The 140,749-nt window shown below is 39.3% G+C and overlaps 22 protein-coding genes and 2 pseudogenes across 24 annotated transcripts; 11 read left to right on the top strand and 13 right to left on the bottom strand.

Annotated features, from left to right (window-relative positions):
* Window positions 1-12,457: 12,457 nt before the first annotated feature.
* Window positions 12,458-13,420, bottom strand: LOC102223501 (olfactory receptor 2A5-like). The gene has a single exon (XM_005811333.1). The coding sequence runs from the start codon at window positions 13,418-13,420 to the stop codon at window positions 12,458-12,460; it is 963 nt and encodes a 320-aa protein (XP_005811390.1).
* A 1,882-nt stretch (window positions 13,421-15,302) lies between these two features.
* On the bottom strand, window positions 15,303-16,256 carry LOC102223238 (olfactory receptor 11A1-like). The gene has a single exon (XM_005811332.1). The coding sequence runs from the start codon at window positions 16,254-16,256 to the stop codon at window positions 15,303-15,305; it is 954 nt and encodes a 317-aa protein (XP_005811389.1).
* A 2,006-nt stretch (window positions 16,257-18,262) lies between these two features.
* On the bottom strand, window positions 18,263-19,231 carry LOC102222981 (olfactory receptor 6N2-like). Its single transcript, XM_005811331.3, has one exon. It carries the CDS (start codon window positions 19,229-19,231, stop codon window positions 18,263-18,265), a length of 969 nt encoding a protein of 322 aa, XP_005811388.3.
* Window positions 19,232-21,714: 2,483 nt separating this feature from the next.
* Window positions 21,715-22,677, bottom strand: LOC102218488 (olfactory receptor 6N2-like). Its single transcript, XM_005811312.3, has one exon. The coding sequence runs from the start codon at window positions 22,675-22,677 to the stop codon at window positions 21,715-21,717; it is 963 nt and encodes a 320-aa protein (XP_005811369.3).
* Window positions 22,678-26,138: 3,461 nt separating this feature from the next.
* On the bottom strand, window positions 26,139-27,080 carry LOC102222726 (olfactory receptor 1L4-like). Its single transcript, XM_023336592.1, has one exon. The coding sequence runs from the start codon at window positions 27,078-27,080 to the stop codon at window positions 26,139-26,141; it is 942 nt and encodes a 313-aa protein (XP_023192360.1).
* Window positions 27,081-28,527: 1,447 nt separating this feature from the next.
* On the bottom strand, window positions 28,528-29,448 carry LOC102222472 (olfactory receptor 6M1-like). Its single transcript, XM_023336593.1, has one exon. The coding sequence runs from the start codon at window positions 29,446-29,448 to the stop codon at window positions 28,528-28,530; it is 921 nt and encodes a 306-aa protein (XP_023192361.1).
* Window positions 29,449-32,017: 2,569 nt separating this feature from the next.
* LOC102222209 (olfactory receptor 11A1-like) lies at window positions 32,018-32,994 on the bottom strand. Its single transcript, XM_005811328.2, has 2 exons — window positions 32,982-32,994; window positions 32,018-32,943 (listed from the first exon to the last, which is right to left on the bottom strand). Exons 1-2 carry the CDS (start codon window positions 32,992-32,994, stop codon window positions 32,018-32,020), a joined length of 939 nt encoding a protein of 312 aa, XP_005811385.2.
* A 1,326-nt stretch (window positions 32,995-34,320) lies between these two features.
* On the bottom strand, window positions 34,321-35,238 carry LOC102221947 (olfactory receptor 11A1-like). The gene has a single exon (XM_005811327.1). The coding sequence runs from the start codon at window positions 35,236-35,238 to the stop codon at window positions 34,321-34,323; it is 918 nt and encodes a 305-aa protein (XP_005811384.1).
* Window positions 35,239-37,787: 2,549 nt separating this feature from the next.
* Window positions 37,788-38,720, bottom strand: LOC102221682 (olfactory receptor 13C2-like). Its single transcript, XM_005811326.3, has one exon. The coding sequence runs from the start codon at window positions 38,706-38,708 to the stop codon at window positions 37,788-37,790; it is 921 nt and encodes a 306-aa protein (XP_005811383.1). The 5' UTR covers window positions 38,709-38,720.
* A 1,970-nt stretch (window positions 38,721-40,690) lies between these two features.
* Window positions 40,691-41,638, bottom strand: LOC102221415 (annotated as a pseudogene).
* A 1,367-nt stretch (window positions 41,639-43,005) lies between these two features.
* LOC106700411 (olfactory receptor 51E1-like) lies at window positions 43,006-43,953 on the bottom strand. The gene is given in 1 exon segment (XM_014475840.2): window positions 43,006-43,953. A coding segment is annotated over 1 exon segment (948 nt).
* A 3,681-nt stretch (window positions 43,954-47,634) lies between these two features.
* On the bottom strand, window positions 47,635-48,588 carry LOC102227746 (olfactory receptor 11A1-like). Its single transcript, XM_005816764.2, has one exon. It carries the CDS (start codon window positions 48,586-48,588, stop codon window positions 47,635-47,637), a length of 954 nt encoding a protein of 317 aa, XP_005816821.2.
* Window positions 48,589-50,788: 2,200 nt separating this feature from the next.
* Window positions 50,789-52,013, bottom strand: LOC102228006 (olfactory receptor 6N2-like). Its single transcript, XM_005816765.2, has 2 exons — window positions 52,000-52,013; window positions 50,789-51,740 (listed from the first exon to the last, which is right to left on the bottom strand). Exon 2 carries the CDS (start codon window positions 51,737-51,739, stop codon window positions 50,789-50,791), a length of 951 nt encoding a protein of 316 aa, XP_005816822.1. The 5' UTR covers window position 51,740; window positions 52,000-52,013.
* Window positions 52,014-55,718: 3,705 nt separating this feature from the next.
* Window positions 55,719-57,630, top strand: LOC102220120 (olfactory receptor 11A1-like). Its single transcript, XM_014474432.2, has 2 exons — window positions 55,719-55,738; window positions 56,616-57,630. Exons 1-2 carry the CDS (start codon window positions 55,719-55,721, stop codon window positions 57,628-57,630), a joined length of 1,035 nt encoding a protein of 344 aa, XP_014329918.2.
* Window positions 57,631-60,262: 2,632 nt separating this feature from the next.
* On the top strand, window positions 60,263-61,249 carry LOC111609269 (olfactory receptor 11A1-like). The gene has a single exon (XM_023336595.1). The coding sequence runs from the start codon at window positions 60,263-60,265 to the stop codon at window positions 61,247-61,249; it is 987 nt and encodes a 328-aa protein (XP_023192363.1).
* Window positions 61,250-63,575: 2,326 nt separating this feature from the next.
* Window positions 63,576-64,753, top strand: LOC102220382 (olfactory receptor 11A1-like). The gene is made up of 2 exons (XM_023336596.1): window positions 63,576-63,589; window positions 63,736-64,753. The coding sequence occupies exons 1-2, from the start codon at window positions 63,576-63,578 to the stop codon at window positions 64,751-64,753; spliced, it is 1,032 nt and encodes a 343-aa protein (XP_023192364.1).
* A 2,400-nt stretch (window positions 64,754-67,153) lies between these two features.
* LOC102220645 (olfactory receptor 52E2-like) lies at window positions 67,154-68,068 on the top strand. Its single transcript, XM_005813784.2, has one exon. It carries the CDS (start codon window positions 67,154-67,156, stop codon window positions 68,066-68,068), a length of 915 nt encoding a protein of 304 aa, XP_005813841.2.
* A 2,056-nt stretch (window positions 68,069-70,124) lies between these two features.
* LOC111609270 (olfactory receptor 11A1-like) lies at window positions 70,125-72,297 on the top strand. Its single transcript, XM_023336597.1, has 2 exons — window positions 70,125-70,133; window positions 71,317-72,297. The coding sequence occupies exons 1-2, from the start codon at window positions 70,125-70,127 to the stop codon at window positions 72,295-72,297; spliced, it is 990 nt and encodes a 329-aa protein (XP_023192365.1).
* A 3,398-nt stretch (window positions 72,298-75,695) lies between these two features.
* On the top strand, window positions 75,696-77,900 carry LOC111609271 (olfactory receptor 11A1-like). Its single transcript, XM_023336598.1, has 2 exons — window positions 75,696-75,704; window positions 76,920-77,900. The coding sequence occupies exons 1-2, from the start codon at window positions 75,696-75,698 to the stop codon at window positions 77,898-77,900; spliced, it is 990 nt and encodes a 329-aa protein (XP_023192366.1).
* A 2,262-nt stretch (window positions 77,901-80,162) lies between these two features.
* On the top strand, window positions 80,163-81,077 carry LOC111609367 (olfactory receptor 52E2-like). Its single transcript, XM_023337500.1, has one exon. It carries the CDS (start codon window positions 80,163-80,165, stop codon window positions 81,075-81,077), a length of 915 nt encoding a protein of 304 aa, XP_023193268.1.
* A 9,138-nt stretch (window positions 81,078-90,215) lies between these two features.
* Window positions 90,216-91,145, top strand: LOC102220905 (annotated as a pseudogene).
* A 2,060-nt stretch (window positions 91,146-93,205) lies between these two features.
* Window positions 93,206-110,882, top strand: LOC102221163 (MAGUK p55 subfamily member 4-like). Of its 3 annotated transcripts, XM_014474434.2 has the most exons (21): window positions 93,206-93,315; window positions 95,004-95,070; window positions 95,848-95,969; window positions 96,051-96,128; window positions 97,106-97,189; window positions 97,278-97,409; window positions 100,247-100,328; window positions 100,436-100,521; window positions 101,956-102,027; window positions 103,369-103,565; window positions 104,626-104,684; window positions 105,775-105,792; window positions 106,897-106,938; window positions 107,013-107,042; window positions 107,457-107,495; window positions 108,293-108,460; window positions 108,755-108,835; window positions 109,423-109,516; window positions 109,599-109,707; window positions 110,318-110,452; window positions 110,591-110,882. In XM_014474434.2, the coding sequence occupies exons 2-21, from the start codon at window positions 95,040-95,042 to the stop codon at window positions 110,774-110,776; spliced, it is 1,845 nt and encodes a 614-aa protein (XP_014329920.1). In that variant the 5' UTR covers window positions 93,206-93,315; window positions 95,004-95,039; the 3' UTR covers window positions 110,777-110,882. The 3 variants fall into 3 exon arrangements, with proteins under 3 accessions (XP_014329920.1, XP_023192246.1, XP_023192245.1); XM_023336478.1 differs by lacking the exons at window positions 100,247-100,328; window positions 100,436-100,521; window positions 101,956-102,027; ... (10 more) ...; window positions 110,318-110,452; window positions 110,591-110,882 and adding exons at window positions 97,661-97,958; window positions 98,302-99,639 and having other exon boundaries at window positions 93,206-93,319; XM_023336477.1 differs by lacking the exons at window positions 100,247-100,328; window positions 100,436-100,521; window positions 101,956-102,027; ... (10 more) ...; window positions 110,318-110,452; window positions 110,591-110,882 and adding exons at window positions 97,661-97,958; window positions 98,302-99,639.
* Window positions 110,883-121,905: 11,023 nt separating this feature from the next.
* Window positions 121,906-127,165, top strand: vtcn1 (V-set domain containing T cell activation inhibitor 1). The gene is made up of 5 exons (XM_005813786.3): window positions 121,906-122,046; window positions 122,895-122,959; window positions 123,769-124,125; window positions 124,206-124,457; window positions 126,708-127,165. The coding sequence occupies exons 1-5, from the start codon at window positions 122,015-122,017 to the stop codon at window positions 126,818-126,820; spliced, it is 819 nt and encodes a 272-aa protein (XP_005813843.2). The 5' UTR covers window positions 121,906-122,014; the 3' UTR covers window positions 126,821-127,165.
* Window positions 127,166-127,773: 608 nt separating this feature from the next.
* Window positions 127,774-136,744, top strand: trim45 (tripartite motif containing 45). The gene is made up of 8 exons (XM_014474435.2): window positions 127,774-128,472; window positions 129,793-130,081; window positions 130,192-130,337; window positions 133,377-133,693; window positions 133,875-134,004; window positions 134,345-134,459; window positions 134,727-134,853; window positions 134,931-136,744. Exons 1-8 carry the CDS (start codon window positions 128,003-128,005, stop codon window positions 135,083-135,085), a joined length of 1,749 nt encoding a protein of 582 aa, XP_014329921.1. The 5' UTR covers window positions 127,774-128,002; the 3' UTR covers window positions 135,086-136,744.
* Window positions 136,745-140,749: the final 4,005 nt, after the last annotated feature.

Below are 140,749 nucleotides of genomic sequence, written 5' to 3' on the forward strand. Positions count from 1 at the left end.
GGACTGAGGACGGGGGATGACAAAATAGGATCCTCATATGGCGACATTGATGAGAGACTGATAACACTGGGTGACAAAATAGGATCCTCATATGGCGACATTGATGAGAGACTGATAACACTGGGTGACAAAATAGGATCCTCATATGGCGACATTGTTGAGAGACTGATAACACTGGGTGACAAAATGGGATCCTCATTTGGCGACATTGTTGAGAGACTGATAACACTGGGTGACAAAATGGGATCCTCATTTGGCGACATTGGTGAGAGACTGATAACACTGGGTGACAAAATGGGATCCTCATTTGGCGACATTGGTGAGAGACTGATAACACTGGGTGACAAAATGGGATCCTCATTTGGCGACATTGGTGAGAGACTGATAACACTGGATGACAAAATGAGATCTTCAAAGTGCGCCGGTGTTGAGGGACTGAGGACAGGTGGTAACTCAATGGGATCGTCATATTCCGTCTTTTGGTACGGAAAGGACAGGACACTATACTTGGTCCTCTTGGCTGGGGGCTCCTCTTCAGCATCACTCTTCTTTGTCCTCTTTCCGTTTATGCCAGTCACAGATGTCACATGAGCCGTGTCCTCTTCCAAACCTACCTGATGATGTTGCAAGGTACCGATAGGTCTGGACTTCTCTGGACGCAAAATGGGCTCTTCCTGTTTGTCAAGTCCAGATGGGAATTCAACTGAAATACAAGGAGCCATGTCTTCTTGGGGCTTCTGAGCCACCCCTAATTTAATGTTTGGTCGAAGGACCTGGACAACCCGAAATCGGGATCTAAAGTCATCCTGGTCTCCATTACCTACCTCGTCTTCACTGGAGCTGTTAGTAGAGCTACCACTGGAGCTGGTAATATTGCTATCAGTGGAGCTGGTAGAACAGTCCACAGACTGCGGAGGTGAACTATACTTCAACTCCTCTCCGTGGTCTTCAGAAACCATGTCGGCTTCATTTAACCACAACTTACCGTGTTCCTCACCATTATCTGGACGTCCCTCCAACGTTGGGGATCCATCTGCTGGAAGCGCCATGGTATGGGCTGTGAAGAAAAAAACAAAGCCAAAAAAGCTATAAATCTGTATCTTGAAAAAATCACAAAAGTCCAAAGCAATGTTTAGAGGGAACACTGAAATACCAACAATACAATAATTCAGCTTTGTGAATGTGTTTGTTTTTTTGAATATATTTAATTAGCAATATTAATGCTATGCCAGATGTGATTATACAACAAGAACGGGAATTAAGAGATAAAATAAATAAAGCTTATCTTTAGTCACACAAAAAACAGCAAAAAACACAATTTTACATAAAAACCAGAACAAACTCTAAAACTCAGTGATCAAACACGTATAAACCATCAGCACTCAGACAAACAAACTTGCAGCTTCATCTTGGTACCAATCAATCATTAAACACAATAAATCAAATTTAGATTTATTGGTAATTCATCCCTAGCCATAAACTCTTAAAATAAAATAAAACCCTGCAACAAAATGGATTCACTAAAAGTAATTTTATCAAACTAAAGTAAAGTGTTTTCCAATCACCACTATTAATATTGCTGACTCTTTCTGAAAATGTAATCAGCGTGAAAATATATTACAGCTCCAAACATGCAAAGGACCAACACAGCATTTCGTAAACAACTAATTATTCAAAACTCCTCTTTCTTAGAAAAAGCAAACTAAGCAATAATGGTTTAGTAAATATTAACTAAACTACTTAGAAATAATACAGGACAAATATGTATCTAAAAACTTTTCTAATATTCAAGTATTAAGGTTTTATTTCAAGCAACGTATCCAAGGAGACCAAATGTGTTATTGAGGCATTTTTTGAAACCTGGACCAGACACTGACTACTTATTCCAAAGATCTGAATAAAACAAAACGGATCTTCTAAAACCAGAAATAACTTTTTAAACCACATAAACAACGTCAAACCCCTGCAATCCCTCCAAGATTTTAACTAACAAATGAATCACAACTGGACCAACTGAAACTGAGATGATTGTTTTTCTAATGAATTTTAACATTCACTGTTAACATTCAAGTGACTTCTGAAAATGATACGTCACTAAAATGCAATGGAACAAAAGGCTGTTTTTCTAGTCTTGAGTAATTACAATAAACTAAATAATTTAGTTACTTTGTGAAATCAACAGGCACACATTGATTGTTCTTTAATGACTTTTTATAACAATAAACTGTGTGTTGTTATTTAATCAATGTATCCATGGAGACTACATAGAACACATTTTTCACAAGGCTGCGTTGAAGTCATTTTAAATAATGTCACCAATGTATCCATGGAAACTAAATATGTTTGTCTAGGCATTTATCAAAAAGAAAAAAAGGGCAAAGAACCATCCAGTTTACCAAGAATTGGAATCCAAAGTTATCAAAGATGATTTTCACAAATAAATCATTATTTTGTTTGTGAAAATTAGCTTTGATTGATGATCACTACGACTATACACGATTCATTGCCTATTAATGGTCTATCATTAACGAACACACACACTTACAATGCTTATTACTGGGGCGACAGTGGTAGGAGTTTGCCCTGCAATGGTCCGCCTCTGTCGTTGTGTCCTTGAGCAAGACACTTCTCTCACCTTTAGCTGGAGTTTATTGCTGGCACCATACAACATCTGTGGCTACAATCCATTAGCTTATAAACATCAGTGTGTGAACGCGTACATGAATGGAAATTTTATGTAAAGCTTCCTAACAAACCGTTAGTCTGATGTCATTACCATGGAAACCAAGTATGTTTGTCAGGGCATTTAAAAAAAAACAAACCACATCAACATATCCCTATCTTGAAAAAATAATGAAACTAAACAATTAAAATATAGGTTATTATAAGGGTAAACACTATTTTTTAAAATGTTTTTTAAAAAAATATTAAATATTTAAGGCATTTTATTTGGCGTGTCCATGGAAACTGAGTGTTTACCACGGCATTTTTCAAAAAATAACGGTCAAAAAACAAGCTAATTTTTTATTAATTTGAAGTTAATTGAACTAATTTGACAATAATTCAGTAAAATGCATATATTTCTTAAATTATTACACCACAGTTTAACATTCCCGACATTTCCAGCGAAATTCAGTAAAGAAAAAGGCTCATTAGTTAACTAGTTAGTTAGATCTATGCTAGCAAAGAATGCTACTCGTCTTTTTTTCTACAGCAGTCAGTATTTCTTTAAAACACACACGAACGCAAAAATAAACTAAACAAGTCACTAATATCTTAGTAATAACTTGCTTTCGTTTATTAAAAATAGTAGAAGAATGATTTGAACCTTCCAGCTGGTCACCCTGCTGCTTCTTCTCCCGGTCAGGAAACGTCTTTCGCAGGTTTGGTATCCACGGGTTTCTTCAGCAAGTGCGAATTTCAGCAAGTTCTTCTTCAGCAAGTTTTGCGCAGCAGATTCTCGACAAGCTCAAACCTTCCGAGGCTGTAAAGGCTCCTTCAGGCGTCTCTGTCAAAAGTCCCGTAGCAAAGGGGAAAGAACTCAGAAGGTCGGCGTCATTTATAGGCTCGAGGACGCTAACGTCGTTGCCATGACTTCCATTGACGAACGCACGCGCTGGTGCGTGAGAGAAATTGGACTACAAATAACGCAGATAACACAAGTATCGCGTTGTCTTGTTCATCACTCCGTATGCTGCCACCTACTGGCCAACCGCTCCTCGACCCAAATATTAATGCAGGGAACCCTTTCCACATTTATGCTAGTTCTTCCAGAAGCAAAAAAAATATATAGTAATGTTCAGATAATTATTTGCAGTCATTCTAAGACACGAACTATCACATTATAAATCCAGAGGTGGTCCAATCGGTGGACATTGTTACCCGATGCATTACTGAATAATACAAAGCCAACATTTTCTCCAGGATAAATTTTAATTTATATTTCAAGTCTTAATTTGAGATAATAATCTGAAAAAAAAACCAATATAATAGCTTGAAAATATTTATAAATATATTAAATCTTGCTTTAACTCATAAGGTTCTTCATAAAGATGCTAATAACCAGATCCTCCATGGTAATGAATACGTCTAGGCTGGCTTACACCTTTTTTCTTTCTTTCTTCGTTTCATTTAAGCATTTTTACTTGCACATCTAAAACAATTTTACGGCGTCATGTTTCTTTCACATATGAATCCACTCGTGTTCAAGTTGGTTAATTTAATTTATACATACATTTTGCACACCAGGACATTAAAAGTATTTTTTGTTTTACAATTTCAGTTCATACATGAATGTAAAAAAAAAAAAAAAGTCAATATTACAACATGTATCCATGAATACTGCGATCATGGTCTTTCAACATTAGCACAAAACTTGGGGAAAAAAGACAAAAGAGGATAAGAAGATACCAAAAATATGTATATCTGTATAAATATAAATCTTAAGAGTAACAAGATTGTATCAAACACAAAGGAGAGAAAAAAAACTTTAGAGTAAAAAATACAAACTGAAGGTTTATAAAAGCCTTAAGGAAATGAGAGAACAAAGTCAGTTGAAGATTGTCAGTCGTAACTCTAACACACACATCCAGGAAAGCACGACACACACTTGGTGGCATTCGCTCATTCTGAAGCCGTCTTTGCCCACAGAGAAGGCAGTCCGGGTTAACAAAGACGGAACAACACATAGCGCTGGGGAACAATGACAGAGCGGCACCAGCCTTTGATCACTATCAAACATAATCCTGATGAGTTAGCGTTGTATTTCTTCCTGTCGTGCAGCTAAATGGCAACAATGCTGGCTGTGTTTACATGCATGAAGTCGGCTTCAAACTAGCGCTAAACACTTTCATAAAATGACAACGAACCGGTTATTTCACATTAGATTATAGCTGCTGTTGTGTAGCTGGCCTGTTAAATGAAATGTAAAAATCAAGCAAAAGACAAATTTATAAAGCAACTCAGCCTGGGTCTCCCACTTTTTAACCTACCCATGTCTGGTTGCAGCAATATGAAGTCAGAATGAGGAAAAATAAGTGAACAACAATTCAGTCTGGGTGTTTCAATCTGCATTGAATTGGATGGAAAAGTTCACTTCGGTCCTTATAATTCTCTGTCCTTGCTCCTCATATTCTCTGGGTTCTGCTGGTCGGCTTGTTAGTTCTGGATCAGAGGAAGAGGAATGTTTGTTGCATGTGAACACAGTGAAGCAGAGAATGCTCTGTCAGACTCCCCATGGCAAAAACATAAGAGAAGAAGAAGTCTTCAGAATTGTTTTTTTTAAAAAAAACTACAAAAAACAAGGCAGTCTTAAGATTGTGTTGCTTAGAAACGCGCCGGTGGGAGGAGGACAGCTGATCTCCGCCTTGCAGCAGGAGGAAAGCAGGTGGCTCAGACGGTGCAGGTGAGCTAACGATGATTTTTGCATTAAACTTCTATAAAACCTGCAATAGTGCCGAATATGCATGCGCTAATTTTAGCCAGGATGTTGCACATAACCTAAGTGTCAGAATCCATTCCTAATATATTCCGATGTGTTTCCAGATGTTGGTAAACCATCTGGTGCTTCTGCAGCCTCTGAGTTGCAGGATGTCTCATCAAGTGTCCGTCTTCTTGACTGCCACTCGGTGTTTGACCTTCAGGATGTCCAGAGACCTTCACCTTTCTGGAGCTGGGATCACATGAGCCCGATGTGCTGATGAAACATTTCTAATTTTAAAAAAAATGTGGCTGATGTTCTTACAGAGTTGAAGTGCATTAACGATCTGTTGTTTTTAGCTTCTCAATACGTTTAATTATGATTAAACTGATGTTCATACTGAGAGCAAATAAAGCTGTGTTCTTTCTAATCTGACTGGTTCTACTTTTAATCAAACTATTCATGTTTTCACATTTTGGTCGTTTCAGGAGATGAGAAGATTAAAGACGATTAAAAGGTTCTAAACTTTAGTTTAGAAAATATTACTTTCATTTACTTTCATCAATTTAGTTACATCTACTAAAGCAGCTTAAAATATTAAAATGTCACTGAACTTTGCATTTCAAAGAACCCTTTAAAGAGAAAGAACCCTTTAAAGAGAAAGAACCCTTTAAAGAGAAAGAACCCTTTAAAGAGAAAGAACCCTTTAAAGAGAAAGAACCCTTTAAAGAGCATTCCTAAGTTTTATTGATCCAGTTCTGGATCCGTGGAACCAAACCAGCAGCTCTCTTCTCATCAAAGCCTAAATTGATGTATTAAGTTGGATAATGTTCAGGTTGGCACCTTAACACTGCTTGTCAACCTCTCTGGATGTCCACTCAATAACGAATTATTATTATAGCAAATTATTATAATTAATAATTATTAATAATAAAAATAATAATAATAATAATAATTATGATTATTATTATTATCTTTATAATAATAATAATAATTTATTATATATTATACCAAACTATAATAATAATAATTATTATTATTATAGTTTGGTATAATAATAATACCAAATTATTATTTTCTTTGCAGTTGTGAAACATTTCAAACTTCCCATATTATTTCATTACTCATCAATCATTTGTTACTTAAACAACCCACTCTATGGAGGAAATTGTTTCCTGAATTTAGGAAACTAAAACTACATCAAAATCCTGCGTTATGCGATGATAATAACTTCTCTACAACTTCCTATAACCTGTTTCCAAGCAAAACCCAAAGGGTTAAAAAGCCTATTTCTATGTTCCTTAGGAAAAAGGTTCATTGGATCCTTTGTGATTTTAGATTTCACAGTTTATGTTTAAGGTTACTCCACTAGCCTGAGTTATCTCTATTGTCAGATGGACCACAGAACAAACCCACTCCCCCCTTCATGAACCTCCACTCACCTCTTGCAGGGGCAGGAAAAAGAGCTGATAAGGATTTCAAGAGAAACTCCTAATTCTTCTGCTGCTTCATTAGCATTTGGCTCTTGTATCATGAGATATGTTTTAGTTTCATCTCATTTTAAAATGTGGGAGTCTTCTGTTGCTTTACTTCTAAAGTTGTAACTTTGTTATCATGCTCTAGTGTTTTGCCAGGGGGCTTCATATGGTGGTCAGTTGGACCTGGTGGGGGTCGGAGTTGCAGCACCGCTGCAGCTTCTGCCTGTTCTCCCCTGCTGAGCTGCTGCAAGCTGCTGTGAGCAGGAGTTGCAGCTCCTCCCTGGTGCTTCATTGTTCTCTAGTCTAAATAAACATACTTGTTGCTTCCTCCTGCTTATTTTTATTTGCAACACTCTCTTCTTTCTGTAGTTGCTTTTAATCATGTCTTATTACAGTTTAGTGTTGATTCTCTACAAGTAGCTCCTCATGCAACAGTGTCACACAAAAAGATCTTTTTCCCAATAACCAATAGTTATTTCAGGCTTAATGTTAACCATTGATAGCAAATCGTGTCAATTTAGCAAAACTTCCTTTGTTTGATCAATTTCCATTTCATTCACTTCATCTAATTTGGGATGCGATGTCTCATTATCAGACTCTGGTTCACTCAGAGCTGATTCTAATTATACTCAGGCGTTTTGTTTCTCAGGACAGTTTCTGGCCAAATGTCCTTCTTTTCCACAACACCCTGAATTATTTGATCTTAGATTTCCTCTTCTCCCTCTAAAACCTCCTTTTTATAAAATATTCCTGCTGAAGCTTTTTTTTAATGTTTACTACCTTCTCAGCATGGAGGGAAATAATTCACATACTCATCTAATGTTCCAGTTCCCAATTCTATATAAATGATTTACTCATATTAACCCATAATTTACTATCCATTTGTTCAGAAGTTTTTATTTTCACAGGGTTCTGCCTTTCAATAACCTTCCAATCTTTACACTGCAGTTCATCTTTTGGTTCACACTTACTGCTGTTTTACCCATTTTGAACAATTTAGTCCAGTTCATCAACACATAGGATGATCTAAAACTGGGATTTTTATAGCGGGGCAACAATTTTAACAAATACCAATTGTAGTCATTCTCAATAAAGCATATCTGAAACCGAACTGAAAAAAGAAGCAAGTGAATAAACAGTGTACAGAAACAATAAACCAAAGAAAAAAATACTAAAGTAAAAGCAAAACCGTAATAAAAATGAAATGCACAAGAAACTAAAAACAAAAAAAAACAGTAACAGAAGTTGTACCACTATGGTCTGGAAAGTGCTCTCTTCTTCTAGTTGTTTACTCGTGAAAGCGAAACTTGACTTTCCAGACTCGACTGTCTCTCCTGAGGGAAGATTGGAGGAATCCTTCTCTATGTCATTGGTCTGGGCAGCAGTCGGTACCTGGATCCAGCTATCAATGGTGGCCTGTGTCCCATCGGTTTGTGTAGCCTTGGTCAAACCAGCACTTGAATTTCCAGACTCAACTGTTTTTTTCTCAGACGGAAGATTGGAAAAATCGTTCCCTATCTCAGCGGTCTGGACAGCGCTCCCTTTATGGGTCCAGTCTTCTTCTGCCATCTTCGTCAGAGAAAAAGTTGAGCCTTCACACTCAACTTCTGGGTCCTTACCAGCCGGTGAAGGACCAAAAGGAAAGGCACAAACATCATTGTGCTCAGAGAAGCAAGCTTCCCCAGCCGGGGAAGCTTGGATCTCTGGTGAGGAAGGCTCCTCTAAAACTTCCCCAACCGGGGAAGGTTCAAAAAGGATGGCATCAAAATCACCATATTGGGAGAAGCAAGCTTCCCCAGCCGGGGAAGCTTGCTTCTGTGGCGAGGAAGGCTCCTCTAAAACTTCCCCAACCGGGGAAGGTTCAAAAAGGAACATATCGAAATCATCATATTGGGAGAAGCAAACTTCTCCAGCCGGGGAAGCTTGCTTCTGTTGCGAGGAAGGCTCCTCTAAAACTTCCCCAACCGGGGAAGGTTCAAAAAGGAACATATCGAAATCATCATATTGGGAGAAGCAAACTTCTCCAGCCGGGGAAGCTTGCTTCTGTTGCGAGGAAGGCTCCTCTAAAACTTCCCCAACCGGGGAAGGTTCAAAAAGGAACATATCGAAATCATCATATTGGGAGAAGCAAACTTCTCCAGCCGGGGAAGCTTGCTTCTGTTGCGAGGAAGGCTCCTCTAAAACTTCCCCAACCGGGGAAGGTTCAAAAAGGAACATATCGAAATCATCATATTGGGAGAAGCAAACTTCTCCAGCCGGGGAAGCTTGCTTCTGTTGCGAGGAAGGCTCCTCTAAAACTTCCCCAACCGGGGAAGGTTGAAAAAGGAACGCATTGATATCATCATATTGGGAGAAGCAAACTTCTCCAGCCGGAGAAGTTTGCTTCTGTGGCGAGGAAGGCTCGCAAGGAACCTCCGCAGTGGAGGAAGGTTCAAAAAGGAAAGCATCAAACTCATCGTACTGGGAGAAGCAAGCTTCTCCAGCCGGAGAAGCTTGCTTCTGTGGCGAGGAAGGCTCCTCTAAAACTTCCCCAACCGGGGAAGGTTCAAAAAGGAACGCATCTATTTCATCATATTGGGAGAAGCAAGCTTCTCCAGCCGGAGAAGCTTGCTTCTGTGGCGAGGAAGGCTCGCAAGGAACCTCCGCAGTGGAGGAAGGTTCAAAAAGGAATGCATCAAAATCATCATATACAGACTCGGTGCTCTCGTCCTTAGAGACACTTTCATCTGAATCGCTCCCAGGAAAGATCTTGTCAAAAGCCTTCTGCATTTTGGTGCTAACCAAATATCCAAGTCCAAAACCCAGGGGAAAAAACACGCCAACTAAAATCCTGTTCATGATGAAAAGCTTTGGTAGAAACAGTGTTGAAGTTCGAAGATCTGGCTGAATATGAACTGATGATTTGAAATACAAGCCCTCATAACCTCAGAAGTTCTTTGATCGTTTGACCACATCACAGATGAGGTCATAGCTACAATGAGGTCACAGTAGTTCTGAGGCAATGTCTGGATTCTGCTCGTTTCTATGGAAACGCTCAGATCAGTTCCACATGACCCAAAAAATTGACCCTTTGCAACTGTGTCACTTAATCATTCGAGGTGCCATGACAGACGTCGGAAGTGAGGATGGGAGTATGGAACGGAGCGACGAAAATTTTTTAAAAGTTGTTTGGAGTCGGTGTTTTTTTTTTATTGCTTAAAAAACTTAATAGCTATGATAGCTGTTTAGTTAAGGTTTCCAGCAAAAAGGCGTGAAAATCTGTTAAGTATTTAGCGATTTATGATGAATTAAATGCGCTGATACTTCACTAACGTAGCAATGAGTGGAGCGGGCCGCTCTAAGATGGCGGCTCTATGTGACGTCAGCGACAATAGGCCGGAGCGGTCCGTATGTCTCTGGTTTCTTTGCCTGCTTCTTTGCTGTTTGGACATTTTCTGCTCTATTTTTCAGCTCGCAGCCGGTTCTGGTTTTAGTTCTAATAGTTCATGGAGTGAAAACAAACAAACTTAGAGTTGTTCGAGTTCTCCAGAGCCGAGCATGAACGGTGAAGAATTAGCTCTTGGCTCAGTTCACTTTCAAACTACTTTGGTAGTTGTTCATAAAAAAAATACATAAAAACACTATGCTGTTGGTAAAGGAACTAACAGACTGCTTCCGACAGGAAGGTGAAACCCATAATAGCCTAGTTAGCTTACCTGACTTTCCACCGTGTTTTCCTCTTCATGGCAGATTCCTCTCCTGCCTCTCAGCAGGTTTTCACCTCAGCTCAAATTAAAAATGGTGCTTAATTTCCCAAAATGGTCTTATATTGTTTTATCTTAAATTTTGGGGGGAGTTTCTATCGTTAAAAAGCTCCTGTGCTGCTTCTTCGGGTCATTTTAGTTTAATCAGTTCGGCCTATTTTGAGCTTTTAGAATGAGCCGTTTTAAGACTTCTTGTTACTTTAAATGCAACTAAGCTGCCGCTAGCTACGTCCCCATCACGTTTACACTCGCATTTGAAAATGGCCGCAAACTGATGCGCAATTATACAGCTGTACAGCTTTGAAAAGCAGAAGTAGAGCCTCCTGCACAACCAACAAGAATGCAGCACGTGGTTCCTGGATTGTAAGTCAACAACCAAACACTTGTCTTTTCCAGCAGCTTTTGTACAGCGTTAAAATCAGCTGAATAAATTCCTCCTCCCAAGTCTTGACCGGTCCGCGGTAATACAAAGGTTGGGGACCGCCGCTCTAGAGATTTGCAATGATTTCCACATTTTACTTTTCACATAGAATCCACTTTGTAATATTTATGTGTCTGCATTGAAATGAATCAGATGCAGTTTGATTCATTTTACCTTATGAATTGTAAATGATCAGCTTATTATGAAATTTTAGTGATTATTTTTGACAATCTGTTCTCAATTTCGTTGATATGGGACAAAATATAAGACATAACGTTCTGCATCACCTTCGTTTACTTATGCTTATATGCGAAAATGATAACTTCTTCATAAACGGCTTTAAAATGTTGAAGTTTGACATAAATCCTTCTGGTGAAAACTAACAAATATTCTTGCAAGTAGCATGTTTTTATTGATTAATTGGGAAGACATATGTGTTTCTGAAAAAAGCACATTATACAGTACATTAACTGTGGCAACTGGAATGTTCAGGCATAACATTATGACCACTGAACGCCGACGTTAGTAACACTGATTTTACCGCATCAGTGCAGCTTGTAGTATAATTTAAGGTCTGTCCATTTTACAAAAGTCTCTTGAACTTACCAATAATCTATGAATAAATATGAATGTGTGACTCCAGTTAATAACATCTGCCAACAGGAAGTATATCAGTTTAACCAGAGGTCACAGTACATGCAAGTTAATCAATCAATCAATCCAAAAATCAATCAGGTTTATTCGTAAAGCACATTTCAGCAGCAAGGCAGCATAAAAACACAAAAATAAAAGGTCATAAAAAACAACATGAGGTCACTGATCGAGAAACCAGCAACAAGCCGTCTTCACAAATCATCAACACGCATCAAATATGTTGGTCAATGTTCCCCTTGTGGCTCAAAAGCAACTTTAAACCGGCGGTTGTCACGAATGAGCAAAGACTCGCAGAGATCTTTTTTCCTCAAGTCTTTAAGAAAAAAAGAGGAAACTTTTCAAAACACAGGCAAACAATAAACGTCCCCATTAGAAGATGTTTTCACGTAAGAAAGGAACTTATGAAAACTAAGCTGTGAAATGTCACATTGTCTTAACTGTGTAGCATAGTGGAACAAAATGCAATATGAATTTAAATGAATATCATGACCCAGTCTAATAGAATTAATTCTTACTATAAGAATACAAAAAAAATATGAGATATATTAATGATTTACAGTAAAAGAATATGACAAGACCTAGTTTAATGTTGACTCTTACAAACCTTATTACACTAACAAAATATAAGAATCAGTTCAACAATAAATAACTTGGTCATTACACTAGTGAGACCGGATCTGGGTCTGTCGTCTATTTTAAGACATCTACGATATTTATTGATATCGTAGCCTGAACTGAACTATCAGTTATCGATCAGCGCAACACAAGCGCAGACTCTGCTGCGGCTGAAAAGCCTCTTCAGGTGTTTGTGGATTTCCTTCATCTTCAGGCCGTAGATTATTGGATTAAACAGGGGCTGGTACAGAACCACCTGCAAAGTCATGACGGAGCGCGCCGCTTTGGGCAAGTCGACTTCCAGTCGGGCCACGATGACGTCGTACGAACACAAACATGAAAAACTAGCGAGGACCAGCAGGTGCGGCGCGCAGGTCTGCACGGCCCTTCTCCTGACGTCCGGGCCCCTTCTGTAGGATATGACGAGTATTTTACAGTAGGTGAAAAGGATGAACGCCAAGGGGACGAATATGGTATTAACTAAAAGGAACACGCCATATATAATGTAGGGCCCTGCCGAGGTCATGCAGGAAAGCTTGGTGACGGCGTTGTTGCAAAAAATCCCATTCAGCGTGTATTTGCAGAGTTTGAGACCGTCGCCTAGAATAAGCGACGGCACGAGCTGACAGGATGGCAGGAGCCACGCCAGAACCAGCAGGGCGGTCACTGTCCTTTTCCTCATGACGGTGTGATATCGCAGCGGTTTACAGATGGAGACGTAGCGGTCATAAGCCATGGCCGCCAAGAGGAGGAACTCAGAACCGCACAAAGAGTAATAAATCAGGGCCTGAATTCTGCACGCCAAATAAGATGTAACCTGCAGGTCGGATAAAAGGTCGATGAGGAGCTTCGGGTAGACGTTGGTGCTGAGGAGGAGCGAGTTGAGGAGCAGAGCCGCGATGAAGACGTACATGGGCTGGTGGAGGCTCTTCCGGATCCAGATGAGGCACAGGATGGTCGAGTTGCTGCAGAGTATGAGGACGTACACGCCGGACGTCATCACAAAGTACAGGAAGCGGTATTTCTGCAATTCAACATGGCCGCCAAAAGTAATATATGTTATGTTCGGTTCATCGTTCGTTTGATCCATTGTAAAAGTTCAACAAAGCGACGGCAGGAATCCAAAAGGCGCCGCCTCACAGAAATGCAGTTCCTGTTAACGGATATTATGACGCGCCTGTTCGGGCGTTCTCGCCTCAAAGTGAGCTGTCCGAGTCCAGTCAAAGTTTTTATCCAGCTGCTTTTCTCTCCATGGACCTCATTAACGTGTTTATGTCTGACAGGAACTCGGGCTCATTAAGGCCTGAGAACTTGGGCGTGAAAATTTCATCACTATTTGCTTCTTACATGTCAGAAACTAATTAAAAGTATTACGTGTTTTCCAGCCATCTAGAATCATTTTTATAGGAACTATATTAACTTCAGGTGTTATAAAAATGCTCTATATATCAAATGTGATTTAAAAGAAACCCTACTTCCTAATTTAACGCCTTCAAATTGGGCCTCTGTCTCTTTCAGAAACTCCATCTTCAGGAAGTCATCGCAACATGGCTCCTCTATTATCCCTTTGACAACGTTTTTACCAGCGTCGTTCTGAGGAGTAGCTCCTATAACGAGCTCAGCTGATGCTCAGTTCCACCAGATGTTTGCCAATTGCTGCTGGCTAGTCTGAAGGAGCTGAATGGGGGATGAGTGCCATGTGAGCCAGAAGCTCAGCGGCTTGCAAACTGCAACTCCTAGGTGTAGCTGCAACTACAAAAGCCGAGGAGACACACCTTCGGCACCCCCAGGCCTTTTCTGAATGGTTGCCATGGAGATCAATCCTTGATTAGCGAGTATGTATTTGGATTATTTTAGTCCCCGAGTGTCGTGTCAGGACCCTTTTCCTAGGAAGAAGCACAAGCCTGAAAGAAGTACTGTGTTCAGATGAAGAAATACACACAGTTCACCTCCTAGGAGATTTTTTTTTCCTTTTACATAACTGAACAAGACAGAATATGTACACAAACAGTGAAAAGGTAAATAAAGTAAGTGATTGGTGGCGCAGAGCCAAAGCCACATATTGAGGCCTCCGTCCTCGTGGCGGTGGTCGCAGGTTCGATTCCCGGCCTGGCGACATTTGTCGCATGTCTTCCCCCTTCTCTCATTACGCTGTTTCCTGTCAAACAACTTTCAAATAAAGGCCACTGGAAAAAAGAAAAAGAAGTGATTGGTTGTTTCCAGTTAGAAGGCAGAGGAGCTCGATTCTTGTCACAAATTATATTTCTCACAGTGTCAACAAATGTGTACAAAAAAAACAAGTTACTTAGTGCAACTTTCATGAAAACATGACATTTAAACTTAACATCAGACCAATGAAAAAAAAAAGAAGAGAATCTTAATACAGACGTGAGCTTAAGGAAAATGATGTTTCACACCTGGGTGAAGGTTGTCAAGTTTCAAAAGGTTTTAATCGGACAAATAATCCTCATATTCTGATTTGCTAAGCAAAAACTGTGATTTCATGGGAGATAATAGTAATAAGGAAAGACTGGCCAAAACTCTGTTACCTGATTATTACTCCTGTGCATTTCATTATTGTGTCTTGAGCTGCATGTTCTGTACACTTGGGTTGAAACGATGACACCTCTACATCACCGACTGACTTTATTAAAAAGGATGAACATGGATTCAAAATACACAACGGATTCAAAATACACACTTTTTTTTTTTTTTTTTTTTTAGCAAAACACACAGTACATGACCTAGGGGTTATTTTTCTTCACCAAACCACTGAAACTGAAAATAAATAAGATAAGAATAATACATCCCCGTCTTTGGCAGCTAGTACTTTATTAGAGGGACAGAATATGTTTCTGCTGTATTCTCCAATACCATAAACACAACAGTCACGGCAGTGATTACACTAAAGGTTGACTTAAAGAAAAAGCGTCACATTTTAAACATCAGAACTGTAGAGCATGGTTAAAGTCTTAACATGTTACGTTCACCCCGCGTTTGTCGCGAGAGAAAACCTTTCCGAGGTGCCTGCGGATTTCTCCCATCTTCAAGCCGTAGATGATGGGGTTGAAGAGGGGGTGATACAACACCACCTGCAGAGTCATGACGAAGCGCGCCGTTCTGTCCAGGTCGACCTCCAGCCGGGCCGCGACCACGTCGTACGAACACAGGCAGGAGAAGCTGACCAGGACCAGCAGGTGAGGGGAGCAGGTCCTCGCCGCCTTCCTCCTCGTGTCTCCGGAGCCTCTTAAGGAGATGATCAGTATTTTTGTGTAGGTGAACAGGATGAAGGCCAAGGGCAAAACGATCGTGTTCAGCGCGATGAACGCGCCGTACGTGATGTACGGCGCCCTGGAGTCCATGCAGAAGAGCTGGGAGATGGCGTTGTTGCAGAAGATCCCGTTTAGGGTCGAGTGGCACAGCCGGTAGCCCCTGCTGATGAAGAGCGACGGAACGAGCTGACAGGCGGGCAGCAGCCACGCCAGAACCAGCAGGACGGCCACGGTGGGCTTCCTCATGGTGGCCCCGTACTGCAGGGGCCTGCATATGGACACGTACCTGTCGTACGCCATGGCCGACAGCAGCAGGAACTCGGCGCCGCACAGGGAGTAGTAGGCGAAGCTCTGCAGGCTGCACAGAGACAGAGACGTGGTCTGCTCGTCGGACAGGAAGTCCGCCAGGAGCTTCGGGTAGATGGCGGCGCTGAAGAGGAGCGAGTTGAAGAGCAGGGCCGCGATGAAGACGTACATGGGCTGGTGGAGGCTCTTCTGGACCCAGATGAGGCCCAAGATGGCGGAGTTGCTGCAGATGATCAGAACGTACACGACGAGCATGACGGCGAAGTACAGGAACCTGTACCTGCGCAGCTCTACATGCCCGCCGAAGGTTATGTAGGTAGCGTTTAGCTCACCAGCCGCAACGTCCATAACAGCTGGATTTTAAAGTTAAAAACAAAACAACAAACAAACAAAACAGCAATTTGTGAAAACAACTGACATGAACACAGGAGTGAGCTCGGGTGGGCTCACCTGAAGGAACGAGACCGGAGCGAGTGCAGGAGTTTTTATCTGACTTCGTCGCCCTCTGTGGGTTTCATTAAAGTGTTTACAGATCACATGACAGCCGGTTGGGGCCCGGAGGCCTCAGGGCCGGTGGCTGGAGTTCTGCTTCACTCGGATTTTAACCATATCGTTTTCTCAATCATCATCAGAATTTGTTGGGTTTTACTTTGCTTAGTTTCTACATGAGGACACATCAGAGCACCTGAGAAGTATTATGTGTTTTCCAGGCTAGAAACCAGCCACACTGACTGAGTAACGTTTTGGAAAAACATGTACTTTGAGGAGTATTTTTACTCTTTTATTCTCCTTTTTACGTTTACTACCTCAATCCACCCTGACGTTGTCTATTCTAATGAAACAGCACCGTCTACCCAGGTGTTGTGCTGTTTGTCTTTTCTTCGTCTTTATCGCTGAAACAAATTTCGTTGCGCTTCAGGCCGACTCTGATTGTTGAGTAATTTTATTGCGACGCATCGCTGCTCTTACTTCAGTAAGACTTCTGGATGCCCTACCCACCGTGTGTAACTTCACTGAACGGAGAACAAACTTGTTTTAACCAAGCAAGTTCACCAGATACACTGGTGAGCTGCAGGCTCTGCTTGAAGTTTCATTCGTTTTATATTGAAAGAAACTGATTTGGGAAAAAAAAATGTTAGTCGTGTAAGTTGGCCTTTGGCTACTATCAACTTTTACTTCAGTAGTAATTTGTTGAAGTAGTGCTACTCTTACAATTTGTGGGCCCTACCAACTTCTGTCTCACATTTCACCTTGAAAACGTGTCATTCCTGACTTCACTGCATGTTGTCTTCACCTTAATGTGCAGATGAGAAAAGCATCCAGCAAAAAAACAAACAACAGCAACAAAAGAAATAATCAAACACATCGTGTCCCACCAAGCAGGTTCTACTAGGCCTGGTTCAGCGCTGGCGTGTCTCTTCATCAGAAACATGTTGGTTTCAGTCAGAGGCAGAGACAAAGTGTAAATCCACCAGGTTCGATGCATCACAACGGGAAACGTTTTATTTTTTCTTGTTGATTCAAAGTTTATTTAACTAGAAAGTCACTTCTTTCTCAAAGAGCTTTGGCCCGGAAGGCCCAGTGTTACAAAAAAAAAAAACACAAAACAAATGTAACCATAAATGCCGTCTACTGACAGAAAATAAAACATCAGTCAACATTATTACAGGAAAAATGTTTATCTTCCACTCTGGTGAAAGAAGTCTTTAAACTAAGTAAACATAAGTTTTGCTTCCTCTAGTGTTTGTTTATTTTTTTAAAAACTTTTCATGGTTTGTTACTTAGCATCCTGTCACACTGTCAAAATTACAACATGCTTCCCAATGAGACTCATTTGTCAGATTAAAAGTACTTTTTGGAAAAAAACAACCTTTAAGTCGGTTATAAACACTTTTGATGATAAAATAATTTGTGTGTGTGTGTAAAATTAATCTATCTAATGTGTTTAATTAGTGAATTCAGTTACAGAATTTAAAAAAAAAATCCAACAATTATGAAATATGAACATAGTTTACCTGACATGTCTTTTCCTCTGCCTATTAAATTTTTTATTTTAATGTTCACAATATGAGTCCATTGCTGTTATTTTCAAACCACTAACCGATTTCTCACGTGTAGCATGATGCTGTTTGCACCAGTGACAGCCTGATGGGAAACCCAAACATTTACTCTGTTAGCTGCTGTGTTGAAAACTATTTTAACCACAGAAACAATTAGTCCATTCCATTAAAATTTGATTATTTAACCACTGGCAGTAAATACAGCTTCAAAGAATCCAAGACGCATCTAAATGAACACAATTACATTTTGAACGTCGCACTGAGAAACAGTAAAATGATCAGAAGGCAAACATGTCAGCAAATGACTGCTGACTGGTTTTTTTGGCGGCACTGCAAAAATAACTTCTTCAAACGTTTGTTAATTTCCCTCATTTTGAAACCGTATATGAACGGGTTCAACAAAGGGTGATACAGAGATATCTGCATCGTCATTATGAATCGTGCGATTTTGGGGAAATCGGACTGCACTCGGGCTATAACCACATCGTACGTCATCAAACAGAAGTAGCTGGTCAGAACCAGCAGGTGAGGCACGCAGGTCTCTACTGTTGTTTTCCTGGATTGCTTAGAGCTGCGGTAAGATATTCTAAATATGTTTGCGTACGTGAAGCTTGTGAAGAGCATAGGAAGCACTACAACATTTGAAAAAGCTACAATCCCAAACACAGCGAGTGTTGTTGATCTCACGCACTGAAGGGAGTAAATAGTGTTGTTGCAAAATATTCCTTCCAAGTTAAATGTACATAATTTAGCTTGATAGCTCAGCATTGCTAGCACTACAGGATAAAAAACAGCCACAAACAAAGCTGTGATCAGGAACGTACTGACGGTGCTTCTTCTCATTATATTTCTGTATCTCAGAGGTTTACATATCGCCACATATCTGTCGAAGGCCATGGCTGCTAGCAGGAGGAACTCTGAGCCGCCGAAAGAGTAAAACATAAAAAACTGCAAAAGACAAGCTGAATACGATATGATCGGTTTTTCAGATAAGAAGTCAATCAAAAGCTTTGGGTAAATGTTGGTGCTGTAAAGAAGACCGTTAAACAGCAAAGCTGCGATGAAGATGTACATCGGCTCATGGAGGTTTTTGTGAATCCAGATGAGATACAAAATAGTAGCATTGCTGCAGACTGTTAAGATGTACACAGTGAGTACAATGAAGAAGTAAAAATATCTGTATTTGTTCAGATCTACATACCCAGACAGAGTTATGTAGGAAATGTTGATCTTGTCATCCATTATATAGATAAATACATACATACATATATATATTTTTACAGCCGACTAAAATTCTTCAGACAGACAAATTCAGTTCAAACCTGACATGCATCATTACCTGCTATCAAACTTGGTGCATTATGACCAGCAGAGGTTACAAAATTGTAGTCTGAGTCTGCTGAATGCTTCTTTTATTAGATCCTCCCTCTCCACTTCAGAGGTGTAAATCTCTGAAGACCCGTACCATTACACAAACTGGTGCAGTGTTGCAGTAAAGACTGCATTTCACACAAAGTAAGAGAAAGAAGACAAACTCAGTGTTACAAAGCAGTGGCTAAACTGTACATTTTCAATGTGCATAAGAAATTATGAACATTGAGATGTACATAATTTCGCAATTATAATAAAATCTATATTGTATTTAATAAATAGTGCTAAAAATATGAATAACTGTGGCCATATCGATGTGCATCTTAAAAAAATAACCAAGAATAAAAATAATGTAGAACGTATTAAAAAAACCCAGAGACAATGGAATCCTAGTAGTCGCCTCAAATCACATATTTCATCCTGTACAACTAAAAGTAGATAAAAATAAACTTTCTGTATTAATTATACAACCTAAAATGCCTCAATCTGGAAGTTGTGAAAAATCTTTAAAGAAACTTTTTCCTTGTTGTTTCTTTCTAATTATCTTCCAACCACTTAGATTTGAAGAAGGTAACCGTTTCTCAATACTCAAAAATGGTTCAATAAATTTAATTTCATGTGTCCATACAAATCAATGGTTTTGTGAAAACCCGCTATTATAATATTAGGATTAATTGTTCTTTTCTCCATGAAAATGTAAAGTTTGGTGGCCTAAACATGTTCAAGAACTCAACAAACTTTGCACAAAATTGTCCTCCATGTGAAAATTAAATATATTTAATGGAATTGAAAGTGGGCGTGGCCATGTAGTGCAAAATAAAAAGTTTCTTTGGGGTATGTGCTAAAATATACGTTGAGCTAGCCATTTTGGGTCAAAGTGCAAGTTTGGCCCATTTTTCACATTTACACAACTCAAACTTGAACAAACTCCTTTGGATTTTGAACTATCGGCTTCATCTTCCTTCAGTATGCAGTCAATGAATGGGGATTAAAAGTTATCAAAACCGGGCTTGCCGTGGTGGTGGGGGGGTTGGCGCGACCCACATTTGGAGGCAACATAGCCTCGACGCGGCTGTCGCTGGTTCGACTCCCGGACCCGACGACGTTTCCCGCATGTCTTCCCCCCTCTCTTTCTCTCTTTCCTGTCAGCCTACTTTGAAAAAAGGGACATTAGAGCCCACAAAATACCTTTGCGGGGCGATAAAAAAAAAAAAAAGTTATCAAAACCTTGAGTTTTTGACCATGTTTAGGGGGCGTGGCCATGCGGCAAACTCTGCGTACTTGCCAAAGCAAACAAAATACTACAACTCTCACAATCAAAGGTCAAATTGTACCAAACAAATGAGGAAGTGATCCTTCTGGTTTTCATCCTATGTACCTAACTCTAGGGTTAGAGTTAGAGATATGGGACGAATCACTACAGTGATTGTTGTACCTGCATATCCTGGTCATACTGTTTGCAAACCTTCAGTCAATGGAAAGTAAAGTCTAAGAATTTCATGCTTGGATCCTTACACAGATAGACTCAGAACTGTTTTGAGCTGCTTCACAGAAACTTGGTTCTCCAAGTTGACTGACAATAACACCAGACGGCCATATTCTCTTGAAAGAGGTTTGACATGAAGCTAGCTGATCATGAAGGAATGCTGGTTCTAAATGAGCAGAGTAAGATCTTTACTTACATTACGATGTCAGCATTAACCTAAACAGTTTGTCACAACAGTTTCACAGTCAGTGTATTTTCACAGTCCTTCAAAATAAAAGATTATTTTCCTCTTGATAAGAATGATTAAGACTATTTTTCTCCAAGTCTTGGTCAGAATAAGGTCTGTGTAACAAAGTCAATTTTTGAGTGTTTCCACCACCAAAGAGAAGCCAACTTGAAAACACAGCAAGTGTTTGAAAGAACTAAACGCATACTTAAATATGAAAGCAGTTTATTAAGTAAACGTTTAAACAAAATTATATGCCCATGTTGTTGTTTCCTTCAGATTCTAAACTACACAGTACAACACATGTGTCTATAAACCCTGAAGAAGCCAAGCAGAATCTCAACAATGAAGTGAGGAGGAAGCAAGCAGCGCACATGTACATAATTTCACCCTTATCAAGGATATTTTAAATATATAGCATAAAAATCATTTTCAGGCGTAGGTGGATACACAATATGGTCAGTCAGTCTTGTACTGGAGTAATGATGAAATAACTTTTTCATGTTGTATTAAGTGCAGTAATACAATTTTGATTGCTTGCAGTCAAATAGTTGAAACAACAAATGTGGTTTAAATGGAATCCAGAATCATTTTAGTCATCGTGACACTTTGAAAACCAAATGAGACACAAGAAAGGGATTTGAGAGCAGTTACAAAATAAAATCACTGAATTACTGCTGGCGCCTTTTTGGCTGAGCTGAACAATCTCCTCAGATGTTTGTTAATTTCCCTCATTTTGAAACCGTATATGAACGGGTTCAACAAAGGGTGATACAGAGATATCTGCATCATCATTATGAATCGTGCAGTTTTGGGGAAATCGGACTGCACTCGGGCTATAACCACATCGTACGTCATCAAACAGAAGTAGCTGGTCAGAACCAGCAGGTGAGGCACGCAGGTCTCTACTGTTGTTTTCCTGGATTGCTTAGAGCTGCGGTAAGATATTCTAAATATGTTTGCGTACGTGAAGCTTGTGAAGAGCATAGGAAGCACTACAACATGTAATAAAGCTACAATGCCCAGTGCAGTGATTGTTGTTGATCTCACACACTGAAGGGAGTAAATAGTGTTGTTGCAAAATATTCCTTCCAAGTCAAATGTACATAATGTAGCTTTAGAACTAAGGATAGCCAACACTGCAAGATAACAAGCAGGTAGAGACCAAGCTAGAACCAGGAAAATACTAACCGTGCTTCTTTTCATTATATTTCTGTATCTCAGAGGTTTACATATCGCCACATACCTGTCGAAGGCCATGGCTGCTAGCAGGAGGAACTCTGAGCAACCAAAAGAGTAAAACATAAAAAACTGCAAAAGACAAGCTGAATACGATATGATCGGTTTTTCAGATAAGAAGTCAATCAAAAGCTTTGGGAAAATGTTGGTGCTGTAAAGAAGACCGTTAAACAGCAAAGCTGCGATGAAGATGTACATCGGCTCATGGAGGTTTTTGTGAATCCAGATGAGATACAAAATAGTAGCATTGCTGCAGACTGTTAAGATGTACACAGTGAGTACAATGAAGAAGTAAAAATATCTGTATTTGTTCAGGTCTACATACCCAGACAGAGTTATGTAGGAAATGTTGATCTTGTCATCCATAATATAGATAAATACATACATACATATATATATTTTTACAGCCGACTAAAATTCTTCAGACAGACAAATTCAGTTCAAACCTGACATGCATCATTACCTGCTATCAAACTTGGTGCATTATGACCAGCAGAGGTTACAAAATTGTAGTCTGAGTCTGCTGAATGCTTCTTTTATTAGATCCTCCCTCTCTCCACTTCAGAGGTGTAAATCTCTGAAGACCCGTACCATTACACAAACTGGTGCAGTGTTGCAGTAAAGACTGCATTTTACACAAAGTAAGAGAAAGAAGACAAACTCAGTGTTACAAAGCAGTGGCTAAACTGTACATTTTCAATGTACAGTTTAAGAAATTATGAACATTGAGATGTACATAATTTCGCAATTATAATCAAATCAATATTTTATTAGCACTATTAATAAATAGTGCTAAAAATATGAATAACTGTGGCCATCTCAAAAAAATAACCGAGAATAAAAATAATGTAGAACGTATTTTTTTTTAAATGGAAAATGGAATCCTAGTAGTCGCCTCAAATCACATATTTCATCCTGTACAACTAAAAGTAGATAAAAATAAACTTTCAGCAATAATTATACAACCTAAAATGCCTCAATCTGGAAGTTGTGAAAAATCTTTAAAGAAACTTTTTCCTTGTTGTTTCTTTCTAATTATCTTTCAACCACTTAGATTTGAAGAAGGTAACCGTTTCTCAATACTCAAAAATGGTTCAATAAATTTAATTTCATGTGTCCATACAAATCAGTGGTTTTGTGAAAATCCGCTATTATAATATTAGGATTAATTGTTCTTTTCTCCATGAAAATGTAAAGTTTGGTGGCCTAAACATGTTCAAGAACTCAACAAACTTTGCACAAAATTGTCCTCCATGTGAAAATTAAATGCATTTAATTTAATCGAAAGTGGGCGTGGCCATGTAGAGCAAAATAAAAAGTTTCTTGGAGGTATGTTGTAAAATATACGTTGAGCTAGCCATTTTGGGTCAAAGTGCAAGTTTGGCCCATTTTTCACATTTACACAACTCAAACTTGAACAAACTCCTTTGGATTTTGAACTATCGGCTTCATCTTCCTTCAGTATGCAGTATATGAATGGGGGATTAAAAGTTATCAAAACCTTGAGTTTTTGACCATGTTTAGGGGGCGTGGCCATGCGGCAAACTCGGCGTACTTGCCAAAGCAAACAAAATACTACAACTCTCACAATCAAAGGTCAAATTGTACCAAACAAATGAGGAAGTGATCCTTCTGGTTTTCATCCTATGTACCTAACTCTAGGGTTAGAGTTAGAGATATGGGACGAATCACTACAGTGATTGTTGTACCTGCATATCCTGCTCATACTGTTTGCAAACCTTCAGTCAATGGAAAGTAAAGTCTAAGAATTTCATGCTTGGATCCTTACACAGATAGACTCAGAACTGTTTTGAGCTGCTTCACAGAAACCTGGTTCTCCAAGTTGACTGACAATAACACCAGACGGCCATATTCTCTTGAAAGAGGTTTGACATGAAGCTAGCTGATCATGAAGGAATGCTGGTTCTAAATGAGCAGAGCAAGATCTTTACTTACATTACGATGTCAGCATTAACCTAAACAGTTTGTCACAACAGTTTCACAGTCAGTGTATTTTCACAGTCCTTCAAAATAAAAGATTATTTTCCTCTTGATACATTGAAAAAAATAACTCTTTGGATGAACATAAAAAAATTATGGACAGGATTTCCACCTGATTACTTTGCTTTATTTCAGCACCATGTGATTCTGTTACTCCTATTTAAAGGAAATGTGTTAGGTCAACTTATTATTTTATGGTTTTTCTAATTTAAATGGAATGAGTTGGCTCAATTTAATTTATTAAGGTTGATTCAACTCATTTACTATAGTTGGACCCAATGTAATTTAAAAGAGCCAGCCCAACTAATTTGCAATGTTTTGGACCAAATCATTTACTTTACTTGATTAAGATTAATGCAAATTTAGAAAATTGCATTAGTTGAAACCAACTTTTTTTTTCCAATTTTTTTCTCCGAAGAGTTTTTGCGGCGCTAGTGGCTCGTATTTTTTTGTGACAGTAGGCAGACAGGAAAGAGGGCAGGACATTCGACAAAGGTCTCTGGGACCGGGAGTCGAACCAGCGACGTCCGCGTTGAGGACTAAGGCCTCCAAACGTGGGGCGTGCTAACCCACTGCACCACCACAGCACGCCCAAGAAACCAACTTATGTTAATTAAGTTGATCCAACTCATGAAAATTAAGTTAGCTCACCAAACATGCTTCATGCTGAAAGAAAGCTATTTAATCGCGTGGAAATCCTTTCCATGATTTGATTAGGTTAATCCAAAGACATGTTTTTAAGTTACATTACATTAAGTGTTTTAAGACAGGACTGGCTGAAAGGGTAGAAAGATCACTCAACAATTAGAAAAGGTACAACAGAACTGTATTTTCAAAACCCAGCCGCCTTACTGTATTTTCACGCTGTAGTTTTTACAGAAATTTGTTACAGTGCAGTTCTTAAATGCCAATAGTGACCTGCAGAGAAAAACAAATATCTATAGTTTAATGTGTAACTAAAACTGCTTTGAAGTTTTCCCAGGCACAGACAGTTATGTGGCGTGATCTTCCATAATCTGGCGTGATCCCCTGATCTCACTAGACCCTCCTTGGAGCGAGATCAGTCTGACTATAATGAATCACGTTATCTCAACATGATTAAATTTCATAAACGTTAAGTTGTTGAATTTCTTGCTTATGCAACATGATTTTATCACGTTTCCGTTTCAAACATAAAATTGTTGTGTTAAAAGTACATGATATTCTTTTGTTAATGTAATAACCCCCAAAGTTCATTTTTTTCAGTGTAAGAATGGAATGATTAAGACTATTTTTCTCCAAGTCTTGGTCAGAATAAGGTCTGTGTAACAAAGTCAATTTTTGAGTGTTTCCACCACCAAAGAGAAGCCAACTTGAAAACACAGCAAGTGTTTGAAAGAACTAAACGCATACTTAAATATGAAAGCAGTTTATTAAGTAAACGTTTAAACAAAATTATATGCCCATGTTGTTGTTTCCTTCAGATTCTAAACTACACAGTACAACAAATGTGTCTATAAACCCTGAAGAAGCCAAGCAGAATCTCAACAATGAAGTGAGGAGGAAGCAAGCAGCGCACATGTACATAATTTCACCCTTATCAAGGATATTTTAAATATATAGCATAAAAATCATTTTCAGGCGTAGGTGGATACACAATATGGTCAGTCAGTCTTGTACTGGAGTAATGATGAAATAACTTTTTCATGTTGTATTAAGTGCAGTAATACAATTTTGATTGCTTGCAGTCAAATAGTTGAAACAACAAATGTGGTTTAAATGGAATCCAGAATCATTTTAGTCATCGTGACACTTTGAAAACCAAATGAGACACAAGAAAGGGATTTGAGAGCAGTTACAAAATAAAATCACTGAATTACTGCTGGCGCCTTTTTGGCTGAGCTGAACAATCTCCTCAGATGTTTGTTAATTTCCCTCATTTTGAAACCGTATATGAACGGGTTCAACAAAGGGTGATACAGAGATATCTGCATCATCATTATGAATCGTGCAGTTTTGGGGAAATCGGACTGCACTCGGGCTATAACCACATCGTACGTCATCAAACAGAAGTAGCTGGTCAGAACCAGCAGGTGAGGAACGCAGGTCTCTACTGTTGTTTTCCTGGATTGCTTAGAGCTGCGGTAAGATATTCTAAATATGTTTGCGTACGTGAAGCTTGTGAAGAGCATAGGAAGCACTACAACATGTAATAAAGCTACAATGCCCAGTGCAGTGATTGTTGTTGATCTCACACACTGAAGGGAGTAAATAGTGTTGTTGCAAAATATTCCTTCCAAGTTCAATGTACATAATTTAGCTTTAGAGCTCAGTGTTATTTGCACTGCAAAATAACAAGCAGGTAGAGACCAAGCTAGAAGCAGGAAAACATTCACATGACTTTTTCTCATAATTTTTCTGTATCTCAGAGGTTTACATATCGCCACATATCTGTCGAAGGCCATGGCTGCTAGCAGGAGGAACTCTGCAAAACCAAAAGAGTAAAACATAAAAAACTGCAAAAGACAAGCTGAATACGATATGATCGGTTTTTCAGATAAGAAGTCAATCAAAAGCTTTGGGTAAATGTTGGTGCTGCAAAGAAGACCGTTAAACAGCAAAGCTGCGATGAAGATGTACATCGGCTCATGGAGGTTTTTGTGAATCCAGATAAGATACAAAATAGTAGCATTGCTGCAGACTGTTAAGATGTACACAGTGAGTACAATGAAGAAGTAAAAATATCTGTATTTGTTCAGATCTACATACCCAGACAGAGTTATGTAGGAAATGTTGATCTGGTCTTCCATGATATTTTCTACAGCTGACTGCAATTCTCCAGACAGGTTCAGTTCAAATGTTACACAGTTTGATCAACGTCCGATTCACAGTACAAGTAATTATCTCCAGTCGATTTTGCTGTGACCAGCAGAAGCTATGAATACGTATCTGAGTCTGTGGAATGTTTTATTTGATCGGATCCTGCCCTCCCCTCTGAAGCGTGGAGATCACCAAGACGATGTCTGAACCCTGCTCTGGGCGTAGTTATCCATCACCACGTCATCAGACACCATCAAGGAGTTTTATGTACATGTGTGTTTGGGAAAGTTATTTTTTACTGCTTCCTACTTTCTGGTTCAGACTTTTGACAAATACATCTTCATAGCAAAGCTTAGATGAGACGATCAAGGCTTTAAGTTCAACATAAAGTTGAAATTAAACGAATGCTGGTTATAAAAATGAGCAGAATATGATCTTTACTTAAGACAGTTTGTCTTTACAGCTTCTGAGTCGTACAATCCCAGAACAGACTTTGAAATAAAATATCATTTTACACTAATAGAATATGATTAAGACTTTATTTCCCTCAATTTCGGTCAGAATCTGTGCAACAAAGTCAGGTTGGAGTGTTTCCAGCAGCGCAGCAGAGAGAAGCCAGCTTGAAATCCCAGCAAGTGTTTGAAAGTATTAATAAAAGCATGTTTAAATAGGAAAGCAGTTTATTAAGTATAAGTTTTCACAAAGTTATCTACAGGTGTCTCATCCAGTTTTTGAAGTACACCGTACAACAAACGCACGTATAAGGTCACAGAGGTCACATACAGTACAGACCAAAAGTTTGGACACACAGTTGTGTCCAAACTTTTGGTCTGTACTGTATGTGCAGAGGAAGCAGCAAAAATACAGTCACCACAGTCAAAGATATTTAAAAATGTAGCATAATCAAGTTTTTTTCTTTACTGATCATGAGGAAATGTCCCATTAAGAAAAGAAAGTCCAGTCTAGACTTTAGCTTTTTTTAAATTTATTTTTTTACTGGCTATCAACCAGTCAAATAATCAGACATTTGCATGATTAATCTCTCCCAAACATATCTTCCCTTAGAGTATTTATTTTCAATAACACAGCATCACACACAATCATCAGGAAAGGCACCAAACTGGGTTCCCGAAGTGGAACGCAGTGAAACTCTGTAACTACAAAAAAACAGGTAAATGGAGCTCGTGTCAAACGAGACGCTGGTTTAGGCAGGTTATGTTTTAAACAGTCCAGTGAATGAACTGCTCCAACAATCCACAAGCACTCCTGCTGGTTTCAGTGGACATTCAAGACTTGGTTGTCTTGTCACGATGACTTGGAGTTGGGAAGCAAAGTTGTTGTCCTTATATGACGACACGATTCCGTCCTGCTGCTGCACAGTAACGATCGGTCGCAATCGAAATGCTCAAAATAAAATAAAATAAAATAAAAAAATCACTAAATCAGTGAGCTGAACAATCTCCTCAGATGTTTGTTAATTTCCCTCATTTTGAAACCGTATATGAACGGGTTCAACAAAGGGTGATACAGAGATATCTGCATCATCATTATGAATCGTGCAGTTTTGGGGAAATCGGACTGCACTCGGGCTATAACCACATCGTACGTCATCAAACAGAAGTAGCTGGTCAGAACCAGCAGGTGAGGCACGCAGGTCTCTACTGTTGTTTTCCTGGATTGCTTAGAGCTGCGGTAAGATATTCTAAATATGTTTGCGTACGTGAAGCTTGTGAAGAGCATAGGAAGCACTACAACATGTAATAAAGCTACAATGCCCACTGCAGTGATTGTTGTTGATCTCACACACTGAAGGGAGTAAATAGTGTTGTTGCAAAATATTCCTTCCAAGTTCAATTTACACAATGTAGCTTTAGAGCTAAGGATTGTTAACACTGCAAGATAACAAGCAGGTAGAGACCAAGCTAGAAGCAGGAAAACATTCACATGACTGTTTCTCATAATTTTTCTGTATCTCAGAGGTTTACATATCGCCACATATCTGTCGAAGGCCATGGCTGCTAGCAGGAGGAACTCTGCAAAACCAAAAGAGTAAAACATAAAAAACTGCAAAAGACAAGCTGAATACGATATGATCGGTTTTTCAGATAAGAAGTCAGTCAAAAGCTTTGGGTAAATGTTGGTGCTGTAAAGAAGACCGTTAAACAGCAAAGCTGCGATGAAGATGTACATCGGCTCATGGAGGTTTTTGTGAATCCAGATGAGATACAAAATAGTAGCATTGCTGCAGACTGTTAAGATGTACACAGTGAGTACAATGAAGAAGTAAAAATATCTGTATTTGTTCAGATCTACATACCCAGACAGAGTTATGTAGGAAATGTTGATCTGGTCTTCCATGATATTTTCTACAGCCGACTGAAATTCTCCAGACAGGTAAATTCAGTTTAAACAGTTTTATCACATAATAGTTTTACCATTCTCAGTACATGTCATTGCCTGCAGTCGAATTTTGTGTGTTATGATCAGCAGAATGTACAAAACTGTAGAGAGTTTGCTGAGTGACTGTTTTTTATAAGACCTTCCCCTCCCCTCTGAAGGCTGTAATCTCTGAAGGTCCCACTGTTCTTTCTGTTGTATCATACAGTATCATTACACAACCATTAATACACATGGTGGTATTGCAAATATTGCATTTCACACAAAGTACGATAAAGAAGACAGAGTGATTGTTACGAAGACGCAGTCTATAACTGTACATGCTCAATGGCAGCAATACACAAACCACAGTATTCTACAAATACAATTAATTATCTGATGTGTAAATTATGCTGAAAGTGTAAATAATTACCTGTAAATATGAATTCCTCTCTTACTACTCTACACTAAACAGGTCAAGCATCTCTGTAAAGATCAGAAAGAATAAAACTATTTTAAAGGAGTCCGTCCGTCTGTCCGTCCATGGGGTTAGCAGAGACACCCAGACTTCCCTCTCTAGCCGATAACATGAGGGGCAGAATTATGAATGTTTGATGACACCATGTTTGATTCATGGTGCATCAGAGTTTTTATGTTTGGTATTCTGATGCTAATTCAGGGTCACGTCTGAGATATTTTGTGCACCAGCTGGCACAGGCCAGGATGAGGAGCCATCCTCCAAGCAGTGGACTTGGAGCCTGAGGGACAGGAACTGTCCTCGTCCTCACCCACAAATGTGTCTCTACGCATGTTGTCCCATCCTGAGGACGAAGGCCAATTTACATCTACATCCTCCAGGTGTGTGTGCGTTGGAGAGGGAGTAGGGCCAGTTTGAAAGTTGTTTTTTTATGATATTACATTTTATTTTCTACCTCTATAAATTCGAAACAACGTGTGTGTGCTGATGCAAATGTTTTGCGATTGTAGAAATGCCCGGAGCTGAAAATTCGCACACTTCTGGTTCGCAGAAAGCCAAGTCAAGTAACACCTGACTTTGTTTTCCCAAGGAACCAAGGTGATGGAAGAAGTTGCCACCACCAGTATTTTTGGTTTGTATATTCCGAAAACAATAACAGCCTTTCCTTTCTTCCGTTACAAATTGTTTTCTAAAAAAAAAAAAAAAAAAAAAATAGAAGTCTAACAAATTCGGGCCTGGAAACGTGCCAGCTCTCAGCTCACGTCACACGACGACAGCCTTGAACGCCCAAATTCAATGAAAGCAAAGAGTTGGCAGTAAGGATAAAAAATAAAAGAGATGGCACTTTTTGAGGCTGAGAGAATAAGGTGGAGGGCTGTGCTGACCCGTCTCACTGCTACCATCTAGTAACATTTGGAAATTTGTCACTTAAGTTACACACAGAAGCATCGTTTTCACCATCAAATGGCAATTTCCTGAAAGAGGTTGAACTGACGGCAAAATTTGACCCTGTTATAAAAGAACACCTGAACCGTGTTGAGGAAGGGACCAGCAGTCACCACATTCAAAATGAACTCATCGGCATAAACAATTTCAACGATCGTTAGTGACATTAAACAAGTGGTGTTTTTTTCTTCTATAATTCCAGATTGCACTCCAGATATCAGCCGCACCGGACAGTTATCTGTTGTGATTCGAACTGTTTCACTACTGGAGAAGTTCCCAAGTTAAGGAGCATTTCAGTGGGTTTCGGGAGGCAGAAGAAGAATCCACAAGCTCAGCTGCTGCCTCCGCCTCTCTGCATTCGGGCCCAACATCACGACAGCATGGCGTGCAACGGTGATGTCAGTGAATCCCCAGAACCCCAGAAAGGCTAAAATAAACAAACTGCACACATATTTAGAGTGGCCTCGTTTAATCCACTGATCACAAGCTGTTTTTATTTTTATTTTTTTAAAGACAAGATGAATAGAAAACCGTGATGAAATTTAAATCAAACAAAAGTAAGAACATAAACAGACTCAGAGGACAGGATTTAGAAAATCTCAAATAAGGAAAGGCAGACAATGCAAGACATTTTGATGAAGTCAACAAATTCAACGTTGACATATAACCTCTTGGTCAGGTTATATACATGTTTGCAGACAATGGAAAAATGTCTCTCAGTCTTTCTGGCTCCAAACGAGGCAAATTGTGGAAAGACCTCTGTGTCACAATGGTCCTTTCTCCAGACGTCTAAATACATCCTTCATACATTATTACATTTAACCGACCCATTTGCAGATTGGCTCGTATATAATTGTTCCTTCCACATCGCCAAAAAACAACAAACTAAACACAATCTCAGGCATTTTGCACACTGGGTCACTAAAGGATGCAGTAACTACGATGCCAGAAGTGTTTGTTTATTACACAGCCTGAAAACCTGCATGTCAGGCTAACATGAGACACGAAACTGCTATGGGGAATTTGAATGCTTGAATTATTTTTGAAAACATGGCCAGCTTCCTGATACAGTAGATGTAGCACGAGACGTTTCATTAGCCGAAATAATTTCAGACAGAACTGCTTCCGTCATGCCTTGGCTGGACAGAGCAACGTCTTCAGGTGTTTGTTGATCTCTCTCATCTTGAACCCGTACATGAACGGATTTATCAGAGGGTGATACAGAAACGTCTGCATCGTCATCACAAAGCCTGCGGTTCTGGAGAAATCCGCCTCCACTCGAGCCACAATTACGTCGTACGTCATCACACAGAAGTAGCTGGTCAGGACCAACAGGTGGGGCACGCAGGTCTGCACAGCCGCTCTCCTGGATTCTTTGCACCTCCGATGAGACGCCATGAATATCTTTGCGTATGTAAAAACTGTGAAGAGTGTGGGAAGGATCGCGAAATCGAATAAAGCGACGACCCCAAATATGGTCAGCGCTCTCGATCTGGCGCAGTGAATCGTGTACATCTTATTGTTGCAGATGATCCCGTCCAAGTTAAAGCTGCACAATTTGGCTTTGGCACTCAGGATGGCCAGCACGGCCAGATGGCAAGCAGGAAAACACCAGGCTAGAATCAGGAACGTACTAACCGTGCTTCTTCTCATTATATTTCTGTATCTCAGAGGTTTGCATATCGCCACATACCTGTCGAAGGCCATGGCTGCCAGCAGGAGGAACTCTGAGCCGCCCACAGAATAAAACATGAAAAACTGTAAGAGGCAGGCCGAATACGATACGATCGGTTCTTCAGATAAGAAGTCGACCAGAAGCTTTGGGTAAATGTTGGTGCTGTAAAGAAGACCGTTAATCAACAAACCTGCGATGAAGACGTACATCGGCTCATGGAGGTTTTTGTGAACCCAGATGAGATACAAAATAGTAGCATTGCTGCAAATGATCAAAATGTACACTGTGAAAATAACAAAAAAGTAAAAATATCTGTATTTGTTCAGATCTACGTATCCGGACAGAGTTATGTAGGTGACGTTTACTTTACTATCCATGACTGTGCTAACACATTCTTCTGAGCTTCAGTCAGTAAACACACAGAGTACATGAACAACTGAGACAAACTTCTTCAATATCCAGCTCACAACACGCGTCTATTTCGTTACCTGAATCTGGTGCATGAGGCTGGTGTGTGTCTGTGGAAAGTTTTTTATAACACAGCTTTCCCCTCCAAGGATGTAGTCTCTTTAGGGCTGCCTCACTAGTTAGTGTCTTTCACAAAACAGTGACATCACTGTGGCTCTCACATGATCAATATCACCCAGCTGGACCAAAAAAAATAAATTTTGATATATGCTAATAATCAGTCCACAGTTAAAATATAGTGAACAATATACTGTGTTCATCTCTGTGCAGACGGGGCCTTAATCGATTAGCATTTATGTTGAAAATAAAATGGATGCAAGAATATTGTTTTGCCTTTTATTGCCATGACTTGTGATTTAGAGAGCAAGCATTCATTAATTTCCCAATTGCAAAAAAAACAATGTGCTGAATGTGATGAATTTGTTTTTAATATTTCATTTCAGTGAGTGAATCTGTTTCTTTTAGAGCCACTTGATCTAAAATAAATGGCCAGAAACGTATGTTATTTAAATTGTATTTAAACACATTATGAAAAGCTTGAAAGTTCACCAGAAAAAATACTTTTTTTTTTCTACAGTAAAACAAACAACTGAATATTTAAGATTTGAGTTATTGAGGTATTGCATACGTCTATCAGAATATGTAAAAACAAATAAGTGGATTTTTTATGAGGCAAAAAAAAAAGAAATAATAATAAAAAAATTTTTTACACAAACTCAAAATGTATCTTACTTTAACAGAACATGTATTTTCTATGTAAGATTTTAGTATATTGACTTGGAAAAAACAACAAACAAACAAACTGGAAAACACTGATTTTGTTAGGTTGCCATGACAACAGCATGGCCTCTCACTGATGAATGAATGTTCGGTACCGCTCTCTGTTCATCTCATCCTGTGCAACACAAAAATATATGAACCAACATTCTAAAAAACATAAAATCGGTCATAAACCCACAAACTTATTTGCAATTAAATTCTTCATAATTATTAAAAAGCAGAAAACTATTTGTGACTCACTCTCATTTCCATTCTGAAAATTACTCAACTTTAAAAGACTGAAGTGATAAATACTTATAAAGGGTGTCACATCACCTTGTTCTAATTACAACATAAAATATATCAACATCAGAGGCAGCAAAGAATTTCAAAAATAAAATGTTTTCCTGTGAATTTTTATAAAATTCAATCAGACAACTTTATTATTATTATTATTATAAATTTTAAACCAGCAGTTTAAAGCTTTGGATAAACGGTGCTGTAGCATGCGACATAATTACATCTGCAGTTATACTCTTGTTGTACACAACAGTTTTAAATGTTTAGAGATTTCTTTCATTTTCAGCCCGTAGATAAACGGATTAAACAAAGGGTGATACAGAAACATCTGCATCGTCATTATTAGTCGTGCGGTTTGGGGGAGATCGGTCTCCATTCGCGCTACGGCCACATCATATGCAGCCAAATAGGAGAAGCTGATTAAGACCATCAGGTGAGGCACGCAGGTCTCGGCAGCCTTCCTCCTAAATGACTTCCCACTTTGACGAGACGTTATAAAAATCTTCGTGTACGTGAAAACCGTAAAAAGCATCGGGAGTATGACCAGGTCTAACAAAGCAACGACTCCTAGAACAGTGAGCGAACGTGGCCTTGTACAGTGGAGCGTGAACACGGCGTTGTTGCAAAATATTCCGCTCAAATCTGAGCGGCACATCCGCGTTTTGGCGCTCAGTATCGCTTCTGGCGCAATGTGACAGGCGGGCACCAACCAGGCCAGAATGAGGAGCGCTTTCACGGTACTTCTCCTCATGATGGCCGGGTACCTCAGAGGTCGACATATCGACACGTACCGATCGAAAGCCATAGACGCTATCAGCCAGAACTCTGTGCCGCCGATGGAATAAAACAGGAAAAACTGCAGGAGACAACTTGACACGGAGACGACCGGCGTCTCAGACAGGAAGTCGATCAAAAGCTTTGGGTAAACGGTGGTGCTGTAGAGGAGACAGTTGAACAGCAACGCTGCGATGAAGACGTACATCGGCTGGTGGAGGTTCTTGTGAGTCCAGATGAGACACACGATGGTAGCGTTGCTGCAGACGATCAAGACATACGCAGCAAACAAGACGGAAAAATACAGGCATCTGTATTTGCTCATCTCTACGTACCCGGTCAGAGTTACGTGGCTGACGTTCAGCTCATCCATCAATGTGTTTCGTCTTTCAAGGCGAAGAGACTCAGTCCAGAGGAGAAGAACTGTTGTGTTCCCGTCATTAGCTGGATGGAAACTTTAGGAGTTTGTCGGCGGGTTGGTTTTTATCTCTCGCTGGATCTCGGCGTTGGGGACTTGAAGCTCTGGAGGGCGTCTGTCATAAAGTTTAACACTCAACGCCAGCCACATGTGAAGTAGTGATCGATGTTGACTAAAAAAAATAGTGTTAACATAATGAGTTAAAATGACAAAACGTTTTTTTTAATGCAAGTTAAAAAATTAGATGGTGTTTTGTTAAATTATTTGTCATTTTCTATAAAAGAAATATATATTATGTAGCTGGTCAGTAAAATATAAGATGAGGCATCAATCTCTTTAACAGCAAAAAGGCCCAAGCAGTGCCACCAAAATGAATCGTGATTTAAAACAAAATTATCAAGGAGATCACAGTATTCAGAGAAGACAGCAAGTAAGGAGTAATAATCATACATTTCATTTACAAGCGCCTTCGGCCTTTTTTTAAAACTTAAGGTCACTTTAAGAATTGAGCATGAAACTATTTATGGCGAACGAAGCCGTTCCCTCCGTGAGCCAAACACTGAAATAACACCAACAGTTGCTCCGTTTGGTTTGGCAGTGAAGGATGGTTGTTTACTTCACATTGTTGAACCAGGGCATGACGTACGTCACGGTCAAACGTTGGCCATTGGATAAAATGTGAAACTTTAACAGAGTCCACTCTGAAGAAGCAGGTGGCCGGTACCGTTTGTCACCAACCACGAGTCCAGACTTTCCGGACGAAGTGAAGCGTCGAACAAGGAGCTGGTTTTTGTCGAGGTAGTGTCCTGGAGAGGGCTTATGTAACTTTATGTAATGACTTTTCATAAGTCATGTTAACCCCCATTGTTCAGTGCTTCCCTAAATTTGGAAAATTTAGAATGAAATTAATAATTCATACAAAAATTACAAATTTATTCCAAGATGTTCAGGTTTACACGTGGAATCATGTTTTTCTATTTTAATGTCCCCAGTTGAAAGTTTTTGCTGTAAAAAAAAAAGGTAAAAAGGTAACCACCATTTTATACCATTCAGATCTAAATTAAAAGTAATTTTTTTTAAAAATCCAAGGTGGTCATATTTACTGGAGGAATGACATTTAAGTTTTATCTGAGTTTAATACCGTCATCTGAGGTGGTGAGGCAGACGCAGTGGACCCTGTGAAGGAAATGATGAATTTAATTATGTTGTCAGAAATACAAAATCCAGGCAGCACAGATTGAGCGGAAGACTAAGAGCTCAAGTTATGGTAGCAACTGGTACAAAATTACTGGCAGCAGACAAGACAGCAAGACACACCAGACAGATTAGACGTAAGATCTGACAAAGAGCAAGGAACTCAGGTGGGTTTAAATAGACGGGGAGAAGATCAGGGGAAACAAGAGACTTATGCTCCACAGAAACCTAAATAAACACACAGAAAAACTCAAATCCTAACAAATACTTTTCCAATAAATATCTCTAAACTGCCATAAGATTTTATATTGACCAAAGTTAATGAAATCATAGAAAAGTTTCAGTTATTTAAGACGTATAAGAATATTAACAAATGTTGATGTCTGTGGAATTATGCTTGAATAAATACCTTAATAGAAATTTAATACCATACCAACTGAAATGAATAAATAATTCATCACCAAACTGTGATAGTATTATAAACGTAAAACGAATCTGTGAAACCACAATTCAAAAACATTTATCTATAAGCTATTACTATTTTTGTCAGTTTTAGGGTATTTCGGTGACCACTGTGAGTCATTTTTTTCAGCAAGTTTTTAATTGAATAAAGAATGTCAGGAAATTTCTGGAAAAGAAAATCCTACTGGTGAATTCTATGGCCTCCAAATTTCTACTTATGCTGTCATAATAAAGTTTTTATTGAGTGGTCTGAAAAAGAGACAGGCGCTAAGGTTCATCTTTATTTATCTCTATAACCATGCAATGTGATAATAAACATTTATCACAGCATAAGAAGATTATCCAATAGTAAACTTATCAGATATCCCACCTGGAGAAAATCAAACTGTAACACAAAGAAACACAAACTGAGAAAAAATAATAAGACACATAAGGGCCGGTTTACTTCCAGACCTTAGTCCAGTGGTTCCCAAAGATTTTCTGGGCCCCTCCATGGATCACAATAAAATCCCCCCCAAAAAAGAAAAAAAGAATCAACTGGGCTCACACACATCAACCAGACATAAACACGTACACATATTTTGTTTTCAAACTCCACTGAAGTTTATTTCACACTTCAGGTTGCAACAAAACAAACTACAAACCATCTTTACAGTGAAACACTTTTGTGTAACTGTTTCTTTGTTTTGTGTTTTTTTTTCATCCATACCGCTTCCTGCGCCCCCTTAGGGCCCGCGCCCCACACTTTGGGAACCACTGCCTTAATGCAATATTCTCCAATTACAAATTTAAACCAAACTTTACATTGGTGAGAATGTGAAAACAATTAAATAAAAGCACATGTCCAGCTAGACTTTGGTAGAACAAAACAACCTCCTCAGAAGCTTAGAAATTTCCTTCATCTTGAGCCCGTATATTATGGGATTAAGCAGCGGATGATACAGAAACAACTGCAGCGTCATCACGAAGCGTGCAGCCTTTGGAAGATCTGCCTCCACTCGAGCTACGATTACATCATACACACACAGATATGAAAAGCTGATCAAAACCAACAAGTGTGGTACGCAGGTCTTAGCCGCCTTTCTCTGAAATGTTTTGTTACTTTGATAAGCCATTATGAAAATCTTTGCATATGTGAAAACTGTGAAAAGCATCGGGAGCACTGCGACATTTAATAAAATAACAACCCCAATTATAGTAACTGTCCTTGATCTAACACAGTGAACTGTGTAAATAGCGTTGTTGCAAAATATTCCCTCCAAATTAAGGTTGCATATCTTCGCTTTGACACACAGCACTGCTTGGACGGCAAGTTGACACGGAGGGAAGAGCCAAGCAGAAACCAGGAGACATTTCACCGTAGTTTTCCTCATGATGGCTGGATATCTCAGAGGTTTACATATCGACACGTATCTATCAAAAGCCATGACCGCCAGCAGTAAGAACTCTGATCCACCTACAGAATAAAACATGAAAAACTGAAAGACACAACCAGAATACGGTATGACCTGTTGATCAGAGAGGAAGTCGGTCAAAAGCTTCGGGTAAAAAGTGGAGCTGTAAATAACACAGTTAAACAATAAAGCACCGATGAAAACGTACATCGGCTCGTGGAGGTTTTTGTGAGTCCAGATCAAGTACACGACGGTGGAGTTGCTGCAAACTATCACGACGTAAACTAAAAACATAACTGTGAAATACAGATATCTGTATTTCTCCATTTCGACATATCCACGAAGGGTTATGTGGGTACCGTTTAACTCATCCATAAACGTGTACGTTCAAATGATCATCCATGGATGTTCTCAGGAAAACACTGCAGTCGTCTTGCATTTATTTATTGGCACAGTTCGCATCTTACTCTCTGCGCAGTTTACAAAGCGAACTCTCTGCGCCAGTGGGAAGCTGTGTTTTTATCGGACGGCATTTCCCTCCAAAGATCTCACCTCTGGAGGCTTCGGATTCATCTGACATGCACTGCGGCATTATGCAACAACACCAATGACAGCACTGGGAAAACTATTCACAAAAAATTATTTCTTTGAAACTCAACGTCAAAAGGCCTTTAGCCCCCGTCAACACCTGTGTACGGTTAACCATTGTGCTAAATTATGTCATATCTAAAGTTTGTGTCTGCATTTTGTCTCAGCCTAAGCACCGCAAAGACTGAAACCTTTCCAGCCTTTGCTTTTAAGAAATAAGAAACACTTTGTTTCTTGAAACAAAGGGTTCAAATGTGTTTTCAAGTCAAAAGTGACTAAAAGTTAAAATATCTTTATTTTAATGGCACCGTTAACATTTACAACAAATTTTGTCCAGAGTCTAAAAAATAGTTCACAGATCAATTTGAGAACCATCAGATTTAAAAACACAATATCATTATGACACATTTTTCCTGTGCCATATTGGAAAATCACTGATGTTTGGCGCAGGCTGGGTGCGTCACACTCAGTTTCACCAAAAGCCACATCGACACAGAGGCTGCCCTCTGTGGACCAGGTTATCAGTATGAATGTAACGTGATTTAAAAGGACAAAACTTCTCATTATATTGTTAAATAACTGTTTCTGTATTACGTGTCCAAGTTGCAAATCCTACATGTGGATTTGCGTTGAGGCAAAAGTAAACGTTCTGTTTAAAACCAGTTTGAATCAGAGTTTAAACTTAAGCATAAATAGTATAAGTACCTCATGGTATTTAACGCTTGGCTTCACTCAGAAATGTTTTTGTCGATGGCTCAATCCGCATGTTATACAGAAGTAACGTTTTATACAAACACAATGAGGTGACGCCGCCTGTCCTGGACACATCAAGTAGATCCACCCTGAGACGCCGTCTCTCTCTCTCTCTCTCACACATCCTCCTTCATAGATCAGGAGAGCATCTTGATTAAAGATGGCGTCGGTGTGTGTGACTCCCTGTTCTGTCTGTTTGGGTTGTTTCTGCTGTTCTTTAGCGTTAAGAGTCTACAGGTTATTTCAGGCTCAGTTTGCTTCGTATTTCTATTGCTGCTGAACACGCAGCATATTCTGGTGCAAATCAATCTGAATGAGTTCAAACTAATTTAGTCTCATTTTCAAACGCCTTAATAAACAAACCCTGGTTCTCAACATTCGCAATTCATACTAAGCTGAAACATCATTGCATCATTTTAATCCCATTTGTATGTTTTACTGTTTCATCATTCTTTCATCTTGCTCTCAGTTGTTTAGTGCAGCGTTTCTAGCAGGCAGGCATTTATCGATAACTGAGACCGAACGCACAATTTCCATTTTTTGCTTCGATAGCCAACAAAAGCATTTCCCGTAATTAACCTAGATCATTTTCTATCTGCCTGGTTTTCGGTCTGTCTTGGATCATTCAAGCAAAGGCCTCGCTGCATTCAGTAAATCATAGAGAGCATTTCTGAAAAGAACGAACTTTGCCTTTAAACTCAGTTTGTTCCAAGTCTGATTCCAAGTAAAACTTTCAAGTTATGATTGAATCTAAGATTTTGGTACAATATGAAATCAAATGTAGCAGGAAAACAAATGACATGTAAAGAGAAAGTGGCTACATGTGGCCTCAGTTCAGTTCTTAAACATCATATTGACTGTAACTGGTTTAATCTCTATTGTTTGTGGCATAATTTACACATTTCAGATCTGACAGTCTTAAACAAACAATGCAAAACATAAAGAGTTGATTTTGGAATCTGTGTGCAGTACAAAGTATTGAATAATCTAATATTTATATCAATTCATCAACGTCACTATAAGACCTTAGCTTGAGAAAACAGCCTTCTCAGTTGCTTTGATATCTCCTTCATTTTTAAACCATATATGATTGGGTTTAATAGAGGATGATACAAAACTGCCTGTAAAGTCATTATTAAATGGATTAATTTTGTAAGGTTGGATCCTAGTCGAGCTATGATGACATCAAACGCACACAAACAGGAAAAACTGATCAGCACCAGCAAGTGGGGCGAGCAGGTCTGAGCAGCTTTCTTTCTGACTTCTTTAGAGCTGCGATAGGATATGATCAATATTCTGCTGTAAGTAAAAACGATGAAAATCAGGGAGAAAAGAGCAATGAAAGCCACAGAAAGAGCACCAAATACAATGTGGACTTTTGAGCTTACACAGTACATATGGTAGATTGAATTGTTACACAGGACCCCATCCAAATTCAGTCTACACAGTTTCATATTGGAGCTCAGTATCACCTGCACACCGGTCACACTGGCAGGAACCAGCCAAGCTAAACTCAAGTAAATACTAACCGTGTTTCTCCCCATTATTGTTGCATATTGTAAAGGTTTACATATGGACACGTAACGATCGTAGGCCATTGCTGCCAGCAGTAAAAACTCTGAGCCGCTTAGAGAATAAAAGAGAAAAAACTGCAAGTAACAAGCTGAATATGATATAATCTGTTTCTCTGATAGAAAATCTGACAGCAGTTTGGGATAGATGTTAGTGCTGAAAACAACAGAGTTCAGAAGCAAAGCGGCGATGAAAACGTACATGGGCTCATGGAGGTTTTCATGCGTCCATATAACATACACAATGGTCAGGTTACAGACGACGATGCAAACATACGCTGCTAGCATGACTGCAAAATAAAGATATCTGAATCTGTCCAACTCTACATGTCCTTCAAGGGTTATATAAGTTTCATTAACTTCACCATCCATAAATGTGTTTCACAAAGACATAGTAATATCATAAACAGTACAATAAACAACTAACAGCTCCTGTCACAGAACCTGACCAGCACATTCAAACGTACAACATTGTTTGTTCTCTCTCAAAATGTAGAAAGCAGCTGATCCTAGTGCGCTGAAAAATATTATTATATTGCTTTATTCACAACGGGTCTCATTAAAGACCCACCCAGTTTTTTTTTTTTTTTAAACAGTTCGCAAACTACATGAAACCATAGAAACCCTTAGCGACGCTTTAACGAAGCCTTTCCTGTAGGTCAGGCTTCACGTTAAAGCTGCTTTTCTCTCTGCAGCTTTTGAGTGAGATGAGGTTTGCTATGAACAGTTAGTGCACAAAGTACTTCAAACAGCCACAAAACACAACAAATTACACACAGAATGAAATAACATTTATTGTTCAATATACCAAAAAAGGCGTTCTCAGATGAATCGACTTGGAGGCAACAATGACGATGGCATCAACATAAAGACTTGTTGAGTGGATGAAAATCTGCAGTGTAAAATAAAACTAAAATAAAATAAAACTTGTCTGTCTCTGTTGATTATCGAGTGACTCAGTGTTAGTTCTCCGCCACACATTTTGGCGTTTTGCATTTTGGCCCTCCTACACTGAGGTGTAATTTTTCAGTATAGATCTACACAATACATCAAGCATTCAACATCAGCCACAGTCGGCATGTAATGATTGACGAGAAATCTGACTTAGAAATATACACAAAACGAGATATTTATTGTAAGCAATTCATCATATTTGAGTGTGACATTTATTTCACGCCAACCTGTTTAATGCTGTATTAAAAAATGTTTATCAAAGATAGAGTTGGTTCTTTCTTCTTCTCTAAGAAAGACCAACAACAACCCCAGTTATAGTAACTGTCCGTGATCTAACATAGTGAACTGTGTAAATAGAGATGTTGCAAAATATTCCCTCCAAATTAAGGTTGCATATCTTCACTTTAACACACAGCACTGCTTGGACGGCAAGTTGACACGGAGGGAAAAGCCAAGCAGAAACCAGGAGACATTTCACCGTAGTTTTCCTCATGATGGCTGGATATCTCAGAGGTTTACATGTCGACACGTATCTATCAAAAGCCATGACCGCCAGCAGTAAGAACTCTGATCCACCTACAGAATAAGAGAGAAAGTGGCTACATGTGGCCTCAGTTCAGCCCTGAAAACCTTAAACATCATATTGACTGTAACTGGTTTAATCTTTATTGTGTGTGGCATAATTTACACATTTCAGATCTGACTGTCTTAAACAAACAACGCAAAACATAAAGAGTTAATTTTGGAATCTGTGTGCAGTACAAAGTATTGAATAATCTAATATTTATATCAATTCATCATCATCACTATAAGACCTTAGCTTGAGAAAACAGCCTTCTCAGTTGCTTTAATATCTCCTTCATTTTTAAACCATATATGATTGGGTTTAATAGAGGATGATACAAAACTGCCTGTAAAGTCATTATTAAACGGATTAATTTTGTAAGGTTGGATCCCAGTCGAGCTATGATGACATCAAACGCACACAAACAGGAGAAACTGATCAGCACCAGCAAGTGGGGCGAGCAGGTCTGAGCAGCTTTCTTTCTGACTTCTTTAGAGCTGCGATAGGATATGATAAATATTCTGCTGTAAGTAAAAACGATGAAAAGCAGAGGGAAGAATCCAATCACAACCAGTGCCACAGCACCAAATACTACATTCACCTCTGAGTTTAAACAGTGGGCGCTGTAAACTGAGTTGTTACAGAAAATTCCTTGAAAATTTGATTTACACAGTTTAATGTTGGAGCTCAGTATCACCTGCACAGCAATCAGACAAGCAGGCACCAGCCAAGCCAAACTCAAGTAAATACTAACCGTGTTTCTCCCCATTATTGTTGCATATTGTAAAGGTTTACATATCGACACGTAACGATCGTAGGCCATTGCTGCCAGCAGTAAAAACTCTGAGCCGCTTAGAGAATAAAAGAGAAAAAACTGCACATAACAAGCTGAATATGATATAATCTGTTTCTCTGATAGAAAATCTGACAGCAGTTTGGGATAGATGTTAGTGCTGAAAACAACAGAGTTCAGAAGCAAAGCGGCGATGAAAACGTACATGGGCTCATGGAGGTTTTCATGCGTCCATATAACATACACAATGGTCAGGTTACAGACGACGATGCAAACATACGCTGCTAGCATGACTGCAAAATAAAGATATCTGAATTTGTCCAACTCTACATGTCCTTCAAGGGTTATATAAGTTTCATTAACTTCACCATCCATAAATGTGTTTCACAAAGACATAATATTATAAACTGCTAAAACAATCAAAGAGTAGCAATAGTTCCTCCTTCAGAATAACAAGGAGATTCAAACATATGTATTGACTGTTCCTTCCCAACAGCTATAGAGCAGCTGCTCTTAGGGCTTTGAAATCTGTTATTTTATTCCTTTGGTCACAATGGAACTCATTAAAACTCCCACAAAGTTTCCTTCTAACAGGGCGGTGACATTTACGTCGAATATTAAAGCTCTTCTCTTGGGAACTATTGTTTCTTTCAGCGTGTCGTATCTAAACCTAAAAGTGAACAATAGCCAGGGTCAGATCAGGTTTGCAACATCAACTTAAATACACAAAATACTTCAGACGAAGTAACGAAAACTACGTTTCAATTCTTCAAATTATTTACACATATAAAAAAGTAAAACAGACAAACAGAAAGTTTGTCAGGACAGATGTAAATGACATCAAAGGACAGCATGGTCATGGAATGAAGGTGGCGTGTCAGAAAGAGGAGGGTCTTCTTCTTAATTATGATCAAAGCATAAAACATGCCGAGTGTGCGGCTGCAAACTTCAACACTTATCTTCGCTTGAGTTGACAAAGAACCCGTATAGGGCTTATTAACAGCACGTTATAAAACATTTCAGCGAACGTTAGCAGCTAGCCTAGCCTAACCGTGGAAACGTGCCAATGGGCTCTTTGCACCTCAGCTTCCGCGTTCGGGGAAAAGCGGCTCGATCGTTTCCGATCTATTGAAAAAGGTTCTTTACTCTGGGTGTTTGCAGGGCTTGTCCAAGGTAACAATTAATGATGAACATTGATCCGAAGCCGAGTAGCTGGAGAAAGGTTTTAACATGTTTGCCTCGTTATACGTTCACAGATAGGAAGGTGAGTTTTACTTTCTTTAAACTTTGTGGCTAACATTAGTTTTAGCTTATGCTAGTAGGCAATATTCTCTGACATTTTTCTTGTAAAAATGTGCTATTTAAGTATCTAAAAATTTTTCATCCATTCTAACGGACAATGTTTTTACCTTGTGTTCAAGTATATTAGTACATTTATTGTCGTCAGTGTCAGAGACCAAGTAACGGGGATTTTACGGTTCAGGCTTTTTGCTTCTGAAGCCTGAGGAACAACAAGCCCATAGCTTAACAGTAGAGCAGCTCTGGTGTCGGAGTTCTAGTTCAGCTGACTGTTCAGGTTCAGTTGTTGCTTTTAGAAAAATATGGCCGTGTTCCTTAAGGTCTCCGTGTTATTTCCTTTATTAGTTTTGCATGTTTCTTGTGAAGCAGGACGGTGTTTACAGCAGTGTGTACAGGCGGATCAGTAGCTCGGCTGTCTGGCTCTGGTCTGCTCTCTGGTTCCCATAAACTCTTTCAGGCTGAATACAGAAGTGATTCCATGGAAATAACACAGGAGGCTCCTTTACCTTCTGCTTTAGGCTGAAGAAGTTGATCCGGAGTGAAGTGAAGGCTGTAAACTTTGCTCTGCAGCGTTAGCTTTAACTGGTAGCGACGAATATTTACAAGCCACCGTCTTCTTAATTCAGGATCGTTTGGAAATCCATGAAAACTTAAAAGCCCATTATATTAGGAAGACAGCAATGTTCATAATATTGTTTTATTTGTGTCTGAAATAAGACTTTGTCTTTTCTAGCTGTCATAGTAACTCAAAGCGGAAAAAAGAGAGCCGCATTTGCGCATGCGGTTGTGACGTCAGCGCGGAAGGTGCAAAGAGCCCATTGGTCAACATACCACTAATACAGTGGTCCCCAACATACCACTGTATTAGATGACAAGTATGTTCTGATATTATTTTTTGCAGGGGAATATATCAACTTGCCATGTTTTCCTGGAAGGTGCCTCCCCGACCTGGAAGCAGAGGGATAATACGTACTCACACATCTCCTGGGTCGCTGGCTGTTCCTGGATGATGTCCCAAATATCCAGGTGAGAAATCCAGGTGTGGAAGTCCAGGCAAGGCCTCCAGTCCAGAAGAATAAAGTTTGCTATGCAGGTATTCGGCTTACCCTAAGAAGATGGACGGCATCCTGGAGGAACAATGTTGGCCTAGGCGCAAAACGAAAATCATGGCAGTGACTGGTACAAGTTGTACTTGAGATATATTCAAAGAAGCTAAAGACGTAGCAGAAGCCTCTTCTCATTTGTACCCAGAACAAAACTTAGGAAGTGGATTTTTTTGAATGAGTTTCTACAACTCTGTTTGGCAGATGATGATAGCGCTCACCATATGCCCGCCATCAGAGGAGACGTCGACGTAGGCGGCATTTTGGGGAAATTGTAGTGTGCGATGCTGTGAGCTCCGGGGGAGCCAGCTACACATTTTCTAAAAAAGAACAACAAAAACAGTGTGCTGTGGTGGCGCGGGGGTTAAGCACAACCCATATATGGAGGCCTTGGTCCTCGACGCGGCCGTCGCAGGTTCTATTCCCGGCCTGGCGACCTTTGCCGCATGTCTTTCCCTTCTCTTTACCCACTTTCCTGTCAATTAGCTATCAAATAAAGGCCACTAGAGCCAACAAAACCTTAAAAAAATCCAAAAAACAAAACATATCCTCTTCCTACTACCCCTGACATCTTCTACGTTGTTTTCGCCGGTAGTAACATGCGGCTGTGGATTACAAGACAAATGTGATGCAGAAAAAAGTGTGTCCATTGTAGGTTTGCTAAATACATTTATTTCAAGAAGGCTGAAAAAACCCGCCTCATCCTAACGCGACGACTTTATGTCAAAAATTGTGAGTGTTTTGTCAAAATTAGCTTGTTTCCATTAGTGCAATACTGTGGTCAGTTGAAATGCAGATATTTTTGCTAAATTTAATTTAAAGTTAGTGCTTTATTGAAATGAACAGGCTGCCTTTTTGCAGCCGGCATTCGTGAAACGAATATCACCACGTTGCTGTGACTTTTAGTGACTCATCTGCATGACTGTTTTGGAGTCGTTGGTTTGAGTATTTGATTAATTGTAAGTGGAAGTTGAAAGTACCAAGTGTCTTTGTAGCTTTACCTGAGCCTGAGCAGCCCTTTAGCTGAACATGCATTTCCTATTCATGCGTTCATACCTGGCATTTCTGTGTGCAGACGATTTATACGTATATAAAATTTACGTCGAACACAATAAAAACTCCCGACGTGGTACATAACGTCCATTGAGAGACAACTGTTTAATCTGATTTATCTGAGGTATTAAAGCAGTGAAAACACAGTTAACCTGTAACATGTAGACTTTATCAGTATAGCTTTATTGAGCCAGTAAGTAAGTATAAATTGGAATTAAATTTATACTCACGCTTGAGCAGGAATACACCATTGACATAAAAACAACGTAGTCAGAGGTTTTTAATGGGGAAAAATGGCTTTAATTCAAAAGTCAATTATTTTAAGACGCTGTACAGTTCTTTCTCTTGTGCCAGTCACATTTACGTTATACATGAGGCCAGCTATAACTGACTTATTCTGGATCAGATGTTTATTTCTGTTCGTGTTTTTTATACTTTTTGTGTATTTCAACCTTAGTTTCTTTCCGACACGACAAACTTAAGAAAGAAGCTATGCAAACTTGAACCAGAAAACTTACATTAGTTAGACAGGATTGCTTTTCATAAAAAGATTTTTGTAAATCATAGCACATTTACTTATTTCACATAACAATACAAATGTATAAGAAAGTGTCAAACAATCTCAGAAGTGCATTACTTTAGCTTTAGAAAACAACCTTTTCAATTGCTTAGATATCTCCTTCATTTTTAAACCATATATGATTGGATTAAATAGAGGATGATACAAAACTGCCTGTAAAGTCATTATTAAACGGATTAAGTTTGTAAGGTTGGATCCCAGTCGAGCTATGATGACATCAAACGCACACAAACAGGAGAAACTGATCAGCACCAGCAAGTGGGGCGAGCAGGTCTGAGCAGCTTTCTTTCTGACTTCTTTAGAGCTACGATAGGATATGATAAATATTCTGCTGTAAGTAAAAACGATGAAAAGCAGAGGAAACAACAGAGTCAAGACCAGCACAACAGCACCAAACACAGTTTGCACCTTCGAGTCTACACAGTGGAGACCATAGATTGAATTATTACATAAAATTCCATTTATATTATATTTACAGAGCTTTACATTCACATTCAGTATTACCATAACTGCAATCAGACAAGCAGGAACCAGCCAAGCTAAACTCAAGTAAATACTAACCGTGTTTCTCCCCATTATTGTTGCATATTGTAAAGGTTTACATATCGACACGTAACGATCGTAGGCCATTGCTGCCAGCAGTGAAAACTCTGAAGCGCCCAAACAATAGTAGAGAAAAAACTGCAAATAACAAGCTGAATATGATATAATCTGTTTCTCTGATAGAAAATCTGACAGCAGTTTGGGATAGATGTTAGTGCTGAAAACAACAGAGTTCAGAAGCAAAGCGGCGATGAAAACGTACATGGGCTCATGGAGGTTTTCATGCGTCCATATAACATACACAATGGTCAGGTTAGCAATAACAATAAAAATATACACAGTCAGTGTGACAACAAAATACAGATACCTGTATTTATGCAACTCTACATGTCCGTCTAGAGTTAAATACGTTTCATTAACTTCACCATCCATAAATATGCTGTACACAAACATAATAACATCATGAACAGAAAATGACAATGGTTTCACTTTTAAAAATCGAAAGGAATTTGAAAGTGTTTGTCGTCTGTTTGCTCTCGAAATGTGCAAAGCACATTTTGAGTCTTGGTGCACAGAGGTTTTTATTATATTCACATTATTCTCCATGGGACTCATTAGCTCAAAAATATTGCTGCAGCTTACCAAGTTCATCCTTGGAGGCTAAAAGTTTTCTTAAAGTTATCACTACTCCGCAAATAGTAATTACGGTCGCCATATTCGTAGTGAATTCTGTTAAACAGTTTGTGCCCAGGTTATTCAGTACGTGGGTTTTCTTCTACTTTTGTCCAACTACCATTAAACTTGCATCATATAATCACAGTTGAAATGTGATGATATGAATGTGGTTTGCAGTAGTATGTCTGAGTTGACCTGTGATCTTAAGAGAACAGAGTAACTCAGGAAGGCTATAGCTAGGCTACGTTGGACATAAGTGGAGGCAAAAGACGAAGCAAAGGTTTTTTTAAAGGTTACCTAGTGTGCTTCCTTTTAATCAAGTTAGGCCTAAACGAACACGGCCTTTATATTTATTGCACACAATTATAGACAATGAAATTTCACCTGCTCAGTTTTGCCTATTTTGAGCTCCTTTCATGATGACCTGTTTTAGGTCTCTGTACCTTTAATGCTAATAAGCTGCAGTTGGTCACTCTGCCTAATATACCTTATTTTTGAGAACTACTGCCTTTTCTTTTCTTTTTTTCTTTTTTTGTGGGCTCTAATGTCCCTTTTTTCAAAGTAGGCTGACAGGAAAGGGGGGAGGAGAGGGGGGAGACATGCGGTAAATGTCGTCGGGTCCGGGAGTCGAACCCGCGACAGCCGCGTCGAGGCTACGTTTTTGCCTGAATGTGGGTCGCGCTAACCCCTCCGCCACCACGGCACGCCCCTGCCAGTTTCTTTACAATATTTTAGGTGCCTTCCTGTGCGAGTCCACTCGATTAGAATCTTTCTTCACACCACAGTCTGGACTTTATCTTATTTACTTGGATTCCTTCGATTTAAAACTTTAACAGAGTGCACGCCAGGAGGCAGATGTGGGAAGATGGCTGTTTTTTATATACATGTTTTGATTGTGGGTTTGTGTTGCATGTGTTTTTTGGAGGGGGTTGTCCCCAACACAAATGTCAGCATTCAATGAAGTTCCACGAATGATCAAGGCTTCCTAAAACACTTGAAAGCTGAATGAGTATATTCTCACCAGTCTGATGGTTGAATAACCTAAGTAACAGGTTAAAAGCAAAACATACTTAATGTTGAGCTCACTTGTCTAATTATTTAGTACTTTTGCAGCAAAAGTTCCTGAATTAAAAATATTGACATATGGTTTTTACTTACAATGCAGGTAACTAGAACCCTGCAATTAACTCGATTAAAAAGTGCAGACAATATTTAAGCATGTCTTTTCAGGCCTGGTGGCGAAGGAAATAAAGGTGAGCCAAAATGCGAACTGCAGCGTGGCATAACGTATATTCATTTTAGAGACTTGACCAAATAACAGACATAAGATGTGCAAGAATCCTGCAAAAGCCATGACTCTAACTAAAATACTACGCTGGACAAGGGGAGGGAAGAACTGATCAGGAGACTCAGGTGAAAAACATGAGCTACATTAACAGGAAGGAGATTGAGCTGATACATGCAAGCAAGAAATAAAACCTTTATCTGGAAGATAACTGAACCTATTGAACGACAACAAACCAAAACACTGACATGGTGACGTGGGTTATTTTATCTAGTAAACTTAAAGGATTGCTTCGTCTTAAATGTAATTTAATATGATCTATGGTCCACTACTAGTCGCACCTCTAATTGAGATTGTGTACATTTTTAATTCATGACCAACACTGGCTGATCATCTCACAGACTATTGGAAATTACAAACAGAAGAACAGGTTTTAGAGTAAGGAGGCAGAAATAACTAAATAAAAATAGTTTGGGAAATTTTATTCTGTAAAGGATAATACAAAAAACATTTACAAATCAATACATTGTACACATGGGCTAATTTAGTGATTTTATTTATAATCTTTAGCCGTTGCACACTTATAATATTGACATGCATCAGATACATAGACACAATGACACCAGTAAAACTTTAAACGACATTAGATAAAACATATTTTGCATATCAGAAGTATTGACTGCCTGCCTATAATCACTGCTGATTTTTACTCAAGACAACTTTTGCCTGCCAGAACAACCGCTTCAGATGTTTGTAAATTTCCTTCATTTTGAACCCGTATATAAACGGATTAAACAAAGGGTGATACAGAACAATTTGCAGCGTCATGATTAAACGCGCCGTTTTTGAAAAGTCCGATTCCATGCGCACAATGCATATGTCGTATACGCTCAACAAAGTCAGGCCGAACAACACCAACAAGTGGGGCAGGCAGGTCTCGGCCGCTTTCCTCCTGACCTCTTTGCTGCTTCTGTAAGAAATGATCAGGATCTTTGTGTAGGAGAACAGGATGAAAAGTATAGGAAGTATTACAATATCTAGAATGGCAAACACACCGAATATAGCGAGAGATCTCGGCATCACGCACTGAAGCGTGTAGACTGCGTTGTTACAAAATATCCCTCTGATGTTAAAGCTACAGAGTTTAACTTTGGTGCTGCTGAGCATTATTAGTGGAATTGATGCGTGACAAGCAGGAACAAACCAGGAGAAAACCAGGAAAACGGTGACCGTGGTGTTTGTCATAATTGTTGGATAAAGCAGAGGCTTGCATATAGATACGTACCGATCATAAGACATGACCGCTAACAGAAAGAACTCTGCCGGACCCACGAAGTAAAAGAAATAAAACTGAAGGAGGCAGGCTTCGTAGGTTATTCTCTGCTTTTCGGACAAGAGGTCAATCAAAAGCTTCGGGTAAGTGGTGCTACTGTAAAAGACACAATTCACCAGCAAAGCAGCAATGAAGACATACATTGGTTCATGGAGGTTTTTGTTAGCCCAGATGAGGTACACGATAGTCAAATTACTGCATATGATTAGGATGTAGGCAGAGAACATCAGAAAAAAGTAAGCATATTTGTATTTGCTCATTTCCACATACCCATCCAGAAAAATGTAGGTAGCATTCATTTCATTGTTCATGGTAGTGCACTCTGAGTCGGCTGCTTGAAATGAAGCACACTGAGCCTGTGATAAAATTTTATATGGTTGCTTCAGCATGTTATAAACCTCTAGACAGCTCGTCTCTGGAGGTCCAGTTCATCAGTCAACAACATCGTCCATCAGGCCCAACAGATTTACTTTCACAAGCGGAGAATTGCGGCTTTTGCTACTTGATTTGTACATATAAAACTTTATTTAAAAAAATTGTTGGGTTTATTTGAAATGTAATGGACACAAATAAAATAGAAAAAAGGAAAAGGTTTAAAAAGAAAGGAGATAAGAGTAGGGAAGAGAAATAAGCATAGAGAAAGTCAAGACCCTTGAACTCTGACCTGCGGAAAGAGAAAAAACCCAAGAAACCACAACAACATATGCACATATAATACTAATAACTGACATCATTGGAAAGTACAAGCTGATACAAGATGTATTTAGTGGCAATAGTAAGAATGCATCTGACAAACACCTGAATCTGAACACCACCCAGGACGAGACGCCGATCCCGACCCCATCTGGAGACGGGCCAGAAAGAGTCCAGACAGAAACAGTCCCAACAATCTAAACTCTGGATCTCACCTCTTCACACAAGTCCCAACATGGGTTCCTCCACAGTGCCACTCCAAACTCGCACACAAGCATTGAACACCAAACACAAACATTACCAATAAACGTTTCTATGATTCTGTTCGGCTTTAGGATAAGGAGAAACCCCACAACTTATGGAAAAGTCTTTTGGGGTCTTTTCATACCTCTGTTCTCTGTTAGGAGTTGGGGGTTAGAGGAGGAGGAGCAAGCCATGTGGCTTCAGGCTTTGTGGGGACTCCGGTTCTCCCAGGATTATTTGGACTTTTGGATCACGAGTCCTGACTGCGAAGGCCAACCCTTCATTGGCCAAAGTGGCCCCGGGGTTCCGGCTGGCTGTTCCTGGCGTGTGGCAGTGATCGGGAGCGTGGTTTCATTTTGGACCTGGTGTGCCATTTACGGTGGATGTGTTGTGTGTAGGCGCCTGTACGTTGGGGTTTACTCCGGTGAACGAGAGGGTAGCCTCCCTCCGCCTACGGGTGGGGGGACGGGTCCTGACTGTAGTTTGTGCTTACAGGCCGAACGACAGTTCAGATTACCCACCCTTCTTGGAGTCCTTAGAGGGGGTACTGGAGAGTGCTCCTCCTGGGGACTCCCTTGTTCTGCTGGGGGACTTCAACGCTCACGTGGGCAATGACAGTGAGACCTGGAGGGGCGTGGTTGGGAGGAACGCCCCCCCGATCTGAACTCGAATGGTGTTCTGTTGTTGGACTTCTGTGCTCGTCATGGATTGTCCATATCGAACACCATGTTCAGGCATAAGGGTGTTCATATGTGCACTTGGCACCAGGACACCCTAGGCCGCAGTTCGATGATTGATTTTGTCGTCGTTTCATCGGATCTGCGGCCGTATGTCTTGGACACTCGGGTGAAGAGAGGTGCGGAGCTGTCCACTGACCACTACCTGGTGGTGAGTTGGCTCCGGTGGTGGGGGCGAAAGCCGGTCAGACCTGGCAGGCCCAAACGTGTTGTGAGGGTCTGCTGGGAACGTCTGGCGGAATCCCCTGTGAGACGGAGCTTTAACTCCCATCTCCGGCAAAACTTCGAACACGTCCCGGGGGAGGCGGGGGACATGGAGTCTGAGTGGACCGTGTTCCGTGCCTCCATTGTCGAGGCGGCCGGTCGGAGCTGTGGCCACAAGGTTGTCGGTGCCTGTCGCGGCGGCAACCCTCGTACCCGTTGGTGGACACCTTCGGTGAGGGATGCCGTCAGGCTGAAGAAAGAGTCCTACCAGGCCTTTTTGGCCTGTGGGACTCCAGAAGCAGCTGATGGGTACCGGCAGGCAAAGCGGCATGCGGCTCGGGTGGTTGCTGAGGCAAAAACTTGGGCGTGGGAGGAGTTTGGAGAGGCCATGGAGAAAGACTTCCGTACGGCTTCGAAGCGATTCTGGTCCGCCATCCGGCGTCTCAGGGGGGGGAAGCAGTATGGCACCAACACTGTTTATAGTGGGGATGGTGTGCTGTGGACCTCTACTCGGGACGTTGTGGGCCGGTGGGCAGAGTACTTCGAAGACCTCCTCAATCCCACCAACATGCCTTCTATTGAAGAAGCTGAGCCTGGGGACTCTGGGTTGGGCTCCAATCTCTGGGGACGAGGTCGCCGAGGTGGTTGAGAAGCTCCTCGGTGGCAAGGCTCCGGGGGTGGATGAGATCCGCCCGGAGTTCCTTAAGGCTCTGGATGTTGTAGGGTTGTGTTGGCTGACGCGACTCTGCAATATCGCATTGACATCGGGGGCAGTTCCCCTGGACTGGCAGACCGGGGTGGTGGTCCTCCTGTTCAAAAAGGGGGACCTGAGGGTGTGCTCCAATTATAGAGGGGTCACACTCTTAAGCCTCCCTGGCAAGGTCTATTCAGGGGTCCTGGAGAGGAGGGTCCGTCGGATAGTCGAACCTCGGATCCAGGAAGAGCAGTGTGGTTTTCGTCCTGGTCTTGGAACACTGGACCAGCTCTACACCCTCGGCAGGGTCCTGGAGGGTGCATGGGAGTTCGCCCAACCAGTCTACATGTGTTTTGCGGACTTGGAGAAGGCGTTCGACCGTGTCCCTCGGGGAACCCTGTGGGGGGTTCTCTGGGAGTATGGGGTACCAGGCCCTTTGATACGGGCTGTCAGGTCCCTGTATGACCGGTGTCAGAGTCTGGTCTGCATTGCCGGCAGTAAGTCGGGCTCGTTTCCGGTGAGAGTTGGACTCCGCCAGGGCTGCCCTTTGTCACCGATTCTGTTCATTACTTTCATGGACAGAATTTCTAGGCGCAGCCAAGGTGTTGAGGGGATCCGATTTGGTGGCCTTAGGATCTCGTCTCTGCTTTTTGCAGACGATGTGGTCCTACTGGCCTCATCAGGTCATGATCTGCAGCTCTCGCTGGAGCGGTTTGCAGCCGAGTGTGAAGCGGCCAGGATGGGGATCAGTGCCTCCAAATCCGAGGCCATGGTCTTGAGCCGGAAAAGAGTAGAGTACCTTCTCCGGATCAAGGGGGTGTCCTGCCCCAGGTGGAGGAGTTCAAGTATCTCGGGATCTTGTTCACGAATGAGGGAAGAAGGGAGCGGGAGATCGACAGGCGGATTGGCGCAGCGTCTGCTGTCAAGCGGGCGCTGTACCAGTCCGTCGTGGTGAAGAGAGAGCTGAGCCAAAAAGCGAAGCTCTCGATTTACCGGTCGATCTACGTTCCCACCCTCATCTATGGTCATGAGCTTTGGGTCATGACCGAAAGAACGAGATCGCGGATACAAGCGGCCGAAATGGGTTTTCTCCGTAGGGTGGCTGGGCTCTCCCTTAGAGATAGGGTGAGAAGCTCAGTCATCCGGGAGGGACTAGGAGTAGAGCCGCTGCTCCTTCACATCGAGAGGAGCCAGTTGAGGTGGCTCGGGCATCTGGTCAGGATGCCTCCTGGACGCCTCCCTGGTGAGGTGTTCCGGGCACGTCCCACCGGGAAGAGGCCCCGGGGAAAACCCAGGACACACTTGAGGGACTATGTCTCTCGGCTGGCCTGGGAACGCCTCGGGATTCCCCCGGAAGAGCTAGAAGAAGTGGCCGGGGAGAGGGAAGTCTGGGCCTCCCTTGTGAAGCTGCTACCCCCGCGACCTGACCTCGGATAAGCGGAAGAAGATGGATGGTGTTGTGTGTAGATAGTGAGCTGCCAGCATGCTTGGATGCCATTTTTTATAAGACACAATAAAATACCTGGCATTATTTAGTCTATCAGAACCAGAACCTCGAGGTTCTCCGTTGCTGAGTGTTGCTGCAAATCAGCGGAGAAATGACCGCAGCTGTTGCGCTCCAGACCGTAATACGGAGAATCTCCCCACTGGACAAGAACCGAACCGAATCACACATTAACCTGTTATAGAGAGCAACTTGCCACTGGAAAGTGTCGTAAGATGCCCTTTGTGCAGCTCGGGTAACTGTTGTGCTGTTCGTGGCTGTACTCTAATAATCAGACCAAGTTTAGTTTGTGGCTGCAGCAGCAAGTGTGTTTTGAACGTGCTCCCAAAACAAAAGCGGTAGTTTTCATTGCCTACCGACAGATAAGCAAACAAAAAGAATTTGGCTAAAAATTCTAAACTTGAAGAGAGAACCCAAAATGCTTTATCTGTGCTTCATTTCATTGTGTGGACAGAAAGCAACAGAAGAAAACCCGCATCTGTGTCCAAAGCAACTGAGTCAGTGAAGTAACTACATATGCTAGTGCGGGTAGCTACATATGCTAGTGCAACTTGAAGAAATGCGGCCATTTCTTCAAGTTGGCATCCCTCTCCGCATTAGCTGTAGGTAGCGGTAAAACAATATTGCCACATAATAAGGTGTAATAGCTGGTGTTCCAACATATTTCATAGCCTGAAACCTCTGTGGAAAGCTGGTTAGCGAGTTGCTAACATGTGAACAAATGGCGGTTCTGGTTTGTGGTGGAAGTCGTGCCCACAAATCACACAATTTGGGAGCTTTGAATAAGGTGGATATAGCTGTAAGTTAAAAACACAAAGCACATAAAGAAATTATAACAGATAGGCTAGTAGATGTAAACTGTCAGCGCCGTTAAATGTCTACACTTAGCAGAAAATTTGATGTTTGTTTTATGACAAATTAAAAAATGATTGTGATTAATGGAAGCCGACTTTACTGTAAAAGTAATGCGTATGCACTTTGAGCCACCACTCCTCACACTTCCCTTAAACTTGTCAGAAGTTGCTGCCATGCCAACATGTCTTCAAGGAATAGTGTCTGAAATCCACGGTGGATAAATAAGTCTCTTTAAAAGGTCGCCGTGTCTCAAACAGTTTACCAACAAAGAAGACGTCTCTTCTCCCACACACCGCTTTAAAACTATTAGTCTCTCACTTTTTCATTTCTGTTTTCGTAACTACGTTGCCTACTGCAATGAATGTCACTTACATCACACTTGACGGTCACTTAGAGATTGAAAAATACAGATATGTCTATTTTGTCTTCATGTTTACAAGTTATGTTTTGATCCTGTCCAGCAATTCCACAGTGTTTTGCCTGATTGTGATCCACAGAAACCTCCATGAGCCCATGTATGTTTTCATTGCTGCTCTGCTGATGAACTCCATGCTTTTCAGCACCGTGGTCTACCCGAAGCTTTTGATCGACTTTATATCTGAAAAACAGATCATAACGTATGAAGCTTGTATCTTTCAGGGTTTTTTATTCTATTCATTAAGCGGCTCTGAATTTTTACTGTTGGCTGCCATGTCTTATGACAGATATGTGTCTATATGTAAACCTCTGCAATATCCAACCATTATGAGAAAAAGAAAAGTGACTGTTCTCCTCGTTTTATCTTGGCTCGTGCCTGCCTGCCATGTGGCTGTGCCGGCCGTTGAATTTGCAAACTTAAATCTCTGCAGCTTTACTTTGAAAGTCATTTTTTGCAACAATTCAGTGAATTATCTTTTCTGTGTGGCTTCAAGAGCGATAGTGATCTACGGCTTAGTGGTTCTATTCAACATCAGCCTTCTTCCGATGTTTTTCATCCTCTTCACTTACACAATGATACTGATAGTGGCCTGTAGGAGCGGTGGAGATGTGAAGAAAAAAGCAGCACAGACGTGTTTACCTCACCTGCTGGTTTTAATCAACTACTCCTGTTTGCTCACTTGTGACATGATTATTGTTAGGTTACAATCTGATATTTCAACAACTGTACGTTTCATAATGACATTGCAGATAATAATGTATAATCCTCTTTTTAATCCAGTCATATATGGACTGAAAGTGGGAGAAATTTATAAACACCTGAAGCGGTTGCTCTGTCACACCAGAGGAAAGTGACAGCTTGTTTAAGCTTCGGTCGTTTTTGTCTTTTTTCTGTCCCTGGAAAGAATTATTTTTGAAAACTTTTTAATTATTAGAGGTAAACGTGGAATTTGGTCAGTTTTGTGTGTTTCTCACATTCATTTACCTTATCTACAATAATGATAGTCTTAACTAGTTTTCCTCAGGTTTGTTTTAAAGCCTGTGTAATTTAAGACAGGATGTACTACTGTTATTATTTATTATATTTTCTTTTTATAATAAATGGTTATTCTGTGAAGCTAAAGAAGGTCCTTGTGCCTATGTGTTTTTAAAAAAATATACATTTCAAAATGCTGCGCAAATCTTCGTTAATAAAGCTTGTCACTGAGGTGATCTTATTTATCAATGTTTTATGAAATGTTTAGTTGTATATTTACTGCCAAAACTAAATATTAAACATTTTGTATTTATCCAGCTCTGGAAAACATGAAGAGCCCACTGCACTGAACCCCATTGAAAACCTCCTGGTTCTTCCACCAAATATTGATTTCTGAGTTAAAACATTAATGTTGTTTTTTTCTATATGAATATGAACTTGTTTTCTTTAAATTATTTGAGGTCTGAAATCACTGCATCTTTGTCTTTATTTTGACCATTTCTCATTTTCTGCCAATAAACTAAATATTTGTTTGGAATTTCAGAGGAATGTTGTCAGTAGTTCATAGAGTAAAAAACAATGTTCATTTTACTCAAACATAATCTTATAAAAAGTAAAATCAGAGAAACTGATCATTTTAAGTGGCCTCTTATTTTTACCAAACAACATTCATGTTACTTTGTTTTAAAATGATTATTTTAACTGTAAATACATTTTTAATGAGAGTTTGTTTTTAGAGCAGTACACAGTAAACTAGTTTGTGCATAAATGTAAAATGGAGGTTACCGTATTTTCTGCACTATAAGGCCTTCAATTTTCTCAAAAGCCGACAGTGCGCCTTATAATCCAGTGCGCCTTATATATGGACCAATATTGAGCCACACCAGGTCTCACGACTACGGTCAGCAGCCGCCGACTTCATTTTCCCCCGTAGAAGAAGAAGCGCGCGGTGCATGCTGGGTTTTGTGTAAAGACCCCAAAATGGCTCCTATTAAGAGACACGCTTACGATGCAGAGTTTAAGCTCAAGGCGATCAGTCATGCAGTAGAACACGGGAACAGAGCAGCAGCCAGAGAATTTAACATGAACCAATCAATGGTGCAGAAGTGGATATATTGTGATTTAACTAACGTTTGATTTACCGTAACAGTATCAGACTGTTTTTTACGTGTTTATTGAATCGAGGAAAAGTTTCCCTCCACTATATGTTACACCTTGCTGTTGTTAAAAGATAAACTGTGTCACAAAAATACCACGTCACTGACTTTACCTCGGGGAAAATAATAAAACAGCTGTTTATTTATTTTAGGAATGAAGGGAGTCCTCAGAACGCTGGTTTGTATCTATTAATAAAGTTTGACTGACCTATCTGACTATTTTGTTGACCTTCCCTTTAGCGCAGTTCCATCTAATGGATGCATAACGTAACCCCAGCCTCTACTGTAGCGTCTATTCTATGCGCCTTATAGTGCGGAAAATACGTTACTGGTGTGTTTTTTTTTTACGATGTTTTCAAATTAGACTCTTAACCAGAATGAAATGCTTTTGTATTTTGTCACAGCAACAAGCATCAGTGTTGATTAATACAATATAACATCTATAGCTATCTGTGTATTTCCATCTGTTAAACATAAGTTTGAATACAAAGTGATTACCTATCCAGGGTTTCCCACAGAGTATTATAAGCCTGGCGGGCCACCAGGCTTTACTTCTGCCCCCGCCAGGATAAGATTTCTTATTTATTTAAGTTTTTTTTAAATGTTTGCACTTTTTAAGACTTTTTAGTTGGTGTTCAGGTATTAATCTAACAATCTGTCATGTAACACATAATTATCAAGTGATATTTTCAAATTTTCTGTCAACTTTAAACATTTTTTAACTCAAAAACACGACGGGCCGCTGGATGAATGACTGACCCAAGCACCAGACCTGGCCAGTTTTCTGGGGGAAAACTTGCTACTAAAGCCACTGTCATGAACAATAATTAATTTTGCACAAAATGCTGAACTCTTAACATAATAAACTGATTTTTGCTCACTGAACGTGTGAATTTATGACTTAAATCCATTATTTTCTACCTCTTTTATGTTACTTGTTGGCATCTTATTGTTGTGCATTCAAAGACAAAACTTTAAATTTACAAAATATACAAGAAAATGTCAAATTGAATAGTAATAAACCTGTAACCCCCCAAATCCAGATCAAAATTAAACAGTTTCAAACCAAACTTTAATGGCATTTAAAGGTTTTCCTATGTTTACTCCTTATTAAAGTGCACAAATCTGCGTACGGATCACAAACGTTGCTGTAAAAGTATAATGGATGCACAATGAGCCGTACCGACTCACTCGTCGCTTCAACTTAAAGCTTGTTACCATGCCAACATCTCTTCAAGGACTAGTCTCTGAAGTCCATGGTGGCCAGTAAAGCTCTTTAAAGAGTCCTTCGATATCAACCAGTCAACAGTCTGACTTTTTTTCAGACTCTCTGCTGCATTCGACTACTTTCCTCATGTGCAGCACTTTGAAACTATTAGTCTCTCACTTTTTCATTTCTGTTTTCGTAACTACGTTGCCTACTGCAATGAATGTCACTTACATCACTCTTGACGGTCACTTAGAGATTGAAAAATACAGATATGTCTATTTTGTCTTCATGTTTACAAGTTATGTTTTGATCCTGTCCAGCAATTCCACAGTGTTTTGCCTGATTGTGATCCACAGAAACCTCCATGAGCCCATGTATGTTTTCATTGCTGCTCTGCTGATGAACTCCATGCTTTTCAGCACCGTGGTCTACCCGAAGCTTTTGATCGACTTTATATCTGAAAAACAGATCATAGCTTATGAAGCTTGTGTCTTTCAGGGTTTTTTATTCTATTCATTAAGCGGCTCTGAATTTTTACTGCTGGCTGCCATGTCTTATGACAGATATGTGTCCATATGTAAACCTCTGCAATATCCAACCATTATGAGAAAAAGAAAAGTGACTGTTCTCCTCGTTTTATCTTGGTTCGTGCCTGCCGGCCATTTTGTTGTGCCGGCCGTTGAATTTGCAAACTTAAAACTCTGTAGCTTTACTTTGAAAGGCATTTACTGCAACAATTCAGTGAATTATAACTTCTGTGTGACTTCAAGAGCGCTTTATATTTATGGCCTTGTGATGCTGTTCGATCTCAGCCTTCTTCCGATGTTTTTCATCCTCTTCTCTTACACAATGATACTGATAGTGGCCTGTAGGAGCGGTGGGGATGTGAAGAAAAAAGCTGCACAGACGTGTTTACCTCACCTGCTGGTTTTAATCAACTACTCCTGTTTGCTCACTTGTGACATGATTATTGTTAGGTTACAATCTGATATTTCAACAACTGTACGTTTCATAATGACATTGCAGATAATAATGTATAATCCTCTTTTTAATCCAGTCATATATGGACTGAAAGTGGGAGAAATTTATAAACACCTGAAGCGGTTGCTCTGTCACACCAGAGGAAAGTGACAGCTTGTTTAAGCTTCGGTCGTTTTTGTCTTTTTTCTGTCCCTGGAAAGAATTATTTTTGAAAACATTTTAATTATTAGAGGTAAACGTGGAATTTGATCAGTTTTGTGTGTTTCTCACATTCATTTACCTTATCTACAATAATGATAGTCTTAACTAGTTTTCCTCAGGTTTGTTTTAAAGCCTGTGTAATTTAAGACAGGATGTACTACTGTTAATATTAATTATATTTTCTTTTTATAACAAATGGTTATTCTGTGAAGCTAAAGAAGGTCCTTGTGCCTATGTGTGTTTAAAAAAAAATACATTCAAAATGCTGCGCAAATCTTCGTTAATAAAGCTTGTCACTGACGTGATCTTATTTATCAATATTTTATGAAATGTTTAGTTGTATATTTACTGCCAAAACTAAATATTAAACATTTTGTATTTATCCAGCTCTGGAAAACATGAAGAGCCCACTGCACTGACCCCCATTGAAAACCTCCTGGTTCTTCCACCAAATATTGATTTCTGAGTTAAAACATTAATGTTGTTTTTTTCTATATGAATATGAACTTATTTTCTTTAAATTATTTGAGGTCTGAAATCACTGCATCTTTGTCTTTATTTTGACCATTTCTCATTTTCTGCCAATAAACTAAATATTTGTTTGGAATTTCAGAGAAATGTTGTCAGTAGTTCATAGAGTAAAAAACAATGTTCATTTTACTCAAACATAATCTTATAAAAAGTAAAACCAGAGAAACTGATCATCTTAAGTGGCCTCTTATTTTAACCAAACAACATTCATGTTACTTTGTTTTAAAATGATTATTTTAACTGTAAATACATTTTTAATGAGAGTTTGTTATTAGAACAGTACACAGTAAACTAGTTTGTGCATAAATGTAAAATGGAAATTACCGTATTTTCCGCACTATAAGGCCTTCAATTTTCTCAAGAGCCTAAAAACCTTCAATTTTCTCAAAAGCCAACAGTGCCCCTTATATATGGACCAATATTGAGCCACACCAAGTCTCACAACTACGGTAAGCAGCCGCCGACTTCATTTTCCCCCGTAGAAGAAGAAGCGCACGGTGCATGCTGGGTTTTGTGTAAAGACCCCAAAATGGCTCCTATTAAGAGACACGCTTACGACGCAGAGTTTAAGCTCAAGGCGATCAGTCACACAGTAGAACATGGGAACAGAGCAGCAGTCAGAGAATTTAACATGAACCAATCAATGGTGTGGAAGTGGATATATATTGTGATTTAACTAACGTTTGATTTACCGTAACAGTATCAGACTGTTTTTTACGTGTTTACTGAATCGAGGAAAAGTTCCCCTCCACTATATGTTACACCTTGCTGCTGTTAAAAGATAAACTGTGTCACGAAAATACCACATCACTGACTTTACCTCGGGAAAATAATAAAACAGCTGTTTATTTATTTTAGGAATGAACGGAGTTTTCAGAACGCTGGTTTGTAATTTATTAATAAAGTTTGACTGAAATATCTGACTATTTTGTTGACATTCCCTTTAGCGCAGCTTCATCTAATGGATGCACAACGTAACCCCAGCCTCTACTGTAGGTCTATTCTATGCGCCTTATAATGCAGAAAATACGGTACTGGTGTGTTTTTTTTTTACGATGTTTTCAAATTAGACTCTTAACCAGAATGAAATGCTTTTGTATTTTGTCACAGCAACAAGCATCAGTGTTGATTAATACAATATAACATCTATAGCTATCTGTGTATTTCCATCTGTTAAACATAAGTTTGAATACAAAGTGATTACCTATCCAGGGTTTCCCCCAGAGTATTATAAGCCTGGCGGGCCACCAGGCTTTACTTCTGCCCCCGCCAGGATAAGATTTCTTATTTATTTGAGTTTTTTTTTAAATGTTTGTATTTTTTAAGACTTTATAGTTGGTGTTCAAGTATTAATCTAACAATCTTTCGTGTAACACATAATTATCAAGTGATATTTTCAAATTTCCTGTCAACTTGAAACATTTTTTAACTCAAAAACACGACGGGCCGCTGGATGAATGACTGACCCAAGCACCAGACTTGGCCAGTTTTCTGGAGGAAAACTTGCTACTAATGCCACTGTCATGAACAATAATTAATTTTGCACAAAATGCAGAACTCTTAACATAATAAATTGATTTTTTCTCACTGAACGTGTGAATTTATGACTTAAATCCATTATTTTACACCTCTTTTATGTTACATGTTGGCATCTTATATATATAAAGGTTTTCCTATGTTTACTCCTTATTAAAGTGCACAAATCTGCGTACGGATCACAAACGTTGCTGTAAAAGTATAATGGATGCACAATGAGCCGTACCGACTCACTCGTCGCTTCAACTTAAAGCTTGTTACCATGCCAACATCTCTTCAAGGACTAGTCTCTGAAGTCCATGGTGGCCAGAAAAGCTCTTTAAAGAGTCCTTCGATATCAAACAGTCAACAGTCTGACTTTTTTTCAGACTCTCTGCTGCATTCGACTACTTTCCTCATGTGCAGCACTTTGAAACTATTAGTCTGTCTCACTTTTTCTTTTCTGTTTTCGTAACTACGTTGCCTACTGCAATGAATGTCACTTACATCACTCTTGACGGTCACTTAGAGATTGAAAAATACAGATATGTCTATTTTGTCTTCATGTTTACAAGTTATGTTTTGATCCTGTCCAGCAATTCCACAGTGTTTTGCCTGATTGTGATCCACAGAAACCTCCATGAGCCCATGTATGTTTTCATTGCTGCTCTGCTGATGAACTCCATGCTTTTCAGCACCGTGGTCTACCCGAAGCTTTTGATCGACTTTATATCTGAAAAACAGATCATAACTTATGAAACATGTCTCTTTCAGATGTATTTGTTCTATTCAATAAGTGGTTCTGAATTTTTACTGTTGGCTGCCATGGCTTATGACAGATATGTGTCCATATGTAAACCTCTACAATATCCAACCATTATGAGAAAAAGAAAAGTGACTGTTCTCCTCGTTTTATCTTGGCTCGTGCCTGCCTGCCATCTTGCTGTGCCGGCCGTTGAATTTGCCCAGTTAAAACTCTGCAGCTTTACTTTGAAAGGTATTTTTTGCAACAGCTCAGTGAGTTATAACTTCTGTGTGACTTCAAGAGCGCTTTATATTTATGGCCTTGTGATGCTGTTCAATTTCAGCATTCTTCCAATGGTTTTCATACTGTTCACTTACACAGTGATCATCATAGTGGCCTGTAGGAGCGGTGGGGATGTGAGGAAAAAAGCAGCACAGACATGTTTACCTCACCTGCTGGTTTTATTAAACTATTCCTGTTTGCTCACTTACGACGTGATTATTGTCAGGCTGAAGTCTGAGATTTCAAAGACTGTGAGTTTTGTGATGACGCTGCAAATAATAATGTACAGTCCTCTTTTTAACCCAGTCGTATATGGACTGAAAATGAAAGAAATTTACAAACACCTGAAGCGGTTGCTCTGTCACGCCAGAGGAAAATAATAGCGGCTTTAAGCTTTCATCGTTTTTGCCTTTAGTTTTGACTCCTACACTGTCTAACTGATCATTTCTGTCTTTTTAAAATCTGTGGGTAACGTTTACTGTCAAAGAGTACCAGTGTCTCTCTGATTCATCGGAAAGCTTCTTATGTTCCTGCTAGTCGTTCTCTCTCTAGTTTTATTTCAAAGCCGGAGACAAAACGTGGCACCATGAAGACGACATCTGTAGCAGCTCAAATGGACGTTCTAGCTGAGGAAAAGATACTTTCATTGTTTCACATTTTACATTGTGAAGAAATACATTTCAAAATGTGGAGAATTTTTTCATTATTAATGCCTTTAAGAGCACCATGTTAATCACCGCTATGTCTCAAACTGATATTTTAGATTCTTTATGGCTTTAATTGACACTGATGATAATAATGAGTCTTTGTAATAAAATCATATATAGTATAAAAATGAGTGACATGATTTCTCTTCTATGAAGGTTGAAAAATAACGTTCAGCCTCTTGTGCTTTTGCTGTTTTGTCTTTTATCTTAAATACATTTTTAAAACTTTTCAAATATTTTAATTAAGGCCCATCATTGTTTAGATTTTATCTTAGAATATTTTACAAAAGGTACTGTTTAATATTTGTTTCCAAAACAAAACTACTACTAGAAGATGTGTTCTTCTCATTGTGACAAAAATATTTGCTGCACATATTAACGGCTTTGTTGAAAGCGTGCTGCCTAATTTTATTGTAAAAGAGCTTTTCTTTTCTTAACAATAAAACATCTCACAAAATTTGTCATGTTCCCTGAACTTTTTCACATTTTGAATGGACTCAGACCAACACAAGGCCTGCGTCGGTCATCAGGAGTGTTTTCAGGCTGAAATCTATCAGAGGGGGGAAAGTCTTTCTCTTTATTTTTGAGGTATAATAACATATTTTATAGAAAGTAATGATGTATGTAAGATATGACTGTATTGCAATTAAAATACTGACATCTTGGTTAAAGCTGCAGTAAGTAACCCTCATAAAAAAAATGCTTTTTGCAATTTGTATTCTCAAGATTTTCTTCCATCCAGCTGAAACAATCTTCTCCATTAAAACGATAAACAATCCACTCAACTGCATATAGGCACACTCACTGCAGAAAGCTCCACCATGTTGACATTATTTTTTTTTATTTTCTGCAGAACAGCTAATCAATCCAGTAAAATAATGGGAGAAACTACTTGTAATCTGAGTTTAACTGTTTGGACGTCACTGATTGCACTCACTATATTTGAAAGAATGATCAAAGGAGAAATGTACAGGGAGCATCCACTGTAAAATTGCCCAGAATAAGATTCTTTTTTTTTTACAAAAATTACATTACATTTCAATCATCCGATATTTTATATTGAGTTGTAGTGTATTGTTGTTGTGAAGAAGTTTAATTTAACATGATACTATGTGCTGTGAGACCTACACCATCTAGACTAGCTCCTTCAGACTAGCCAGCAGCAATTAGCAAACACCTGACAGAACTGAGCATCTGCTGAGCTCATTATAGGAGCTACTTCTCAGTGCTACACTGGTAAAATGTTTTTAAAGGGATAATAGAGGAGACACAAGCTCAATCTCAAGGCATTAAATTACATAGTTAAATTTCTTTTAAGTCATTTTTCATATATATCACATTTTTCTGATAATTGAAGGTAACATATCTACTTGATTGTACTATAAAATGGCACTTTGTGCCTGGAAAACAAGTAAAACTGCCCCTTAAAGAAGAAATGAATAAAAGCTGTTTAAGTCTTTTGATGCTTTCTTCACGTCTGATCAGAAAGCAGCAGGTCAAACAAGCCAGATTCTGCAGCATCCACCAACATATAACCACTGCACTTGTTTTTATTGTTTAGTTTTTGATAAAAACTGATTTATTTTTCCCTCATATTTACAGTTTCACTGGAATCCCAAATGGATTTAAGTTGGGTAGAGATATGTAGTAAGCATGTGTTAGTGTGGTTGCATATGAGACTCAGCATGAAGGAATATTAACCCTTTAGGTATAAACAGCACAACAGCAACTGCTACTTTGTGAAATATCATTTTTTACTGCGTGAAACAATTTCACAGACCTGAATCATTGTTCCTCAGTAATACGTTTTCACACTTCTACACACCTGGAGTTGTTGGCGTGCCAACAGCTCCACTTGGAATAGACTGAAGTCCATAGTGGTTAAAGGAGCGACTTTAAATAGGTGATCTTACTCTGTGTCCTTTCAGAGCGTACAGGGGAACGGTGACCTGCACACGAACCAGACACCAGAAGAATTGTTTTGTTCCTCATGAGCAACACTTTTAGACATTAAACTTGTCTCATTTTCTTATTTCTGTCAGTTTTTTAATCATCTTGCTTGCTGATTGTAACATGAATGTGACATACATTAATCTCAGTGGCCATGTGGAGTTGGAAAAATATCGCTATGTTTATTTCTCCATCATGGTCATAGCTTATATTTTGATCCTGTCCAGCAACTTTACAGTCGTTTGTCTGGTTGTGATTCACAAGAGCCTCCATGAGCCCATGTATATCTTTATTGCTGCTTTGTTGATCAACTCCATTCTTTTCAGTTCTTCTATCTACCCAAAGCTTTTGATTGACTTCTTATCAGAGAAGCAGATTGTGTCTTACGAGGCTTGTCTCATTCAGGCATTTACATTTTACACTCTAAGCTGTTCAGAATACTTGCTGCTAGCAGCCATGGCTTTTGACAGATTTGTGTCAATAAGTAGACCTCTGCAATATCATATGATCATGAGAAAAAGAACAGTGAGTGTTTTCCTTGTTCTAGCTTGGTTTGTACCTGCTTGTCACATTGTTGTGCCCTTCATTGGAAATGCCAATTCCAAGCTCTGCAGCTTCACTTTGAGAGGCATTTTCTGCAACAATTCAGTGCATCATCTTTTCTGTGTGGCTTCAAGAGCTTTGCTGACGTACGGCCTAGTTGCTCTGTTCAACATTGCTGTTTTTCCCATGGTTTTCATATTGTTCACTTACACAGTTATACTGATAGTGGCCTATAGAAGCTGTGGGGATGTGAGGAAAAAAGCAGCACAGACGTGTTTACCTCACCTGATGGTGTTAATCAACTACTCCTCTTTGTTTGCTTATGACATGATTATTGTGAGACTGGAATCTGACATTTCAAAGGCTGTACGGTTTGTGATGACGATGTGTATAATAATGTGCAGTCCTCTTTTTAATCCAGTCATTTACGGACTGAAAATGAAAGAAATCTATAAACACCTGAGAAGGTTGTTCTCCCAAACGAGGGGAAAGTGACTGTTTGTTTTAAGGTTTTGTCATTTTTTGCCTTCTCTTTTTTAAGCCCTATATATTACATTGTTATACGTAAATATTACCTATCTTTGGTGTGATTCTCAGATTTGTTTAATGAGTACAGCAATGCTATTCATATCAATAAAGCTAAAGAAAGTTTGTTTATTTTATATAATGTTTTGGCCTTTCATTGTAAATACATTTTTAATTGTTCTACATATCTCAATTATTAATGCATGCCTTTGGTGGTGTTGTATATAGGAATGTCTTTGGGCTAAAATAAATGAAAAGATAAATTCTCAAAATCTCTTCTTTGTGTAGCTTATTTTAAATATAACTTCTTAAAATACGCCATGAAAAATATTACGTGGAATTGTTGACGTTTACATTTTGCGTGCTCCAGGGGGCGCCACTGCTTCCGGTGATTCAGCAGATTTGTGTTTTTTCCTGACGACGTCAGAACTTCCGCTCGATATGACTTGCGGTGATCTCGGCTTTGTTTTTTGTTTTTGAAATAGCCAAAACATATTAATTATGACTGAACCGTTCAGACCCTTCTTATAAAAAATGTATTTTCCATTTTTTTCCTCCATTTCCAGCGGTCTTTTCTCCTTCTTTGTTACCTGAGGTAAGAGGCCACACCAACATTAGCCGTTAGCTTGACTGGCTGCTCTATTCCAGCCACATAATTGGTTCATATTTTAACGAAGGATAAATGGAGGAATGTAGGAGTGTAAGAGTACAAACATTTCAACAGAAAGAGAACAACATTAAAACAACAAAGCTTGTGAATAAACAAGAGGTCTCACTTTAACCTAAACTGCTGGCCTGGGTCTGGTCCAGGTTTGCTTAAAATGTCTTTATTCAGTGACGTTTTCTGAAGTGGAGAGACTAGTAGCTTTAACATATGACTCAGGTAAAGGTAAAATGCTTTGTGCAGCAGAATTTCTCCTAAAAGTATTTTCCCCAAAGCGGTACTCAAGTAAATGAGTAAATGTAACTAATGACGACCAATGCCATGACAGCAGAGATTAAGTGCAAAACTATGGCTATGAAAAATTCATCTGCACTCAGAACTACAGGAGATTTTAATTTAAAGCAAGTTTTTAAACAGCAGAATTACGTAAAAGCTCTAGATGAAAATGTATTTCTGACAACCAGTCTAAACATTTCTCAACACGGCCATCATACAGAAACCCCATGAAACGAGGTCTGAGGTCTTATGAACAAACCTGATGCCTGAAGTGCCAGGAATGAAAAAAGAAAACACCAGAAGAAATGTTCAAAATGAATTTTTGAAATATTTAGTGTCAAGGAGATGAAAGAAAGTGAGCATTTCTTTTATTTTGACAGATGAGACAAAGGACAAAAATCATCCCACATGTAAAAATCTTCTTTACACTGTCAAATCAGTGTTATAGAAGATTAAGAGGAAAGTTGTAAATGTCCCTAATTTAATTAACATGAGGTTAATCATGTTTCCAGTTTCACCTACCATCCAGACCTGATTACTGCCAGAAATTTCAAATAGAGAAATCACTATAATATAACCTGTCTGACAACATGAAGTAGGGTAAAAACAAAACCCAAACATAATCTAAAGAAATTCAAGAACTGAGTCTTTGACATGTAGAAATCTGGAATTGGTAACAAACCAATTTAGGAAGTTTACTTGACTCCACAGAAAGGGCTCTTATCCATAAATTGAGAAATCATGAAAACGTTGGAAAACCACTTCTGATCAAAAGAAACACAAAAACACATCCTGCCTGCCCCCAAAAAACATTTTCTTTCTCTTCCTGATTCCCAAGCCTTTGGTGAGGATCTTCTTCTGACCGGAGGAGAGAATAGTCAAATCTTGCAAGTGTGGCCCATTACATCTGACTTGGTACTAACAGAGCTGGATTAAAATTTCACCAGTGGACTGCAGCAATTTCCAGCAAACACCTTTTAAAAGGTAAGAACATTAACGTTCATATACTTCAATAATGAGTAAGAATAGTAAGACTCTATCCAATATGTCAAAATGAGGAAGGTAGGCATCTAATCATTCGTAACCATGGAGAAAGTACACCATCACGTAGCTTAGCATGTACGGAAAAATAGGTTAACATCTAGACTTTTGTACCCTTTCGGGTACGTTGTAATGGGAAATGCGGTTTATGACCTAATTGCATAAATCATTTGACGTGTTCTCAGGTAGATTTGATCAAATCAACAAACATTTCAGAAAGGAGAATGTATGGACCGGTTTGTAAGCTATTCCAACTTTTGTAAATATCTCCATCTATCAGCCTCAACTAGGGGTTCTAGCTTGACTTGTACAAGTAAGTGATCATGGCTATTCTGGCAAAAATAACAATCACATTTGCTCTGTTCAATATTCCTGTCCCTCACTTCTGATGCCTGTCATGGCGGATAAACATGATTAGGTGACGTAGTAGCACTAAGTCATTAATTGTGTGGACATCTTTTTAAGTCTTTATAAAATGTTTGCATTTTTTAAGACTTTATAGTTGGTGTTCAGGTATTAATCTAACAACCTTTCATGTAACATATAATTATCAAGTCATATTTTCAAATTTCCTGTCAACTTGAAACATTTTTTAACTCAAAAACACGACGGGCCGCTGGATGAATGACTGACCCAACCACCAGACTTGGCCAGTTTTCTGGGGGAAAACTTGCTACTAATGCCACTGTCATGAACAATAATTAATTTTGCACAAAATGCAGAACTCTTAACATAATAAACTGATTTTTGCTCACTGAACGTGTGAATTTATGACTTAAATCCATTATTTTACACCTCTTTTATGTTACTTGTTGGCATCTTATTGTTGTGCATTCAAAGACATAACTTTAAATTTACAAAATATACAAGAAAATGTTAAATAGAATAGTAATAAACCTGTAACCCCCCCAAATCCAGATCAAAATTAAACAGTTTCAAACCAAACTTTAATGGCATTTAAAGGTTTTCCTATGTTTACTCCTTATTAAAGTGCACAAATCTGCGTACGGATCACAAACGTTGCTGTAAAAGTATAATGGATGCACAATGAGCCGTACCGACTCACTCGTCGCTTCAACTTAAAGCTTGTTACCATGCCAACATCTCTTCAAGGACTAGTCTCTGAAGTCCATGGTGGCCAGAAAAGCTCTTTAAAGAGTCCTTCGATATCAAACAGTCAACAGTCTGACTTTTTTTCAGACTCTCTGCTGCATTCGACTACTTTCCTCATGTGCAGCACTTTGAAACTATTAGTCTGTCTCACTTTTTCTTTTCTGTTTTCGTAACTACGTTGCCTACTGCAATGAATGTCACTTACATCATTCTTGACGGTCACTTAGAGATTGAAAAATACAGATATGTCTATTTTGTCTTCATGTTTACAAGTTATGTTTTGATCCTGTCCAGCAATTCCACAGTGTTTTGCCTGATTGTGATCCACAGAAACCTCCATGAGCCCATGTATGTTTTCATTGCTGCTCTGCTGATGAACTCCATGCTTTTCAGCACCGTGGTCTACCCGAAGCTTTTGATCGACTTTATATCTGAAAAACAGATCATAGCTTATGAAGCGTGTCTCTTTCAGATGTATTTATTCTATTCATTAAGTGGCTCTGAATTCTTGCTGTTGGCTGCCATGTCTTATGACAGATATGTGTCCATATGTAAACCTCTACAATATCCAACCATTATGAGAAAAAGAAAAGTGACTGTTCTCCTCGTTTTATCTTGGCTCGTGCCTGCCTGCCATCTTGCTGTGCCGGCCGTGTTATATGCCCAGTTAAAACTCTGCAGCTTTACTTTGAAAGGTATTTTTTGCAACAGCTCAGTAAATTATAACTTCTGTGTGTATTCAAGAGCGCTTTATATTTATGGCCTGGTAATTCTGTTCGATCTCAGCATTCTTCCAATGGTTTTCATACTGTTCACTTACACAGTGATCATCATAGTGGCCTGTAGGAGCGGTGGGGATGTGAGGAAAAAAGCAGCACAGACATGTTTACCTCACCTGCTGGTTTTATTAAACTATTCCTGTTTGCTCACTTACGACGTGATTATTGTCAGACTGAAGTCTGAGATTTCAAAGACTGTGAGTTTTGTGATGACGCTGCAAATAATAATGTACAGTCCTCTTTTTAACCCAGTCGTATATGGACTGAAAATGAAAGAAATTTACAAACACCTGAAGCGGTTGCTCTGTCACGCCAGAGGAAAATAATAGCGGCTTTAAGCTTTCATCGTTTTTGCCTTTCGATGGGAGGCTTTAGTTTTGACTCCCACACTGTCTAACTGATCATTTCTGTCTTTTTAAAATCTGTGGGTAACGTTTACTGTCAAAGAGTACCAGTGTCTCTCTGATTCATCGGAAAGCTTCTTATGTTCCTGCTAGTCGTTCTCTCTCTAGTTTTATTTCAAAGCCGGAGACAACGTGGCACCATGAAGACGACATCTGTAGCAGCTCAAATGGACGTTCTAGCTGAGGAAAAGATACTTTCATTGTTTCACATTTTACATTGTGTGGAAATACAAAATGAGTGACATGATTTCTCTTCTATGAAGGTAGAAAAATAACGTTCAGCCTCTTGTGCTTTTGCTGTTTTGTCTTTTATCTTAAATACATTTTTAAAATTTTTCAAATATTTTAATTAAGTCCCATCCTTGTGTAGATTTTATCTCAGAATATTTTACAAAAGGTACTGTTTAATATTTGTTTCCAAAACAAAACTACTACTAGAAGATGTGTTCTTCTCATTGTGACAAAAATATTTGCTGCACATATTAATGGCTTTGTTGAAAGCGTGCTGCCAAATTTTATTGTAAAAGAGCTTTTTTCTTCTTAACAATAAAAGTCTCACAAAATTTGTCATGTTCCCTGAACTTTTTCACATTTTGAATGGACTCAGACCAACACAAGGCCTGCGTCGGTCATCAGGAGTGTTTTCAGACTGAAATCTATCAGAGGGGGGAAAGTCTTTCTCTTTATTTTTGAGGTATAATAACATATTTTATAGAAAGTAATGATGTATGTAAGATATGACTGTATTGCAATTAAAATATTGACACCTTGGTTAAAGCTGCAGTAAGTAACCCTCATAAAAAAAATGCTTTTTGCAATTTGTGTTTTCAAGATTTTCTTCCATCCAGCTGAAACAATCTTCTCCATTAAAACGATAAACAATCCACTCAACTGCATATAGGCACACTCACTGCAGAAAGCTCCACCATGTTGACATTTTTTTTTTTAATTTTCTGCAGAACAGCTAATCAATCCAGTAAAATAATGGGAGAAACTACTTGTAATCTGAGTTTAACTGTTTGGACGTCACTGATTGCACTCACTATATTTGAAAGAATGATCAAAGGAGAAATGTACAGGGAGCATCCACTGTAAAATTGCCCAGAATAAGATTCTTCTTTTTTTTTTTTTTACAAAAATTACATTACATTTCAATCATCCGATATTTTATATTGAGTTGTAGTGTATTGTTGTTGTGAAGAAGTTTAATTTAACATGATACTATGTGCTGTGAGAGCTACACCATCTAGACTAGCTCCTTCAGACTAGCCAGCAGCAATTAGCAAACACCTGACAGAACTGAGCATCTGCTGAGCTCCTTATAGGAGCTACTTCTCAGTGCTACACTGGTAAAATGTTTTTAAAGGGATAATAGAGGAGACACAAGCTCAATCTCAAGGCATTAAATTACATAGTTAAATTTTTTTAAAGTCATTTTTCATTTCACATTTTTCTGATAATTGAAGGTATAATGTTTTGGCCTTTCATTGTAAATACATTTTTAATTGTTCTACATATCTCAATTATCAATGCATGCCTTTGGTGGTGTTGTATATAGGAATGTCTTTGGGCTAAAATAAATGAAAAGATAAATTCTCAAAATCTCTTCTTTGTGTAGCTTATTTTAAATATAACTTCTTAAAATACGCCATGAAAAATATTACGTGGAATTGTTGACGTTTACATTTTGCGTGCTCCAGGGGGCGCCACTGCTTCCGGTGATTCAGCAGATTTGTGTTTTTTCCTGACGACGTCAGAACTTCCGCTCGATATGACTTGCGGTGATCTCGGCTTTGTTTTTTTTTTTCCAAATAGCCAAAACATATTAATTATGACTGAACCGTTCAGGCCCTTCTTATAAAAATTTTTATTTGCTGTATTTTCCTTTTTTTCCTCCATTTCCAGCGGTCTTTTCTCCTTCTTTGTTACCTGAGGTAAGAGGCCACACCAACATTAGCCGTTAGCTTGACTGGCTGCTCTATTCCAGCCACATAATTGGTTCATATTTTAACGAAGGATAAATGGAGGAATGTAGGAGTGTAAGAGTACAAACATTTCAACAGAAAGAGAACAACATTAAAACAACAAAGCTTGTGAATAAACAAGAGGTCTCACTTTAACCTAAACTGCTGGCCTGGGTCTGGTCCAGGTTTGCTTAAAATGTCTTTATTCAGTGACGTTTTCTGAAGTGGAGAGACTAGTAGCTTTAACATATGACTCAGGTAAAGGTAAAAGGCTTTGTGCAGCAGAATTTCTCCTAAAAGTATTTTCCCCAAAACGGTACTCAAGTAAATGAGTAAATGTAACTAATGACGACCAATGCCATGACAGCAGAGATTAAGTGCAAAACTATGGCTATGAAAAATTCATCTGCACTCAGAACTACAGGAGATTTTAATTTAAAGCAAGTTTTTAAACAGCAGAATTACGTAAAAGCTCTAGATGAAAATGTATTTCTGACAACCAGTCTAAACATTTCTCAACACGGCCATCATACAGAAACCCCATGAAACGAGGTCTGAGGTCTTATGAACAAACCTGATGCCTGAAGTGCCAGGAATGAAAAAAGAAAACACCAGAAGAAATGTTCAAAATGAATTTTTGAAATATTAAGTGTCAAGGAGATGAAAGAAGGGAGCATTTCTTTTATTTTGACAGGTGAGACAAAGGACAAAAATCCTCCCACATGTAAAAATCTTCTTTACACTGTCAAATCAGTGTTATAGAAGATTAAAAGGAAAGTTGTAAATATCCCTAATTTAATTAATCATGTTTCCAGTTTCACCTACCATCCAGACCTGATTACTGCCAGAAATTTAAAATAGAGAAATCACTACAATATAACCGGTCTGACAACATGAAGTAGGGTAAAAACAAAACCCAAACATAATCTAAAGAAATTCAAGAACTGAGTCTTTGACATGTAGAAATCTGGAATTGGTAACAAACCAATTTAGGAAGTTTACTTGACTCCACAGAAAGGGCTCTTATCCATAAATTGAGAAATCATGAAAGCGTTGGAAAGCCACTTCTGATCAAAAGAAACACAAAAACACATCCTGCCTGCCCCCAAAAACCATTTTCTTTCTCTTCCTGATTCCCAAGCCTTTGGTGAGGATCTTCTTCTGACCGGAGGAGAGAATAGTCAAATCTTGCAAGTGTGGCCCATTACATCTGACTTGGTACTAACAGAGCTGGATTAAAATTTCACCAGTGGACTGCAGCAATTTCCAGCAAACACCTTTTAAAAGGTAAGAACATTAACGTTCATATACTTCAATAATGAGTAAGAATAGTAAGACTCTATCCAATATGGCAAAATGAGGAAGGTAGGCATCTAATCATTCGTAACCATGGAGAAAGTACACCATCACGTAGCTTAGCATGTACGGAAAAATAGGTTAACATCTAGACTTTTGTACCCTTTCGGGTACGGTGTAATGGGAAATGCTGTTTATGACCTAATTGCATAAATCATTTGATGTGTTCTCAGGTAGATTTGATCAAATCAACAAACATTTCAGAAAGGAGAATGTATGGACCGGTTTGTAAGCTATTCCAACTTTTGTAAATATCGCCGTCTATCAGCCTCAACTAGGGGTTCTAGCTTGACTTGTACAAGTGGAAGCCATGGCTATTCTGGCAAAAATAACAATCACATTTGCTCTGTTCAATATTCCTGTCCCTCACTTCTGATGCCTGTCATGGCGGATAAACATGATTAGATGACGTAGTAGCACTAAGTCATTAATTGTGTGGACATCTTTTTAAGTCTTTATAAAATGTTTGCATTTTTTAAGACTTTATAGTTGGTGTTCAGGTATTAATCTAACAATCTTTCATGTAACACATAATTATCAAGCGATATTTTCAAATTTCCTGTCAACTTGAAACATTTTTTAACTCAAAAACACGACGGGCCGCTGGATGAATGACTGACCCAACCACCAGACTTGGCCAGTTTTCTGGGGGAAAACTTGCTACTAAAGCCACTGTCATGAACAATAATTAATTTTGCACAAAATGCAGAACTCTTAACATAATAAATTGATTTTTGCTCACTGAACGTGTGAATTTATGACTTAAATCCATTATTTTACACCTCTTTTATGTTACTTGTTGGCATCTTATTGTTGTGCATTCAAAGACAAAACTTTAAATTTACAAAATATACAAGAAAATGTTAAATAGAATAGTAATAAACCTGTGACCCCCCCAAATCCAGATCAAAATTAAACAGTTTCAAACCAAACTTTAATGGCATTTAAAGGTTTTCCTATGTTTACTCCTTATTAAAGTGCACAAATCTGCGTACGGATCACAAACGTTGCTGTAAAAGTATAATGGATGCACAATGAGCCGTACCGACTCACTTGTCGCTTCAACTTAAAGCTTGTTACCATGCCAACATCTCTTCAAGGACTAGTCTCTGAAGTCCATGGTGGCCAGAAAAGCTCTTTAAAGAGTCCTTCGATATCAAACAGTCAACAGTCTGACTTTTTTTCAGACTCTCTGCTGCATTCGACTACTTTCCTCATGTGCAGCACTTTGAAACTATTAGTCTGTCTCACTTTTTCTTTTCTGTTTTCGTAACTACGTTGCCTACTGCAATGAATGTCACTTACATCACTCTTGACGGTCACTTAGAGATTGAAAAATACAGATATGTCTATTTTGTCTTCATGTTTACAAGTTATGTTTTGATCCTGTCCAGCAATTCCACAGTGTTTTGCCTGATTGTGATCCACAGAAACCTCCATGAGCCCATGTATGTTTTCATTGCTGCTCTGCTGATGAACTCCATGCTTTTCAGCACCGTGGTCTACCCGAAGCTTTTGATCGACTTTATATCTGAAAAACAGATCATAACTTATGAAGCTTGTATCTTCCAGATGTTTTTATTCTATTCATCAAGTGGTTCTGAATTTTTACTGTTGGCTGCCATGGCTTATGACAGATATGTGTCCATATGTAAACCTCTGCAATATCCAACCATTATGAGAAAAAGAAAAGTGACTGTTCTCCTCGTTTTATCTTGGCTCGTGCCTGCCTGCCATCTTGTTGTGCCGGCCGTTGGATATTCCCAGTTAAAACTCTGCAGCTTTACTTTGAAAGGCATTTACTGCAACAGCTCAGTAAATTATAACTTCTGTGTGACTTCAAGAGCGCTTTATATTTATGGTCTAGTGATTCTGTTCAATTTCAGCATTCTTCCAATGGTTTTCATACTGTTCACTTACACAGTGATCATCATAGTGGCCTGTAGGAGCGGTGGGGATGTGAGGAAAAAAGCAGCACAGACGTGTTTACCTCACCTGCTGGTTTTATTAAACTATTCCTGTTTGCTCACTTACGACGTGATTATTGTCAGACTGAAGTCTGAGATTTCAAAGACTGTGAGTTTTGTGATGACGCTGCAAATAATAATGTACAGTCCTCTTTTTAACCCAGTCGTATATGGACTGAAAATGAAAGAAATTTACAAACACCTGAAGCGGTTGCTCTGTCACGCCAGAGGAAAATAATAGCGGCTTTAAGCTTTCATCGTTTTTGCCTTTCGATGGGAGGCTTTAGTTTTGACTCCTACACTGTCTAACTGATCATTTCTGTCTTTTTAAAATCTGTGGGTAACGTTTACTGTCAAAGAGTACCAGTGTCTCTCTGATTCATCGGAAAGCTTCTTATGTTCCTGCTAGTCGTTCTCTCTCTAGTTTTATTTCAAAGCCGGAGACAACGTGGCACCATGAAGACGACATCTGTAGCAGCTCAAATGGACGTTCTAGCTGAGGAAAAGATACTTTCATTGTTTCACATTTTACATTGTGAAGAAATACAAAATGAGTGACATGATTTCTCTCCTATGCAGGTAAAAAAAATAACGTTCAGCCTCTTGTGCTTTTGCTGTTTTGTCTTTTATCTTAAAAACATTTTTAAAACTTTTCAAATATTTTAATTAAGTCCCATCCTTGTGTAGATTTTATCTCAGAATATTTTACAAAAGGTACTGTTTAATATTTGTTTCCAAAACAAAACTACTACTAGAAGATGTGTTCTTCTCATTGTGACAAAAATATTTGCTGCACATATTAACGGCTTTGTTGAAAGCGTGCTGCCAAATTTTATTGTAAAAGAGCTTTTTTCTTCTTAACAATAAAAGTCTCACAAAATTTGTCATGTTCCCTGAACTTTTTCACATTTTGAATGGACTCAGACCAACACAAGGCCTGCGTCGGTCATCAGGAGCGTTTTCAGGCTGAAATCTATCAGAGGGGGAAAAGCCTTTCTCTTTATTTTTGAGGTATAATAACATATTTTATAGAAAGTAATGATGTATGTAAGATATGACTGTATTGCAATTAAAATACTGACACCTTGGTTAAAGCTGCAGTAAGTAACCCTCATAAAAAAAATGCTTTTTGCAATTTGTGTTTTCAAGATTTTCTTCCATCCAGCTGAAACAATCTTCTCCATTAAAACGATAAACAATCCACTCAACTGCATATAGGCACACTCACTGCAGAAAGCTCCACCATGTTGACATTATTTTTTTTTATTTTCTGCAGAACAGCTAATCAATCCAGTAAAATAATGGGAGAAACTACTTGTAATCTGAGTTTAACTGTTTGGACGTCACTGATTGCACTCACTATATTTGAAAGAATGATCAAAGGAGAAATGTACAGGGAGCATCCACTGTAAAATTGCCCAGAATAAGATTCTTTTTTTTTTTTTTTACAAAAATTACATTACATTTCAATCATCTGATATTTTATATTGAGTTGTAGTGTATTGTTGTTGTGAAGAAGTTTAATTTAACATGATACTATGTGCTGTGAGAGCTACACCATCTAGACTAGCTCCTTCAGACTAGCCAGCAGCAATTAGCAAACACCTGACAGAACTGAGCATCTGCTGAGCTCATTATAGGAGCTACTTCTCAGTGCTACACTGGTAAAATGTTTTAAAGGGATAATAGAGGAGACACAAGCTCAATCTCAAGGCATTAAATTACATAGTTAAATTTCTTTTAAGTCATTTTTGATATATATTTAACATTTTTCTGACAATTGAAGGTAACATAGCTACTTGATTGTGCTATAAAATGGCACTTTGTGCCTGGAAAACAAGTAATACTGCCCCTTAAAGAAGAAATGAATAAAAGCTGTTTAAGTCTTTTGATGCTTTCTTCACGTCTGATCAGAAAGCAGCAGGTCAAACAAGCCAGATTCTGCAGCATCCACCAACATATAACCACTGCACTTGTTTTTATTGTTTAGTTTTTGATAAAAACTGATTTATTTTTCCCTCATATTTACAGTTTCACTGGAATCCCAAATGGATTTAAGTTGGGTAGAGATATGTAGTAAGCATGTGTTAGTGTGGTTGCATATGAGACTCAGCATGAAGGAATATTAACCCTTTAGGTATAAACAGCACAACAGCAACTGCTACTTTGTGAAATATCATTTTTTACTGCGTGAAACAATTTCACAGACCTGAATCATTGTTCCTCAGTAATACGTTTTCACACTTCTACACACCTGGAGTTGTTGGCGTGCCAACAGCTCCACTTGGAATAGACTGAAGTCCGTAGTGGTTAAAGGAGCGACTTTAAATAGGTGATCTTACTCTGTGTCCTTTCAGAGCGTACAGGGGAACGGTGACCTGCACACGAACCAGACACCAGAAGAATTGTTTTGTTTCTCATGAGCAACATTTTAGACAGTAAACTTGTCTCATTTTCTTATTTCTGTCTGCTTTTAATCATCTTGCTTGCTGATTGTAACATGAATGTGACATACATTAATCTCAGTGGCCATGTGGAGTTGGAAAAATATCGCTATGTTTATTTCTCCATCATGGTCATAGCTTATATTTTGATCCTGTCCAGCAACTTTACAGTCGTTTGTCTGGTTGTGATTCACAAGAGCCTCCATGAGCCCATGTATATCTTTATTGCTGCTTTGTTGATCAACTCCATTCTTTTCAGTTCTTCTATCTACCCAAAGCTTTTGATTGACTTCTTATCAGAGAAGCAGATTGTGTCTTACGAGGCTTGTCTCATTCAGGCATTTACATTTTACACTCTAAGCTGTTCAGAATACTTGCTGCTAGCAGCCATGGCTTTTGACAGATTTGTGTCAATAAGTAGACCTCTGCAATATCATATGATCATGAGAAAAAGAACAGTGAGTGTTTTCCTTGTTCTAGCTTGGTTTGTACCTGTTTGTCACATTGTTGTGCCCTTCATTGGAAATGCCAATTCCAAGCTCTGCAGCTTCACTTTGAGAGGCATTTTCTGCAACAATTCAGTGCATCATCTTTTCTGTGTGGCTTCAAGAGCTTTGCTGACGTACGGCCTAGTTGCTCTGTTCAACATTGCTGTTTTTCCCATGGTTTTCATATTGTTCACTTACACAGTTATACTGATAGTGGCCTATAGAAGTTGTGGGGATGTGAGGAAAAAAGCAGCACAGACGTGTTTACCTCACCTGCTGGTGTTAATCAACTACTCCTCTTTGTTTGCTTATGACATAATTATTGTGAGACTGGAATCTGACATTTCAAAGGCTGTACGGTTTGTGATGACGATGTGTATAATAATGTGCAGTCCTCTTTTTAATCCAGTCATTTACGGACTGAAAATGAAAGAAATCTATAAACACCTGAGAAGGTTGTTCTCCCAAACGAGGGGAAAGTGACTGTTTGTTTTAAGGTTTTGTCATTTTTTGCCTTCTCTTTTTTAAGCCCTATATATTACATTGTTATACGTAAATATTACCTATCTTTGGTGTGATTCTCAGATTTGTTTACTGAGTACAGCAATGCTATTCATATTAGTCACTGTGTCTCAAATATTTATAATAATGGAAAAAAAACTGTTTGCCTTAATATGAAATTTTTTTGATCTGAATTGGTTGATCAATAAAGCTAAAGAAAGTTTGTTTATTTTATATAATGTTTTGGCCTTTCATTGTAAATACATTTTTAATTGTTCTACATATCTCAATTATTAATGCATGCCTTTGGTGGTGTTGTATATAGGAATGTCTTTGGGCTAAAATAAATGAAAAGATAAATTCTCAAAATCTCTTCTTTGTGTAGCTTATTACTTCTTAAAATACGCCATGAAAAATATTACGTGGAATTGTTTACGTTTACATTTTGCGTGCTCCAGGGGGCGCCACTGCTTCGGGTGATTCAGCAGATTTGTGTTTTTTCCTGACGACGTCAGAACTTCCGCTCGATATGACTTGCGGTGATCTCGGCTTTGTTTTTTTTTAAATAGCCAAAACACATTAATTATGACTGAACCGTTCAGGCCCTTCTTATAAAAAATTTTATTTCCCGTATTTTCCCTTTTTTTCAACATTTCCAGCGGTCTTTTCTCATTCTTTGTTACCTGAGGTAAGAGGCCACACCAACATTAGCCGTTAGCTTGACTGGCTGCTCTATAGAGCTTTGGAACTGACGTCACTGTGTGTCCCGTTTACGTCTCGCGCAAGTCGCTCGGCGCCATCTTTTGAGGCCAAAGACCAAAACAAACTTTATTCTGGCGTTTTCATTGTGTTACCAGCCGCATCGAGGTTGTTTTCAAGTTAGATTTTGGATTTTCGCGCTCCGCGGAGTAGGTGGCCTTTAGCTCAAGGTTGATCCGATTTATGAACGCTAATTCCGGCCAGCTGTTCTCTACCGCTCCCTACCGCTACCGTTCTCTACATAAAGCCTTGGAGGCTCATGTTGAGACCGTAAATTTCCGAACCAAACACTCCTGTAAATAAATGCCTTGTGACCAACTGATTCAAAAAAGTGATAATTCATGCTATTACACGAGACACACTATCTTCTATTAAAATTTTAAGTCATATTCAATATTTAAAATAATTTTAATATTAAATGTTTTCTTCAATAGCTTCCAAATCGTGTGCCCAATTAACTCAAAATCATTGTGAAATTGTTCTTTTAGACTGTATAGATGAAGCACACTCATTTTTATTACATTTTGACCCCTTTTTAATTTTTTTATTTTATGTTTTAAAAATTTTTTTAAAAATATTTCATAAAATGTATTATCTCAGATGACCATCACATTTGTTACCTGTAATGTTCAATTACATAAAATTCTAGGACAGGATATATTTCATTATATGTTCACTTCTTACCTGAAATATGTTAAATACAACAAATATTTACTTAAAGTGTGATCTATTCATGACATTTACTTGTCACCTTTATTGTTTACTCTGAAATGTTTAATTACACATTAAATGTTTAAAGATGGGCTCTTTCATCTGGTTTGATTGTTTACATTAAATGTTTACTGCAAAATGTCTGATTATATAATTGTTTACTTTAATCACATAAAATGTTTATTTAAAAATATAATCTTTCATTACATGTATGTTACCTGAAATATTTTAAATATTACCTTTGTACTTAAAATGTGATTCATTTCATCACCTGTTTACATGCAACTTGAAGAGCTTGAATCAAACGTTTCATGAATGTTTATCACATTAAATTATTAAATGACAGAAAACAGCCACTTCCAACTGAACACATATTTCAACACAAATGGTTCCTGTTCCTCTTCAGAGTGAGCAGCCTTGCTGAGCTCCTCTCCTGGGGTTTCCTCCTCAGCCTCTCTAACTTGCTCCTCTTCTACAGCCTCCGCTGCTGTGTTTTCATTATTTACCTCTTCTGGGGTAAATAATGAAAACAGTCTCTGTAACTTGTTGATCCAACATGGTTTTGCTGTATGGCCTCTTTAATTTAAGTGCATGTCGGTCCGATGTTGCGGCGTTTACCTCGCAGTGACCAAGATTCAGTCTGGATTGAGCTAATCCATTTCATACGTCGGTTTGCCTTTAAGAGGACATATCAGAACACACATCAGTATTAATGCTGTAAATTTGATAACACTAGAAAACTTAGTTTACTTCACAACAATGGAATAACCTTGATGTCCACTGACAAAACTCGGACTATGCTACATAAAAAATAGAAGCCCGACCTAAACAAGGTTGACCCACTTGAATGTCACATAAGTGACATTTAACATCTACGTAACTGAACATGAGTAAACCCGGACAAAATCATAGCAAAACATTATGACACAAAACCAACAAAGCGAATGTAAACACTCGCCAGAATGGGCATGTCTGGAGCAAACTCGTAGATAACTTGGAATGTTGGAGAACGTAATATCAGGACGTCTCACCGCTGATACCCGGGACATTCATCTCCTTTTCGTTAGTTCCGATATCTTAGCTTCGATAGCTTAGCTCCAATATCTTAGCCTCCTCGCATTGTTTACAGACAGTAAAACGAAAGTCCGTTTTCCATCTTTTTACCGTTTTGGTTGTGTCATCGGACATTACATGCAATAACGCAGCAAGTTCGAACTATTGCTAAATAATTTTAAGTAACTTAGATTCAAAAATTCAAAATATCTGTGAGACAGTCGTTTTGTCGGTCATGTATATGGCCTCACAAGATGGCGCTCATTTCCCTACGCCTAGAGCAGTGACGTCACGTTCCAAAGCTCTATTCCAGCCACATAATTGGTTCATATTTTAACGAAGGATAAATGGAGGAATGTAGGAGTGTAAGAGTACAAACATTTCAACAGAAAGAGAACAACATTAAAACAACAAAGCTTGTGAATAAACAAGAGGTCTCACTTTAACCTAAACTGCTGGCCTGGGTCTGGTCCAGGTTTGCTTAAAATGTCTTTATTCAGTGACGTTTTCTGAAGTGGAGAGACTAGTAGCTTTAACATATTACTCAGGTAAAGGTAAAAGGCTTTGTGCAGCAGAATTTCTCCTAAAAGTATTTTTGGTTTCAGGCAAAATGAAGAAGGTAGGCATCTAATCATTCGTAACCATGGAGAAAGTACACCATCACGTAGCTTAGCATGTACGAAAAAATAGGTTAGCATCTAGACTTTTGTACCCTTTCGGGTACGGTGTAATGGGAAATGCTGTTTATGACCTAATTGCATAAATCATTTGACGTGTTCTCAGGTAGATTTGATCAAATCAACAAACATTTCAGACAGGAGAATGTATGGACCGGTTTGTAAGCTATTCCAACTTTTGTAAATATCGCCGTCTATCAGCCTCAACTAGGGGTTCTAGCTTGACTTGTACAAGTGGAAGCCATGGCTATTCTGGCAAAAATAGCAATCGCATTTGCTCTGTTCAATATTCCTGTCCCTCACTTCTGATGCCTGTCATGGCGCCTAAACATGATTAGGTGACGTAGTAGCACTAAGTCATTAATTGTGTGGACATTAGTGTCGTCAGCCGCCTGATATCTGGAGAAAGAGAGGATTAAAGAAGTCTGTTTTCTCCAGCACACTGTGAATGATCTCACATGGTTTGGCTTTTTCACTAATTTTCACGAATGCTGCTTTTCTGTTCAGGAAAGCATGGAACAATTCTCAGTATTAAAGTCAGGTACAAATTGTTATTCTTTAATATTTCTGTGAAGGATGTATTCCCATCTCTACCTGCTGTCAAAAATGAATTATTTCTTTATTAATAACTTAAGTTGTGAAAACCTGAAACCAGGTGTACCGCAGAGTTAGAAAGTTACCAGAAAGTTGTTTGGAAAGTGACGAAAGTTGTTGCATTGCATTGCGAGTGTGTGTCAAAGTTGAAAAGAAAGAGAAAGTTCCACTTAGCGTGATGCAATATGTTTAGAGAACCTCGGCATGGCCCTTTGAGGAAGACCCGTGATTGGGAATGAGCTAAGCGGTCTCTCTTGACCTGTCAGAGTTCATTAATGACTGTGATTGGTGTCCTTTGTTTGGCCTCCCAGGTGTTTTAACTGCACTGAGGTAAACAGGACCGGCCTCAGAGGACTGGCCTGACTAGAACCAAGCCAGACCAGTTAATTATCACCCAGTGGCTGCAATGAGCTGGACCACTGGGATTTTATTATTCTGTCCTCTGAAATCACAAAGTGTTGTTAAACTAGTCCAGTTATGGAAAACTTTCTTTCACCCTCATGTTGATGTATTTATGCATAATGTCAAAATAAATAAATACATAAAAACATATTGTTGATATGGTATTGACAGCTGGCTTTTAAAGCCCAATATTGCCTTATTATTGCTGATTGTGGATTTCAAAAACTAACATTTGTCTTACAAAAAACAGTGAAGAGACTATGATGTGAAATGTGAACAAACTTTGACGCTTGGAAACTATCAGTATGCAAAATTGTGCATTTTGCAACTTTCACTGACTAAAGACCTTGTTTTAGGGAAAAACTAAGCCACGTATATTACAATGGATAAAAAAAACAAATGTAGACAAAGTCTTAAGGTCAAAAAGTTAAAGGTTTTTGTTTTTACAACAAAATCAAAGACGCTTCTGATCTGGATGTTCAAAAGACAGAAAATACAAAATATAGGAAGGCCTTACCTGAACAATAAAAGAAAACAAACTAAGACAAAGACTTTGGAATCATTTTGGGAAACTGATTATTTTTATTGACAGGTGTAAATCGATGCAAAGCAGGTGTGACAATCAAAAACTATAACTAGTTGAATAGACAGAGCAAAAACAAAATATGAAATAAAACTGATAGACAAGGTGCTTTAATGTACTATGCACTCAGCACAATTTATGGTTGCTTTATAAGTTTACCCTCCTGAAATAACAGTATTCACCATATACAGACAGACAGACAGACAGACAGACAGACAGACAGACAGACAGACAGACAGACAGACAGACAGACAGACAGATAGATAGATAGATAGATAGATAACGTTTCCCTTAGCTATAACTGTTTATAATTCAAACTGTTTATATTCTTAACATACTTTGTTGAGATGTCTAACTTCTTTAAAGATGTAATGTTATATTCAATTAATGTATATTGCTGCACTCACTCACTGTAATATTTTAAGTATTTTGTACGCAAACCAGACTCTATTTCAGTCTTCACGATCGACAAAGCTGCATTGACTGCAACCATTACTAGAGGGCAGCATAACTCTTCTGCCACTCCTAGATGCAAACAGCAGTTCATTTGGAGAAGACTCAGTTGATAGAGCGGCTGCCTTGCAGCAAGAAGGTCCTGGGTTCGATTCCCGGCCCGGGGTCTTTCTGCACACAGAGTTTGCATGTTCTCCCTGTGCATGCGTGGGTTCTCTCCGGGTACTCCGGCTTCCTCCCACAGTCCAAAAACATGACTGTCAGGTTAATTGGTCTCTCTAAATTCTCCCTAGGTGTGAGTGTGTGTGTGCATTGTTGTTTGTCCTGTCTGTCTCTATGTTGCCCTGCAACAGACTGGCAACCTGTCTGGGGTTCACCCGAAACATTAGCTAGAGATAGACACCAGCACCTCCTGACCCCACTAGGGACAAGGGTGTTAGGAAATGGATGGATGGACTTCCATTCACCCCCTCAATGTAGAGAAAATATGTTGTATTTTGTATTCTCTGAAGAAAATCAGCCTATATCTGTTCCCTTATGGTACTTATGGTTTCTGGCAAATCAACACTGGGTCGATACTGCCGCCTTGGCTTTGCCTCCAGGTTAAGCCACCAGTCAAACCACAGGTATTTCTACTGTGGGGCTAATGACACTCTGTACGTGGGATATTAATAGTTGATTCTATTTCAGGTTTGTATGGTCATGATACAAGCCCTGAGCTCAGTCAAACGCCGGTAATGTTGTCTGATACACGTACAAATAATCAATTTGTTCGTGGTGACCTTCACTAACCAGTTTTACTGACTCTTATAGCCGCCAGAAAGAAATAGTTCATAGTTAATATAGGCGGTGCATTGCGTGAGTAGGCCCCCGTTAATGCCATGGGAGACCCAAGGATTTCTCAGGCATACATGAATGAGTCAAAGCAACATTACAGGGATGTGATTGATGAGAGAATGACATTATGACATGATACACCCTTTAACATTGATTCCTTTTAAAGCGCTCTTTAAAGCCACTATGTGCTCTGCATGCCTATTATCAATGTAAGAAATGGTAGATTGAAGTTGGCCCACAAATCTTATTTCTCTGAATTGATTGAACAACAGAGCACTTAGTTTGTAGGTGTGAAATATATAGTATAAACTGCGACTTACTCGTTCCTATTTATGTATCGTGACTGAGCAGCTGAAGTGACTGCCCCATGAAAAGGCAAAGAAGAGGTAGTCTGTGTTTAGAAGTTCCCTGTAAAAAGGCCTACATGGACCTAAGAAAACTCATTTGCTGTCATTAACTGTACAACCCAACCAATAAAGAAAAAACATGGCACGATGTTATAGTTTGAGGTAGAAAACAATGAGTAGATGGGGTGTATCCTGTCTTTGAGTTGGAAGAATTGGCTGTTTTCTACAGGATGTTTAAACTGATTACTGATTACGCACTGATTAGTTTTGATATTTTCAACCCATTGGTATCAAAAAGTTCTGTGCTTTCAAACTGTTGGGTTATTTTGACTGGTAATGTCATTAATATCAGATACCAGAAAGGTGAAATCCTTCATGTTCCATGTTCAAACTCAACTTAGTTTGTTTCCAAAGAACCAAAAGCCCTTGAAGCAAGTTTGTGACACTAATTGTTACATTTTGGCATCCTGGAGACTTTGAATTGTCACTGTCATTAACGTCCTCTGTGGGCACTTTGGTAAACAGCAAAGCATCCCTCAGGAACTGGATATCTACAGCCAGTCTATAACCGCTAATGAGGACCCAGTTGGTCACAGTGAGAAGGACTCTTGGGATGTTGTTGCATACATCTACGTGATCAGAAAGAAGCTTTGAACTGACCTGATATGATGGGTCATATAGGTCATTACAGATTCCCTAGATAGCATCCAAACACTTCTCCTTAATTACGTCTCTAATCACAAACAAAAGTAATTGTAGAGTTGGTCAACATCAGTGTCTCATGAGATTCGGACAGAGTCAATAACTCTGGCAAAACTGGAGCCAAGCCACTAAACTTTCACGACAATAAAAGTTGGTGTTTTATTTTTCTAAAACTAAATTAATTCACAAGTCACATGAACAGGGCAGTTTGTTTCCCATGGATGACAGCCTAGAATTGTTTATTTTATATTTCAAAAGCAGTGGACTGTGACAGCAAGCTTAAACATAAATACATTTTTAAAATAATCATAGATCTGACTTTGAGGACATGCTACATGTCATTGTCTCACCATTTTCCAAGTCACTTATCTCTCAACTTTATTCAGAATTTTATGAACCCTAAATATCCTATCTTTTTAGGTAGTTCTCAAACCTACAGACATCATTTCATTTGGCTCATACGTTTTATGCAGCCATTGTGAGCTATATTGTTCTTCAACACATACTCAGGCATTGTCAATATTAGCACTGGAGGTTTGCAAACATACCTATTTTCAGCTCCATTGCGCCGCTTGTCCACATACAAATAGTTCTTGGTGACAAAGACATTTGTAAAGGACAAATGTTTTTCAAAGTACACTTTTTGTGGTGAATTCTTATATTTTAGTTTATGAAAAGCAACGATTCTACTTCAAGGTTTTCCTGGATGAGTACAGCCACATTAAGGAAGGAGGTCTTATTAGTCTCTTGCATCCGGATCTCTGAAACGCTAATTCTTCTTCCTTCTCTGGCCTTCACCTGCTGCCACACTCAAGCTTATTGTGGCAACTGTTTACATATCAGTAGGCTTGGCTCACTAAGTTTGTGTGTCAACTTGTACAACAACCCACACACAGAGAGATTTCTCTCCCAAACATTCAGATGTCAGATGAGAAAAACCTCTTGAGGTCAAACATGGCCGACAAGGAAGAAGCAAAAGGTGATATAGTTTGTAGAATATTTATAATGGAGAAATAAAAACAACAAAAAGGCATCTCCACCGGACTTTCTGGTGCACCATACCGCAGTGTCTGTGCTTTGTTGTTCCTTAGAAGTTTGGTGACTCTACAAACTTATTTGGTTTCCTCCTGGGAGTTCTGTGTTATGCCTAAAAGACAAAATTGGCTGTGGAGAAACAAACTAAACATTTTTAGTATTAAGATGGGCAATGTTAGACATTTAGTTTATGCTTAAAACTGACATGCAGTCTAAGATAGAAGTACGATGGCATACTAGGGCCATTGTAGTTAGAAAAAACAAGGAAGCGTAAATTTTCACTAAAAAATACCCACATTTTTAGAATAATCTCAGAAATTTTCTAGAAAAAGCAAGGAAGATATTTCAGTTTCAGACGTCACAAATTTTTGACGTTTGGAAATTTTCTGAGTTTCTAACGTCAAAACTTTTCTCAAATTTTTTTATTTTTGGAGCTCAGAAATTTCCTTGTTTTTCCCAAGTTTTCTGGTGGAAGTTTACTCCTTTTTGTTATATAATGGCCCCAATATGTTGTCGCACAGAAGCACTGGAAATAGTGAGGTGGTATCTTCTCCTTTTTTGAATTACTGATTTATTTTTGTCCCCCTTTCAATTGCAGACATGACTTTGGGATGAATAATGTAATTAGATCTCTGCAACTAAATTAAAAAGCAGATCTGTGTTGTCCATATTTGTTCAGTGCTTGAATTGTAATTAATTGTCACATTCTCACCTGTGCAAAGACGTGAGTGATACACATTCACTGCTTTCAGTTACCCTGTGCAGTAATTAGCCAGGTTGGGAAACAGATTTATTTTCAATACAATAAAAACCATTCACAGCAAAAAGTAAGTAAATGTTGGCCTTGCTGAGATCACACTGAGAATCCCCAGAGCTTGCTTTTCTGTCAAGCAGAATATTAATACCAGGTGCAGAGGAAACAGGGCCAGGTAGCTGCAGCAGAGGAGGAAGGTTATTCTTCTCCGTCATGGAGGAGGCTTTTACCTTGTCAGGGTTTAATGACACACTCGGGTACAGAGCTGTTGTCTTTTCTCTTGCATCGCTGTGTTACTTTGCTATCCTCTTCTTTAATGTTGCTATTATCATTGTGATTGTCTCAGATGAATGCTTACATGAGCCAATGTACATTCTGTTATGTGTTCACTGCATTAATGGTCTTTACGGCACGGCTGGGTTTTACCCAAAATTCCTGGCTGACCTTCTGTCGTCCTCTCGGGTCATCTCTTATCATGGATGTCTGGTTCAGGCTTTTGTCTTATACTCATTTGTCTGCAGTGATACGTCCATTCTTACCGCCTTGGCTTATGACAGATACGTGGCGATCTGTCTGCCTCTGCAGTACCACTCAATCATGACAAACAGAAGGGTTTACTCATTGGTGTGCTTGTCATGGTTAACTCCTTTCTGCATTTTTTCCATCAACATTGTCCTGACAGCCAGATTGAGGTTCTGCTGAACAAACATACAGAGGCTCTTCTGTCTAAACTGGGTGATTGTTAAACTTGCTTGCCCTGACTCAAACACTGTCATAAATAATGTTTACGCATTAGCCACTTTGTCAATCTATGTAGTGCATTGGCTCTTTGTGGTCTGGACTTACATGTATATTGTTAAAACATGCGTGCAATCCAAAGAGGACAGGGCAAAGTTTATCCAGACATGCGTCCCACATCTAATCTCTCTCATCATGTTATTCGTCATTGTGGTGTCTGACTTGATGCACATGCGATTTACATCATCCGATCTCCCTCTGAGCTTCCAGAACTTTTCCTCCCTCGCTGTTGTCCTTATTCCCCCACTTACGAATCCTCTGCTTTACAGGTTTAAACTCGCGATGATTCGAAAGAGGATTTTTGTTTTGCTATTCCTGAGAAAAAAACTGCCTGTGTCGTCTTAGGTCTTCCCAAAAGCGGTGAAAATATGTGACAACATTCAGCGTTAACTGAAGTGGTTTTGTTGTCTGTTGTTGTATGCCCTAATTTTTTTATATATATAGAAATAATTACATAAAAACATAAAAATATATTTTTAAAAATATGTCAAAACAACCTAAGAGTGGTTGTATATATGAAGAAATTAGTAGTAATGTCTTCTTTTGAAATAAATGTAGACATTGGGGTATTGTTCTTTTTTTTCTTTGTACTAAGTTGCTAAACTAAATGTAGCTAAATGTATCGTTAAAATCAAATGTATTTAAGTGTGATACATTTGACAATTTAGGGTTATATATTTCAAATAACCCTAGATTGTGACCTTAAAATTACTTGTACTACCTTTGATCTCTACGTCACATATTTGCCGATGAAGTTAGATGATTTTGTTTGCATTCGCATAATTTATAGATTTGTAATTTATAAAAATTTATTGTACAAATACAAGGAAACATTAATAATAATTGTGTTGCCTCATTTTGTTAATATTATATAGTGAATTGTTTCAGCCATTTGTTAGTGACGTGTTTAAAACTTAAGATGTTTCTCACTATGTTTGAAATCTCCAGTTATAAATGAACTATGTGCTGCTTGTTTGTATAATTTAGTAATTTATTCCTTAACATTTTTTGCAGTAGTGTAGACAGAGTGAGCATTATCCAAACGCCCCTGAAGCAAGTAGGAGCACAACTGTGAAAATGTGTTTTGCCCTCTTTAGATTTCTATTTATAACACTTAAATGTTTAAGATGTAATCATAAACAGTTTACAATGCAAACTGCCAGAAAACTGCAAAACAGCTGAAACACTGAGTTCTTTTAAATCCAGACTAAAAACTCATCTGTTTAGAATTACTTTGAACTGGAACATATTTGTTGTGTGTTGTTGCTTTTAAAGACAGCGCTCCACAAAATGACAGATATACTTGATGTGTTAAACATGAATGAGCGATAGAACCAATAAAATACAAAATTATTTATGTGTGAGAACGGAGTGTTTTTAACGTATAATTATCAAATTTTTCAAAATAAAAGACTAAAAACAAGGAAAATCGATCTCTGTCAATCGTTTTAGTGGTGGTCGATTTTTGGCCAGTTTTACCTTCTGACATCTTGCAAGCCTACGTGAAGAAAATGACATTGATGTTGCTAAAAAATAATCAATGTTTTGCAGATTATCTGGATGTTTGGTGTATTGACACACATATTGCATGGTTGACAAAGCAGTGGGTAAGCATCACTCCCGCCGTGGAAGCCATGTTTTCTTCCATCTATTCCTGTGTGCGGCCTCTCCGTCTCTGTTTCTGTGATTGTGGGATCAGTGGTAATCTCCGAAGAGGCGACCCACTGACATTTGCACCAGGATAACTCCAAACACACACACACACACACACGCATGCACACAGCTGCAAGCAGCTGGCGTCTTCAGCACCCAGATGTTCCAGTGGGATTTAATGTAACGTAACTATGCATTTATTCCATTTTTTTGTACTTGTTGACAGAGCAACGTGAGGAGCACTTGCTACCAAGTTGCTCTTAACATCCCCTAGTGGGGTCCTTTAAAAAAGTAAGGAAGTGATTTTTAGCTCTCACTTTCAGAAAGCTCAAGGAGTATTTGCATATAGTTTAACACTTGGATATTTGGGTTAAGACCTAATCTGGTATCAGGTTAGGTTCATAGATTATGTAACTAAAGGTCCTCACAGTGTGTGGGTTTGTGTGTCTGTGGCTAAAAGCAGCGGCCGACTAAGAAGCTTTGTGATCCGCTGAGCTACATAGAATGAGTAAAACAGGAAGGAAAGGACAAAATTTGAAAAAAGGAATTCCCTTACAACACAAAAATGTAAAAGAAAGCTAGTGCAATGGATTGAGTCCTATACAAAACGACACAAGGAAGCGATTTGTGAATTTCAGCGAGAAAGAGGGATGAGAGGGAGAGGTTGGTAGATTAAGCTGGGTTAGAGAGGATTAGTGTCAGGTTGGGTTTGGTTGTAAACTAACCTCCATGTCAGTCACGTTTGGCTGCGGCTGACATGCTCACACTGCTGATTCACTCCGTCTCAAATCAACACGCTCAGGAAACCCAAACCTAAGGGAGGAAGGTACACTGGATGCTGTTGTCTGTGAGCTGACCGGATGTAAGTAAGTTTGTTTTTTTATGCATTGAGAAAAATACAGACTAAACTGATTAACATTAAACCAGACATCTACTGCAGCTGTAATGATGCTGTATGGTGTACACAAATGTAATTGCTTTTTAAAAAAACAAAATGAAGCCTTTATTGTCTTTCTCACTAGGCAAAATGTCAACGAATTGTTTTATTCAAGTTTATTCAGTTTATTTTACACAAATGTGATTTCAAGGCACTTTACAAGGCAAATAGATCCAACTTAGAGCCAGAATATATAAACAGATCAATCCAATCAAATAGATGGGCTAGTTAGAATATAGTGCAGCTTTTCAGTGTCTAATAACTGATGAGATATTATCAAAGGAAGCCTTCCTGATTGCCTGGGGTCACTGACTTAGGAGCAACCCCTTCTTCTAAACAAGCATGTGGTCACAATGGACATTAGGAAGCAGGTTTATAGAAAATGTAGAATAACCTGGTAAATTGGTATAAAGCAAGGATTTCCTCACCCTATTTCCAGGCCTTTCAAAAGCACCACAATTTTTTTCCTTAAATACTGTCAATCAAATTTCAAATCACTGCTTGTTTTTATTTAATTATCCATCCATCCACTATCTTCCTCTTTGGGCTGCTGGGATAGCAACCTAAGTAAGAAGGCTCAGGCTTCCCTCTCCCCAGCCATTTGGGCCAGCTCCTCAGGGGGAACCCCAAGACGAACTAGGAAGCGTAGTTCCTCCGGGTTTTCTTCTGGGTCTCCTCTCGGTTAAACGTGCCAGGAACACCTGACCTTGGAGGCATCCTAACCAGATGCCTGGGCCAGCTCAGTTGACTCCTCTCGACCTGGAGGAGCAGCAGCTCTACCCTGAGTCCCTACTGGATGACTGAGCTTCTCACCCGTTCTGTCAGTGACCACCCAATATTTGTGACTACAGATTAGGATAGGAACGTAGGTCAACTGGTAAATCGAGATCTTTGCCTTTTGACTCAGCTTTCTCTTCACCACAACAGATCGGTACAGACGCTGCGCCAACCTGGCTATCAATCTCCCTCTCCATTTTCCCCTCATCTGTGAACAAGACCATGAGATACTTAAACTCCTCCACTTGGGAACATGATTATATGTGCTTGTTTAACCACAGATGCTAAAAGTGATAAGCATTAAGGCCAGCAGCTGCCTTCAGCCTGTCCACCTTAATTTGAGCTGCTTTAGTCTATGACAGAAAGCTCAGATGAGCCATCTGTCAACAGATCCAGCCACAAACTGAAATCAAAACCAGGGACCAGAGTGATATCGATAGGGTATTGACAAGAAAATATTGATTAGGCTGTAGGTCTGTCATGTCGTCTTATAGTGCTTCACATCACAAAAAGCATTAATAGCATATCATATACAATATTTAGATACCTGAACTACTAAGCTCATCTTTTGTTTAAGAACATTGGGGTTTTGTCTTGTTCTTGGATTTCCATTTGTTGCTTACATTTGCTCTTTGATTGAAGCAATATCAAGGTTCTCTTTGGCACCAGTTGACCTGTTTGAGAAAACATGCATACCTGTAAAACATGTGATTTGTAAATACATTGTTTTAAGTTTGCATTATAAACAAATATCCTGACCACACATGGCAGATTCGACTTGCTCTGTAATATTTCTCTGTGTTGACATCGTGATGTTTTGCATGATTTCTTTACAGGAGAAATAGCGTTTTTTTCTTCTATGATGGTTCTGGATGTTCACCATGAGAGAAACTATGGAGGATGGTGAGAAAACAAACACATTGAGAGACACACACCTGTGTGAGACCTTCGATAGAGTCTGACATATCTGACCACTTTTGTCAATTACGACAAAAGTGGAGGTAACTCAATGAGCTTCAGTTCTGCATTGATAGTGACCTGAGGTTTGGGTATAATTACAGCACCGTGTCATACTTAGCAAAGATGTGCTAAAATCTTTCAAATAAATTAATATTGTTTATTTAAACAATATGATTGGTAGTTGGTACCTCTATTGTTACTACTTTGCACAACACCCTGTTGCAGACAGGACAGTACAATTCTCTCTAGATTGATTAGGGTCCTAGATACTCTATATTTTCTGCTGCTCAGCCAACAGGCATTTTGCACGTAGGTCTGAGGAGTGATATGGCAATGAAAAGAGGTTGTTTTTGTTGTTCAAATATCAATTTCTTTGTTAATTTGGCCATAAGTTTTCAATCAAATTGAAGGACCCACTGACTTTTGGGTTTTGGCCACTGGGTTTTAATTGAAAAAGCTAAAAGAGTTCATAATACCATGCACTGCGTCGAGTGTCCTTCCGTCCAAGTTAGTCGACTAGAACATTGGTTCACTGATGCACACATTTTGTTGATGGAGATCTGAGGGGGAAAAAGTCTTCTCTCTTATGGAGGAGATTTTCACCATGATTTTCTGACACCACAAAATCCCAGCAGTTTAAAAATTTCACCTTGTATTTGGCATTACAATAATCCGTAGCAAAATGATGCTTCTAAGGTTTCTGTTATGTTATGCTTGCAGGGATCAGCGAAGTATTATCCAGCGTTGTGGAGGATGTTAGTGAAGCCGTCAACAGAAACATTAGTGGCTCTCAGCTTCTGCATGAACTACTGAGCGCTCCATGGCTTCGCGCCTTACTAAAGGTCTTTCTATGGTTTAGCAAAGCATGTAACCTAATATGGAGCTGGGTAATTCCTATACAACTGCATGTTTTACGTCTTCAGATTTACGAGTGCCTGATGCGGTTCCAGAGATTGTCACCAAGCCCCCTTCTACCTTGTGCCTCCGGACTCTTATTTGAGGTGAGAAAGGGTGGATTCACACCAGCCCCGTTTAGTCCAATTTGATCAAACTCTAGTTCGTTTGCCTAGAGAATCTGGTTCATCTGGGAGGTGTGAATGCACCATCCAGCTCTGATGTGGACCACAGAGTTAAGTCTCGGTGTTGTTCGAATGTATGTGAAGGCCAAGCCTGGTTTAGTGGACAGACTCACCGCGTAATAATGGCGCCTGCAGGAGCGTCGCTAGCGTTAGCGGCTAACAGTTTGTCTCTAGACTAATAATGTACAGTATATCAATAAAGAAATCCTACAACCACTAAAATCTGACACTGCTCCGTTTTTGTTTACGTTTTGTGAAGAAGAAAGTCGCGCTGGTCTTCACAAGTTTGTTGTCGATTCCTTCAGTAGTTCTTGGTGAGCGCCACCGCAGGCGACGGGGGGAACAGGTTTTTCAGTTAGTTTTAGCCGTTTCACACAGTGCATTGTGAATGCAAACTACAGTTCTGAAAATGTAACAAATGTTGCAATTTTAGTCCCCAATTGAATCGAGTCTACTGGACTGAATGCACACTAAGTTTTACAAGATGATCTGTGTTTCTTCTGACACGGCCTACGTAGCCTTTCTAGCTGTGTTGTTTTTATATTGTCATGTTTTATCTCTTTTTAACCAATTATTCTTACAACTTCATATCAGGACCATTAACATCAAACTTGCCAAGTCTTGTTGGCCTGACAGTTGTCTAGAAGTGCTATTGCAGTCACCAAAGCTGATTTAATAGTATTTTTTGGATTCTAGAGAATCTCAGTTTATTTGTATCAAACTAATAAATACACTAAACTTTGTAGCTAAATTAAGGCAAGCTGCAAAAACATTAATTGGGAGGAAATATGTTCATGTCACTCTGTTCCCTTTCATATTAATTCAGGTATCAAACGTTGTCAGAACATTGGAGAAATGTATGGTTCACTATTCATCCATTTTCTTGCCTGTTTCGTCAGATCATGGCCGTCATACAAAGAGCGCACCGTCCTTCGGCTGAAGCTCGTGAGCTCTACAACCTCCTCAGCTCTCCACATGTCCAGGTTTGATTTTGGATTCCAGCAGAACCTCCCCACCTCATTCAGACAACATCATCGTTCATGTCTGAACACGCATGAATGTGTCCGCTAGGCCCTCCTATCATCTCACGACAGCGTGGCGCAGTCTGACTATTTACCCGTCCTTTCTCCGCTGCCCGACGAGTTACCAGAGGACGAGGAGGCCATGAGGATCGTTTGTCTTGTAAAGAATAACCAGCCTCTGGTGAGATATAAGTATGGTTTCTGTAAGAAAAAAAACCCATAAAGATGTTAGTGAATATAGTGTAATTTTAATTATTTCGTAACCATTGCTTAATTGATTTCCTGAAACCGTTCAAAGATGTAATATTTCTTCGTTGTAATGGTCGTGTATTCCAAGAATTTGAAGCCCAAACAGAAAATGACAACTGACCAAAAACCCTCTTAAAACCCTAAAAAAAAAAAACCTGAGTTTCTTCTTGTTCATGCTCCAAGAGTGAAAAGGGTTGCAGAAGTTCAGAAGACCAGGTTGGAGTGGTCCGTAGCCGTTGGAGCAGTCTTCGTCGACTCACGTTGGAGCGCCTGATCCCTGCAAGGAGGGCGTTGTCTGGGGAGGAGCTCAGAATGGCCGAGACGGCCAGGCCTTTGCCTCTCCATGGAAATCCACCCTGCCACTTTCTTCCCCATTACGAGTCGATGGGAAGTTGTCGTTTATGTCCACAAAACACAGAACTTTGGGAGCGAGGGCTCAACCACTCGGCTCCGGCCGTCTTGAACCCAGAAACATGTTCCGGTAAGAAAAGAACCGACCGGTGTTTTGTCTCCATTGTCACCAAAGTCACAAGGGTGAAAAAATGATGACGACTCAACCCGTCACCAGTCATCATCGCGTCCATCCAGTGTTCTTAGCATTAACCTTTCATGATGTGGATCCATCTTTATCCTTTAAACATTCCATAGGAACAACATCCGCGCATCTTTCACATCAAATGCACATTCATTCCTTTCATCATTTCCTTCATGCCAACATGAAACCTTGGAAAAGAAACATCACTTGACTCCATTGCCGTGCTTTCATGCACCTTCTAAACTTCTGTACTTTTCTTCTTTTGCTCTCACCCACTGATACGTTTCAGAGAGACTCACGCCCAACAAAGAGGACGATGCTTCTAGTGGAGGGAGCAGTGACGACTATTCTTACCCTCCCCCTCCAATCCCGGCCTACACTGTCAGTCTTCCCAACTCTCCCCTCATGCACAAAAAGGTTGCTCCAGGAGGGGAATCAAGGAGCATTCTTACTCCTGGTAGAGTCCACACAGCACCAGTCATTCCTGCAACTCAATCTTCTTCTAAGCAAAAAGGAGTCAGCACTCTCCCAAATCCTGTGAGGCATTGTCAGAAAGAGTCTTTAAGGGCTTCATGTGCGGTCAATTCTTCTCCACATCACAACAAACCACAACAGCAACTGCAGAAACATCATCAACCTCCTGGGTTTGACAAAACCTGCAGCATGGAGGAGCTCAGGACCACGGTTCAGACCGTGGCCAGCAGTATCGAGCACAGTAGCCAGGACGTACGCCACCTGGAGCAGAAAATGGTGGCGGCGACAGAAATGATCACGGACCGCGTCGAAGAAAACGTCCAGGCCCTCAACCTTCTCGCCGAGGTGGTGGATAAGCTCCAGGGGATCATCGTGGCCAGAAACCACACCGAAACGTCTCCTCCATGCAGGCCGAACCCGAACCGTCGGCCAACGCCGCCGCCAAGAGTCTCCTCGTTATCTCCAGTGATGATCCACAAACCTCCCACGCCTTATCCACGGCCGCTCTCGCACTCCTCTGCTGCCTCCAGCTCTTCTTCCTCCTCCTCCTCCTCTTCTTCTTCATCTGCCGGTTCCTGTGCAGACAGTTTTGCAGGATACCGCAGCCCAAAGGGATTGCACGGAGGAAACAAACCCAGCAAGAGATCAGAAGCTGCAGACCATAACGGACACATTCGATTCCACAATGGAGCTGTTGCAAGAGCTCAACAAGAAGACAAGCAGGACTGCAATATCACAGGCTGCTTGACAACAAGCAAGAAGAAGAAGAAAGATAAGCAGCTATTTTAGAAATAACGTCTGCATCATCATTAGAAACAGACGAAATTGATCTACCAGGCTTTTTCTTACAAATTCATATCAACTTTTTCTCGCCACAAATTCAGACAGCTTTGCATTTTACTGGATCAACTGAAGAATGTAAAATGAAATTAAACAAGAGGTACAAAAAGGTTTATGTGCTTAATTTAAATTTTCATTAAGTTTATTTGTGACAATTGTTCCCATTTTCTCATCAAAGCCATCATTTTATGCTGCTGTTCTGTTTGGGGCTTAAACATAAAATCTTCATACTAAATCTGATTTAGGCCATTTTTTCCCCCCACATCCCGTTATTTTCTTTAACAAAATGACAAATGATATATTGATAAATCTTTCCATAAATTTGCTTTTGTTTCAGTCATCCCTTCTGGCAGATGACCTGAATTCAAAGTCCAAATAAAAACATGCTTGTAAAACAATATGGCGACCCTGGATGGGCAAACGTCACTCTGAACAATGGAAACCCAAGGAGAGAAAAAAAAATCCACCTTTTACAAAAATTACATTTTGATAAATAGAAAATTTGATCAATTATTAAAATCAATGTGTCGCCCAGCCCTAGTTCTTCTAGTAAATGTGCAAATGTGATCCTCTCAATCTCAAAGCTAGCTTTCAAAAAACTTGGAATTATTTGTACAATTGTCTGGAGCACAAGATATTATTACGGTCTGAGGTTTCCCCCCGAAAACCTGCTAAGGATGAGGTATAGGTACAGTTGGTTGGTTGGTTGCATCTTTACATGCCATCCAAATGTTTGGTTGGAAATAATAAAAAACTTTCAGATTTCTTTCTGGAAAACGTATTTGTTTCAGAAGCCATTCTGATTACCATCATTTTGTCCCACTACTCTACTGGGTTTCCACTCTTCTACAGTCCTGTCCGACAATCAGTACTACGGTAGTTTCAGAAGGCATTACAGGTGAGTCATTTCTGTCTATCAGGGGGCGACTATAAGGAGGGAGGAGGTGACGGGAGACATCTACATTGCCCGAGTGATTCATGGAGGACTGGCAGACCGCAGTGGTGAGATAAAACTCTTCACAGCCGTCTGTGAGACTGCTGGAGAGTGTATTTGATTAAAAAAGAACAAAACAAATATTTTCAGGAGTTATCTCTGATTTGTGTTTCAGGACTCCTTCATCCTGGTGATCTTATAGTGGAGGTGAATGGAAACTCAGTGGTGGGACTGGAACCAGAAAAGGTCATCCAGAAACTGGTAGGTTTATCTGAATGTGAAAAAATAGGCCTGTTTATAATTGTAGCCAGTGAAAAATAAGCTTGAAGTTAAGAAGAGTGTTTTTTTTTCTTCTTACAGAAAATTGCAACTTTGCTTTAATGACATTAAAGGGGCAGCATTGTGTAAAATTGTCTTTTTAGAACTTTGCATCATGTTATAATGTTATTCCCTCATCAGAAACATACCTGGAGTGTTGCCTTGATTATTTCGTGCATGGTTGAGAAATCCTTTAATCTCCATGGCAACCATTCAGCTGTGCAAAACACCTGTGTGAATCTAGCTCCACCTTCAGGGACAAGGCTCCTTCACCGAGCTGCAGTTTAAAAGCTTTTGAGCTTCCATCTTGCAGAGTATCCCTCCCCTGCAGCTCCCCCACTCAGCTCCTTCAGACTAGCCAGCAGCAATTAGCAAACACCTGGTGGAGCTGAACATCTGCTGAGCTCATTATAGGAGCTAATTCTCAGAACAATGCTTGTACAAAGGGTTAATGGTGGAAAGATGTTGTGATGACTTCCTGAATGCTCAATTTCAAGGCGTTAAATTACAGTCAAATTTTCTTTAAGTCATATTTGATATATACAGCCGTTTTATAACAACTGAAGGAAACACAGTTACTAGATTGTGCTATTAAATGCCACTATGTGCCTGGAAAATACATAAAACTGCCCTTTCATGGTTTCATCTTTGTGCCACTCTATTAGTCACTGTATTTTAAAAACTGTTTTTTTATTCTATGTAATCTTCGTTTAATCTTGACAAAAGAAATCTGAATATTATGTTATTTGGCAGCATAAGAATGAGATTTTTAAAATGTACCAAAGCATTACATCAGTTACTGTATAATGCCACAGATCACACAGCAAAACAGCTGAAGAAAACTTTATATGGCTTTTTTTTTAATCATTTGGGACAATATGAATGTGTGAATTAATTCTTTCGAGGGAAACAAATCTCAATAAATTCTTGTAAAGGTAAAGAAATATTTATGTATTTCAACTGTTCTGGATAGAATAGACAATTCATTGAAATCAAATGCATCCAGTGAATTAAATTTGTTTTTTTCTGCTTGGTTTCTTTTTAACTTTTAATTTGTGGGATGAATTTTATTGATTTTGGTAGTGGAGTTAATTAGGTGCTGTTGTAAATATCATTTGTTATAAACATTATTACATGTAGGTTAATAATAACTAGGAAGCAGCAGAAATCCTGAAGCATCCTTTGCTTTTTATCCACTATCACCCTTTCTTGTGAGTCATTTTAGATTTAATTTGTAGACACCAAATTTCTGAATCATCCCAGAAAAGTCAGGTAATGGTTTATTTGACTTTTCAGATAAATGGTTTAGTGGTTTATCTGCATATTTAGCCATTTGTCTGTCATATTTATTGTTCTGTCTGTGTTTCTCCCCGTCAGAACAGTTCCATTGGAACTATTTTGTTCAAAGTTATCCCGAGGTCAACGCAGGTCACCAGCAGCCAGAAGCCGGTAAGAAAAAGGTTTAAACTGAGTCTAAAGTAAGTACAAAAAATATGTAAAGCATTGACTTATTCAATTGAATTTAATAAGTTCAATTATATATCGAATGCCTTGGAAAGGTGCGTGCAAAATGTTTTCCAAAATGAGCTTTAAGGGAGTGGAGATCCAATAAAGTGCGTCCACTTTGGGATGTGCAACCTTAGGAGATAAAGGATTTAAAGTTAAAAACGTCATGTGTGTTGGTAAAGCTTTAAGCCAATCAGGAAACAGTGCTGCTATCAGACAGGAAGTTGGAGGGCAAGAAATGTGGAGCAGAGCAGCAGCTGAACTCTGGTTCAGGTGACTTTATTTTCTCTCATAGGTATATTTATTCTGATTCCAGGTGATTCTGTGGAATAATTACTCACTTTAAGCTTCAAGTGGTTGTCAGTGTTATGTTAAAGCTGTATATTGATCAAACAGTCACTTCACAAAGCTGCTAATGAGGAAGTTTTATATATTTGGGGGAAAAAACAATCTAAACTCGTCATATGCTGGTTCAAAAGGTTAGTTTGTAATTTTATAGCATGTTCTTTCATGTTCTGTCTGCTAAAATTAAACAAATCTCTCATTTCTTTCCTCACAGCCAGTACTCTAAATGCTGTCAAGTAGATTTTTTAAATTACTTTTTAACCAACTTTTCTTAATATATAATCATCTAGAAGCACATTGGACATGTGGAAAACAAAATGCAGCATTGCAACATTTGGATAAAACATATCAAAAAAAGAAAAGATCCTAGCTCCATTTAGTCTAAGTATCCATAGTGACTATTTGTCCAAAATTCAAATTCAAAAATAAAAAAACTCAAGACTTTAAGGTGATCAAAGCAAAAGGTGAATTCAACTCAAATAGTCACCTGATGCACCGTGGATTCTGGCTTACACAGTCCTAAAAGATAAAAAAAAAAGTCAAAATGCAGTTCTTTGTTTTATTCCACTGTTCAGACAAGCAAATTACAGGCGTCACAGGATTCTGCTGCTGCTTCTGCTCTGATTCCTGCACCTGTTTTCTGACTGATTGACTGACTGGTAAAAACCCATATGACCACCCAGGTGCATAATGAGCTACTAAAACCTACATATTTCTACTGTGACACACCCACGACCCAAACTGAAATTAATTAACTAATTAAGTGAATTACAAACCAAAGGACTTATTTTAAATTACAAATTAAACAAAGATTCTAATTGTAAATTAATCAGAAAGTAAGCAAAACTAAAATAAATAATCTAAATTCTAAGATTTTACTGAAAATAGAGAAATAGCTCCTACAGTATCTCTCTGTTGATCTTGGTGTCTGTCTTTAAGGTGTACATGAGGGCGATGGTGGACTACTGCCCCCTGCAGGACTCCTCCATCCCGTGTCCGGATGCAGGAATGGCTTTCAGCAGAGGCGACCTGCTGGAGGTGGTCGACCAATCAGACGCTCTGTGGTGGCAGGCCAGGAAGCTGCCCTGCGGCGCTTCCTTCGCTGGGCTAATTCCCTCTGCTAGCATGCTGAGGAGGTGACACACACTAACACACACATGTTAGGGCTTTGTATTGACTTCCATTCAGTCAGATATGCCTAACTCAAACACTTACCCCAATCCTAGTCAAAACTTATTTCACATCATACCTCTAAATCCAACCACTAACCTTGACCGTCACATTCCTAACCCCGAACCCTAAAACAGCCTTTCCCCTGAGGGGGACCAAGAAAATGTCCCCACGAGGAGAAATGGTCCCCACAGTCCCACATTGTGGACAGAAATAGGGCCCCACCAGGACATAAGAACCAGGTTCAAATACACACACACACACACACACCAACCTGCATACCTGCCAGCAGCTCAAACTGCCACCAGAGGGAGCAACAGGTTTGCCAAAATGTTAAAGAAAAAAAAACCAAAACCCTTCATCTTTGCATTTTATTAACCTTTTTTTTTGTTGTTGTTGAAAAGTTTGTTATTAGATTTCTAAATAATTCAAGAATCAAACAATTCAGTGTTAACCCCTCTAATACACAACTACTATTTTTAAACGTTTAACACATTTTCTTTATATTTTTACACGCTACTCCATTTTGATTTTCAATACGAGACACAAATGCTAAATCTGTTCATTGATATTGCAGCAATTAGCAAAATAAAATAAATTGATTGGTTGATCCATTAATAACTGTGTCACCGCTAGAGTTAGAGACTTACTGTATTGTCACTGCACAAAGACACGACGGTGCATTTGGCAACAAAATGTCGTTGCTTGGCTGTAGAAGTGTTACTGGTGCAGGTTAATAATTAAAAATAAATGCTCCTTGGACTCTAAAGTAGAGACAAACTGTCTTTTAATTCATGCCAAAATGTCCCCACTATAATCTGTAACTATAATCCTCACACAAAGATTACCAGAACTTAATCTTTCACTTCAGCATTCTCACGGCTTTGACTCATTTTTAATCTCCATTAGGTGGCGCTCTTTCATGACTTTAAATGCATGACTTGTACTTGCTGAGTGCTGCATTTTTACTTGATAACTTGCAGCTGTAATTATTTCCCTGTTCATCTCTCTCATTTTTCTTCACAGTAAACACAAGGAGCAGTGGTGGTGTCATCCATCCCAGGTTCACACATGCATCAGGCCTTGTGAGAATATTTGTCATTATCTCTGATTTCATGTGGGTTTCTCTAGCTGTGTTCCCACTCATCACATTTTGACATTTGGAAAATCAATTGGCTTAATGGAAACGCAGCGATTTCGTAGAAACGTTTTTGCTGGTTAAAAGTTTTGACGGCAGGATGGGGTGGTTTTAACTTGTAGCATCGGAATTGGTTTTTCTGGCAAAACTGCAACAGGAACACGTTTTTTGTATCATGAGTCACATGATCAGCAGCCAGGTGTTACCACTGGCGAGCACCACGTAAAAGGAGACGACAACAGGAAGTAGTAGGAGGAAGCTGGCGCAGCGTGTTTTTAATGGCTTGTCACGTGAACAAACTCATTCACCCGTGATTTTAATTACTTAATGGAAACAACACAATTGCTAAATTCTATTTTTCTTTTCGACATCAGTAGAATATCGACAAAGTTTTGCACACATTTATAATGGAAACGCAGGTAGTGACACATCCAGGTGTCACAGATCTCTGTTTTACGTGTCTACATCATTTTTAGTCAGCTGATCCGAAGCGTCCGACTCTTGAGTTAACCGTTTCAAACTGCAGTCTGACATGTAGCTAGCCTATCTAGTTAGCTAGCTGTTTATTGTCTGACATATCTTCTCTCTGTATCTCTAAAAAGCGACCAGCCTTCTACCTGTGACTGTAGTTTTGATCTTCTTTGATGCCACTTTTAAAAGTTTCTCATTGCAAAGTCATAGTTCTTGCAAACAGTCTGCATGGTTACGAAATCAACAGTGGGAAAAAAAGCAATAAACACTCCCACACACTGGTGCAAATGATAAAACTGGTGTAATCAGGACATAAATCCTGTTATAAACTAAATAGAGTAATTTGTTATATCCCTTTAACCAACTTATTTACCGGTTATTGTCTTTCTGTGAAGTCTAACAGCCTTTTTTAAGGGTGTAAAACCAAAGTTGTTATTGCCTCCCTTGTTTATCATTTATAAACACATATTACAGATATAATTAACAATGATCTAGTGGTTTTCTTCATATTTCTGCCTTGTTACATTTAAATAGCAGCTGTTTGTTTCCCTCGCTGCCCACTGAAGACAGCCTGGCTGATAACGGTGAGTGTCGCACCCAATACTACAATGTTTGCCATCTAAAAGTGTCTAAGTAAAACCTATTTTTAAAGGTTATTTGGGTTAAAGGAGAAGCACTTTTATAATCATCTCAGGAATAAATTCTATAAACATTAGCTGAACCATCAGGTTGAACTTTTCGTCCTCATACAATTCTAGATTTGCCACAGTTTGTTCTTCGTCAGTAAATGTTTTTTTAAAACAAGCCAACATGGTGTATCTTTTTTAAATGTATCACCCACACTTAGAGTTAAAACTAGATATTTATACACTCCATAAACAGACACAATCAGTCCAAATATATATATATACATATATATATATTTACACAGTATATTTGCTAAATGTCAGACAGAAAAAAGTAATTTTTAAATCAGATTTCTTGTAACTTTCTTTAAAGTCATAAATTTGCAAATGTTTCCTTGTATTTTGGTAAAATTTTCTTTAAAATTTTTAAAAAAATTTAAACTTTAGAGAGCTTTAATTTTGTCTCATTTCTCCTGATAAATCTGGTGCGATGAATCTGGCTGAATTTCTTAATGGCTTCACATCCACAGTGTGTCTCAGTTCAGCTCAAATCTTCTGACTGAAGAACATTTCTGAATAACTGAATCGCTCTTTATGTTAAACCCATTTGACAAATGGGTTTCGCCAAATTATTAGAGGCAAAGTAATCTTGGTGTGTGTAAATTTCAGAATTAAAAAATAGAGTGAAAATAAGTCTATTGCTATTGTAGCATTTAGTAAATAACGCCAACTTTGGCAGAAAAAGACCTAAAAGAGAAAAGACTTGCTCTGATATTTGGTTTTAACTGCATGTATTAACAATTGATCTATGTAAATAAACTCTGTGAAACATGTTGGTGTATATTTTATATAATATTGTTGGTTCCTTTTAAAAATAAGTAAAAAAAAAATCATTTTAACTTTTGTTAAATCCGCTGGATCTCTTTTCGACACAACAACCACATCCTGATGATCTGCTGTTATTTTTTTAAAAGTGTTTCTTGATTTCATCATTCAGTCACCAAAGTGTCACGTTGCCTTGAGTGGAAACGAAGCTTCACTTTTATATTCTGTCGGTTTCAGACGAGGATCTGACGCTCGCTGATGGCAAAAGGATCCTGACAGGTAACGGCACCGGTCCAGTTTGATCCGCTGAAGGCTGAGTCCGACTAAAGAAAACGTGTTTCTCCTTCCCACAGATATGGGAAAAAGTAAAGAAATAAACTTTGGTGGGTAAGTTTGTCCAGAACAGTCGTAGTTCATCTAATTAAGATAATCAAATAGGATTTAGATTCCTTGGTCATTCAGATTTCCTCTTGTTTTTATTTAACCCTGTAGATAAAGTCTGTGGAGTTGATTTACATCTGTTATGCAAACAAACACAATCGGAAATATTTGGGAATTAATAACTAAACAAATGTGGTGTGAAGCAGAAGTTAACCTAACAGGTTTGAGATTTTATTTCTTTAAATCAACAAAAGAAACCATGAAAGTGAAGATTTTCTTGGTTAGCTATAATTTCAGGTGCACCCCTTTAACTAGATGAATTTAAATTTTTACTTTAACAATTCAGTTTTTCTTACTGTAAACAATAAATCATTTCTGGCAACAGAACAAAGACTCTGAACGTTTCTTTTCTCCAGATGAGGAGGATCCAGATGTTACTGAAGGAATTTACCTGGGTAAGTCGCCGTCTTCCTGGATCCACAGCAAAATTAACCTTTGTTTAGTTTTAGGAATTTTATTTCAGTCGGATTGTTGAATATAAATATATACAAAGTTATAAATTGTCCAGTCAGTTCACTAACTGTATAACATTTGTTTGTCATTGTAAGTTTCTAAATAAATGGAATGAAATCTAGAATTTACCTCCGAATTCATGAACTTTCTCTGCCAAACTCGCCTCCTTTAATGTCAGAACAGAGCAGAGTAGGACTGGGAAAGTGCAGTTCTGGTGCAATTCATTTATATTTTACATAATTAAATGCAACCACACTGCAAAAACATGAAATCTTACCCAGCATTTCTGTCTTGTTTCTAGCTTAAGTATCTTAGTAAACGTGACATAAAACAAAACTAACAAGAAACCTTTCACCGAGATACAGGAGCTTGTTTTAATATTTATGTATAAAATAGTGTATGTTCCCCTGGCAGATTATTTGACTTATAACAAAACCTTTTAAACGTTACAAGTGAAATACTCTGCCAGGGGAACATGCAATTTTTCATAAATATTAAGAAATTACGGGCTTAAAACAAGCTCCTACTGTATATCTTGGTGAAAAGTTACTTGTAAGTTAGTTTTGTTTTATGTCAAGTTTACTAAGATATATAAATATTATAAATCACCAGTCATTAAAGCTAAAAGACATACTTTCATGGTCTTGATAACTTGTCATCAAGCTGTATTAATAGCATAAAAATCAGATTTAATGCTGTTATCTTTAGTCCAAAGCATAACGAAACTTCTGCACTCCAGCTGGCTTCCGCCGGAGTTTCCGCCTCTGGAGGAGGACGTCCTATAAGAGGAGGCGCCAGTCCTGCACCTCCTGCTCGCCCAGCAGCAGCGCTCTGTCCTCCCCATATGAGGAGGTGGCGTTGTACCAGCGCCTCCCGCAGGAGAACCACCGCCTCATCATCCTCATAGGTGAGAGAAGACCTGGCCCAAGTCACACCCAAACACTGATATTCTCAAAATATTTCATGTTCGTGTACTAAACCATATCAGGACATCAGTTTATTTATCTTGATAGTTAAATAATCACTGCGCCATAAAAAAAAAAAGAAGAAGAAGAACACGTCTCCCTCGACTGATTTCCTCTTTTTGCTTTTTTGTTGCACTCGGACACTTTAGATCATTCAACAAACAAAAAGTTAGTCAGATGTGCAAAAGTCTCTGTGTGTGTGTGTGTGTGTGTGTGTGTGTGTCCTCCTGAAACAGGAGCTTCAGGAGTCGGAGTCAATGAGTTGAGGAAGAGACTCATCAAACTGAACCCGTCGACCTTCCAGGGACCCGTACCGCGTATGTGACCTCAACTCGTTCAGTTTAACAGCTTTTCTCTGGTTTTATACTATTAAAAGAAATGGATGAAAAACAAAACAAGAAAATGATGTTTTTATTGATGCTGCGCTTTAATATAATGTTTACAATTTCTGTGTCTCAGTTTGTGAGACTTAAATTAATTAAGCTGAACAATAATTTATATATCCCCAAACAATATAAATAAGACAATAACAATTTCTCATCACTGACATTTGAATATAAAAAGTGATGCAAAAATAATGCCTTAATTATCTGATTTGCACAAATGTACATACTTTGATACCCAAACAGGGTTTGTTTTAATTTTTATAATTGTTGGCAGCATTCTGCTCTTCACTACAAGTCTCATGAAGACCATAGGTTATGTGTTAAAGGTGAACAGCAGTGAGTTTGACTGCAACATTTAATACAGCAAACATAACTCAGGAAAAAGTGAATTGACATTTTCAACCAATAATATTGGGCGTCCAGGGACCAGAGAGAAAGAAGATTTTAAACATCATGATGTTTCATTTTAGGGTTCTGTTAATATCATGAATAAATGACGACGCGCTGTGTTCTCGCAGACACAACCCGTCCAATAAGAGAAGGGGAGCAGGCGGGTAGAGAGTACCACTTTGTCACCAAAGAGCTGTTTGAGTATATGGTCTGCAACCACAGGTAGGGATATTTTACTTATTATAGCATTTATCTCTGACTTTGCACACTACTTGTGATCAACTGAATTTTGCTTTATGCTCAGATTTGTAGAATATGGGGAGAGTAAGAGCCACCTGTATGGAACCAGCATTGATGCTATTGATGAGGTGATAAAACGAGGACGGATGTGCATCATCGACGTTGAACCACCTGTGAGTTTAACATAGATAGATAGATAGATAGATAGATAGATAGATAGATAGATAGATAGATAGATAGATAGATAGATAGATAGATAGATAGATAGATAGATAGATAGATAGATAAACAGCTAGCTAGCAACAGCTAGCTCACTAGACAGCTAGATAAACAGGCTGCTAGCTAACTTGACAAATCGACAACTAGCTAGCTAGTACAGTAGAAGAAAATATTTTTTTAAAATTAGGAATCCACAGAATAAAGACTAGTTAGAGTGAGTACAGCTGTGTAATTTAAATAATGAATCTGAAATTGATCCAAAGAATAAACTGTGGTAAACGGCAGCAGTGCAAATGACAACACTGTGTTCATGATGTGATCTAGTAGTTATATTTACAGGCTGATTAAAAAAAACGATACGCAGAAAAATTATAGGTGTGAATTATACATAATTGTACATGAGACATTTATGTCTCATGTATGTAGCATGTAAAATCCAGGGGATGAGCATCACCATACATCTGTTATGCAGTAAGATGGAAAATAGGACGAATGATTCCCCAAGTCGTTCTTTGTGACAGACGGAGCTGATTACGTTTCGTTTTTATCCTACTTGATTCTCAGGGCATCCATCTGTTGCGATTAAGGAACCTGAAGCCGTACGTGATTTTCATCAGAGCGCCGAGCCCAGACACACTGAGACAGACTCGAAGAAACGCCAGACTCATCACCAGCTACGCCGTCAACAGGGCGTTCACAGTAAGAGCCCCCATGCTTCTCGTTTCTATCGGGATTTAACAGGTTGGACTGGAACGGAGCAGCATTACAATGAACAAACCACCAGTGCTGAATGTCATGGAAGTAAGAAATGAAAGGTTTCCCTTTCTTGCGACTCAGGAGGAAGACTTTTTGGAACTGGAGGACACGTCTCAGCTTATCGACGCCAAATACAAACAGTATTTTGACAGCGTGGTGGTGAACGACGACCTGCAGGACGCCTGCATGCAGCTCTGCTCCATCATCCAGCAGGCGCAGAACGAGCCTCAGTGGATCCCAGTCAGCTGGCTGCATGGAGAGGAGTAGACCAGGAGAGGATGGGGAGCTACTGAACTAAATACGGCGAAGAGACGGGAAAACGATGGCGGCGCAGTGGACGGATAGGAATAATGTCACTAAAGCTTACACACAAGTATCATTATGTGTTCATATTATAATAGTTTCATTAAATAAAAGATTTTCTTCAGTCTCAACTCTACCAATGTCTACCTGTCTGCAGGGTTATTTCTCTCTGTCTGTGATGCTAAACTGTAGACCTGATGTTACATTTTGAGTCACTGAAGTATTAGCACTTAATAAAAGGATGAATTAACTGACAAGATAGACAAACCAACAGGAAGTCTAAATATTTAAAGGACCTTCTGAAAGGGTTGGACAATGAAAGTTCAGTTTAATAGTTGGTTAAAGATTTAATTTGATCAGAAAGCCTCTATAGAGGAGGAAAGATACATTCTTCAGTATGTACTTCGGATCTCTAACTACTTGTGTTAATTTTAGGAAAAATTTGAGGAATGACCTTCATGAAGTCCATCAACCCCGTTGAGGCTCAGAGCAAAGACTCTTGACTGATTTAATCAAACTCTTATTTCATTTGCCTAGAAAGTCTAGTTTGTTTGGGGAGGAGTGGATGTGTAATCAAACTCTGATGCAGACCAAAGAGAAAACAAACTTACAAACCTAGATTTCGGTTTGGTTGAAGTGAATTCTGACGCTAGCAGACTGGAGATCGCTCCAAGACAGGAAGTGAACTATAGTGCAGGGCATTCTGGGTAAACAACCAAAACAAACACAAGAACACAGCGCTATCGGGAGAAATGGGTCTTTTAGCAAAGACAAAGGAAAAATCCTGCAACCTGGTGGCACTCCATTTTTGTTTAAATTTTGTCAAGAAAGAATTTTTGTGTCGTTTCCTTCAGCGGTTCTTGGTGCATCGCCATCACAGGTGAGAAGCTTACAAAGCTGGGTCTTTGAAAAGGTTTGGTTCGTCTGAATCAGAGCCGTGTGAAAGCAAACCACATCAGCTGAAGACGTAACAAACGTCGCAACTTTGGTTCCCAATCCAAAAGAATCGACCGGACCTTCAGGTGTGAAGACATCCTTAAAGACAGGCCCAGTCTGGACATGGAGATTACACACTGATCACGAATTCTTTAAAATATTATGATTTGTTAAACAGTTATGTCTTATACAGGAAGTAAAAAGGGCAGTAAGCGCAGATGGAGGGTCTTGGTCACTTTACTCATAATTCAAACAGCAATAAGAGAGTTAAAGAAAAAACAAGGGAAAAAAACTTAATGGAAGGAAAACTGTTTAAAACAGAAACAAACATAAGAAATACAGAAAGTACATCAACGTAGAGCATTGAAATGAAGACCTGCAAACGAAACTCTGAGACCGAAACCCTTCAGGGTGCTTTATGTTTCCAGTGTTCCTTGTTGTCCCCCCTCCACCCAGAGAGGTAAAGAAACCGTCACGCACACAACAGGATGCGGAGCAGCTTGTGACATCTCATGTGTGGGAGGAGGAAGCCGCTCATTTAGCCACACAGATGAGGTGTGAAGGATTCCCAACAAGGCCCCCGTTGTTCCCCTCAGACCTGCCCTGACCACTGAGGCTCCTCTCAGATTACACACATTCCTTCGCTGCCACAATAAGCTCGAAGGCCGGCTGCCTCAGAACGCTTCACCTCCGCTTTGTTTAAACCTTTACAAAAGAAGCGACAGCGCATAATATGCTAATGCTACGTTGTCTCTCTCAGCAAAACCTGAATCTCCAAAGTATTGACTCAGGAGGGCTGAAAACAAAAGCACATTGTTGAATGAAGACTTTCTACTTTACTGTAATACTCTACTTTGTGTTGGTCTGTGACTTAAATTCCAAACAAATATCTGGACGTTTTGTTTGTGGTTGTAATGTGACAAAGTGCAGAAACATTCGAGGAGTGTGAATACTGTTGTGCTGCCCTCACAGCTGACGATGCATAAATCATTTTTCATGCTTTATGTGTCTGTTTGAATCATGTTGTAGCAGCTTGTTTATGAAACGTTTCCCTCTTTTCATAAAGAAAGTTTCTTCATTTTCCTTGCATATGGAAATAGAGCTAACTTGTATCCTGAAATGTGAAAACAGCCAGCGGCACAAACACCTTTTCAAAACATCACACTTGATGTAACGTTTGTGTTGCTTTTGCTGACACAAGATTTCTCTGGTAAATTCCTATTGATTTTAAAAGAATTGAGAACGTAAAATGGTTAATAACAGACATTAAAACATGTTGGGGTTTTTTTTTCTGACCATCCTTGTGTTTTAAGGCGTTCATTTTAAAGCTATGGACTTCAGAACAATTGGCCCAGTCACCATGTCATTCAGGGTCAGAATCTCCTTAAGCTGCTGATGTCGTCACAATCCTGAGAGATGAAGCTAATAGCAATTTATTTATAACAGAAAGATCATTTGTACCTCCGTTAACACGCGTGTCGTGTACCGTAAATCATAAAGCTGAAGAAACATGAAAGTTAGGCATCCAAGATCTCAACTTTATGTCACAGCTGACCTCCATGGCGCTCTGACCCAGTTTAACCAGTTGCTCTTTTGCTGCATTACAGAGTCACTGTAAGTGAAGCACTTCCTGTTGGATTAATGATTGAAAGGTGTTGACAATTCAATAATACTGAATAAAAAAAATGTAATTTTTTGCATAAAACTTATGTCTAAAATAAAACAAAAAACAAAGAACTACATCCACAGAGTATGCGCTCCTATGAGAATAACTTTTCAGATTAAAAGCACCTTTTGAAAACTTTAAGCAGGCCTCAAACATAATTCTTATTAAGCTCATAATTCTGTATTTTAAAGGTTGTTAGCCGGACGTGATATTCTAATCTTAAATATCCTGTTTTCTTTAGCACTAAGCTACTGTTTCACTTCAGTGGACTTTTGAATAATATTCTGATTTATTGTACAGCTGTAGCTGAACAGAATACGTTATTTTAAAGAATGATAGAAATAAAATAAATTCAAACCTTAATGTTTCACTTTTTATTTTAAAAAAGGTCATTACTATGTTTGAATCTCCAAAGAAAAAAAAGAAGAAAGGACACAAAGCCTTTGTTATTGTCACAATAAGTAAACACAGCAATGATGGGCCACATGATCAGGAGATAATTAATATGGTCGGAAGAAGTCACATCTGTGAAGGAATCGATTTCGGGCCTCTTTGGTTTCCCTCATGACAAACCCTTATAAAAGTCAAGAAGACCAACAATCCCTCATCAGTCTCAGGACCACACAGCAGGGAGTAACCGCTAACCATGACGACTCGGCTGATGGTCTCTGCTGTCCTTGTTGGAGTGTTTGGCTCCCTTGCTGCCATCCCCATCCCCTACCACGCTTTCTGCAGCTCTCTCTGGTAAGTGCGGCCCACTCGTTTCTGCGAGGACGTCCTCTCAGACGCAGCTCTAAATCCCATGTTTCACTTTTCTCCTTCTAGGCTCTTTGAAATGCCCTGCACTAAAATCAGCTCCTCACTGGTGAAGCAGATTGAAGCCTTCAGCCCGATGATCGGCTGTGATAAATGCCATTATCAGGTAGAAGCTTTTCAGAGTCAACAGTCTGGTTAAATGCAGTTTAATTCTTTAATAAAACTGCTGCTGTCCTCTCCAGCTTGTGTCAGCCACTCCTGTGATTCTCAAAGCCAACCACACGTCTCCGGATGGCCTGCAGGCTGAGAACATCACCTTCACGCTAAATCCCACCATCATGGCCAGCGGTTGTCGAGTGTCTGTAAGAAACTCCATTATTTCGGGGGGGTTTTTAAAGGATTTTTTTAGGCTATAGTTGCGTTTATTTGACAGTTTTCAGACAGGAAACGGGATGTGAGTGAGCGGAACTCGAACCTGTGACGGCCGCTGCTGGCGCTCACCGTGTTTCCTGTTTTTATTGGGCAAAGCGGTTAGCGTCATGAAGCTTTAGCGGTTAGCGTCATGAAGCTTTAGCGGTTAGCGTCATGAAGCGCCACTTTAGCGCGGGAGGCTCCAAACTATCTCATGCCACGAGCCCCGAAACAGCGTTAGCTTCTGGCTAGCCCACAGACAATGCTGCAAAATATATAAAGAAACACTGACTCAAGAATGTTTTTCCTCAGTTTTATTTACTATTTAATCATTATTACACTTGTTTAAATTCTGCCTCTTACCTTCGGCCATGAATTCTTGGGGTTTTTTCAGCAGAATCCAAAGCAGCTTCTGTTTCCTCCGGTCATTTCCTCGTTACAAACTTGCTATGCTAGCAGGAGGAGCAAGGCAGATTGATAAATTAAAATGTGTCAGTAAGTTATATTGACTTATATTTTATAATAATAAATAAAAACAGATACAATTTTATTATTTAGAAATTATAACTAAAAATTTCTCATTAAAAATTTTTAAGATTAGATTTTTCTCTTACTTTATTTATTTTTACAAATTTTTTCTCATCGTCCTTCCTTCTGCGTATTAAAGACAGCATTATTTAAAATAATGATATTTTACATTGTCTGATTCTAAACATTAAAAAAAAATAGTTTATATTCCGTGGAAATTGTGAGCTTTTGATTAATACAACATGCAGTACTTAGATCATCCACCAGAGGGCATCAGAGAAGATTATCACTACACGCAGCTGTTTTCTTGTTTCATATTTTAGGGTTTAAAAAGATCTTAAAACACCTGTATCATGGTTTATACCATATGGCTAAAATTTATACACATTGAGCTCTTTACAAAGCTTTTATCATTATTTTGGTCATCATATAAAACCTTAAAGCATATTTTTGTAATATTTTTGCCAGGGCCAGTCCATTTCTCTGGGCTTCACCAGCCTTCTTGATGATGGACTCAACTACTGTAACCTCTACAATCTGCTCTCATGTGAGTGAACAACCTGAACCGTTTATTTTCCACTCCCATCCTGTGTTGTCATCTCAACCCCAACTGCTTTAATTAATCTGTCTGTTCCTTACTGACTAAAACCTGCGTCTCGTTTAAATCTTATTGAAGCTAATGACTATGCATAGATGTAAAATGATGTGATATATTCATCATAAAATGTCTATATTCCAGCAAGCGGCCTCACATCGTCTCCAGGCTTCATAGAGATGACAAACGAATGGGCCTGCCTCGGGTACGGACTCGCCACCTGCAAAGTCTGAACAGCTGACATTTCAAAAGAAGACCAAGATCGAGTTCTGCACTGTTTAACAAATGATGTGTCAGAAAATAAATGTTAGGACAAAATTCATTTAATGTAGCTGAACACAAAAATGACAGCATAAATTCTTCACATTAGATTTTCAATGTTAAGTAAGAAAATTCTTCATGAAAAGGACATGTTGACACTTTAGCTCCTGCAAAGCTACCTCTTGTGTAGTCTGTTACTAGCAGCTGCTAAGTGTGTGTTCTTTTCTTTTCTTTTAACATTTTCTGTCAAACTTTGCTCTGTATTTTGTTGAACTAGTTTAAAAAGTCTATTAAAATCCTAAATACACAAATAACCAAGTCTGAATGTAATTGTTCATGATGTCACTGACGATATAAAGCCTGAAGGAATCCAGGTACGACAGTAGGCTGGTTTAGATCACATTTGCGTGACGGGGGGATATAATACATTTGTTCTTAAGGAACTCATAACTAAAACAACAACCACAGCACAACACATGACTTGTTTGGAAATTCTCCTAACCTCACACGTCCAGATGACATATAGAAAACCAAACTTTGCGCAAGATTAGTCAGATCACTCCACAGAGAATCACTGAGTAAGAAGCATTTCATAGGATTTCAATGTAGAAACTTTTATCTTGGTCTTCATATCATGTCTTGACAAGATGACATGAGATCTTGTCCATTACTTCCAAAGTTCTTCATTTCTTCAGAATGTTTGTAAAACAGTTTCCATCAGAAATCTTCACACTACCCAGCCAAACATCCCCAGTCAAAATAAAGTCAGAGAAGAACAAACTACTGGTCTCAATTTTTGGTTTCTCTGACAATTTTTCTAGCTTTGATAGTTAAGCAGGGATTTATTTTGTGTAGCTCTTTGTGTAGTTTTTGTACTTGCCTCTAAACCAATATGGAGGGAAATAAAAACCCCAATATGGTGTCCCTGGAGGTCCACAGTGTAGCATGTGGTTTGTGCAACTGGCCAGCTGCATGTTTACGAACATCTTAGAATTAAGTTACGATCAGAAGAGCAAGATAGTCACCTGTGTGATTTCAATTTCCAGCGCTGGCTCTCCTAGCAACAAGATCGCTACACTGAGTGGGACCTTTGAAGCTTTTTGTCAACAGTTCAATACAGAAAACAAACGCAATACGATCATTAATGTGTATCATAAAAATTCAAGTTCAAGTAAAAGTTTCTAGGAATAAAAACTTTATTGGCTGAGTTTTAAAACTAGGGATTCACCGATCCAGTTTTTTCACTTCCGATACCGATATCTGTGATCTAGTATTGGCCAATACCGATACGATACAGAGAAACAGTGCAGAATTGAGTTAAAATATTTCTTTTTTTAAAAACACAGACATAAATGTACTGAATTACACATTTATTTTATAGCTCTGGACCAGTACAGCACATTACAATACAACAATAACTTCACAAATTTGATCAAATATGTAAAAACAGCACTTTGATTTGTTCAGTATAACAGTCAATGCAAAAATAAATAATAAAGAAACTGAAACAGACAAAAACATTAGGCTGAAAAATAAGCTGCAACAAACCTTCATTCAAATGTCTCAGAAAGTGCAAATAGGAATTACACATGTAACGTAAGAGAAAGAATTAAGGATTAGTTTGGGCGACCACTAAAAGGTTAGGAGTCGATAAACTCAAGACTACAAGATGAGGTATTTGAATCAAATCCAAAATACGCAACTGTCCATATAAAGCTCTGTGCTTTAAATGAAGCAGATTTGATTGGCATGCAGCGTAGCAACATTGAAACAGTGGCCACGAGTTCTGAATCAGGCAGGTTGTGAGCCTGAAGGCGAGTCAGCCTCTTGTTAAAACACCTAAACAAGTGAACAGATTACAACGTCGTGAAGAATGTTATGAGGACGCATTCTGATTATCATAAGGTTTCCTAGAATCCACGAGCAAGCAGAGAAAAAAAAAAAAGCAACCACATCAATTCTCATGTCCTGTTCAGAAATCCTACCAACCTCAAATATTCATGTGATTTATAGTACGAATGACCAGACCGGATGTAATCCTAAACACACAACCATTTGGTTGGTTAAAAAACTAACTTTTTAAGATGTTTTAATCAGATTCTGTCTGGGTTTTTTTTGTTGTTTTTTTTTTACATCTGTTAAATCAGATTATATGTGTAAGTTCTGAAGGTGCAGCATCTTTTCTTCTATTACTAAAGCTGCGTTTTCCTCTTCATTACATTGTACAGAAGATTTTAATTTTAATAACAGTTGTTCTTATCCATTTATCAAAATATAGAAAACAGTACAGTAACGTATCCTAATTTTTCCACATAATAGACACAAAATGACTCCTATACATTCGAATAATAATAATAATGAGTTTCTATTTAAGAAAAAACGGAGCAAAAAAAGTGAAATAAAATAAAAAACAGATACAGAATAGAACGGTGGCATTTTTGATATTAGCTATGGAAGTAAAAAAGGGAAGAGAAACTTGTCTGTGGAAGTAATGAAACATTTTTTCCGACGGCAGAAAGAGTCTACCAAAGGTCTGCGTGTCAAATAGGAAACGGGAACGTAAACCTCATGTGAATTAACACAGCTGTTAACCAGACTTTCAAAATTAAAACATCCTGTAAATGTTGAAGCAGTGGTTCACAGCATGTTGGTCTGAACTGGAGGGTAAATCATAAACCATGTGGGTTTCCACAGATTACGCAAGGCTATTATGCAGTTATCCTGTTGCCTAATTGCATAATAGCCTAGAAAAAGTTGATCAAATCACCTCTACATTTAATTTATATACTTATTTATATTTTACAACCGCTAGCAAAGATTTAGCTTCAACCAGTTCAACCACATTGAACTTTGACTTTCCAAGAAACAGACGCTCTATTTAAACCACACCCTAACTTTACCAAAGCAAAAGGAAACTAACTGGAAATCATCAAAAGTCATTCTGCCAAACATTAACAAAATATTTCCTGCACACAAGGAACGAGGAAAGGTGCGCCGGCTTTTAAAATGGAGCGTGTCCCGTCAGACCGTCAGTTCCCAAAACCACACAAAAGCACACGCGGGGTCAGTGCGACTCTGCCGGACTGCGTTGGGGTTTTAAAAAGTGTAGTGCAATCATAACTCAAAGAGGATTGTCAATGCGCACATTTTCAGAGCGAGAACAAAACGGTTCAGATTTTTATTTTTTATTAAACCTTTATTTAAACAAATAAAAACCCGTAGAGATCAAGACCTCAGGCCAAGACAGGCAGCAGCAGGATGGATAGGACAAGTGAACAGAAAAAACAAAATCATAAAACAAAGTACATCTTTCTTCATGTTCACTAAAATGTTCACTAAAATTACAAATTGTTGCACAGTTTCAGAAATCTTTGAAAACTGAAAGCAAGTGGCAGCCTCATTATGAAAGCAGGCTACAGAACAGTGCACACTGTGGTTCACCACTGGCTCACACTGATTGTGGTTTAGTTGTTGTTAAAAAGTGGACAGCAGCGCCAGGGATGAAGCCATTTTGACTTCACCCAGAGCGGAAGGCGAGAACATCAAGAAGACGCAACCAGAGCAACATGGCAGCAACACTGACTTCCAACTCCTCAGACGCAACGCAGCAGAACCCAAAATCCCCGACAAAACTCTTGAAACTGGTGCAACATGCAGTCAGCATGTTCCTGCTGGTCGTCCTCTTCTCCATCCTGCAGTATGTATTTGACATGCACTTCGTTTGCTCCTGCAGGCCTGGTTTACATGCCAGCGGCATCGTTTACTTGATTTTGCCTCCCTTGATCCTGACTTTTGTCGTCAACATTGTTGAGCCTTTTTACCGCCGAAAACCTTTTTCCAGTAAACGATTCTTCAAAATCCATTGCCCAAACAGATGTGTCGTGAACTACTTCGTAAAGTTTTTCATAAGGTGTACCAGTCTCACAGCTTTCTGGATTTCTCTGGTTTTCTTTGATGGAGACTGGTACTTTTGCCTGAAGACAAACTTCAACTTGACTCAGACCGGGATGCCTTGCAAAGCAAATCTGACCTACGAAGAGCAACGCATCCGGGACGAGTACAAGACCACGTCACTTGTGAGTATCACCGCACTGATTATGGAGCTCAACGCAGATTAGTTTAGATGTCAGTTTCAAGTAACTTTAATAAATTTGTTTAGAAGAATCTTTTGCATTCCTTTACAGGACATTCCAAACTTTAGCTGTGATGTTGACATTTATTTAGTGAAATTCGCTGTCAGACTGAAGACAGGAGTACAACAAGGTTTTGAGTCTTTGACTTTACAACATGCATTACCTTAAAATACAATATTATAAAACATCTAGTGACAGTCACCCTTAAAGCGGCCAGATGCTAAACAAAAATGAGAAAATGCTGGAAATTCTCATCACCGTCCCTTAAGAAAAAAAAATGCAGATTTTTCAAATTTGTTTCTCTTTTTGTTTCAGGACATCGGCCTTTTCCTGTGCTGCGGTTTTCTGTTTTTCTGGAGCATCTCAGAAGTTTGGAGAGCCTGCATACCGGGGTACAGATGTGGCGCTCCCTATTACAGCGTGGTGTATGACAACCTGCTGGCGGAGGAAGTCGGCAACCATTTGAATGAGCAGCTACAAAAAATTGCAAAAGAGAAAGCAGAAAGACTCTGTGGGACCTACATTAAAAGCATCAGGTACCACCAGCATCTACCAGACGGTGAGAATGTCCTTGACATTTCTGAAGTCTGGGGAAAAGTCTCAGCATCGGCCTTTTACACGACAGAAGTCGAAAGAGAAGAAACTGGAGACAACAACCGTGAAGAAGAACGACCAGCATAGACACCAACTTTATATCATGCAGAAGGACAGGACTGTTTTATGATTCTGTTATTCTCACTTTCATGCATAAGCATATGTTTACTATTATTCTTTTTTATTCATTAAAATGTTGCAATGATTAAGAATTGATTTGGTTCCTTTCTTATTTGTTTCTGCTCCACACTGTCTCTCTGTTTCCTCCTGGATTCAAGGAAACATTATTGTCACAATCATAAAGCGTCCGTCCTCGTGATATTTTCTTCATGATTCACTTGTTTTCATAAGAAGGCTCATCTTCAGATTGTCCAAGGTTCTAGAAACCCATACATCTCCTGTTTTAATGTTGCTACACTAGCCACCAGTCAGATCTGGGTTTCATTTTAATATTTTTGTCAGACCTTTACAGGGTCCATTGCATATTTCAGATTTGATTCAAATATATACCTTTCCCTGTATTCTGAGTTTAAAAACTCCAAAGGTTTTAGTGGTCTCCCAACCCAGAACCAAGAGGAGAGCGATCTTTCCAAGATGTTGGACCCAGACTGTGGAATGGACTTCTACGGAGTGTGGACTGTGTGGAAACTATTAAACAGCAGCTAAAATCATTTTTATTCCAATATGCTCTTATATAAACTAGAGCTTCTATTCCTTATTGTACATTTCTTCCGATTTGTTTACTGTTGCCCTTTTAGTCGAGCACTTTATGACCTCTGTCTGTGAAAAGGTGCGACATAAATAAACTTTTGCTTACGTACTTTACTTAGGCTATAACATCGTACCAAATGTTGCATTCAAGGTCCAGGGTTTAATTATAAAGTACGACAGCGTAAACATGATCTTTATAAGCAATTTTTAGCAGCACAGATTACAAAAAGCCTCAGAATAGGTTATACACTAACGCGCCAAGAATTTAAGCCAGCAATGACCATGCTTGCTATGTCAGTATTTGAAAAATGCAATAATGACAATATGAACATTTAGCTTAAAATGAACCAAACTAGATACTGACTGAAAAGTTTTCATTCTGCAGAGATAAACGAGCCGCTGTGACAACAGAACGAAGCCCACGCCTACAGTGTAATGTTTGCTCATGGTGTTGTGTTCTACATGCAGAGAGGAAGGCAGGAGATAGTGGCTCTGTGCAGGCTGCAGGATAAACATGTACAGGAATTATCTGTGGAGATAAGAGGCACACAGAAGAACATCTGGACCGGGACGGAGCTAAGCAGCAAGCCACAGGAGGCTCTTCTAGAGGCATGGCTACGGTCGGACAGATCATTTTTTTCACGTAAGATATGCAGAAATTCGGTTCTGATAATGCAGATAACTTTTTCAATATTTTGAAATGAGTTTTCGCTACAGCTGATTATTTTTATCACCCCAGTTTTGTCGCACTATATTATTGTGCTGAAATTTGGTTTTATTGTTTTTCCAGATGCACTTGCAGCTGCAGTTTCAGGTTATGAAGTGTGAAAAAGTGATATGCATGTATATACATATATATATATATATATATATATATATATATATATATATATATATATATATATATATATATATATATATATATATATATATATATATACAGTATATGACAGTGTTCAATTAAATGCACATACGTAAAATGCATAGCCACTCGTGCTACTATCAGAATGAAATGATGAACTTTGGTTTTCAAAATAATTTTATTGGAGGCAGTCAAACAGATTACAATAAATATATGATTCTTGTTGAATATATGCACCTTAACATAACACTGACAAAATAGTGCAGCGGACAAATGCAATACAATGCACTAGTTTTGAGGATTTTTTTTTTTTTTTTTTAAAAAAAGAAAACGTCCACGTTTGAAAAATAAGAAAGAAAATATTGCTGGGTTGTTTTTTTTTTTGTATAACCATTTTTGTACGTTCTTGTATAGTGCATGTAATTTCCTCGAGGTTCTAAAAAGAACCTCATGTCTTTAACCCACATGAATACTGAGGGACATTTATCAGACTTCCAGTGTGACATTCTAGCAACTAAGGATGTAAGAGCAATAATATCCTGAAACAAGGAAGTTTTCATCTCTCACATGTAAATGGATTATTAAACCTGCTTCCTTCCAGTTTCCTGATTGTTTTTCTCCACATGCAGCATAGTGACCCTCAATGTCCTGTTAGCAGCCTTCATCATCCTCATCTTGTCCCTGGCCTTCTCAAGTAAGACCTGCAGACCTATTATTATTATTATTATTATTATTATTATTATTAGTAGTAGTAGTAGTAGTAGTAGTAGTGACTCAGTCAGGCTTAGTAATGGCAGACATGCGATGGGTGTGTTCAGTGTGTTCTGTGTTTGTTTATACTGAAGAGCAGTCGATCCCTGTGTGCTGCAATGACACAAGGATCTCCAAGCAACCAACCATGTTTCTTTATGCACAGAGTCGTCCTGATATGTAAACCTGCGTTTGATTCCTTGTTCTTGTTGAAGTTTCCCCATTTAACAGTCACTTTCCATTGGTCATAGAATTGCGCAAAATTGGAATTCTGAAACTAAATTTGCTGAATGGAAACGTGGAAATTTTGATTAAAACCAACTCGCGTTTTTCAATAAAAGTGTTTTGCGAAGGATGAGGTAGTTTTTCGGGTGTACTGAAATGAACAGTCGCAAAACTGTAATGGAAAAAACTTTTTACGTATCACACGAGTCCTGGGATTGACAACTGGATTTTATTTACTTGCAGAAAAGACAAAAGGAAGTGGTAAGGCCCGCCAAAATGTTTGACTTATCGCGTGAACAAACTTATTCAGGTACGATTTTAGTTGCGGCTTTTATTTAATGGAAATGGAAACACCACAATTGTAAAACTATGTTTTTTCAATGTTAGCGGACTGTCTTCAAAGTTTGCTCATATTCGTAATGGAAACGCAGCTAGTGTTGTACTTCTAAAACGTTTTCCCACCTCATACATTAAAGTATTGGGCTGTAAGACACAAAATATATTTTGAGACCAAATTGTCGTCCGCAGAATCCACGTCCAAGGTGATGAGCAGCAACACCAAACCGGTCGCCAACCTCGGCGAGGACCAGATTCTCAGCTGCTATGTTTCTGCAGAAAGTCAACCAAACAGGCTGGGTAAAGTGTCGGTCAGCTGGGAGAAAACGGATCTGGGAACGGTTTATCGTTACCAGAACGGAGCTCCGGCTCTTGATGGGCAAGCTTTGGGGTTCAAAGGCAGAACTCAGGTCTTCCCTGACGCTGTAGCCACCGGTAACGCCTCTCTGCTGCTGCGGAGCGTGAGAAGCAGTGATGAGGGAGAGTACACCTGCACCATTAGGTCCTCTGTGGCACGAGGGACAGTCAGCATTCAGCTCCGGACAGCAGGTAACCTTTCAGTTTCCCTAAATCACGTTTTCTGAGAAAATTGCCTTGTGCGTAATAAAGACGTTCCTTTGCTGTCGCAGTCTTTTCGGTGCCCACACTGAAGTTCTCTAACAACACCCTGACCTCTGAGGCGAGCAGCTGGTTTCCTAAACCAGCTGTTATGTGGCTGAACCAAACTGGGAACGAACTGAACGCAAACACAAGTTTCACTAAACGCTCACCAGGGATTTACAGTATCCTGAGCACTCTACAGTCAGCGAAGGTCAGCGAGACCTACAGCTGCAGGATCGAAAACAACTTAGTGGTGGCAGTCACCGAAGCAACTATAACAGGTACAGTCTTGGTTGAGTCTTTATGATGCCCATCTACTGAATAACAAGAGCTCTTGACCACTGAACAAAGGGAAAATTCACATCATATTTACTATTGACGAAACTCATGAAATACAGCATACTTTTACTCAAAAATATATGGTAAAGGTCCTGGATTTCCATTGTGCTGTATCAAGTCCAAGTAAACCAAAGTGTTTTACGCTACATTCAGTCACTCACCCATTCATACACTAATGGTGCTAAGCTACATTGTTGCCCTGACAGAAAGAAAATTCCCATTTAATTGGCGCTGCCACGACCTTTGACCGTGAAGATACAAACACAACGACTGAGATGGAGAGAAGAGGATTTGAACCGGCAACCCACCGGTTGCAGGACAAATACGTACTTCCTGAGCCATCGTCACGCCAGACGAGAAATGCTTCGAAACATATTTTGTTATTTTGCTTTCACATTTTGGAAAAACTCTTATCAACTTCACCAAACTGTGTGATTTATAGACTCCATTAGATACAAAGGTGGTTTGAGTGAGTTGTAAAGTCAACTGGAGGGCTCCGGACATAGGAGTTCATCATGTAACTGATGGGTTGCCGGTTTGAACCCCCGATTCGTTAGTCTCCGTTGTTGAGTCCTTTGGCAAGACACTTCGCCCAAGTGTTATGGGCCCACCAGTCTGCGCGTAGCTGCGCTGATACAGAGTTGTTCTTTAACGGTTTTTGCCGTGGAGCACAGCATTAAATTAATAATATCTTCGTGTCCAAGTTTGATTGAGTGAACAGAGTTATTCTACGGCGGCAGCGCGGCTATGGATGTGGAAGCATAGACATGAATACGTAGACGCCGGTAGCAGGTTGGCCTGTTGCTGCGATACGTCACAGCGTCCGCCATATTGGATGTGGCTTATGTGCCAGTAAGCTAATACAAGTAAATGGACTGAACTTCAGAAAGTGCTGTTCTACAAAGTATTTTAAGTTAATACCTGTCATTGACACATTTTCTCACACATTTGATAATCAAATAAATGACTAAAGACGAGTTTCTAACTTTTGAGACGTCCTGGTACACAAGCTAAAGCCCAGGATAAAAGAGAAATTATCCTAAAGTGTAAAAGAAAATACGTATATTTTTCTTTCACAATCAGAAAAAAGACATTTTCAGCGTGTTGGGGCTCTGACTCTTAGCATCTTTATAACATAGCTGAATACCGACATTGTGAAGCTGAGCTGTGAACCAGAGACTGAAGAACAGCAGCAACAGCTCTTACCTTTCCTGACCTTTCTCACAAAACCCCCTGGTTTTTAATGCACTTCCCCTCTAACGGCGGTTTCTCGTCAGCTCTCTCTCATTAGAAAACACAGTATGAAAACGTTAGCTACGCTAACAATCAGTGGTTACTTCGGGCCAATTTAGCTACATAGGAAACATTTCTCGGTTGTTTAGAAGCGAGTTTCTGGCTGCAAAGTCAAGTAATTCTGCTCTTTCATCCTTACCTGAGAAAGGTAATGCCAATAAATCCAGTTTGTATAGTAAAACTGTTGAAACAAGTCAGAACAGCACATGACTAGAGAACTCCGATCGCTCTGCTGCCACATACAAGATGGCGGCGACGTAACGCAGGACTTGGCGCTCAATGAGGCGTCTAGGTGTAGGAGAATAGTCTTTTTGCCCTCCAGCTTTGTCCTCATGCGCAAAATTTCCTTATGTAAACAACAACATGCAGGGGGTCTGCAGTATATTTGTAACTCTGATTAAGATAAAGTCAGTGCCTCACCAGCTATGAACCTCCTCGCACGTCGCCGATTTTCATCAGCATGTATTGCTAACAATAGCTGGCATCACAACGATTAGCAAATCGCTCTAATTTTAATAGTTTCAAGATGTGCAACAAAAACACAGTAACTGTGGGCATGGCACTGTTCTCAGACTTGTGTTGTATTTTTTTTTTTTTTTTTTGCTGAAAAAGCAGTAAAAATACACATTACACATTTTTTTCAAACATTGACCCATCCTAGTGAATCTTCCAGTACAGTGGCACGTGTCTTATGAAGTTTTTCAACATCTTCTCTTCATTGGAAGAATCTTGATCTTCAACATAAGGGCTGTGCAACACTTATTGAATAATTGTAGTCGATAAATTCAGGTGAAAAGTTGCTGAAATATTTAATATAAGACTATGAAACTGAAAATTGCCATCTGCTTGTCTAAAATATACAATCCTGTATTCAGGGTCTAATCTTGTGTGTTTTCCAGGCGCCGGTGTTTTGGGAAGGACATTCTTCACCTTCAGTGTCGCTTCAACGCAGCTTGTATCGTTTTATCTAAATGTTATTACCAGTGTCCTATGCTTGTTTTATGTGGTGTAGGTAAATACAACCTTATTATCTTTGCTTTAAAATCGTTGTCAAACATTGTCTATGTATTCAAGAACAGAGTAAGTTTATTTAAGTAGCGGTTACTAAAGTTTAGCTGTCCGTTTTTATTGTAATATATGTCATGGAATATTGTGCTGGTTATTATATATACATGTAAATAATTTTTTTTATCTGTATTGTAACTGATGACAAGAAAATTATTTAGACGTCTATTTTTCTGGCCACAGTGTATTTATTTTTAGCTTCTGATCATCTATTAAATGATGTAAATCCTTGTGTCGTTTTGGATAAAGTAACTGCAACAGAACTGGAAAATACGTCACAAAAAGTTGGATTAAAGGGAATATGCAACATATAAAATGATTTAATTTTTTTTTAGCCAGATAGAGACTTTATTTGTAGCTAGATCAAAAATTATTACAAATTAAAATCTTCTTCCAGTATGACATGTTAAGTCGAACACAAAGTATTAATTTTTTAATAACCTAATTTTTACCTTCTCTTTAATTTCACAATACATAGGAGCAGGTGGCGCCTTTACTTTGTTAAACTTGATATAATATTGCAAATGTTTTTAAAAGAAAGACCGACTAAATATTTTTCCTGTTGCTTAGAATAATATCTTTATTTCCATTTTTTTTCAATCAAGCCCAAAAGAAGTCGCAAAACAGAATCTTTTCTTTAAATCAGCAAATGAGAAAAGTCCCTTTGTAGTTTAAGATACTATGATTTACACGTCCCTTTTTCAAATATAAAAAATGTGTTCTTTGTTTAATTAAAATATTGCATTCTCTTATTACTGTTGGAAATATTTTATAAGATATTTTTATAGTATAATCTGTCTGAGTCCCTGTTTGGCAGTAAAGACTCCAGGAATGTTTACGGACCTCCCCGAACAGCGAAGAGGAGCTTCCCATTGGTCCGTTAGTCAGTGAGGCGTCAAATGTCCCATGCGGCTTTGAACGCAGCTTACTTTACCGAGGAAAAGTGGATTTTAATTAGGCAGAAAAGTTTGTAAAAGTAGTTTTATGACTCGTGTGAGACAAACAGTTATTCGGTTCGACTTGCAGAGAACAACAGGGATGAGTTTTTTCTGAACTCGGACCACTCGTTTGGACTCGGTGGGTCTCACGGTGAGTTTTGCTCTGATTTTGCTCTCCCCCAAAACCCACCATGTCCCAGTCAGAGCGGAAAGAAACCGCAGACAAGCCGACCGTGAGTTCGGAACCGGAACCTAGAAGTGCTTCTGTAAGCCCCAGAGCAGTCTGTAGCGTGTGCAAACACTTGTACCGGGAGCCCAAAATCCTGCCCTGCCTGCACACCTTCTGCTCCGACTGCATCGGGCAGCTGGAGCCGTTTTCTGTGTCTCCGCGGGGCCGCTTCACCTCACCGGAGGCGGCGGAACAGCACCGAGACTCGCTCTCGTTCACCGTGCTCTGCCCCGAGTGTGACACCGAGGTGGACATCCCCCAGTCCGGACCGGCCGGGCTCAGCACAGACCACCTGGCGCTGGACGAGGTATTCCTGGAGACCCTGGTGAGCGACGGCCCGCTGGGCTGCGACCTGTGCGGCGAAGGAAGCGCCGAGAGCCGCTGCGAGGTGTGCAGCCTGAACCTGTGCGAGTTCTGCCGCCAGGCACACAGGTGGAGTAGGCCCTACTTTCTGGACTGTTCTCAATGAGTCTGACAAAGTTACTGAATCTGTTTTATTCTCTCCGTTTTAGCTCAAAACGCCACCAGTTTTTGTTAACCACACCTGAGAACACAATGTGTTGCTGTGCTCTTAAAAAAAAAGGACTAAATTTAAACCCTTTATTCTGAAAATGGATCTGAATTGAATTCTTATCGTTTTAAACCCTTTCAAAAATATTCATGCCTCTTTCTTTATTTTATTTTTGAAGTTACAATATCTAACTGTAATATTTTAGTGGGATGAATAGACCAACACAAATTATACTTGTAAAACTTGAACCTTTTATTTATATTTTTAAACTGAAGCTATAAAATGTTAGGCCTATAAAACTTTAGATTTGCAGCCTCTGCACCAGACTTACAGATGTAAGTATTTTGGGCTACATCTCTTCTAACTTCTGTGATGTACATTTTTGCCTCTTGATTTTTGCAAAAAAATAAAATAAAAATACAATAAAAAAAGAAAGAAAACAGCAGTCAGATTGCATAAAAAACATCTGCAGACATTTTTTTCTTTTTAAATTTGTCACTGATACCCAATTTGACATAATCTCTACTTCAGTCTCAAGCCTTTTACAACCTTAAACTATCATTTCTTCTCTTGTAAACCATTGTTGGTTGCCACTTTTCAAAATCAGAGAATATCCAAGTTTTTTTTACTTATAAACATAAAATTTATTTCAAATTTTCATAGTTCTATGGAAAGAAAATACTCCTTTTGGCAATGTTTCCCCCTTTTATATATAATGGCCCTAATACTTTGTTGGACAGTCTGGATGTTCTGTTCTTTGTGCATTGTTGACTTATTTGACCTCTGTTATTTGGCAGAACCTTTTTTTTATCTTGCCATACATTTTGAAGAACTGAAAGGAACAAGTAGTGATGACAAGGTTACGTCTCGGACATACAGGGTTAAATAAAACGTTACATTTGTGGGTAAACATCCAACAGGTAGATGTGGTATTGGTGTGGACATGGAAACAGTAAAGCATATAAGAATTCACTGTGAAAAATATAGGATGAGTAAAGAAAAATTAAAACAAGAATTAAGAAAATATGATTCGGAGACATTAAAATTGAGCAAGGTATTTAAACGTAAGATAAATAAATTAAATTTCCTAAGGAAACGGTATTATAGATAAGAAAAAATACTTTAGCCCCACACTCCAGCACAGTAGGTGGCGATACTACATCTAAACGTTGGACGTCACCCGCCTTAAATCCCACAAAGAAGAAGAATCACGAAGGATCTGTTCTCCCTCCTACCTGCAGGCGGCAGAAGCGAACCGCGTCTCATTCTGTTCAGGCCGTGACGGAGCTGAAGGCCCGCGGTCGTCTCTGCCGCCCTGTCCTCTGCTCCCTTCACCCCGGGCAGGAGCTGAGGCTCTTCTGTCAGCCGTGCGACCTGCCGGTCTGTCTGGAGTGCGCGGCCACGCTGCACCGGGACCACCGCTGCTGTCCGACACACGACGTCATCGACCGTCATGGCGACCGGATACGAGAGCTGGTCAGCGCTCGCCTTCGGCCTCGTCTGGAGCGACTGGAGGACTCGCTGCAAAAGGTCCCCAAAAAGACCCATTTATATATTGTTATCCAGTATAAGCTGTTTAGATTTTTATATTCGAATGTAAAACACAACTTTTTATTTTTCGCGTTCTGATCCTCCTGAAGGTGGAAATTTCTCAAGAAAGTTTGCAGGTTCGAGTAGATGAAACCGCCAATCAGATTAGAGCTTTCGCACGAGAGTACGCCAGCGCTGTGGAGGCTCACTGCTTGACTCTGCTGCGCCGCCTGGAGGAGATCAGGGTACAACGCAGGTAGGACATTACTGCGCTTTGCTGCAACAGTAATGAGTTTTTAGACGGGGAAATAAAAACAATTCCGATATGCTCCTAGGGTCAGAGGTCAGCAACCATGTCCATTCACAGAGTTACTCCTACTTATTGTTATTTTCCAATGTTAGAAAAAAGAGAAAACTATTTTGTAGAAGGAGATGAGAATCTTTCTTTTATGGAAAATAAATAAAAATAGGTAGCATATACCTGTGTGACTACAACATGTAGTCACTTGTAGATATTCAAAGCAGATTCTGTAATGAAAACACAGCTACTGTTCCCTGCTATTTGGTTTACCATAGGACTGTTGTAAACAAATATTTTAGTAATCGAGAAATCTACTGATTAATCGAGTAATTGGATAAAAAAAAAAAAAATATTGGTAAATCTGGCACAACATTAGTGTTACTATCGGATATCAGTCAAGCTTTGGGTGAGAGAGTACGGGAAATGTCGCCCGGAGTTGGGGGGCTTGGAGTGGTGGAGGTGGGGGGCAGGCGAACGAACAAAAGTAGGATGGGGTGGAGGGGAGGAAATAGATTATGGCAGTGGTCCCCAACCACCGGGTCGCGGACCAATTGGTACCGGGCCGCGCGAGAAATAATGAACTACTTCTGGATCTTTTATTTTGAAAATCCTAAACCGGATTTTACTGGTTAGGTCTTGCGCGTCAGAATTGAGCCAACTTGCAGCAGAATGAGTAACAAAACAACATCGGAGTTCTGCGGCGCCCCCCCCCCAACCCCCAACTACAGCCTCAAACTCGATACTTACAACGCGCACCCCGACCCCCCTCCCCCCGGTCCGCAGCAAAATTGCGAAGGGCTGACCGGTCCGTGCGACTGAAAAGGTTGGGGACCGCTGGATTATGGGACAGACGAACTTAAGTCCAGGGACCGGTAGAGCAGGGGACGAAAGTAAGAACCGGGGGAGCAATACGGGATATTTATGGAACCTTCGTTCGTCACACTCAGAAACTCATCTACCGGCCATGTACTGAAGCGATGATTTCCGTCACCCGTTTGTTGAGAGCGGGATGATATAAAATGTATTGTGCGGTTCGTCCGCAAAGTTACACTTACACTGTAAACATCAACTACTCAGCCACCCGCAGTGTTCAGTCTATCCGCTCACCTGTATAAATACTCCTGCAGTGCTCTTCCTGCTGTTCGCTCTGAACCAGCAGCTCCTAGAGGAGAAAGGCTGCCGTACTCCAGGCATCGCGCCAGTCATTTAAAGCAGTGGTCCCCAACCTTTTTATTACCGCAGACCGGTCAAGACTTGGCAATTTTGCTGCAGCGTGGAGGGGTGGGGGAAAGGCTTCTGCATATTGGTGTTCCTGCTAAAGCCTTTTTTTTTTTGCCCTGATTTTCCCTTTACGACAATCTTACAACGTCCTGCAGTGTGTGATGTGTTGAATATGCCCGATCTAAAATTTGGAATATTCAACATTGTCTTGGCCCGATTATCGCAGCTTGTGGTTTTTTTTTTCCCTGACTGGGAGCAGAACGCAGCCTGTTGAATGTGACAGGTAGCCAATCAGAAAGCGCAATGACGTAAGAACGGAGGGAATCCCAGACAGTTGACGTGGCAACTGAGAGTCCGGTCGACATCGGAGGTGATATGTGGAAATGTTTGTTACTATATATAAAGGTCATTTTTATATATATTTATTATTTGTGGTTATGTTTATTCAGTTAAAATGTTAACTACGAAAAAACATCCAAATCATAGTGCAGCGAATAGAGCGGCTGCTCCTGCCGTCTTTTATCAAACACCTTTTCTTTTTGTTGCGTCTTTTATCGTTTAAAACGAGTCACAAACTATCACTGCTGCTTCTACACCGTGTTTGATTATTCTAAATTCACGTACGGTATGTTGGGGGTTTTACTGGATTTTCTTCAGGAACCGGGATGTTTGTGAGTAGAATCTGTTCGTGTTGCTCCTGCCGTGTGGCTGGAGACACGAAACAACCGAACCTGTTGGACTTTTATCGGCTCTGTGGTCACAGAGGTTTGGAAAATCGGCCGACAATCCTTAAATCGTGCCATGAACCAAACCTGAAACTCACAAGCTCTGCTCCTCTCATCTCGTCTCAACCACTGCCCTAACGCTCTCTGACTCTGGTCACTATGGTAACATATCCCTTCAAAATAAGATACAGATGCGCCACAAAAACAAACATTTTACTTTCGTGAAAATTTTAACTCACAATAATTAATAGGAGCCCTGAGCTTCTTTCTCTGCAACCAGACGGTCCATCTGGGAGTGATGAGAGATAATGACACCCGAAGTGTTGCTTATGCTCAGGATGCTCATGGTCTTTAGTGGAGAAGCAGTTTGAAGCTTCATTCCCTCATTAACATCCGGTCACCATATCATGTAGAGCTTGGACTGTGGGAATCACCTACTGGGATAAATCCATTCTCCTGTCTCTTCTCTGGGCCTTTTCCCTTCATAAAGAAACTTTCCAGAGAATCTGATCTGTTTCTGACTCATTTTGCTGCTTGTGGCTCAATGTTGGCGCACAACATGTAACCGAGAGAATCCGGTTAAAGGATTTTCAAAATAAAAGCTCCTCCAGACTCAAATAATACATAAAACGGAAATATTTAATTATTTCTTGCGTGTTCCGGTACCAATTGTTCCATGGACCGGTACCGGTCCGCGGCCCGGGGGTTGGGGACCACTGATTTAAAGGATACTTATTGGCCCCCCGAGGACAATGAAAACTTGGGCTTTATCATAAATTAATAAAATCCCCACGGGCCGAACTTGAACATTGGACATTATGCCGCTAACACTCGGCTTTCTTCAACAATTCAGAGGTGGAAGTCAGAGCTCTGCGCAACGCAAATAATGTCCCGGCCGGAACACGGTGCATTAAATAATAAAACATAAATTAACGAAGCTTCGAGGCAGATACATTTTCCTCGAGGAATTTTAATCATCGAGGAACTCAAATCATTCGATGAATCGTTTCAGCCCTAGTTTACCATAAACGCTTCCTCCTTCCTTCAGAAACCACCTCCTCCTGCAGGGGGCGCAGCTGCAGCAGGCCCTGCTTGACGTCAGAGGGAGCGTGGAGTTTGCGGAGCGGCTGCTGAGCTGTGGCTCCGATGCCGAGATCCTCAGCGCTAAAGGAGTGACCCTGAGAAGACTGACCAGCCTGGCGGAGAGTGGGTACGACCCCCACCCAGCAACGGTTGCCCCTGACGATGGCGGCAGTGTCTGCTTCCTGCCCAGGGAGCCGGCAGGAGAGGTGGAAGGCTACCCGCTGGTGGGCGTGATCCACTCCAGGACAGTGGACGTCAGCAGGTGCACCGTTGAAGGAGAAGGTGAGCAGCGAACTTTTTATCTTTATCTTTGTTGTGTCAGTTGTTGGCTACGCTGTGGGAGATGACATGAAGTGTTTCTGTCTATGTGAGAAAAGTTTGCATCTCTTGTGGATTTTCTATTGCCATGCAGTTACAATTCAGCGACGCCGTTTTTCTAACCTTCCACCCGTCATGGTCACAGGTCTGCAGCAGGGAACGGTAGCTCAGCGGGGACATTTCACTCTGGTGTGTCGGGACTCCGGCGGGGAGCGGTTGGCTCGAGGAGGAGAACAAGTCCTGGTCAGCGTCATCCACAAAGAGAAGAAGAACTGGTGAGTAAACATGTCCGCTCCGCCAGCCGTCGTTGATTCAGAAAGAGTTAGAAACTGAGACAAGTTTCAGTTGAATTCTTTTCATAAAGTTGTGTATTTTATAAATTATTGAATCTATTATACAAACAATATTACTATGTGAATGACATTTAAAAGGCCTTATGTTCAAAGTAAGTTGAATAAGTCAGAAATGCACTTTTGTGTGCAGTTTTGTTCTTTGACCTAATACAGATACTCAAGCTAAAAAAAAAAACCCATAGAAATTGTTTATATATATTCACAGCTAATTCTCTGATTTTCCGATCTTCTGTTATTGAAATGAATTATTTTTGTCCTGCAGCACAGTGGAGACGATAGTTGTAGACAACAGTGATGGAAGCTACAGCGTCTCTTACAGACCAGAGGAACCAGGAGAGTACTCTGTGTGGGTCTGTGTCAGAGCCCAACATGTTAAGGTGCTGAACCAGTCCAGGTCCAGAAAACGTTCTGCTGTAATATTTCTGTTTCTCCTGTTCCAATCGCTGTTAATTTGACTACAGTGCATGTAAAAGATTCAGATTTCTGTCGCATCCTGGCAAAACTTGGAATAACTGTTGCAAAAGTTTTGGCCACTAGATGGCAGCGAAACACCTTCAGTAGACTCTTAAGGGAAACCTGCAACAACAAAACGGGTTAAGTTTGGGCTTATTTCTGAATGAACTGCTCACAATGCTTTCCTGCAGGGTTCTCCATTTATTCTGAATGTGCAGAGGAAGTTCAGGCAGCACAACGGGACTTTTCACTGCTGCTCCTTCTGCTCCAGCGGAGGCGCTAAAGAGGCTCGCTGTGGCTGCCCAGGAACCATGCCAGGTACATATAAAAAAAAAAACAATTGCTTGCATGGTTTTCATTTAGGCGTGTTTTAGACGATTCAAAACCTTCTGCAGGAGGATTTAAAGGCTGCGGTCACGGCCACAAGGGACATCCAGGGAAGCCCCACTGGTCCTGCTGCGGCAGCACAGCGGAGAAGTCTGAGTGTTTGCCTCAGAGCATACTGGCTGCAGTTTCCCCTCACAGACACCTGAGAACTGTGGAGCTCTGATGGGAAGTGGAGGTGAAACGGCAGCAGGTCAGAGGATCTGCGAGGTAAAACTCAGGCTGCTGGTGAACGCAGAAGGGTCCAACAAGGAGAGAGCAGGATCGTCAAGCTGCTTCTCATTTCTTAGGCACCAAGTCATGAGAAATGCTGGATTTTATACAAACAGTGTAACTTTTTATTTTTTTAAATAATCTAAAGACAAGAAAAAGATTCTTAACTTGCAGCATATTTACAAACAATCATAGAGCTGTACATTTTTAGCGAAATAGTTTCATTAACGACAATCACTGCTTCTACACTAAACATCTACTTTTTCCTTGGATTTCCAGGTGTTACAACATGGCAGCTGTGTAGCAGACTGCATCAGGTGAAAGCGCAAATATATTGTAAGATCTGGATTTTTTTAAATGATAAAAATATGTAGGTCACGAGACACATTTTTCCCCAAAAAATGATGATGATGATGGTGATGATGTTAAAAAGTATCTTCTCCCCAACTGCACCTCGGTTTCTATACAGCAGAACTTTAAAATCTTCTACTGAACCTATTACACACCTGTTTGCCTTCGGAAGATGTTTCCTGATGCTTCAGATCTTTGTCACAAATGCAAAATACATAGGGGCACATTTATTCATTTGTTTTGGTCTTGCAAATGCATTCAAATTTTCTGGAAAGTCGTTCATGTCGTACGTCAGCTAAGTCACGCCCAGTGATCACCCGATGTGTCACGTCAGCTAAAGTTTCTATTTCTACAAAGGCCTTTGTGTAAAAGTGAAGAATTCCATGTGTGTAACAAACTGTGTGTGTGTGTCCTTGATAAGCGTCTCAACACAGTCCAACGGGGACGTAGTTGACTTTGACCATGTTTTGTTTTGTTACCACTGTTTCCTTGTTTCCACAATTTAAAGTTTTTAGGGCCTGCATTACACTTTCTGTGGTCACTTTGGTCGTCTTTATCTTGTCCTTTGCTGTTCCTTGTTTTCGTCGTGTCACTCTTAGATTCTGAGACAAAGTAGTCATCATCTAGTTTTAATAATCATCTTCATTATTTAGGAACTGTGGTCTGTTCTTACTGTGCATTTATTCTCACTTTAAGATCCAACAATGAACTCTTAAATGTTTCCACTAAGTTATTTAATTTGAACATGACTTTTACTTTATTAGTTATAATGTCTCAAAAGAAAATAAGAAACAAATATCTTTCTGTTCCACTCCTACAAAAAAATTATTTCAAAATTATGAATGACTTGCGAAAGGAATTCAACATAAATACCAATTCCTGTTATAATACAGTTTGGTCTTCTACAAGGTGATTAAGACCAAATATATAGTAATAATTTAACCTGTTTGTTTAGTTTTTTTATTCACAAATGCTGTTTTCTAAAAATCACCTCCATTTTTAACATTTGAGTGAAACACTTTTATTTCAGAAGGTGTTTAAATATTGCAACACAAAGGCCCAATGTTTATACTAATCTGTTTATGTCTTAGGTTTTGAAATTCCTCTCACATTTAGCAACATTTTCTGTTTTATTTACCTCACATTGTTAGTTTGTGTGACTATTGTTTTTTCATTGATCCTTTTTTCTGCGCAGTTTATCATGTCAAACTTTTGTTACTGATGTGTGTCTTGTCATTCTATTTTCTTAAAATTTTCAATAAAGGCAAAAAAAAAACCCAAAGGCATTTCTGCCTTTTATTTCAAACGTCTCATGCAGCAATGTATTGTGACCGGACTTTATTCAGCTGATTTTAACGCTGTACAAAAGCTGCTGGAAAAGACAAGTGTTTGGTTGTTGACTTACAATCCAGGAACCACGTGCTGCATTCTTGTTGGTTGTGCAGGAGGCTCTACTTCTGCTTTTCAAAGCTGTACAGCTGTATAATTGCGCATCAGTTTGCGGCCATTTTCAAATGCGAGTGTAAACGTGATGGGGACGTAGCTAGCGGCAGCTTAGTTGCATTTAAAGTAACAAGAAGTCTTTAAACGGCTCGTTCTAAAAGCTCAAAATAGGCCGAACTGATTAAACTAAAATGACCCGAAGAAGCAGCACAGGAGCTTTTTAACGATAAAAACTCCCCCCAAAATTTAAGATAAAACAATAGAAGGCCATTTTGGGAAATTAAGCACCATTTTTAATTTGAGCTGAGGTGAAAACCTGCTGAGAGGAGGAGAGGAATCTGCCATGAAGAGGAAAACACGGTGGAAAGTCAGGTAAGCTAACTAGGCTATTATGGGTTTCACCTTCCTGTTGGAAGCAGTCTGTTAGTTTCTTTACCAACAACATAGTGTTTTTATGTATTTTTTTATAAACAACTACCAAAGTAGTTTGAAAGTGAACTGAGCCAAGTGCTAATTCTTCACCGTTCATGCTCGGCTCTGGAGAACTCGAACAACTCTAAGTTTGTTTGTTTTCACTACATGAACTATTAGAACTAAAACCAGAACCGGCTGCGAGCTGAAAAATAGAGCAGAAAATGTCCAAACAGCAAAGAAGCAGGCAAAGAAACCAGAGACATACGGACCGCTCTGGCCTATTGTCGCTGACGTCACATAGAGCCGCCATCTTAGAGCGGCCCGCTCCACTCATTGCTACGTTAGTGAAGTATCAGCGCATTTAATTCATCATAAATCGCTAAATACTTAACAGATATTCACGCCTTTTTGCTGGAAACCTTAACTAAACAGCTATCATAGCTATTAAGTTTTTTAAACAATAAAAAAAACACCGACTCCAACCAACTTTTAAAAACTATTCGTCGCTCCGTTCCATACTTCCATCCTCACTTCCGACGTCTGTCATGGCTCCTCGAATGATTAAGTGACACAGTTGCAAAGGGTCAATTTTTTGGGTCATGTGGAACTGATCTGAACGTTTCCATAGAAACGAGCAGAATCGAGACATTGCCTCAGAACTACTGTGACCTCATTGTAGCTATGACCTCATCTGTGATGTGGTCAAATGATCAAAGAACTTCTGAGGTTATGAGGGCTTGTATTTCAAATCATCAGTTCATATTCAGCCAGATCTTCGAACTTCAACACTGTGTCTACCAAAGCTTTTCATCATGAACAGGATTTTAGTTGGCGTGTTTTTTCCCCTGGGTTTTGGACTTGGATATTTGATTAGCACCAAAATGCAGAAGGCTTTTGACAAAATCTTTCCTGGGAGCGATTCAGACGAAAGTGTCTCTAAGGACGAGAGCACTGAGTCTGCAAACGATGAGTTTGATGCGTTCCTTTTTGAACCTTCTTCCACTGTGGAGGTTCCTAGCGAGCCTTCCTCGCCACAGAAGCAAGCTTCTCCGGCTGGAGAAGTTTGCTTCTCCCAGAATGATGATTACGAGGCCATCCTTTTTGAAACTTCCCCGGCTGGGGAAGTTTTAGATGAGCCTTCCTCACCAGAGATCCAAGCTTCCCCGACTGGGGAAGCTTGCTTCTCTGAGCACAATGATTTTTGTGCTTTTCCTTTTGGTCCTTCACCGGCTGGTAAGGACCCAGAAGTTGAGTCTGAAGGCTCAACTTTTGCTCGGACGAAGACGGCACAAGAAGACTGGACCCATAAAGAGAGCGCTGTCCAGACCGCTGAGATAGGGAACGATTTTTCTAATCTTCTCTCAGAGAAAAAAACAGTTGAGTCTGGAAATTCTAGTGCTGTTTTGTCAAACGCAGCAATATATTGGTGCCACGCGGCAGTTGATACCTGGATCCACGAAGCCATCCAGGAAATTGTCCGAGGGAAGGATTCCTCCAATCTTCCCTCGGAGAAAGAAACAGTTGAGTCTGAGAACTCAAGTGCTGGTTTGACAAACGCAGCAATAGAAGATTGGTGCCAGGCAGCAGTTGGTTCCTGGATCCAAGAAGCTATCCAGGAAACTGTCCGAGGGAAGGATTCCTCCAATCTTCCCTCGGAGAAAGAGATAGTTGAGCCTGAGAACTCGAGTTTGGCTTTGACCAAGGCAGCACAAACCGATGGGACACAGGCCACCATTGATTGCTGGATCCAGGTACCGACTGCTGCCCAGACCAATGACATAGAGAAGGATTCCTCCTATCTTCCCTCAGGGGAGACAGTCGAGTCTGAAAACTCAAGTTTAACTTTGACGAGTGAAGAACTAGAAGCTTGGACCCGTGAAGAGGTCACTTTCCAGACCATAGTGGTACAACTTCTGTTACTGTTGTTTTTTGTTTTGAGTTTCTTGTGCTTTTTATTTTTATTACGGTTTTGCTTTTACTTTAGTGTTTTTTTCTGGGGTTTATTGTTTCTGTACACTGTTTATAAACTTGCTTCTTTTTTCAGTTCGGTTTCAGAAATATTTTAATGAGAATGACTACAATTGGTATTTGTTAAAATTGTTGCCCCGCTATAAAAATCCCAGTTTTAGATCATCCTATGTGTTGATGAACTGGACTAAATTGTTCAAAATGGGTAAAACAGCAGTAAGTGTGAACCAAAAGATGAACTGCAGTGTAAAGATTGGAAGGTTATTGAAAGGCAGAACCCTGTGAAAATAAAAACTTCAGAACAAATGGACAGTAAATTATGGGTTAATATGAGTAAATCATTTATATAGAATTGGGAACTGGAACATTAGATGAGTATGTGAATTATTTCCCTCCATGCTGAGAAGGTAGTAAACTGCGCAAGGCAGTTCCCTAACCTGAGAGAAAAAGATAATGCAGAATAATATTATTGCACCGCCTGTGGCGGTGCACTAACCTCAGGGGCATATTGAGGCTTTTATTTTGAAATCTTTGTTAAGCTTAATTTCAAAGGTCCAAACTAATCCCATGTCTAATAGTCATTGGGTTAAATCAGTTATATAATGCTCAAAAGAGCAATTACCTAATGTAAAATTTCTCAAGGCTTTTATTTTGAAATTTTTAAGCTTCATTTCCCAGGTGCAAACTAATCCCATGTATAACAGTGATTGGATAAAATCAGTTATATAATGCTCAAAAGAGCAATAATCTCATGTAAAAATTGTCAAGAATTTTATTTTGAAATTTTTGTTAAATTTCATTTCAAAGGGCCAAACTAATCCCATGTGTAACAGTGCTTTGGATTTAAAAAAAAGTCACATAAAGCCAAAAAGAGCAATTACATGATGTAAAAATATTCAAGGCTTTTATTTTGAAATTATTATTATGCTTCATTTTAAAGTTCCAAACTAATCCCATGTGTAACAGTGACTGAGTTAAATCAGTTAAATACAGCCCATAGCAGCAAGTAGTTATAAAGGCCAATTCAGTCAACCTCTGTTTCAACTGAGAGTTCCACTATAGATAGAACTACAGTGATGCGTATTTGTAGTCCTAACCAGCAGCCAATAGCCTCCTGAGTTCCGTTGCTATGGTAAATAATTCTCTCTGCCAACTGTCAGCTGTGAGTGAGACATGCAGGGGGAGACAATTCTCTGTTTGAGCCAGCCAGTTTGACTAAAAAAAGCATTGGAAACAACTCCTTCCCGTTCGGGAACCGTAATACATATTCGAAAACCGTTTGAAGTGTATGAAAGGGCTATTTGTCGTCTCTGATAGCCCCGCGATTCATATCTCTACGTCACTCACAGTAATTGCAGTGATGAGACAAAAATGGTGTGTGCAGAGCTCAGAAATGTTTCAGAAATACATGGAAGTGAATCTGGGAGAGCGTCGGTTATCC

Source organism: Xiphophorus maculatus, chromosome 7 (genome assembly GCF_002775205.1).
Source record: "Xiphophorus maculatus strain JP 163 A chromosome 7, X_maculatus-5.0-male, whole genome shotgun sequence".
Lineage (NCBI taxonomy): Eukaryota > Metazoa > Chordata > Actinopteri > Cyprinodontiformes > Poeciliidae > Xiphophorus > Xiphophorus maculatus.

What these genes read in the sequence shown, in the direction of transcription:
- LOC102221947 (XM_005811327.1), bottom strand. Translation starts at nt 35,238, where the DNA reads ATGGATGAGCTGAACGTCAGCCACGTAACTCTGACCGGGTACGTAGAG.
- trim45 (XM_014474435.2), top strand. Translation starts at nt 128,003, where the DNA reads ATGTCCCAGTCAGAGCGGAAAGAAACCGCAGACAAGCCGACCGTGAGT. An exon ending in GAGATCAGGGTACAACGCAG is followed by an intron (nt 130,338 to 133,376) that starts GTAGGACATTAC and finishes TCCTTCCTTCAG; the next exon opens with AAACCACCTCCTCCTGCAGG. An exon ending in TCAGAGCCCAACATGTTAAG is followed by an intron (nt 134,460 to 134,726) that starts GTGCTGAACCAG and finishes GCTTTCCTGCAG; the next exon opens with GGTTCTCCATTTATTCTGAA.
- LOC102220645 (XM_005813784.2), top strand. Translation starts at nt 67,154, where the DNA reads ATGAATGTGACATACATTAATCTCAGTGGCCATGTGGAGTTGGAAAAA.
- LOC102227746 (XM_005816764.2), bottom strand. Translation starts at nt 48,588, where the DNA reads ATGTTTGTGTACAGCATATTTATGGATGGTGAAGTTAATGAAACGTAT.
- LOC111609269 (XM_023336595.1), top strand. Translation starts at nt 60,263, where the DNA reads ATGTGCAGCACTTTGAAACTATTAGTCTCTCACTTTTTCATTTCTGTT.
- LOC102223238 (XM_005811332.1), bottom strand. Translation starts at nt 16,256, where the DNA reads ATGGACGTTGCGGCTGGTGAGCTAAACGCTACCTACATAACCTTCGGC.
- vtcn1 (XM_005813786.3), top strand. Translation starts at nt 122,015, where the DNA reads ATGGCTACGGTCGGACAGATCATTTTTTTCAC. An exon ending in CTTGTCCCTGGCCTTCTCAA is followed by an intron (nt 122,960 to 123,768) that starts GTAAGACCTGCA and finishes TGTCGTCCGCAG; the next exon opens with AATCCACGTCCAAGGTGATG. An exon ending in CATTCAGCTCCGGACAGCAG is followed by an intron (nt 124,126 to 124,205) that starts GTAACCTTTCAG and finishes TTGCTGTCGCAG; the next exon opens with TCTTTTCGGTGCCCACACTG.
- LOC102220120 (XM_014474432.2), top strand. Translation starts at nt 55,719, where the DNA reads ATGCCCTTTGTGCAGCTCGG. An exon ending in ATGCCCTTTGTGCAGCTCGG is followed by an intron (nt 55,739 to 56,615) that starts GTAACTGTTGTG and finishes TGTCTCAAACAG; the next exon opens with TTTACCAACAAAGAAGACGT.
- LOC102221682 (XM_005811326.3), bottom strand. Translation starts at nt 38,708, where the DNA reads ATGGATGAGTTAAACGGTACCCACATAACCCTTCGTGGATATGTCGAA.
- LOC102228006 (XM_005816765.2), bottom strand. Translation starts at nt 51,739, where the DNA reads ATGAACAATGAAATGAATGCTACCTACATTTTTCTGGATGGGTATGTG.
- LOC102222981 (XM_005811331.3), bottom strand. Translation starts at nt 19,231, where the DNA reads ATGTATGTATTTATCTATATAATGGATGACAAGATCAACATTTCCTAC.
- LOC111609367 (XM_023337500.1), top strand. Translation starts at nt 80,163, where the DNA reads ATGAATGTGACATACATTAATCTCAGTGGCCATGTGGAGTTGGAAAAA.
- LOC102221163 (XM_014474434.2), top strand. Translation starts at nt 95,040, where the DNA reads ATGTTCACCATGAGAGAAACTATGGAGGATG. An exon ending in AAGTAAAGAAATAAACTTTG is followed by an intron (nt 107,043 to 107,456) that starts GTGGGTAAGTTT and finishes TCTTTTCTCCAG; the next exon opens with ATGAGGAGGATCCAGATGTT. An exon ending in TATATGGTCTGCAACCACAG is followed by an intron (nt 109,517 to 109,598) that starts GTAGGGATATTT and finishes CTTTATGCTCAG; the next exon opens with ATTTGTAGAATATGGGGAGA.
- LOC102222472 (XM_023336593.1), bottom strand. Translation starts at nt 29,448, where the DNA reads ATGGAAGACCAGATCAACATTTCCTACATAACTCTGTCTGGGTATGTA.
- LOC102218488 (XM_005811312.3), bottom strand. Translation starts at nt 22,677, where the DNA reads ATGTATGTATTTATCTATATTATGGATGACAAGATCAACATTTCCTAC.
- LOC102223501 (XM_005811333.1), bottom strand. Translation starts at nt 13,420, where the DNA reads ATGGATCAAACGAACGATGAACCGAACATAACATATATTACTTTTGGC.
- LOC102222726 (XM_023336592.1), bottom strand. Translation starts at nt 27,080, where the DNA reads ATGGAAGACCAGATCAACATTTCCTACATAACTCTGTCTGGGTATGTA.